Source organism: Capra hircus, chromosome 27 (assembly GCF_001704415.2).
Source record: "Capra hircus breed San Clemente chromosome 27, ASM170441v1, whole genome shotgun sequence".
In the NCBI taxonomy this organism is placed as follows: Eukaryota; Metazoa; Chordata; class Mammalia; order Artiodactyla; family Bovidae; genus Capra; species Capra hircus.
In genome coordinates, this window is record NC_030834.1 from 9,334,586 (window position 1) to 9,477,778 (window position 143,193).

The following is a 143,193-nucleotide window of genomic DNA, read 5'->3' on the forward strand; positions in this document are numbered from 1 at the left end:
TGAGTGTTGAAAAATGGATGCTTTGGAATTGTGATACTGGAGAAGACTCTTGAGAGTTCCTTGGACAGCAAGGAGATCAAACCAGCCAATCCTCAAGGAAATCAATCCTGAATATTCACTGGAAGGGCTGATGAAGCTAAAACTCCAACACTTTGGCCACCTGATGCAAAGAATTGACTCATTGGAAAAGACCCTGAAGCTGGGAAAGATTGAAGGCGGGAGGAGAAGGGGACTGGTTGAATGGCATCATCGACTCAATGGACACGAGTTTGAGCAAACTGCAGGAGATTGTAAAGAACAGGGAAGCCTGGTGTGCTAGAGTGCATGGGATTGCAGAGCTGGACACGACTGAGTGACTGAACAATATATATACAGATATATATACACATACACGCATTCTTTTTCATGTTCTTTTCCATTCTGGTTTATTACACGATATTGACTATAGTTCCCTGTGCTGTAGAGTAGGACCTTGCTGTATCCGTTCTCTCCGTTTATAGTCTGCATCCGCTAACCCCGAGCTTCCACTCCATCCCTCCCCCACACTTCCTTGGCAACCACAAGTCATGATTGTCCTTTTGAATGAGAGGTGAGCTTAGTTCTGACAATACTTTAAAGAGTGTGAAAAGGTATTTTGTCCACAATAATTATCTCTCCCCCACCACTGCCCTAGGCCTTGGGCACTGTTAGGCCTTCTTCTGGGTTAAGGACTACACGGCCCCCAGTGTATAAACACTTAGGGAAGGGGAACCCATAGAACTCTCGGGCCCTAACACCTCAGGATGAATGGACTCCTCAGGTCAGCAAATCTGTATGCTGCCAGCTTCTGAGGACCAGCACCCAGGACTGGATGGATGCAGAGTATTTTTAACAAACACTGAACAAGCATCTGCTTGTTAAGTGTGCCAGTGTCTACACTGGAGCTGGAACTGGGGAAATAAAGATGAATACATCTCGGTCGCTTGCAGTAGCTGTTCAGAGGGTCCTGCAATCTGGTAAAGAAGAAGCATCACTAACCTTTTGCAGGGGATGAGGACTATTGACAGGCGTTGTTAGTGTCTCCATGGGTTACCTCCTCTAAATGCATTAATGCACCCTTGTAAAAAGCTACTAGGATCGTTACTATTTTAGGCTGAGGAAACATGCTCAAAAGCAGGTATACATCGTGTTAAAATCAAATGAGGGAGAGCTGGGGAGGTGGACAGGGGTTGGCAAGCGACCGGGTGTGGACTTAACCAGACTCCAGCATCCACGCTGAGTCTGTGGGGCTAAGAGATAGGAAGGCTGTTTTAACACCTGACCTCCACGGTGAGGTTAGGAGGAGAGAAGCCAGCCAGATCCTGGGGCAGGAGAACAGAGCAGGGGGTTAGGCAGGGAAGGCCCTGAGGGTGGGCCCAGGGCGGGTGGCACCCCTGGGCCCTCATGGTGCTTGGCGCGTGGGAAGCACTTGATCATGGCTAGAGGAATTTGCTCTTTTTCTCTCATCAGTGAATTCTGGGGGCAGGATCAAAAGAAGGATGGTGGGAGGCCTGCCACCTCACTGTGGGGTTGACTCAAGTGGCCAGAACCCAGGTCCTCTTCTCACGGGACCTACCAGCCCGCAGATTTATGAGAGAATCAATGTAATCCCTTCACTCAGAGGCCATGGTAAACTTTGATGCAACCCTAAAACTACATGGAGAATAAAAGCTTCCCCTGGTAGATCCTGGGGGGATGAGTGGGAGTGTGCGTGCGTGTGCATGTGTGTGTGTGACTGTGTGTGCATGTGCACTCAACCATGCTCCCTCAGTCCCATGCAAACATGCGGGCTCCCTTTTCTTGGAGGAGGTCAGTGACAGCCCAGCCTCCCATTCACAGTTTGGAAAAAGGGCATTAATCTTCTTGACATGGCAGGGGGGTGAGGGCTTGGGGGCCGGAATCCCTCAAACTGGGACATCCCTGGGAGCAGAGAGACCCTTGTCTCCTTCGACTGTGAGAATAAGCTTTGGTTCATAAGTCCAGGACATAAAGTTGGGGGGCTTGAAGAAAATCAAGTGACATTACAAAAAGTAAATACCGTCTCCCCTCTTTCTCCTTACTGCCTTTTTTAGGGAGGTAAATAAGGGAAGACAGGGTTTCCCTGGTGGCTCAGATGGTAAAGAATCTGCCTGCAAAGCAGGAAACCTGGGTTGGACCCCTGGATCGAGAAGACCCCTCGGAGAAGGAAATGGCAACCCGCTCCAGGAATTGCCTGGAGAATCCCCATGGACACAGGAGCCTGGTGGGCTACAGTCCATGGGGTCGCAAAGAGTCAGGCACAACTGAATGGCTAACACTTTCAGTTTCACTTCAAGGGCAGACAGGGAGCGGGCTCTGTGCCCTTGGAGGAATTCTGCAGTGTTTCTGAGAACAGACACCCGTGTCATCAGCAGGAGGGGCAGAAAAGGCAGGCCTGACACAGTCTAAACTTGCGCGCAGAGCATAATTGATATGGCCAACGGCTTGTGCAAACTGCTGGCAAGCTGGAGAGGCCTCACCTTTCTGGAATGGAGTCCTTTACCTGGATGTTGCTATCTCCCTGAATCCTCTCTGTTCGCCTGGGCTCTGCAGCCACAGCGGGGACTTGGGTCCCATCCATGCGGGATGAGAGCGGCAGGATTGGGAGTGAGGCGTGGGGCATGGGGTCAAGCACCCACGTCCATCGGGTACAGGACCCTGTGCCCGCACCCTCCTGACTCAGGCCTGGGGGCTTCTTTTCCCACCCTATCCTTGCCCCAAGTCCAACCTTCCCTCCCGTGGACCACCCAACCCCCTCTCCCTCTAGCCCTGACTTAACCCAACATAGATTCTGCCTCTTTCTCAGCCCCACACCATGAAATATCGGGCTGGGTCCTCATCGTTTCACTCGAGGTCCTGGGGGCTTTGCTGCCTGGCAGGGACGTTGGAACTGTCCTACTCCAGCTCTCCAGGGAAATGTCACTTCTCCCAGCCTTTCAGATCGAACCCTCCTGCTTGGTTCTTTTCCCCACAGCATTTCCCACTTTCTTAACGTCCTGCTTCCTGGTGGGTTGGTTCCTTCTTTGTCTCTCTCCACCGGAAATTCTGGCAAGAAGGCAACTGGTTGCTTTGCTCACCGCGGCAGCCCCAGTGCCTCGAATGATGCCTGTCTGCCCTGGGACTAGAGATGCTCCAGGTGGCACAGTGGGGAGAACGAAGCCTGGAGCCAGCTGTGCAGACCTAGGTCTTGGCTTGCGCCCTCTCCTCCACGCCCTGGGTGATTCCAGGCGGGTCCACCAGCCTCCCTGGGGCGGCATGACGGCAGCCCTTCCTCCCGTGATGCCAGGGCCCTGGAGCGGGGCACGTTAGGGACTCTCAGGCTTGGCCGGGCAGCCTGCCTTGGCAGCCGGCGCCCCTCACACAGCGGAGCTGCTTGGGTGCGCCCGGGGCTGCAAAGTTCTTTATGGAGCCACCGGAGCAGGCTTCGTTAGTGAGGAGAGGAACAGGAAACAAAGAACAACCTTCCCAATTATTAATAAGGCAGCAACCCCATCCATCTTAATGAGACAGGGCGGAAAAACCCAGCGGCCCGGCAGCGAGTACACAATGGGATACAATAGAGACCTTGCTCTCCTTTTAAAAAGGAGGAAAGAAAGAGAGACAGACAGAAAGGGAAAAGCGGCACAGATTGGAAGGCCAGTCCCAACGTCCACCTCCGTGGGCCTCGTAGAAGGTGTCCCCCATGGGCTGCGGCCACAGATGTTGGAAAAGTGCCAAGGGTGCCGTGGTCCTCTGCTGGGCGGGATGGGGCAGTTTTTTCAGTGGGTTGGGGATGGAGCGGTACGCGGCCAAGGGAGAACTTTTGATTCCCGGGTGCCAATCTAGCAGCATCCAAAAAGCTTTGTTAACCTTTTCAGTCAGTAGCTCCCCTCTCCCTACCCCGCCACCACCGCGGGTGTCAAAGACTTTCCGAGTCCTGGATCTGGGTCCTTCTACTGGTCCGCTGAGTGACTTTGGGCAAAGCGTTTAGTGTTTCAGCCTCCACTTCTTCAGAATGAATTCACCTCTCAGATGTGCTGAGGTTCTACCACGCTCATCAATGTACCAACGATCCTCTAAGCATCTGACACAAAGGAGGTATTCCGCAAACCCTCCTTGAATCAGAGTCTGAATCTCATCTCAGCTGGTGGAAGGCAAACAAGGGCTCCAGGCTGCGGCTGGGCTACCTTGATGGTGGGTCTGCCTCGCGTCTGCCCTGATCACCATCCCCTGGGCCCCCTGAGGGCCCAGCATGGATAGCTGAATGGATGATGGAAAGGCCAGGACTCTAATGAAAGTTCTCAAGACAAGATGCTGATCAAGTGTTGGTCCTGCCCTGAAAGGTGAGGAATCGCCCCTCCTTCTGGAGAAAGTTCCCTGAAACATGGAAGCCCCATCAGCCCTGAGGGTCCTTCCCTCCACCCCTTACAGGTCCCCCAGGCTGCGAGCTCCAGCTGGGAGCACCAGCTGTGCTCTTCTTCCGGTTGCAATTCTCCATCTGCAGGAGATGGTGGAAAGATGGAGGGAAGCAGCAACCTGGGCACTGGCACCCTGACAGGTGGGGGGCACAGAGGTAGCAGCCTGGAGCCCAGAGTACTCCAGCGGGGTGACGGCCCTCGGACACGCCGGTCTCATCCCCGGTGGGGTGACGGCCCTCGGACAAGCTGGCCACATCTAGCTAGGTCCAGGTGTCCTGGGTGGACTATGGAAGGCATCTCAAAGTGGGGGAAGGGGAGGGAAGAGGGGTAGTGGGGGAGGCGGGGGACATGTGGCTGGGCGCCCTGGGTGTGTGCCCTCCCAGGGGCCCGGAGGCGGGGCAGGAAGTTTCTGAGGTGGAGGGCCCTGCTCTCAGGCGCTGCCGCCCTCCAGAGGAGGCAGGGCTGGATCCCAATTAGAGCCAACGTTGCCTGCCAGTGATGGCTGCACGCTGCCAGCACCCTCATTAGCTTGGCAGGAAATCCCTGCAGCCTCGCTGGATCCCGCCACAGGCCCAGACACGCTCCCGGGGGGTCCCAGCCCCCAGCTCGCTGCCTCCCCGCTCTTGTTAGGTGACACCTCGCTGGTCCAGCATTTCCTGAGAGCCAACACCCCCAGGGCTCTGCAGGAAACGAGGGCCCTCCTTGCAGTGCTCGGGGGGCAGGGTTCTCACCGGCCTCCCCATCCTGGGACACAGTCCAGTCCAAGCGGGAGAGGTGTGTTTCGTGTGGCAAGTTATTACAGGACGAATTCCTGCCGCTGAGAAAGGGTGGCCGCCAAGCTCTCCCCTGACATGATAGACATATGACCTTCCACGGCTCCCTTCTTGGCCCCTTCCCGTGGGAGGGTCATCCAGCAATGTCCAGGATGGAAGGGACCCAGGCAAGTTTGCTGGGAGGCAGCTCAGAGGCATCACCAGGGACAACTGCCCCCGCCCCCAACCTCTTGCTGAGAGATGGAGCAGGTGGACCAAGCTCAGGGTCTCTTCCTAAAGGGATGCAGGATGCAACGGATGGACGACCAGACTGGCCCTGGGGTGCTCCAGGAGGGCAGGCAGCCCAAGAAGAGCAGATGAGGGTGGTGAGAGGTCTCAGGGGTCAGTGAGGAGGCCACATACCCAAGAGTGAGCGACGAGGCACAGCAAGAACCTTGCACGTAGTAGGAGTTCATTAAATGTCTGTGGATGGATTGATGACGAGTGAGTTCTCACTCCAAACTTCACTTCTGTGTGGTCTGGAAATGCAGATATGATTCTATAGGCAGTGTGAACTGGACAATGAGGGCAATTATCCAGAAAATGTGAGCCATCACTCACCCCCTCCCACACGAAGGCTTTTGCAATAATTACCTGATGCTTCAAATGAGGCAGGATTTTTAAGAACCTGTGTCATTGGGGCTAATGTTAGAGACTCACCGTGTTCTTTTTGCTGAGAAAAATGGTCATGGTGCTCTCTTTACCCAACCTCTTTTCTTTAACAGTAATATTTATTGTCTTACCCTTTCCCCGCCAAAGTGACGTATGGCAATTGTAGACATTTTAGAAAATGAAAAAAAAGCCAAAAGAATAAAGTTTAAACCGCCTGTGATTCCCAAAACCAGGGGCTTTGGGAACATTACCGTGTTCTTATTTTCAAATATTTAGTTATCTTTTCCCTTCTTTCCTTCCTTCCTTCTTTCCCTCCTTTCATTTTTGTTTTATTTCTTGTTTTTTTTTAAATGTTTTATTTTACTTTTTTTTTTTTTTTTGTCTATGTGGCCTGCGGGATCTGAGTTCCTCAACGAGGAATCCAACCTGGGCCCCTTGCATTGGAAGCATGGAGTCTTAGCCACTGGACCACCAGGGAAGCCCCCCTCCTTTCTTTTTTTAAATTGAAGCATGCGTGTGTGCATTCGAAGCCGCTTCTGTCGTGTCTGACTCTCTGCGGCCCTGCGGACTGTAGCCCACCAGGCTTCTCTGTCCATGGGATTCTCCAGGCAAGAATACTGGAGTGGGTTGCCATGCCCTCCTCCAGCGGATCTTCCAGACTCAGGGATCGAACCTGTGTCTCTTATGTCTTCTGCACTGGCAGGTGGGTTCTTTGCCACCATTGCTAGCGCCACCTGGGAAGCCCAAACTGAAGTATAGTTGACTTACAATTTCATGCTAGTTTCAGACGTACAGCAAGTGATTCCTTTTTCTTCATATTATTACCCATTATAGCTTATTACAAGATACTGGGTGTAATTTCCTGGGCTCTGCAGTAAATCTTTGCTGCTTCTCTATTTTATGCACATTATTTGGTATCACTTCCTTCTTTCTCTTCCTTCTACTCTTTCTGCAAAATTTGCATCATACTACATATACATTTGTATCCTATATTCTCCACATTCATTCTTCATTAGTTCATTCATCAAACAGCGAGTGTTTCTGTATTGAGTGCTTTCTAGGCACCAAGGCACCGTTCTATGGGATGCAGCTGTGAACAAAACTGATATAAATCCCTGCCTTTGAGAAGTGGTGGTGGTGGTATAAAGGGAGACAGACAATAAAATAAATGAGAAAAAATATGTGGGGGTTAGAAGATCACAAGAGGTGGGTAGGAAAATCAAACAGGAAAAAAGAAAAACAACAAAAGAGCAGGCCAAGGGGTTGGTTGCGGCAGAAAGGCCAGGTACATTTTGAAATAGAAAAGACCTCCCTGAGCAGGAGACATCACTGGCAGGAGAGCATTCCCACCCGAGAGGACTCATGTTCAATACCTGGGTACTTGGGATGGCTTTCTTAGGTGCACAAAAAATCTAGGCAGAATTCTTGTGTTTGCCATATTGATAATGCAATAGTGAAGAAGAAAAATGCAAAGAGAAGAGAGAGCTAAAAGCTGTCTCTCTCCAGGGGGATCATAGCACGTCCATGGCAGAGAAGAGAACCAGCTTGGAGAAGGCCAGGTCGGTGGAGGCAACATTGTAGCACCTGCCGTGGGGGGTTCTCTTGTCTCTCCAGCTTGACACAGTCATTACAGGAACAACAAAAAACAGATCTGAACAGCAGTTTTTTTGATTATGGCTTTGCTCCTTTCACACTGGTCTTTGCCAAAGGTTATAATCATCACTAACATTTGCACTGGGCTCTTGAGTTTCCTGGCATTTGCAGTATGAGATGTAAAGGAAAGGATGTATGGCCAGAATTTTCTTTCTACATAAAATGTCAAGGTTTGAAAGGGCCTAGAGCTTGTGTAGGCCGTGCGTGTGCGTGTGCGTGTGTGTGTGTTAATTGCTCACTTGTGTCCAACTCTTTGCGAACCCATGGACTGTAGCCTGCCAGGCTCTCTGTCCATGGAATTCTCCAGGCAAGAATGCTGGAGTGGGTTGCCAACTTCCTCCCAAATTAAGGCCCTGAGGCTCAGAGAGGACAAGAAATAGGTCCCTTGGTTTGCTCAGGAGGGGAAACCAGACTCTTCCCATCACAGAGCTGATGGCTGATGTTATTACAGCACTGTTTGCTCCCAGAAGCCGAGCTGGTTTTTCCTAAATAAAACTCCCAACACGAAAGGTTGTTCTGGGGTTAACCACTGGTACCAGGCCTCGCAAATTAAACACAGAACCTGCCTCGCCTGCGTCCAGGGCAGCGCGCGGTCGCCGGTCTCGGGGGCAGCTGGCCCTGACCAGATGGTGTCTGCCTCCCGGCTCTTTTCTGGGTGCTGGGACGCTTGGAGTGTGGGGCCCAGGAGGTAGCCCGGGCTGGTGCCCCCGTGCCCATTAGCCACCCCCTTCGGAAGCCCTGAATATGGACTTTGTCTGGCGGCCTCCATTCTGCTCCGAATGGACTAAAGCCAGTCATTTGGCAAAAATCAGCTCAGTTGCCGCCATTGTTCGTAAAGAGGCAGAGCTGAAAAGGCTGCGGGACTAATGTATTCTATTGTGCCCTGCGTGGCCTCTGAGCGTGGGGAGGGGGCCGCATTCCACAGACACCCCCTCCCCCAGTGCTGGAGCTATGGAGCCAGCCTTTGGGGGCTGGGGGTGCCTCACCTCCCAGGGAGAGTCCTAGAAAATCAGGTGGGGGAGGCACCCCATCTGGAAGCCCCTCAGAGGAAAGAAAGGGTCTTGGGAGCAGCCAGGAGCCCAGTCTGAGAGCCAGGGATGGACTGTAAAAGTGGGGAGCTTTGGTGGAGCCAGGAGCATCGCACTGGTGGTCCAGCCCTGCCTCTCTCATCCCCCCGACCCCCCGCCCCTCACTCTGCAGGGCACAACCACCAATCAAGCAGCCCCTTTCCCCTGCAATCCATTCCCCATCAAGAACATTCCATCTCTGAGGACAAGAAGGGTCACGGGATTTGTTTGGAGCTGCCTGCAGATCTCTGGTTCCAGGGTCAGTTATGCCCGAACCAAGAGAAATATGATGTGTGAGAGATAAGGGGAAAGGGCCTGGCGACAGGGCGCCTGGGCGGACACATTCATCATACGCGCCCTTTCGGTGCAGAGAAGCGGTTTTGTGAGTAGTCTTGACAGACTATGTCTGGTTCCCTGTGTTTCTGCAAAACTGGACTTCCATCCAGGGCCTCCCCTCACCTTGGAAGGCTAGAGGGGACCTCAGCCAGGGCAGGAGGGAGGGAAGGCTGGGTGTGGCATGCTGGTGCAGGACTTTCCAGCACGACAGAGGGGTGTAAGTGTGATTCCTTTGGACTTCAGGATGCCCTGCTTCTTCCTGCCAGCCACCCACTTTAATCTGTTACAACCGCACTTACTCTTGTGACAACAACTACCCAAACTTTGGGGGCAGTATCTGAAGGCTGAGAGCCTTCTTGTTAGTTAGCCAGTTAAGGGAATGGACAGAATGATGAGGGGGAGAGAGAGCGACTCCTAGACGATAGAAGGATGGGTCTGAGATTGAATATGGGGTCTCTGCATGCTGAATGCCACAGTGGGGGTGAGCCCCTCTCTCCAACTTTGCTCTGCCTATACCAGCCCCCTGAGTCATCTCTGATGGGTCTTTCTTTCCCATCTCTACGCTTGTAAGGGTCTGGGGACACATGTTAGATGCCTGCTTCCCCACAGGACCCAGCTCAGACAAAGCTTGTGTCAGGAGAAAATGGAAGATGGAATCAACCCTCAGTCTGAAATCCCCACTGATTATGAGGAGGCACCTTCCTTGCAGTGGAGCCGGAAATAGAACCCCCAAAGCTGCGTTAAAATCATGCAGGATGCAGAGCGTGTCATCTTTCAGAAAGGATAGTTTATCCTCCGGTCAAGGCGCCAGTGATGATGGCCGTAAAAGAAGACGCAAGTGATGGCGGTAAGGACTGCGTGATGCCGCAGCAAGTGGTCGGTTACATATTTACGGATGAAAACGGCTGGAAAACTTTTCACACCCAAGGAGCTTGCGCAGAACTTAGAAAGCACTCCAAGGCTGAGAGGTTCTACTTGGGAAGTTGTTGCTGATGGAGCTTATACCGTGTATTCAGCAGTTTGGTTAATAGACTACAGTTGAAAGTCAAAAACAAAGGGATCGGATGGACACGCTATGCTTTCCTGAGGGCTGGGGATTATGGCTTTCTTGTAATGCTGTAAACGTTAAAAGGATCCATAAAAGGGCAGGCTTATCTAGGGACAGATACTAAATAATATAGACTCTGGACCTGCTGGAAGATTACAGAAATCTCCAGATACACAGCTGCTTATTCTGCAGTGGGTGGGGGAGACAGTGCGGTCTCTCGGCTCCTGGCTGGTGCGGTCCGCCTTGGAGGGACCAAAGGCCAGCACTTCCGTGCTGCCTGCCCTTTGCCTTGTAGCAGCCCTGAGCTGTTTCCTTAAGAAAAGAGTCACCTGTCCTTCTGTCTTGTGAACTTGGCTTCATTGCTAAAGGCCTGTCTGAATGCTCCATCCTTGGAGGGGCTGGTAAGCCTCTCTGTGGCTCAGTCTCCTCTTCTGATGAGTAGGGCTCCATAAGCCCCTTCCAGTGGATTGCTAAATCAAGGGATACAGAGCAGTGAGGGTGTTTGTGCATGACAAGTGCACGGACACCTAGAGAGAGGATTCTTTTGCAGCTGTAGGTATCGAAGCAGAAGAAAGAAGAGTTAGGATGGTACTTCTCAATCTTAAATATGCATAACATGCATATAAGAATCTTAAAATGCAAATTCTGATTGAATATGTCTGGGATGGGGCCTGAGATTCTGTTTCTGACAAGATCCCAGAAGCCACTGATGCTGCTGGTCTGGGACCAGACTATGAATAGTAATGTCCCAGGAGGCAGTAAAAATTAGAATGTTCAGCCCTCCAGCTTTCTGTCTGCTGTGAGAGTCTCTAAACGAGAGACTTGGGTCACTTCTGTTTGTTTCTAGCAGTTTGAAAGATAAAACCAGAATGACTTTGAATTTCAACAAGTGAAGCAGAGAGACTGCAGGGCTGGCCCAACAGGAATTCTGGGGTAAGCCGCTCAAGTCACTGCTCATAATCCAGGTTCTTCCCATCTTTCTGTTCCTACATTCTAGTATGTGAGTCTTTATCTGCATGCTTGTGGACCTCATGGTTGCAAGATGGCTGCTGTACCTCTTGGCATCACATCTAAATTTCAGGTGAGCAGAAGAGTGGAGAGAGGGTCAAGGTGCTTGCCTTCTAAGGCTGCTTTTTGTTTTTTTTTTAGCTTGCTGTGCAGCTTGTGAGATCTTAATTCCTGAGTAGGAACTGAAACTGGATCCCCAGCAGTGGAATCAAGGAGTCCCAGCTGCAAATCCACCAGGGAATTCCTTAAGGCTGTCTGTTTTAAAATGCTTTCCAGGGTGTCCCACTTACCAACCTGCACTTACTTCTGACTGCACAGAGCTGGGTCATAGGACCTGTCTCACTCAGGGATCCCATGTTATTACACGGCAGGCAGGGGGCTAAGTACAGAAAATGCAAGGACGAAAAGGATACAGCTTCTGGCTTCAAGGAACTTCTGGAGGAGCTCCAGACATGCAGACAAGCAAAGAGCATTTGAGGAGGGCTGTCTGGATAGCTGTGGTGCCCAAGGGCAGACAGGGGACCACCCTGACCTTGCAGGGAGAGCCTGGGGAGTGGCCAGACATGAAAAGATGGGGAGCTGAATCTTGGGTACCAGCTGGGAGGACAGTGGGCCTGCGGGGGAAGCGTGGTGCATTCTGGGAATGGCGCATCCTCTTGCTCCTCCATGGGAACTGCCCTGGTGCTGGGAGGCAGCGGCACACCTGCAGGACTCCATAGGAGCTTCCTACCTGGCGTATGACCTGACTGGTCATGCCATACTGGTTTTCAAATATTTTTAATATTCCCCCTGGGAAGGCCATGTAACCTTGCAACTCTCAAGATGTTCAGGGCCTGGAGAGGACTGTGGACAGATCTTCTGCCTTACATCATGGACCAGCTGTGGTCCAGCCCTCTCTTTCTCTCTCTCCCTGGTGTATCGAGCTCTCCCTCTTTGCATGGTTTGCAGTCTTTTCTCTCCTGGAGCTTTTCTCCTGGGCACCCACATGACGGAAGGTCAGCTGCACGTGTTTCATTGGCAGCTGCAGGCTCAGAGCGTTATAGTCCCCTTGGCAACCCGGGACCCCCCCAAGTCCCCTTTCCTGGCAGCAGTCCCCACACCCCACTTCTGATGGCCACAGGCACCCTCAGCTCCTTCCTGCTCTTCTGTGGGGAGACGATGGGTGAGTGCCCATCAGGTGTGGTGACTGCACTGGCGCTCTGAAGCCAACCATCCTCGGATCTCCATCTGCAGCTGGGGGCCCCTCTCCTAGTCTCCCTCTGACTGGATAACGCATCCTGTCTTAGAGGTCATGCTCACCTGAGTTCAGGCACCATGCCCCCATCCCCAGGACCCTCAGGAAGGGACCTCGAGCACTTGCCCCTGCTTCAGGCCCATCTCACCATCCCTCCCCCTTTCAAAACCGTTTCTTCCTTCTAGCTGGTCTCTGGGAAGAACTTGATAAATGAACGTACGATAAAATGTCAATGCCAGCAAAGGCTCTCTGGGTTTCTCTTCCCAGAAAGGGGCATTTCACAAAGGCAATTAAGTGGAGTCAACAGGATTGGAATCCAAGGTGGGTTTTCCTGACTTGAGTCTGTCCAGCACAGAGCGCAGTAATGGCTGGACTGCTAGTAAGGGTCCCACCACTCTGAGCCTCTGGGTCTTCTGTTCAAGGGGAATAACAATTGCTCCGCCTGCTCAGAGGCTTTTGTGAGGCCCAAAGGCGATAATGCAGGTGGAGTGAGACCTGGGAAAACCTGCAGAGGTGCAGTCACTACTAGGGATGGGGGGTGGGTGGGGGAAGAGTGCCTGAGCTCAGGTGAGGACCGCCTCTAAGGCCCGATGCGTTCCTCAGGCAGAGGGAGGCTGGGAGAGGGGCCCGCCAGCTGCGGATGGAAATCATGGGGTGCGTGCCTTCAAAGCGCAAGTGTGGTCACCATGCCTGATGGACACGCTCCCGTCCTCTCCAGGCGCCTCCTTTATATCAAACCCCTGAAAAGGGCGAAGGGCGGGGCGCGGGGCTCCTCCTCACACTCCCTGCTGGCCGCCCATCCCGCCTCGGGAAGCCGGGAAGCCGTCTCAGCAGATTTATGGGCCCCTATGATGGAAGCCTGTGCTGCTTCACTTTCACTGCTGGGATCGCCAGAGGGGAGGGGTTCCTAAAGATTCACTTTCCCTGCTCTGTGATGGCCAAGCAAAGCCCCGGAGCTCAGAGCCATGACCTGGCACCGGGTCTCACCACTGCCAAGCCTCTTCCAGCTTCTCTTGACCCTCCTCCACTCTCAGGTGCTGTCAGAGGCTCCCAGGATCCCGGGCCTTTTGGGTTCCAGATGCCGAGTTTTTAACAGGCTTGTGTTAGCATTTGGGGGTCAGGGTCCACACAGGATTTACAGGAAGTTCAGTTCTTCTCCAGGAATCGTCCAGGGAATTCACTAACTCCCCTACGGCCCGTGTCCACTGGCTGCTGAGCAGCCTACTCGGTGCAGGCCTCCTGGGAGAGGTGAGTTGGATGGGCTTCTGCCCACAAGGTTCACTCTGAGGGTTAGAGGGTTAGAGGGTTAGAAGGGGGCCTTCACTATCTCCTGGAATTTGCTCAAACGCATGTCCTTGAGTAAGGGTCTTTTAATTTCATGGCTGCAATCACCATCTGCAGTGATTTTGGAGCCCCCCAAAATAAAGTCAGCCACTGTTTCCACTGTTTCCCCATCCATTTCCCATGAAGTGATGGGACCATATGCCATGATCTTAGCTTTCTGAATACTGAGCTTTAAACCAACTTTTTCACTCTCCTCTTTCACTTTCATCAAGAGGCTTTTTAGTTCCTCTTCCCTTTCTGCCATAAGGGTGGTGTCATCTGCATATCTGAGGTTATTGATATTTCTCCCAGCAATCTTGATTCCAGCTTGTGCTTCTTCCAGCCCAGCGTCCCCGAATTTCACTGTTAAATGTATTAATCAGTCTTGGCTTTCCTCTTGCTCTCATCTGTCTTTTCAGTAATGAGCCCTTTGCAGTTTCTGTACATTCAGCCACCTCTTGCAAAGAGTTGACTCATTGGAAAAGACTCTAATGCTGGGAGAGATTGAGGGCAGAAGGAGAAGGGGACAACAGAGGATGAGATGGCTGGATGGCATCACTGACTCGATGGACATGAGTTTGGGTGAACTCCGGGAGTTGGTGATGGACAGGGAGGCCTGGCGTGCTGCGATTCATGGGGTCACAAAGAGTCGGACACGACTGAGTGACTGGACTGAACTGAACTGATGTCCTTGAGTTGGTGATGCCATCCAGTCATCTCATTCTCTGTCTTCCTCTTCTCCTCCTGCCTTCAGTCCCTCCCAGCATCAGGGTCTTTTCTAATGAGTTGGCTCTTCACATCAGGTGGCCAAAGTATTGGAGCTTCAGCTTCAGCATAGTCCTTCCAATGACTATTCAGGACTGATTTCCTTTAGGAATCACTGGTTGAGCACTCTGCTCACAGTATAAGGTGCTGAGGATCAGTTCCTCTGCAGTCAAAGAGAACTGAGTTATTCATACTGACTTGTTGCCTTAGTTCTCAGGAAACCGTGCAAAATTGATGTTCAAGAATATACTTCTATTAGCCTGGATCCTTCCCACGTCTGCTTCCTCTACTACACTGGAGAAGGCGATGGCAGCCCACTCCACTACTCTCGCCTGGAAAATCCCATAGATGGAGGAGTCTGATGCATTTATTGGGGATGCAGAGACTTTTTGAGCACTTACTGTATGCTTGGCACCATGCTGGAGGCTAAGGTTACAAGGATAAGTGAGACAAAATAAGACAAGATCCTGGCCCTCCAAGAGTTCCCAGTCACATAGAAGACCCCCGAAAGCAAACAGTTATAAAACAAAAGTGTGGTAATGAAATGTACAGAGACGCTCTGGCGGGGAGAGAAGAGGAAGTGGTTAATCCCCCTAGGGTGGAGAAGGAAGGTGATGGGGCAAGAGGGGAATCAGGCAAGGCTGCTGGGAGGAGGCAATGCTGGAGGGATGAACAGGTGGGTTTGTCACATAAAATACAGGAAGCCCAGTTCAATTTAAATTTCACATAAACAGGTATGAGGTGTAGTATTAGTATATCCTGTGCAATATTTGGGACATACTTATACTAAAAAAAATTTCTTGTTCATCTGAAATTCAAATGTTACCAGGCATCCTATATCTTCATTTGTTAAATCTGGGAAGTCTATGAGTTGGAATTTGTACACAGGTGGAGGGTATTACTGATAAAATGACATGCGTGATCTGGAGGGTGGAGGTGGGGTACTGGAAGGACATTGGAGGACAAGATCTTGATTTGTAGTGAAGTCTGGGCTTTTTCCTGTGGACAGTCAAAAAGTCCGTGAGGATTTTAATCAGAGAAACAACCCATTAGAGATTTTTTAATGTTAAGTTAAAAATATGTGTATTCACTAGGTACTCATACTTGAAGCTTTGGAAGAACTTTTAGCTTAGAGCTCTTGAGTTATTTAGGCTGCCCTAGACTGTTTTATGGGAGAAGGCAATGGCAGCCCACTCCACCTCTCTTGCCTGGAAAATCCCAGGATGGAGGAGCCTGGTAGGCTGCAGTCCATGGGGTTGTGAAGAGTTGGACACTATGGAGTGACTTCACTTTCACTTTTCACTTTTCTGCATTGGAGAAGGAAATGGCAACCCACTCCAGTATTCTTGCCTGGAGAATCCCAGGGACAGAGGAGCCTGGTGGGCTGCCTTCTATGGGGTCGCCCAGAGTTGGACACGACTGATGCAACTTATCATCATCAGCAGCAGACTGTTTTATGTATTTAACTTTTTATTGAAATACATATATGCAGAGAAGAATTCATATTCTGTGTATTCAGTTTTTTTTTTTTTTTTGTAAATTGTGGTATATTCTGAATTTTGTTAGTTTTTCTTCCTTCATTTATCTGGACGATCCTATGATCATCTCACTTGTTCTATTAATGCAGTAAATTAAATAGATTAATTTTTGAACTTAAAAACCACGTGTCTTAATCCCCCCTCTTTTCTGGAAGAAAGTATAGAAATTCTACAATGTATATATTTATAAATAAGGTAGCTATGTGAATACAAAGGGCCAAGGCCAGTTTGGCAAGGACTCCTTTGGAGAGTGAGAGGGTGGGTCTGTCTGAGTGGTGGCCCAGGGAGTGTGTGACTGTGACCTTGAGGTTCAGGGCAGGTTCACTGCTGCTAGGGTGGCCTGGGGAGCAGAAATTACAGGTAGCACAGTCTCCCTTCAGGAAAGGAAGAACATTTTACTGATGTTGCCTGAGCCTGGTGGCTGTGTCCCCAGGAAGCGAAAGGAGGCAGTGGTGGCAGCTTGGGGCTCAGCCAGCCCCCTCCAGTGGTGTCGAGGTTCACCAGTCCCGGCCTGGATACTTAAGAATGCATTTGGAGGGACTTCCCTGGTGGTCCAGTGGCTAAGACTCTGAGCTCCCGATGCAGGGGGCTCTGGTTCCATCCCTGGTCAGGGAGCTAGATCCTGCCTCCTGCAACTACGAGTTTTCAAGCCACAACGAAGCCTGAAGATCCTGTGTGCCACAGTCAAGACCCAGTGGTGAAGAACCCGCCTGCCAGTGCAGCAGACACGAGTTCGATCCCTGGGCCGGGAAGATCCCCTGGAGAAAGAAATGGCAACCCGCTCCAGTATTCTTGCCCGGAAAATCCCATAGACGGAGGAGCCTGGGGGAGGTGGGGTACAGTCCAAGGGGTCACAAAGAGTTGGACGCAACTGAGCATGCACACAGCCAAATACATAAATAAATAAAAGGATGCATCTGGAGGGCAGCTCTCCTATTACGTGTTCTTAGGACAACAGAAAGTGAATAAAAAGAAAGATGCAGGGGGATGCTTGCCTGGGAGGAGATGGGGCTGTGCCTTTAACTCCAGTGTTTATGGTTCTTCCCAGACAGTCCCAAGCCCCAGACAGCAAGTCAGGCCAGTTCTTGAGTCAGAAGGACTTGGGAACCACAGGGCATTGGTACCTCCATGGAGGCAGAGTGGAAAAGATGCTTAGCCAAGTGAGAACATTACTGTGCTTGATGTCATCTTGTGTGGAATGCCACTTTATCTATGTGCTTACTGGCCATGAGGCACATGGGATCTTAGTCACCTGACCAGGTGCATTGGACCCCCCCTGCGTTGGAAGCTCAGAGTCTGAACCACTGGCTCAGTAGGGAAGTCCGTGGAATGCTTCTTTAAACGTTGCAGACCTTAGAAGCCTAACCGTGAACCTCAGTGACACTGGACACTGAGAATGCACAGATGGTACCTCCTGAGGGAGCAGGGCAGGCATTAGCTGCTGTGATTTACAGATGAGCACTCAGCCCAGGGAGCCGAGTGCGAGTCGCCCAGCCACAAGGAGCAGAACTGAAGCCACACCCTGTGCTTCCTGACTCTGGGTCAGGATGCTTTTCTCCACGTGGCTACAGACCCATCACCGCCCAGCCACAGGCAGGACACCCTCCCCTCCGCCCTGGTGTCCCACCCCTGGCTGACTGAGAGGACGCCGAGTGTAGTTCTGGGGAGTGTGTGGTTAAGAATCTGCCTTGCAATGCAGGGGTCGCAGGTTCAATTCCCAGTCAGGGAACTAAGACCCCACATGCTGCCGGGCAACTAAGCCTACTTGCCACAACTAGAAGTCCTGACACAAATGAATAAATTCATAAAAAATATATATATAAAATATATATATATATATATATATATATATATATATATATATATATATATATATATATATATATAACCTGCCTGGAAGTTTTCCTCACCTTCTTGTTTTTCTTCTTTTTTTGGCTGTGACATGTAGCATGGAATCTTAGTTCCCAGACCAGGGACCAGGATTGAACCCTCGCCCCCTACAGTTGGAGTGGGAAGTCCTAACCACTGCATCACCCCGCAGGTCCCAACTGCTGTTTTTCTGGCAAAGGGCAGGGAGGAGCTCTGGGTGTAGGTGCTGGGAGGCCCCTCAGTGATCCTGCTTGGCCTGACCGTCAGCTTCAGGGGATGAGGAAGCTAAAGAATGCCTCCTTAAGCTGGGGACTGGAGACAACAGGGGACATACTTCCGATGTTCTTGTACAGGCATCTGGCAGGGTAAGAAAAATAAGAACTTTTTTGAAATGAAAAACACAAATGTAAAGGTATATTTTTGCCCCTGTTCTTTCAAGAAGGGAAGGTGTGCCTCCTGGTTCATGATCCTGTTATGGAGACTCCTGGTTTCTGAGATCTCTGTCATGTCAATAACAAGTTTAAAGAATCTTTGCTCTAGAACTTTCTTCTCTACACACACACACACACACACACACACACACACATACAAATTCTTGCCTAGGGGAAGGGAGACTGGGCTTTGAAGTGCAAAATTTTGACAACATGACAAAGGACAACCTCCCCCTCCCCTGCCCCTCGCAAAATCCCAACAACTGCATTCACCTCTGAAATATGGAGTGTTTAGGACTGCCTGGCACTGTCTTACAGTATGAGAACTGACTGGGGCTGGCAGTCACTCTCCAGAATCCTGTGCTGTGCTTAGTCGCTCAGTCATGTCTGGCTCTTTGCAACCCCATGGACTGCAGCCCGCCAGGCTCCTCTGTCCATGGGGATTCTCCAGGCCAGAGTACTGGAGTGGGTTACCATGCCCTCCTCCAGAGGATCTTCCCAACCCAGGGATGGAACCAAGGTCTCCCACATTGAAGGCAGATTCTGAGCCACCAGGGACGTCCATGGAATGACTCTAAGCACTGCAAACTGTAGAAGCCTAGCCTCGGTGTGCGCTCACGTCTGTCAGTAGGACTGAGACTTGAGCCCTGCCTTTCCAGCTGGGATTTGGGAGGAGCCAGAAATGCACTGAGTTGAAGATTCTGGGGGCTTAGTTGCTCTCACACCCCCTGTATTTCTTGGGACAGTCATGTCCCTGGGTGCCCCAAGAGGCCTCTCACTGAGACCGTTTGGGGGTGAGCAATCAGAAACAACCAGACCTAGGCTAGGCCCTCTCATGAATGGAACTGTGACATTTACTTCTGCCTCGAGACCCCCAGGGACTGGTGGAGGAGCAGTCCCATGAACGAATTTCCCGAATTTTCATATGGGACATACAGGCCCTTCCACCTCTTGGGGAAACAGTACAGACACGAGTGAGGGCAGGGCGAAGCCTGCATCCAGAGGGGATGTTATCTGCTAACACAACTCTTTGCAGGGAGTGAGTAAACAGACACATTTGCCTTGGGACTGAGGGCCTGCCTCGAGGAGAGAAAAGGACCCCTACCAAACTGCATTTTTCTCTAACTGCCCCTTGAATTGAGACACAGTTGCCTGGTTTCCTGTGGTCTCTTCTCTGTCTGTGAGGAATGTCTTCCCCAGCTTCTGGGCTGAGCATTACCAATTGTTTAGGGATTAACCCTTTGCCACCCGAAGGAGTCTCCCCCCATCTCTTTCCCTCCACATTGCCGCTCTTGCTTTAGAGCACCTTTCATCAGCTTAGAAGTGATGGAGAAGTTGACCACTGGCACACGCTCCCTGGGTGCACAGTGGCATCACTATATCTTTAGGTGCAGGACTACTTTAAGAGCCTCTCTTCATCCAAAAACTCCAGTCGTTTGACTTGGAATCTGTCCATCAAGAAATTTGGTCTGCAGGGTCCAAAGTCAGCTTCCCCCAGCAAGGCGGCGCCTCCTCTGGTGTCTGCCTTCAGCTCTGGGCTCTGTGGCCCATTTGCCATCTGAGGTAGTGCCACGCCACTCAGATGCGGTCTGCAGCCTTCTCTGTGCCCCGTCTCCACCCCACATTTCGGGACACAAGCAGTGTGGAGACCTAGCCAACCTCAGGGACAGCTGTTGCTCTTGCCTGTCCCTGGAGTTGGTCCTGGTCACACTCCCAGCTTTCTGGAGCTTGGGCCTCATTACAAAGAATCCCCAGGGACTCTGAGGCGGAGGGTGGCAGGGGGACCACCCTCTGTTCTGGGGTGGTGGTGGGGGGGCGGTGGGGAGTGGGCTGGATGGAAAGAATGGGCTGCTTCTGCTGGGAATTTTCTCTCGCCTTCTGTCTGAACAGGAACCCTTGGTTTTTGACTTGAGGTTCCTGGGCCGGCTCTGAATGTAGCATGTGTGCCTGAGTGATGGACTTGATATTTACACAAGCCACGCTGATAAGTGCACATGTGTTTTTAATGTTTTGGCTTTCTAGACCACAAACATGTCAATGTGCATATGCGTGCACACACAGACGTGCTGTCGGGCTGGGCCTTGAGCGGGGCTCTTTTTTCCCTTCTTCTTTTTCTTTAGAAAAACAAAACTAAAAAAAAAAAGAAAACCAAAGCCAAAAAAACAAAACCCAACTGTCCTCCCCAAATCAACACCTTTGTACGCACCCTTCCCTTCCACACTCCCTCGGGACTGTCGGAGGGCCATCATCCGGTTGTCTCACCTGGAAACGCAGCTGCCTTTTAAAGCCAGCAAACAGCCGGCCTCCACCTTCGCCGGGTCTTCGCGGGAACCGAGCCCCACCGGCCGGGGATGGAAAGGCAGACCTTCCTCGATACAGTCTTCCTGAGCCCCGGTCCGTCGGCAACGGCCCCTTTCCGTACTGCAGCCATAGAGAACAACACCGAGAAAGCAGTCTGCTGCTGCGTTAAGTTAGGGAAAAGTGACAAAAAGAAAAAAAATAAAAGTCTTGATTAGCTCATGGACTTGCAAGTACTGTTAAGCGTCCTCGCTTTCCTGAGATCTGACTCGAGCTAGCTGCAGCGTTGCGCATCCTTTTCACCCTCCGCACACTTCTCTCCATCCCCTCTGTCCCTTCCTTTTTTCTTTCTTTCTTTCTTTCTTTTTTTTGCCTTTTCCTCGTTCCCCCCCACCCCTTGTTCCTTCTTTTATTTATTTATTTTTTTTGGTTTTGTTTTTTAAGGGGTGTTGACCTGCGCTGAGTTCTGGGGAGCCGAGCCCTCCCGCCCGCGAGCCGATTGGCCGGCGGCGCGGGTGACTGACGGGCGGGCCCGGAGCGCTCCCGGCGGCCGGCGCTGATTGGCCCGCGCGGCTCGGAGGGCTCGGCCGCGGGAGCGCCGGGCACTCGGGTCCCGCCGCCTCGGGCGCCTGGGCCGCACTCGGGCCGCGCGCTCGCCTCCCCGCGCAGCTCTCCCGGGCCGCCCCGCCAGCGCCGGGCAGGAGCGCGCGGCCGCCCACTTGGGCGCGGGTGCGGACGGCGCCTTTTGTCCCCGGAGCCGGGGGGTGGTGCGGGGTGGGGCGGGTGGGCTCCTGCAAGTTCGCGGCGGGACGCGCGCGGGGAGACCACCGAGGACGCCCCGCGTCGCGGGGGCCGGGGCGCCGAGCATGGGCGGCGGGCGCTGGGCCGCGGCGGGCGCGCTGCTGGCGCTGGCCGCCGGGCTCCTGGCCGCGGGCTCGGCCAGCGAGTACGACTACGTGAGCTTCCAGTCGGACATCGGCGCCTACCAGAGCGGGCGCTTCTACACCAAGCCGCCGCAGTGCGTGGACATCCCGGCCGACCTGCGGCTGTGCCACAACGTGGGCTACAAGAGGATGGTGCTGCCCAACCTGCTGGAGCACGAGACGATGGCCGAGGTGAAGCAGCAGGCCAGCAGCTGGGTGCCGCTGCTCAACAAGAACTGCCACATCGGCACCCAGGTCTTCCTGTGCTCGCTCTTCGCGCCCGTCTGCCTGGACCGGCCCATCTACCCGTGCCGCTGGCTCTGCGAGGCCGTGCGCGACTCGTGCGAGCCGGTCATGCAGTTCTTCGGCTTCTACTGGCCCGAGATGCTCAAGTGCGACAAGTTTCCCGAGGGCGACGTCTGCATCGCCATGACCCCGCCCAACGCCACCGAGGCCTCCAAGCCCCAAGGTGAGGCGGGGGTCCCCCCGGGGCTGCGTCCCGGGCCTGGGGGACGTGCCCTCGGCCCTGCCCGACGGCCTCGAGAAGTCCGAGGTGGTGCCCGGCTGGGCAGCCCCGCGGCGCGCACCCGCTGCGGGTCGTGGAGCCGCTGCCCTGGGAATCCAGTTTCCAGGAAACAAAGCTTTAGCTCCGGGTCCCAGGAGAGCGCTTTTCTCCCCTGGGAGGGAAGCGAGTCCCCATCGGAGCTTTGAACCCCGTAGACGAGATGCCCCCGGGGCTGGGGGCGGGAAACACAACCCAAACTCTAAATCTGGGAAGCTCTGGAGGGCCGAGCAAATGCTAAGGTGCAGCTTTGTTTATATTCTTAGGTTCGAGGAGGATTTTTTAAAAATCGCTTTTCTTAGCTAGTCATTCAGCCAAGTAGCTCCTGGACTGGTGCAAAACGAGCCGAGGAAAAAAGTTTAGAAACTGCAAGGCTGTTTCCTCCTTTCAGGTAACAGCTTCGGGGGACTTAAGGGAGGGGGGTGGATGGAAAGACTCTTCTCCCCCATTTTTGCATACCCCCTGCTTCTCTCATTCACACAAATCCTCAGGTAATTAGGAAGATACAATTGTCATTAGCTCATTGTTCTGCTCTCCTTGGGGAGCGGGACCGCAAATTGAAGACTTTCCTAACAGCCCCAGAGAAGGGCAGGAGGTTGTTCTCAGAACCCCCTCCCGCCTAAAGGGCAGCTCCTGACGGGGGAGGAAGGCACATCACCACGCCACCCCCAACTCCCAGGCCACAAGACAGAGCAAAACAAGTTAACAAGCCAAAAAGAAAAAAAAGAAAATCCCCAATAAATCAACATTCCAGCACCCTCGCCTGACTTTGAGAGGAATGAATTCAACCCCGACCTCTTCGGAAGCAGAGTTGAGGCTCAAAGAGCTGCCAGTGATCAGAGACGGGGAGCCGTGTGCCCAGGGCACCCAGCACAGGGCCCCCGTCTCTAGGGCTTTTGGAGGAAAGGGCTTAAGGTTGTGTGTGTGTTGGGGGGCGGTGGCGGGGGAGGGGGCGGTGGAAAAACCTGTTGCTTGCTGGCTCAGCTTATCTCCAAGTGATGCCGAGGAGGAATGTCTCCTGCGGGGCAGGCTCCCCAGAGTGAGGGTGGGGTAGTCTGGGGAAGGGCACCCTGAAACTTGAATGCCTTTGCTTATTTCAGGGAGGGCGGAGATAAGTCCAGAGTGGGGGATGTGGAGATGGGCTCAGTGGTTGGACAGGGCAACAGCTCGTTCTGGGCCCCGTATTCGCCCTTTCTGGAGGTCTGCACAGGGTTCACCTTCGGGGAGATGCTGCTGGTACCTGGAGCAGACTAAGCCCTTGGTGTTTCGTCTGGATAGAACCCACGGGATTTTCCTTCTCCCCTCCTGGGAGAGAAGCCCAGCCCTAACCCCAGAGACCTCAGCCAGCTCTGCTGGGGCAGAGCCCACCCCCAGCTGCCCCTGTCTGGTACAAGAGGCGACAGAAACCTTCCGAGAGGGACTGGCAGGTGGGGAGACTGGCTGGGGTGTCTTCTTATGCACGGACAAGAATCCTCTTGGCTCGACCCCCGCCCCCCCACCCAGAGACAGGGGTGGTTGAGGGAAGGGAGACCAAAATCCATGCTATCTTCTTGGAGCCATTTACTCCTTGGCTGCCGCCCCCCTTGGCCCCCTCCCTAAGTCTGCCCTTTGCACCGTCTCCCCTCCTCCCTCCTGAAGGGACCAGTCTGGGGTGGAACTTGGAACCTGGTTCTCCCCACCATGTTTTTGGTGACAGGTTCTGAGGGAGGCACTGCTCCTACCGGGACTGCAGCCCCCTCAGTGGAAGGAACCCCCAAAAGGCATCCCCTGGGGCTGCTGTCAGCTGAGCCTGGAAGTGGGAGGGATGTGTGTGTGCAAGCAGGTCAGGGGGAGAGACCAGACTCCTGGTCCTCATCCCTTATGGCTCGTGTCTCCAGAATAAGAACTGGTACTTTTGGAGGCGACCAAGTCCACATGCTTGACTTTTATTCTTTATTTCTTTTTATTCTGTAAAATTAAAATGGGATTTTCAAAACAGTGACATGTTTCTGAATGCCGGCTGGCTGGCTTCTGTTCACATACGGGGGCAAGTACTATTTAGGGTACTGGCGCTGGCCTTTGGGGCCACACATCATTTAAGATCAACTTGATAATGAGGTGAGTCAAAGGAGGCTCCCCTGCACCCCCAAAAAGCCGAGGCTCAAGCTGCTTTAGCATCGATTATGGGAGAGGCACTTTCGTCATTCCTCCTCCCTGCCAGGTCTTACTGATCGAGCTCCGTGAAGGAGCACATACTTTTAGTTTTATTTTGTTGTTGTTTAGGCGTGTGGTGCGTTAAATCAGCCTGAATGTTTTGTTTCTGATTGCAGTGTTGCACTCCTGTTCCCCTTAAATATTGATGAAACACAACACCTTTTGGTTTTTGCTTCTTTCACTTGAAACATTTTAAATGCCTCTAAAAACAGCCATCTCCTCCTGCCTCTCTGGTGGATGACTGGGTGGGTTTGATTTTTTGTTCTCAGGCTGCCTGCTGCCACCCCCCTCCGCCCTCTGCCCCTGCACAGTCCAGAGAGGCCACAGATTAATATTGCCTTTCAGAGCTGGCTATAAGAAAAGTTGAGGCGGGCTGGGGAAAATGCACTGAGCTCATCCCAGCCACCTCCTGCCCCCCGGGAGATGCTGAGGGCCAGACGTGGTGATGGGACTGAGAACATGCCCGAGTGGTGTGCAGAGCCCTGGGCTGCCAGTCAAGTCGGGGAACTCAGGGTGTCCAGACCAGGTGGTGTGAGTGAGCCGCGGGCACCCGGTGTTTGCATTCGGATAGTCCTGCCCTGTTGCCTGTTTGGCCAGAGTATAGTCATTGAACTTTGCCCCGTGATAACTTCTGTTAATTTTTTTAACCCAAATAAGGAAAGCCCCCCCAGCACAGTCCACACTCCCCAGCCAGGTACCACGGTCCTTCCCATGTATGGTGGGACTTCCTTTCCATTTTTCTCCCTATGGAAGCCAGAATCAGAATGCAGAATTCCGGGAAAGTGTTTCCCTCTTATCAGAAACGCGACCTCTGGAATTCAATCTTAAGTTCCGGCTGAGAAGCACAGTTCCAGCCTCTGGGTCCAAAGATGGTCCCACTGTCTTTTGTTTGGAGCATGGCAGTGGTTCCTGCTGCCGGAGGAGTCTGGCCAGCGCGTAGCCCTGGGCCTAGTGTCAAGGTGGGAGAGGGGTCTGCCAGCAAAGACGAAAGCGTGTGGCCTCTGCTGGGCCTCACAGGGACCCTGCCTGGAAGCGGGATGTGGTCAGGCAGCCCCTCCCAGGTGCTGGGGGACCAGCTGTATCCCCGGGGGTGGCACCGGCCCCGGAGTGCTGTAGTTGACTCCCTGTCCGCCGTGGGAGGCTCTGCCCATTTCTCTGGACCACAGAAGTGCTCCAAGGTGCAGGAGATGCGGCCATAGGAGCCACGGGGGCAGGGGGTGGGGGGGTGGGGGGGGTGGGGAGAGGGGAGGAAGCGCCTTGACGGGAGTGGAGGTGCTCAGCCCACCGTCCTCCTTTGTGACTTCCCCAAAGCTTGTGGCCTCCGCTGCTGTGCTGCGTGGAGGCCCCTTAAGATGTGCCCAAGCTTTCCTACATCCTGGATAAAACCCCAAGATGTCTGACAGATGATGGAGGCGATACTGATGCTGACGGTGGGATGGTGGGATGGTGGTGGTGGCGGCAGTGACAAGCTGCCTCCCCTTCTGGTGATTCCACTGGGTGGCTTTCTCCCAGCTCTTCCACAGAAGGCCCTTTACCTCCCAGGGGAGGGGCCCCTCCAGCATCTGCAGCATTTGGCCAGGAGGATCCACTGGCCCTGGCTTCCAAAGCCGCCTCTCCCTGGGGCCTAGTCGCCTCCAGTTCCCCCCATGCCTGCGGCACACACACCTCCTCTTCAAAGTACTTCACGGTGTGAAAACGCCAACAGAGGGTCTCCCTGTCCCACTCGGTCCTTCCATTTGGCAGCAGGGCCCCCCCGGCCCCCACCCAGCTCCTCCTCCCCGCCCTGCAGGATCTTGCTGCAGCAGCCCTTCTGGACTGGGGTGTTCAGGGCCTTGGTTGGACTTTGTGAGTTTGGCTGATTTTCTTTCTTGGCTCATGGAGAGCTGGTCAGATGGATCGGGGAGTTTGGGAACACGAATAGGGCAGGAATCAGGCAGGTATTTCAAGGGGAGGAGAGAAAACAGGAGACAAACAAACAAATAAACTAGGGTAGAAGTGTTTGGTTACAAGTCAGCTTTTCCCAGGGACCTACCACATCAAGACACGATTCACAGGACCCGCCCCATTCAGCCCAGATAATGTTGATCTGAATAGCTGTACTATATTCAGTAGCTCTAGCCCCTGAATTTTCAAGGAACTCAGTGTCTGCCTGGGTTTCCAGGACTCGTCTTTTCTGGGACTGCCTTTCAGAAATTCCAGAAGACAGTTACCCCCTTCCAGCCTGGTCCCGAGGCTGATCTCTGTCTGCCCCGGGGGCAGTTCCTCCAGCATCCTTGCCTCCCCGTCACTCAGCTCCTGTCCTCCCCTTTCCTTTCCTAGGCACGACCGTGTGTCCTCCATGTGACAACGAGCTGAAATCGGAAGCCATAATCGAGCATCTCTGTGCCAGCGAGTTTGGTAAGAAAGTGGCCCAGGCTGCCTCCGGGAGGCTGGGCATCCCTGGCTCCTCCTGGTCTGTGTCCCTGGAGCAGAGCCTTTCGGAGCTTCTTTTTGGAGATATGTGTTCTCTCCCTCCATCCTCCCCAGACAGCTGCTTTTCTCAGGCGGATGGAGACTAGATAGGGTGGGGAACTGGCTGCTTTTATGAAAAGTCAAAATTGGCTTCTGCCTTTCCATGTGTGGGATCACTGGATGGGTTTGGAGGGACCTTCTCTGGGCGTAGAGGGAGGCAGATTTGGGGTGAGCTGGGGGAAACCAGGCTGCTGGGCTGGCTTCCCGCATGGCTCTTTTTCCATCCGCCCCTAGGTGTCAGCACCACGCCGCCCAGGATCGGGGAGGGGGGGGGTCATTGGTGTTAAGGGCCCTGGGGACAGGGGCTCTCAGGAACTTCTTGGCAAGTAAAATGACATCCCCACAGTGGGGGGAATTTCCCTCCCTTCTTCCCAAATCTCTCTGGGTTAAAAGGGAATTCTGGGTCCACATTTGCAGCCCCAGGAAGAGGGCTGGATGTGGGCCCGGGGCCTGATCTCAGAGGACCATTCAAGGGTGGCCCCTGTCGTCTGCTCCTCAGAAGACAGAGCCTCAGACACCTCGGAAGTGTGTCCTCTGGGAAAGTAGATGTGAACGGCATCCTTCTGAAGGGTGGGCTCCCTTCAGCCTGCCTCTATTTTCTATGGAGCTGACATATAAAATAGAGGCGGCTGGGGCTGTTTTGCTAAGGACAGGTTCTTACGATTCCAGCCATGGTGTCCTGAGGCTTGGCTTTGTTACAGAATTCCTCCCAGGAAACATGTAATGGGCTTCCCTGGTGGCTCAGACAGTAAAGAGTGTCTGCAGTGCAGGTGACCTGGGTTTGATCCCTGGATTGAAAAGATCCCCTGGAGGAGGGCATGGCAGCCCACTCCAGTATCCTTGCCTGGAGAATCCCATGGACAGAGGAGCCTGGTGAGCTACAGTCCGTGGGGTCGCAAAAAGTCAGACACGACTGAGTGACTGAATACTCAGGGCTGTTTTGCTAAGGACAGGTTCTCACAATTCCAGCCATGGTGTCCCCGAGGCTGGATCTCTTATAGAATTCCTCCCAGGAAAAGTGTAAATGGTAGGTAAAGGATATCTTTGTGTCCATCCAGGGCTACCTATTGTGGGTTTTCATTGACCAAGCATAGTCATGCACATGAATGGGCCTTATGCTAGCAAAGTGCTGTTGGAGAGCTGCACACATGTAAAGCTGAAGAAAAGGGTACGTGTGACATTTGTAGTCTCAGGGTACTTGTCATTGTGACTGCAGGCAGGAGTTGGCCCGAGAGCTCCTTGAGAATGCACATGTTTTTCATGCCCTATTTCTGCATTAAGTATCTCTACCTGCCTCTTTGGTTCTTGGTGGACGAGCTCTAGGAAGGTGTGTCTGCCTTGCCTTCTGCCGCTTGTGTTTGAGTCACATCCTTTGTTCTGTTTGCCATTTTAAATGAATTTCAAATAAATTGTAAGAGAGCACCTGCAGCAGTGTTTGCAGACTCTGATAACCCTCCTTCTGCCCGACCGGGGTGACAGTTGCTTCCTGAGGCTCACATTCTTGCTCCATCAAGGGGACCCCAATGCCCACGAGGCTGGCTGGTCTGCATGGCCCTAACCTACCGGAGTGACAAGCTTTCCTTCCACAGATGGCGCCAGATTCCTTCCCAAAGAGGCATTTGGGCATTGAGTAAAAGGCCATAAATAAAATCTCTCAGAAGTCCTCACCAGAAACCTTTTGCTGCAAAGGGTAGGGGGGAGGGACAGGAAGAATCAGCTTGCATGCGGCCGTGATCCAAAAGCATCTTTCCTTGGGCGGGGGTGGGTGGGGGGGTGTGTGAGAGTGGGTGGGGGTGGGGGACCGGGGTGCGGGTAGGGCGGGGGCGTTGGATAATACTCAGCGGCTGCTTTTAGATTTCACCGACCCCCTTCTGATAGTGTAAATCACCACACTCTGAGAAGTTGACTCCCTGATGTTTCAGCAAATCCAGGGAATCCTATTAGAGCCATTTCTGAAACGTGGTGTATGAGCGGATGCTTGACGCCGGGATCCCATCTCCCGGGACCCAGTGTGCGAAGGAGGCGGTGTCCGGTCACTGATTCATGCGTCCAGTCGGTCATTCAGCATTTCTCGAGCTCAGAGCTCTATGCTAGACTCCATGTACCCAAATATGGACCTAGCATAGCTGAAGATTTAATTTTTAAAAATTTCATTTTTAATTCCGACCACTCATGAATCGGTCATTTCCTAGAGAATCGTAGAGACATATAACTTGCAGCCTGAAAGGGGCACTGTTGGCGATGCAGGGCAAAGGATGTTCTGGTGCTTTGGGGAGAGAATCGGTTGTCTTTCTGCTCTGATTCCCTGGAACTCGCCAGCCTGAGTTTGTTGAGGGGCTTTGTGGCAGCTTGTTAATGTAGAGTCATTCCCTAGGCGTAGACTGAAGAGGCAAACCTTGGGAAAGAATGTGATTGTGAAAGCTGACCTTTGAGTGAAGGGCAAGGGTCTCAGGGGGCTGGGGTAACCCACCTGGGGAGATGACTCCTCCCCACGCCACAGTGGGTGCCAGTGGGCTCCTGCTGGGTCGGCTGGCCACCTGTTCCCTGCAGCGTGCAGGCGAGTGTCTCTTATTTTAATAACCAGTCTGGGCTTGGCCAATCTGATTAGCAGTTTGGCACTGTGTTCCTTTCGCCCAAAGATGGTTTCCTTCTTGAGTGCCTAGAACTTTGGAGTTCTCCTGGGTCCTCTGGGTCATCCTATCAAGTCCACTTATTTCACAAAGAAGGAATCTGACCTGCTCCCCTGGTGTTCTCTTTCTGACACGCTGCCTTTCCCACTTGAGATGAACAGCCTCGGGGCTGGACGCCAGACTTCCCTATCTGGATGCAGGAGAGACTTTTATGGTTGTTTTTTTTTTTTGGTGTGTGTGTATTGTATTCTCAAAAGGCACTAGAGAGGATTTTTTTTTCTCTCTCTCTCTCTCTGCAGGGGCTGAGTTCAGCTCTGCCCTTCTCAGCACCCTGGAGGATGCAGCCTTGTTGAGAAACTTGTTTCCTAGCTCAGTTCATTTCAAGTGAGGGAGGCAGTCAGCCACGCTGATGGGATTCAGTTAGCAGACAAAGAAATGCAGCGAGGCAAGCTGATACACAGCCGAGAAGAAAAAGAAGGCTTTACTCCCCACTCGAGGGATCAAACTTTGCATTCAACGGCCTTGACATCCCCGGTGGGAAGACATCAGCTTGTTGGAAGGCTCTTTGGGAGCTCGGGGAACAAGGGATCCGTTCCTTCGGGGTCAGCACTCCTGAGCCCTCTCCTGCCAGCGGTCATCCTCAGACTCCTTACCCGGCCCATTACCGCCTCCCTGGGAGGTGCGATTCTAACTCTCCGGCAGCTCTGCCTGCTCACTGGCTCTCTCCACCCCTACACTGTACCTCCCGCAGTTGAGAGTACATTTCCACCCCCTCCCCGCCTCCAACCCGCCTCACCGACAGGGAAAAGCCTCAGTAGAAACACCTGTGGGCTGATGCTCAGGAATGCAGCTGGATCAGCCTGGATCAAGCCCCAGATGTGTGGCAGCCCAAAGTTAGCTGGGGAAGAGGTTCTGAATTAGCTTGGCGGCCAGGGTGCCTGCTGGGCTCCATTCAGGACGCCTGGCCCCCGCCGCTTGCTCTATCTCTGCTTTTCCAGCTCCATGACAACAGGGTGCTGCTGTTTTCTCTTCGACGGGGTCAATATATTATTTGCGAGCTGCCACACTTAGTAATCCTGCTATTAACAACTCAGCACCCATAACCATCTTTCCTTCAGCCCAGCTTATCCCAGGGGATGGGAGGGTCTGATTTATGATGGCTGTGGGGCTAGGACCACCGGCCCCCCCCCCCCCCCCCCCCCCGCTCTGGCCACTCTCTCAAGCTTCTGGATCTGTAAACACCCTTAAGCTTTTCTGGTCGAAACGGGCAGAAAGCATCATATACTTCTGCTAAGATAGTTCACAGCTTCCTCTTGTGCTGGCTTTTCTGAGATTTCAGGTGGCTGCTTTGTTAGTCCAGTATTTTCTGGCTGTGGAAAAAGATTTCTTGGCCCCCCTAGAAATTTTTCTTGCCTTCTGAACATTTTTTTTCATTTATATGTTTTCTCATAAAGAGTAAAACTGTACATTGTAATACTGCTGCTGCTGCTAAGCTGCTTCAGTCGTGTCCGACTCTGTGCGACCCCATAGACGGCAGCCCACCAGGTCCATGGGGTTTTCCAGGCAAGAGTACTGGAGTAGGGTACCATTGCCTTCTCCGACATTGCAACCCTAAACTGAGTCAAAGAGGAAAGAAAAAAAAAAGGCTCTCACTGTTAGCATTTGGGAGTATTTCCTAGAAGAAACATTCTCGGCGGTTCCTGGACCTTCACGAATTTGTTCTCACTCTGCCGCATTCTGCTTTCAAGGTGTCTTGGCTGGGCTACTGTTTGGAGGCACAAAGTTTTACTCGGAATGTTTGATTACTTGTAAAAAGTAGGCTCAGCCTTTCCAAGTCAAACCTTGGGTTTCCTCCTGCAGAGGAGATGTAGCTGCCAGCAGGGTAATTGCAGCGTCTGTAAGCTGCTTGAGAGCAGGGTCTGTCTCTGGTACCATATTTTACTTACTGTGAGACACCCATTGATTGCGAGATGCGCCATCCATCACGTGTGTGATACCTTGCCTACAGGGGGACACATCCTTCGTGTTAAAATGTGAAAAGAATCTGTGTCTTAGAATGAACAAAACAAGGCCTGTGTGTACTTAGATCGGTGATTGCACAGTTCCACGGTAGGCATAAAATAAAAGTTTGTTGGACTCATGTATGGATGACAGGATATGACTGGGAGATGGAAATTGGCCTTTTTCTTTTTTTAAAGTGGTTGAATTTTCAGCTTATTTTCTGTTAAGTAACTACAACTTTATTTTAGGAGGCATCATCTGAAAATCCACCAAGATAGATAAATATAGGAATCTTTAACTCCAAAAATATGATAGGAAGTACACTTCTGAGTATAAATCCTAGATTTTCTACAGTGTGCATAAAGTGCCTTTCCTGAACATTCACCATTGTTAACTGGGCACAAGTACATTTAAATAATAAGACTGGGCTGTATTTAAGTGAGAAAAACGATGTCAAAATTATTTGATATTAAAATATCCCCAGATGAATACAAATTGGGATAATTTAGACTTACATTTCAACTCATTGTACAGGGTGGCCTTTTTTTTCCTTGACCTAACCATTGTCTATCCTCTTTTTGGCTGTTATTACATTCTACTAGTTCTTATGGAAACTTGGAGAATAGACAAATGATATTGTTCTGGCAGTAAATGCACTTGTAGGCAAAAAACGGAGCATTGGTTTTGATTTTCAGTTTTCTTCTTTTTTTTAAAAAAAGAAGTGTAGCTGATTTAGAGTTGTATTGATTTCCCCTTTACAGAAAAGTAATTCATACATAAACTTATATATACTTTATATACATAAGTATACATATATATACTTTTATATATACGTGTATATATATTTTTCATAGTCTTTTCCATTATGGTTTATGTGCTACACAGTAGGACCTTGTTGTTTATGGCCTTCGTTTTTTATATAAGGAGAAAGCTCCTTTCCAAACGAGTATGTGCAATTTGTTTAAGTTTGAGGGAAAGTACATGCCCTGTTTTGGGTAACTGAGTGTATATGTCAAAAACAAAACAAAACCCTAACATCCAAAAACCTAGTTCAATTGATTTATCATTACTCAGTTGAAGTAAAATTAAAAAGACACACAGATGATGGCAAGGTAACCCCTGGGTGGAGTTGTTGGGCTGAAAGCAACTGGTTTTCGTTATCCCTGAAGGTCTCTAAAACACACAGCCCGTCCACAGATCTGGTAATAGTTGGAAGGAGTTGTGTGGCATTTCAGGTTCAAGGAAACACAGAGTCAGCCCTTTAAGTGCCCTGGCAATGCAACTCTCAGCCTGCGGTCCATCCTGAGTCCTCCAGGGACTCGGGGTGGCTTGTTCTGTGCAGAGACGATGGCTGAACCCTCGAGCACCCTTGAAGCCCTTGAATGGGCCTGGTGGGTCGTGATGGTGAGTCCCTGCTCACCCACGGACTCCTAGTGGAGAGCTGGGGGCCTGCCTGGGGGCGTCAGGCCCTGGGCAGATGAGTACCACTCTGCGCTCTGAAGCCATGTCAAGGAGCTGTGAGCAGAAGCTGGGAAAGGAGCCGACTTTCCTCTCTGTGAGCACCCCATCTGCACATCTCATTGTCTCCTGGCAGGAAATACTTAGATGAGGTGGAAGTCCATGGTAACCCTTTTCTTTAGCATATTCGACCCTGAGGACGTATTCTGAACTGAGACTCAAAAGCCAGGATGCACCGGTTGGAGCGGCACCCTGGGAGCTGAGTTCATTTCTCCTTCTGCCCCGGTTCGTACACCTGGCAACGCTGGGAAGTCTCGGAACCTCTCCAGGCCTGTTTCCCTATAAAGTGGCAGCTGATACCCCAGGATGGGTTTTCAGGAGCAGATGAGCTGGTGTATGGAACCCAAGCCTAGGCCCTCACACTGACCAGACTCACTGACTGTCCATCCCGGTGGTCTTGCCAACGGTGGAGTAGCCCAACCCAGCCCAGCCCTCTGTCCCCAGCAGGCGAGGCCTCCCTTCACCGGAGAAGCTGGGGCTGCAGCTCACAGGCTCTGGGTTAAAACCTCTCCAGAACCAAGCGCTGTTTCCAGCTAGCCCTCCTGTGGCTGGCCTCCTGCTGGGATGGTGCTCTAGGTGGAGGCACTGTTGGTTCAGGACGTGATGGCTTCCCCTCTTTGGTGATGAGTGCAGCTCCAATGAGGTCATTTCTTGAGATAGTCAGTTGCCAAACTGCATGGTTTGGGCACTGTCTGACGTGGTTTTCAACCTGCCATCCTGTGATTCTCCTGTTGAGTGGCTCTGATCCACTGCCTTGCTCTCCTTAAACAAAAACAAACAAAAAAAAACTTTGCTGTGATAAAATATACATAACATAAAATGCACCCCTTTCATCATTTTTAGGTATACAGTTAGTTCGGTGGCATCAAAAGGGTTCACATTGTGATACAGGCAGCACCGTCCCTCTTTGGATATTTTTCTTCACCCCAAACTGAAACTCTGTACCCAGGCACTGACCGCCGCCCCCTCCCCCCGCCTCCTCCCAGGTCTCGGAACCCCCCACTCTTTTTTCTGTCTCTAGGACTCTGACGATTTCAGGTGCTGCATGTAAGTGGAAGACTGCACTGTTTGTCCCTCTATGTGTCTGGCTTATTTCACTTAGCATCGTGTCCTCCTTATCATTCGATGTGTATATAAACAGTCATGGAGAAGTCGGGGGGCAAGGGAAGGGTTTACCCTCGAGTTCACCTGTGTTCCTTGGAGTCTTTCTGGGGGTGGGTACAGAAGGAGGGGGGTAAGGGATGAGCTGAGATGAGGCGGGCTGCCCACCCGTTTGCTCGGGTGCTGTCTTGCTCCTCCGTACCCCTTTGTCATTGTGAAGATCTGATGGGCTGGATGGGACCTCAGAGATCAGCCGGTCCAGGGCTGTCAGCTTACAGATGGAGGGAAATAAGACTCAGATAAAGGTGTTACTCATCAGATGGCCCAAGGCCACTCCATCTGGCATCCCTTGCCGTTTTTGTTCCCAGCAGCTCTTAGCTGGGTAGCTGGTTCGGATTCCACACCCTTCCTCCTTCATGTTCCCTCATGCCCATCGTGTTCCCGTTCTGCCAGGAATGGGAGAGGAAGCTTTCTGGGAAGGGGCACTGGGTGCTTTCAGAGTCTGCCCAGTATAAACGGACTGATGTCTGTGCCTGACACAGGGAAGGGGCTCCGTAATCCATTGGTTTCTTTGTCATGAGGTGGGTCGTGCCGTCCAGGAGAAAGAACATAGGCTTTGGGCCAGAGAGACTGGGATGAAGTCCCACCTTTATACGCGGAGTAACTGCAAGGAGGTCTCTTAGCCTCTCTGAGCCTGTCTCCGTTGTCTGTGGGCAGTGGTTCCTGTGAGGTTATGTTGGGAAGAGAATTGGGTCAGTCCAGTGGATTCAGTTCTTGGACCATGGCAGCGGCTCCAGCCGTGACCAGTATTATCTCTTCTTATTGGAAAGAATTATTTCAGGGTGGAAACTGGCCTCGGTAGGAGGATTGGAGCGCTAATAAAATCAGCTTGCTTGGCATGAAGTGTTAGGAAATGGAATGGAATGTCCTGGATTTCTGGTTAGTAGAGGATTAAACCGGAGAGACCTTGCACAAAACCCGTTTAGGAGAACTTTTTTAAAAGCTTTTGACATGGCTTCAAGGTGCTAAAGTTCACATAACCAAAAACAAACCAAACCCCAGACAAACCAAACAAAATGCAACCCTATACATACTAGAAGTTAGGCAGTCCAGGCTTTAATTAAATGACACCCTAAAGTCACCATAAGACTGAAGTCATCGGACAATGATGGCCGCAGGGCACATGGAGCTCAGACTGAGTTTTTGCTAATCCCAGGACACGCCCACAGAACTTTGTTCTTTTGTTCTGGGGTGATTTTTAGAAATCTTACTCCTGATGAGAGTTTTTCTGCTCGTAATGTGTTGAGTCTAAGGGAGCTCTTTCAGCCCTTGGTGGTGTCCACTTTTCCCAAGCTCTGTCTCTGCATAGTTTTTCACATTCCCCCCCCCCCCTCCCCGACCCCAGCAGTTGTGATAGTTGTGATAGACACAGCCATTAGCGAAAACATAGGCCATATTCAGAAGCAAATGAGCATTTAAATATTGGCTGATTTCTTCCAGTTTTGCAGAAATGAGCCAGAAGCTCCCATCCGTATTTATTTTTCAAAGGAGAGCAAGTGGCCAAAGAGACGTCAGGCCTTCGCCCTGCCCCAGCCTGCTTGGAGCAGCCAATTAAACATGCATTAGCTTTGGAAGGCTGCTCAAAGACCTATAGATTGCACTTGAAATCTTTGTTTAGTCTTTCAGGAACACTGTCACATGGATGATTTATCAAAGAAAGTTGTTTATCTGGCAGTAAAATAAACTCCGGGCCTGTTCAGACGAAGGTTTCCCGTGAATTTCTACCAAGGTAAACACTGGTAACTGGCGAATTCCGTGTGAAAGCCAGATGCGCACGATAAATATTTGAGCTACAGCCCCGCGGTGTCCGAGGCCCGGCCTGTCACTGGCTCTGTCACTCTGAGCACAGCCCGGAGGCCCTGGCCTTGCAGCCTGGCCGCCGGAGCTGCCCCACATCGGCCTCCCGGGGCTCAAGTGCCACTTAGTGCTGGCACCGCGGCCTCCCTGGCTCGGAGGGGGCCAGCCTCAGGCCCCTCCCGCCTGCTTGCACTCACAGCCCATCCAGAAGCGGCCAGTTTAGGCTTCCCTGCAAATAGAGACCTGTTGAACCCAACTGGCAGGAGGCTGGGTGTGTTGAAGGATTTGGGAGCTGGGGCGTGGTGGTCAGGGGTGGTGCCTGGTGGATTCTGGTAAGCTAGAAGTAGGGTCTCAGAAGGCGGAGATACTTCCCGGGGGTCTCTGGCTGTGCTCCCTGGGGGTTGGGAGGCTTCATTTGGGATTAAGGAAGGGGCAGGTCCAGCCCTGTGAGGGCGGTGTGTGTGTGCCCTGGGACCTGTCTGAGCGAGGGAGGGAATGAACGGATGAATGGGGATGATGGAGCAGGGGGAAGCCAGGCCTTGTAGGTCTTCCTGAGGAAAATACTGCAGCCGATGTTTATATTGACCTTTCAGGGAGGGGCTGAGTTATCAGCTGCTTGTTCTCGGCCCCAGAGGCTGGAGGTTTTGGATCACCCTAGTCTTGGTCGGGGTCCTCGTGGCATGGCTGAGTTGGAAAGTGTCTCTGGGCACCACCTGTGACCCAGGCTCTGTCCTGGATCCTGCCAATCCTGATTTCCCTGCTGGGTCAGGGAGGAGAAGCAAGGACCTGAGAAGAGATGACGTTTGTTCACCTGCAAGGGCTTTCGGATGGGGGTCTGCGCTCACGACTCAGTCTTGAGAGCAGATGGCATTGGTCTTTCACCCCTCGGCGCTGGAGGGGCTGTGGGTGTGGGAGGCTGGCTGCTTCGACAGCTCTTCAGGGATTGCGGTGCTGGAAGTGAAATCTTCCAGGCCTGCAGATACTTAGAGGAATAAAGGAGTATTTCTTTAGGGCAGGAATTAAAGGGAATCATCGACCACAGATTTTGAAAGGATGTCTGTGAGCTGGAGAGAGATTCCAAAACAGTACTTTGGCAGTGGGGAAAAATCAGGAAGCAACTTCCCTAAACCAGGCTTGCTCTCATTCAGGCAGGATTACCAGAGGGATTTTTCTCTCTCCTGTTTTCTCCAGCCCTTCCATGAGCGGCTTCCCTGGGACGTTTCCTCCTGGGGGTCCCTCAGATGTGTTTTCTGCGCTCTCTGAGCCCTCGGAAAGTGAGTTCACCGGCTGGTGTGTCTTCCACTGCAAATTCAGTTGGCCTCTGGAGCTGGCTTTAGGGCTGAAAGTGAAAGAAAAGTGAAAGTGAAGTTGCTCATTCATGTCCGACTCTGCGACTTCGTGGACTGTAGCCTACAAGGCTCCTCCATCCAGTGGATTCTCCAGGCAAGAATACTGGAGCCAGTTACCATTTCCTTCTCCAGGAGATCTTCCTGAACCAGGGATTGAACCTGGGTCTCCTGTATTGCAGGCAGACGCTTTACCCTCTGAGCCACCAGGGAAGCCCTTAGGGTTAGGGCTGAAGGACATCCCTGCTTCTGTGACTGTGGCTGCAGAGCTAGACACGGGGCCTGGAATAAGCATTTGAAACCCTCATCAGCTGCTGGATGCCCCTCCGCGGAGCGAGTCCCCTCCTGCAGCCTCCACTGGGGCCTCTCGGACCTCGGTCTGTGTCTGTGGCTTCCTGTGGTCTCAGCTCCCGATCGGGTCGGCAGATCCAAGGACCTGGAGGATGAGACAGGCCAGGGCCAGGCTCGTCTGTCCGTTTTCTCACTTTGGTGCCGGGTTCTAACTTGCAGGCCTGTGGGAGGGGCAGGGTCTACAGGGGAGCTGGATACATCCAGAGCGGTTCTCTGCAGGAAATGAAGATGACTGCAGAGAGTCCCTGGTGGCTCAGACCTGGTAAAGAATCCACCTGCAGTGCAGGAGACCTGGGTTTGATCCCTGGGTCGGGAAGATCCCCTAGAGAAGGGCATGGCAACCCACTCCGGTATTCTTGCCTGGAAAATCCCCATGGACAGAGGAGCTGGGTGGGCCACAGTCCATGGGGTCGCACAGAGTCACACATGACTGAGCGACTAAGCAAAGCATAGCACAGCAGACAGTGAAGAAAGGCATCCTGATGTAGGAGAGGAGGGTGGGAAAGGAGCTGGGACTCAAAACAGATACCGAAAGTGAAAAGGGTTAGTCACTCAGTTGTGTCTGACTCTTGTGCAACTCTAGGGACTGTAGCCCACCAGGCTCCTCTGTCCATGGAATTCTCCAGGCAAGACTACTGGAGCGGGTTGTCATTTCCTTCCCTAAGGGATCTTCCTGACTCAGGGGTTGAACTCAGGTCTACTGCATTGCAGGCAGATTACCATCTGAGCACCAGGGAAGCCCAAAACAAATATTAATAGTATTGAAAATTTCTAGGATGCTTGCTCCTTAGAAGAAAAGCTATGACAAAACTAGATAGCATATTAAAAAGCAGAGACAACAGCTGTCAAAGGTCTGTCTAGTCGAAGCTATGGTTTTTCCAGTAGTCATGTACTACTGGAGTACATGTACTGTAGTGAGAGTTGGACCATAAAAAAGGCTGAGTGCTGAAGAATTGATGCTTTTGAACTGTGGTGTTGGAGAAGACTCTTGAGAGTCCCTTGGACTGCAAGGAGATCCAACCAGTCAGTCCTAGAAGAAATCAACCCTGAATATTCACTGGAAGGATTAATGGATGCTGAAGCTGAATCCCCAAAACTTTGACCACTTGATGCAAAGAGCTGACCCATTAGAAAAGACCCTGATGTTGGGAAAGATTGAAGGCAGGAGTAGCAGGGGGTGACGGGATGAGATGGTTGGATGGCATCACTGACTCAATGGACATGAGTTTGAGCAAACTCTGGGAGATGGTGAAAGACAGGGAAACCTGGTATGCTGCAGTCCATGGGGTCACAAAGAGTCGGATGCGACTGAACAAATTTTTTTTAAAGAAGTTACTTTATTGAAATATAGCTGATTTACAATGTTGTGTTAGCTTTCACTATACAGCAAAGTCATTCAGTTATCCATGTATATACATTCTTTTTCATTATGGTTTATTCTAGGATATTGAATATGCTTCTCTGTGCTCCACAGTGAGACCTTGTTGTCTGTCCAATCTCTGTGTAATAGTTGGCATTTGCTCATCCCAGCCTCCCAGTTCATCCCTCCCCACCCTCTCTCCCCCTTGGCAATGATCAGTCTGTTCTCTGTGTCCAGGAATCTGTTTCTGTTTCATAGATAAATTCATTTGTGTCATATTTTATATTCCACATATAAGTCATATCATATGGTGTCAGATAGTATTTTGTAAGTTGACAAAACCCGATTCGGGTAAATCACGGGTAGAGAAGGTCCTCCTGTGTTTTGGCAGCTGATTTGGCATCCTGTTAGGGCTCGCATTGGCCAAAACTCAGGGGGCGCTCAAGGGCTGAGTTGAGGCGGGAGGAAGGAGGCAATCCCTTCCAGGTACCTGCCCCTGGAAGGGTGCTGGGATCCCAGAGGGAGCAGGATTTGGAGTGAGCAGGTGTGTTACAGGAGTGACCCACCCAGTGTGGCTGTGGGCCAGAGGCAAGAGGCCCCACCAGCCCGGGGAGTGAGGTGGTCTGCTGTGCACCACTGAGCCCGTGAGGGCAGCCTCCAGACCATGTGCAGCCGCCTCTGTGACAAGGAGGGGCTGACCGGAGAGTCACAGGTTGGCCTCGGTTCTGAGATAGGGAGGCTCAGATGCCCACCATGTGCCAGGTGCCAGCAAACACCTAGCCTCTAGGGCGACTGCTCCTTCCTTCACTGTTAGCTTGCTTTCATTTAAAGACAGGGGTGTGATGTGTGCCCGTGTTTTCCTTTAAAAACTTCAATGATCCTCCGAAGGCACGCACTTTTGCATGGATGTCATCCACGCACTCTTGCACGGAGTGTTGGGGTTCTGCTGAGGACACAGCCCTGCTGATACTCTCGCTGACTTTGCTGGCTTTAGGATCCGCAGACATCCAGAAACACAAGTGTTTGTTATCGTTTCTTCCCAGAGTCTGGGAGGAGGGAAGTCTCCCCACGGTCAAAGCCAGAGAGAGCAGCTGTCTCCTCCCTGCGGGTACTCTGCCCTTGGCAAGGAAGGTCAGACCTCAGCCAGAAGGTAGCTTTTACCAGCACACAGGTGCTTTTTAGTGGGGGCAGCTCCACCCATCTTTTTGTGTGCAGCATTTCAAATTGCATTCTCAGTGAGAAGGCCTGGGGCTTCCCTGGTGGCGCTAGTGGTAAAGAACCCACCCGCCAATGCAGGAGACTTAAGAGACATCAAAGGGATCAGACACCCAGGGTTTGATCCCTGGGTGGGGAAGATCCCCTGGAGGAGGGCATGGCAACCCACTCCTGTGTTCTTGCCTGGAGAATCCCATGGACTGAGGAGCCTGGTGGGCTATAGTCATGGGGTTGCTAAGATTCAGACACGACTGAAGTGGCTTAGCACACCCACATGAGCTACCTCTTGGAGGCAAGCAGCCCGCATTTTCAGGCCTCAGTGGAGCCATGTGCTCGAGTTAGTCTAAGGCGAATTGAATTGAATGGAGGCTGTGTCTGGTGCAGACTCAGGACTGGTCATGTGCGGTTGGGCAGGATGACCGGGGTGTGGTTCCTGCCTTCAGATGGCTGACCATCTAGAAGGGGCGGAGGGGAGAAAAGGACAAACATCAGATCGAGTCATCAGTGCTGAGATCCATCAATGCTGAGATCCCTGTAAGAAGAAAGCCCTGGGCAGCGGGCACCCAGAGGAGGGAGCAGGTCTTCCTGGGGAGGAGGTGGGAGATGGGGTGGCTCCAGAGAGAGGACACCTTGTACTGTCCTCCAAGGAGCTGCTCGAAGCTTGGCAGGCTAAAACGGTGGACGTCGGAAGAACATCCAAGGGGAGGCCTCTGCAGCGGCCAGGGCTCAGAGGCGTGATGTCACCCGGTGCCGGGGAGTGGTGAGCCTCTGTGGTCAGCTTGTAAGGCATATGGGGGCGAGTGTCTAGAAATGAGATGCCTGGTGTTGGGGAAGTTCAGCTTGGGGCCTTGGATGCTGAGAGGAAGGAAGGGGCTTTTTGTCTTGTTGGCCGTCCTGAGTGTGGGGAGCCCGTTTTAAAGCGAAGGCCTGGGGTGGGGAGCAGGGAAAAGAGGAGAAAGGGGGAGGAGGAAGGTGAAGGGGGAGACGCTCTGTCATCCACGGCAGTGACACAAACCTCAGGCGTCTGGGGGAGATGTTGGGGTGGGGGCTGTGGGCTCAGGGCATCTCTGGCCGGGCTGGGCCACCCGCTGGAAGGAGCCCCTATCAGGCTGTTCGGGTGAGCTCAGCACATGGCCCCGGCAGCCGGGCAGGGCCCTTTGCTGTGGTCAGGACCCCGGGAGACCTCTGGGCGCAGCGGGGCGGGAGCCGGAGTCCACCGTCGGTGTGCACGCGGGTCAGTGCAGCGCGGGGTCATTACGAGCTGTCGTAAACCCCCCCAGTTTCTCTGCAGACCTCCTTAGCAGCGGACACGTGGCGCTGGGCAAGCCAGCCCGGGACTGCCGGGCTGCATCGGCCCAGGTGTCTGGAGTCTCCCGAGGGGAGAGGCAAGGGGCTGCAGCCCCAGGACCAGGGGGCAGCCTGGGACGGGGTGCGAGAGCGATGCGTACTCGTGGACTCACATTTGAGTGTGTGTAGGGGGGGTCTGAGGGTGGGTGTAGCTGTGCGCTGCACACGCAGGTGTGGGTCTGTGCACAGCATGACTGCCTGGCAAGCATGCGTGCTAGCCACCCCTCCAGGGGCTGAGCCTCCATGGGTGAACACCAGAGGCCTTCTCCCCCGCCCCCTCCCCATCTCCAGAGGGGCGCCTTCCATAACCTGCCAACAATTCCCCCCACCCCGGATCCGGGAAGACTCTAGAGCCCGGGAGGGACTCCTGGGCAGCTGGCCTCCGGGCACGCCCAACAGCCATCCCTGCGGTCCAGTCCCCCGTGTTTTGTTTATTCCTCTAGACGCTAGCCAGGCCGATTTTGTTAGGTTTCAGTGTTTGCAGCAAGTCCATTTAGAACTGCTCGTTCTCTGGGTGAGAGCCACTTCCTTGGCGGATTCCAGCAGTTCGCAGGGATTGTCCTAAAGGGCAGTGGTGTAATCCCTGGGACAGAAAAAAATAGTCCATTGGGAGGAACAAGCAGGGCCTGGGGCATCGGATGGACCTGAGTTCGAGGCATGGTCCTACCACTTACTGTGTCAGCTCTGGCCAGCCGCTTCACCACCCTGTGACTCAAGTTTGCCCCCCTGGAAACAAAATATCCACTCAACCGTAAAACAAAACTAAAGCCTTCTGGGCTTCCCTGGTGGCTCAGCAGTAAAGAATCCGCCTGCCTCTGCAGGAGACACAGGTTCGATCCCTGACTCAGGGAAGATCCCACACTACTAAGCCTGAGCTCTAGAGCCCGGGAACTGCAACTACGGGGCCCCAGCAACGCCTGAAACCCGTGCGCCCTGGAGCCCGAGCTCCGCAACAAGGGAAGCCTGCGCACCGCAATTAGAGAGGAGCTCCGGCTCGCCGCACCAGCAGCGAAGACCCAGCCCAGCCAAAAATAAGTAAATAAAATTATTAAAACCCCCAAAGTTCTGTGCGAGAGGACGTGGGCTGTGACAGACCGTGATCCGGACCCTGGAGGCCCTGTGCGCTGGTTTCCTGCGTTGATGCCGCCGAGCGGGGCGAGCGCTCAGCATCCCTTAGGCGGTGGCGGCCGATGGCGGGTGTTGCGCATAGGCAGGAGCTTTGAAGCGTCCGCCGTGGGCTGCAGGCATCATTGCCGGATGCCACGGGGTCAAGGTTGGGTGTTTCCCGTGTTCCCTGGGGCCTGGAGATTCTCTTCCTATATCCTCTTTAAAATGACGAGGCTGCCTTTGCCTCTAAGGACAAGGGTCGGGGGACGGTGGTCAAGAGCTGGGACCCGCTTGCTCCGCCAAGGGGAGTTGCGTGCTGTGTTGCTCAGATGGAACCCGGCTTGTTGAGGCAACAAAACCTTGACTCACAAGGTGGTGGGGTCCCCACCCCAGGCACTGTTGACCGGTTGGATGGCCTCTTGCCTGCACTGGGCAGGAGGCGGGAGACACAACCCTCTGGTCCCTTCCAGAGGGACCCCGTGGGGTCCTCGGGGCACCTGCTGGCTGAGCTCCTGCGGGCAGGCTTCTCTGGAGTGGGTGGGGGTGAACCTTCCTTCTCAGGAGGACTTTGCGTGATTTTTCTGGAGGTCAGTGGAGGAGCAGCAGGGCCCCCCAGCTCACTGGGGCCCCCAGCATCCTGGGGTACCAGCCTCGAGTCCAACCTCACACATAGACCCTTCAGGAGGGCAGGGTTGGCACCACGGAGCCTTGAAGCCGTCTGGAGATGTGCGTACTTGTGATGAAGGCCAGAGGGCTTGGAGCCCCTGACTCCTAGGACTGGTCCTCCGATTGCCAGGGAGGAGGCTGATGGAGCTTGAATGGAGGTGTGGGTGGGCCTCCCTCCTGCCCTTTCCTCCTTGCAGGAGGGACCATTTGGTACCCCCTGCTCTGGGGATCAGCTTTCCCGGGGACTTGGCCTTCCCAGTTGTGTAACTGAGTGTGCAGAGCGGCGAGGCCGTGGAGCTTGGCCGGCTGCTTTGGAAGCAGGCAGCGTGGTGGCTGACGGGGGTTTGCGGGTGATGGACAGGTCTTCGCCTGCAGACCTAATGTGTCTTCTGGCAGGTTTCCTCATTCTAATTATCAGATCCTGCGGAGCACCAGCACTTTTCTCTGCTTCTGCTCACATCCCCATCCCAGTCCCCCCTTCCCCAGTGGGTCGGTGGGTGGAATCCCATTCCAGTCCCTCCTTCCCCAGTGGGTCGGTGGGTGGAATCCCATTCCAGTCCCCCCTTCCCCAGTGGGTCGGTGGGTGGAATCCCATTCCAGTGCCTCCTTTCCCAGTGGGTTGGTGGGTGGAACCCCATCCCCGTCTCCCCTTTGCCAGTGGGTCGGTGGGTGGAATCCGGTCTGGACCAGCTGAGAACTCTCTGTGCTCCTTCCTTGGGCCCAGGGGCCTTAGCATGAGGAGCACCGGCCAGAGCTGAGAATCTGCCTGTTCCTCCCAGGGCGCTCTCAGTGTGGAAATTCCAGGGGGGCCCGCACCCCAAAACTCTGACACAGACACTGACGTGCAGCTACTCATGTAGTGGCTTTTGGGGTTGCTGGCATCCCCCTGGGTGTGGTCATCAGGGGTGTGAGATCCGACAGCCCATTTCTGTGTGTGGGGGGGTCACTCTAGTGAGGGGAGGCATAGGAGCACTTCCCTCTGTTCAAGCCCCTGGCTCACCCCAAAAGGCTTCCAGAGGAAGGCAGGTTGGGGACTCACCCGGGCAGGCCCCAGGATTGCTCAGCAAGGGTGTCCTGGGCTGGGGAGACATGGGGTGCCAGGCCTCAGCCCGCTGTTCTGTCTGATGGGTGGTCCTGGGCCAGAGGGAGGGGCTAAGCTCTCCTTGAAGGGGTGGGGGGCCCCGGTCTCCTCCTTCACTGCAGCCACGGCTTCTTGCAGGAAGTGCCAGATCTGAGAGAGAGAGAAAGAGCTGGGGTTGTGCTTTTTTAGCAGCTCGGTTTTCTGGTTTGGGACATTTTGTCCTGGCCTCTGGGAGGGGCAGGATTGCTTGCATTTGGAGAGGAGGGGCTGGGCCTGCGTGATCACGTGGTTTGGGAGCCCGTGGGGCTGGGGTCCTCTTTCTGAGCCGGAGTGTGTGTCAGAGGACAGTGATTGGGGATCGAGGGGAGGCGGCAGCGGGGGCCCGGGTTCCAGCTCCCGATCAGCTGTGGGCGGTTGAGACCAGGGTCCTCCCAGCCCCTGTTCACCAATCTCCGGCACACGGCTTGGCCGGGTGGCCTCTCTGACCCCTTGTTGCTCTCAGACTGTGCTTCTGTGTTCTGACTGTGTCCTTTAAACACACCCATGCCACAAAGCAGAACCTTTCTTCAAAGGAAATCTTACCCTGCCCTCCATTATAGAAATGGGTCCACAAAGACCTCTGGGCTGGAGGAGGGGCCCCTGGACCCGGGTAGACTTGGCCACTTCTTATTCCCGGAGCCCGACTGACACTCTTTCTAGAGGTTCCTGGGCGTGTGAAAGGATGTCTAACCTCCAGGAAGAAGGGCTGTGCTTCTCTGATGAGATACGTGTCCTGCATTTTCTTCCTGATGGACACTGGGGCCTCCACTCAGGGTGCCCTGTGGGTACGGACGATACCAGCCTCTTCTTACCGGTGTCCACCTGCTCACCAGAGGCGGTGGGTACTCTCCGTGGGAGACTCTAGCTGTGTCTGCGGCGGGCTTGAGTTTGGCTTGTAAGACTTTGCTAGGGCTGAGGGGACATTGCTGGGGTGCTTAGACAACACGGATGTATTCTCTCCCTGTCTAGGAGGTCAGAAGTGCGATTAAGGCTCCTGCTGGAGTCTGTGCTCCGCACCCACCCTCCTGGCCGGGGGTCTCCTCTGGGCCCACTTGACCCTGAGGGCAGCAGTTTCTGCATCCATGGGCAAGTCTGTTGATGATGTATTTATTTATTTTTTTAAATCTGTTTGATAAGGGCTTCCTAAGTGGCACTAGTGGTAAAGAATCCGCCTGCAATGCTGGAGACACAGGAGATGAGGGTTGATCCCTGGGTTGGAAAGATCCCCTGGAGGAGGGCACGACAACCCACTCCAGTAATCTTGCCTGGAGAATCGCCTGGACAGAAGAGCCTGGTGGGCTACTGTCCTCAGGGTCACAAAGGGCCGGACAGGACTTACATGACTTAGCATGCATGCTCTTTTTAAGAAGTGGCTTCCCTGACACAGCCCCTGAGTGGGGCTCCTCATCCTGTTGCTCTATTCCCCTTGCACATGTTCCCCCCAGGCTCTCAGGACCCAGATCTGTCCCCATTCCCTGTGTGTGAGGCTCTGAGTGGGTGGAGAGAAAGAAAAGAGACTCAGTGAAGGTCGGAGGATCTGAAAACAGGAGCCAGTATACACCCAGCTGGGGGCTGATTCCACCGGCCACCGGGAGTGCCCACCCTCTGAGTTTGGCAGGAGCTGGGACCCTTGACAGTGGAGAGGAGGCCAGCTCTCTGTATTTTATCTATTGCTTTATACAACTTATAGTTACTAAAAAATATGGCTATATTCCCCATGTTGTACCTACATCCTTGAGCCTGTCTTACCCCAGTCGTTTATACCACCCACTCCTCAACGCTTATCATGTACCTACCACTGGTTGCCTCTGGTTTGTTCCTGTATCTGTGAGCATGCTTTATTTTTTCTGTTATATTCACCAGTTGCATTTTTTAGACTTTAAGGATCACATATAAGTGATATCATACGGCATTTGTCTTTCTCTGTCTGACCTATTTCACTTAGCATAATGGCCTCCAAGTCTATCCACGTTGCTACAAATGGCAAAATCTCGTTCTATTTCATGGCTGAGTAATATTCCATTGTATATATGTACAACATCTTTATCCATTCATCCGTGGGTGGAGACTTAGGTTGCTTCCATGTCTTGGCTATCGTAAACAATGCTTCTATGAACCCTGGGAGGAGGGCGGGCACATATCTCTTTGAATTAGTGTGTTTCTGTTTTGGGCGGATGTATGCCCAGGAGTGGGATTGGTGTGTCATATGGCCGTTCTGTCTTTAGTGTTTGGAGAAACCTCCATACTGTTCTGCACGAGGCTGCACCTCTGCACCTGCCTGGCAGCTTTGGGAGCCAGGAGAGGGAGAAGAGACTCCACCCCTTCCTTCCCACCAGGCCTTTCCCGGCCACCTCCCCTCCAGCCACATCTGTGAAGCACGCATCCCCCCTTCACACACGGGCCACCTGTTGTTAGGGCGGCCACTTATCCTCCTTGCCCAGGACCATCCCAGGTATTCCTGTTGTCCAGCGTCTGAATGAATGGCCCTCTTTCTGTCTCTGAAGTGTCCTGTTTTGTAGGCTCCGTTGTAGAGCTCTCACCTCCCCACCCCATAACCTGGGCTTTCCCCTGCTGGACACCTCAGGAAATTTCGCGGGATGATAGGGAATTGAAAAACTTTTTGGATGGAAGATCTGGTTGAATGCACTCTGGGTTGATCGATGTTTAATTTAGTGTCTTGTGGGCTCGCTGTGGAGCCTTGCTTCTGCTCCCGAGGCAGCAGCACCTCTTAAAGGACAGAAAGCAGCCTCTGAACACCCGTAGGAGTCATCATGTACTGTAGGCTGTGAGCATCTTATTTGCTCAAAGTGAGAAATGATTTCCCAGGTGGCTCAGAGGTAAAGAATCCACCTGCCAATGCAGGAGACATAAGAGATATTGATTCAGTACTTGGGTTGGGAAGATCCCCTGGAGGAGGGCATGGCAACCCACTCCAGTAACCTTGCCTGGAGAATCCCATGGACAGAAGAGCCTGGCGGGCTACAGTCCATAGGATCACAAAGAGTCAGACGTGACTGAATGACCAAACGCGCGTGCGCGTGCACGCGCGCACACACACGGTGCAGTGGCCACCTGCCCAGCCCGAACACAAGGTTGGTTCACCTGGACCTTAGCTGAGCACGCCTGTGCTTCAGGTGGGGAACGGTACCGGCCAGGGCCCCACTCCTCCTGGCATAGTTAGTTTCCCCTTGAGATTATTTATGAGTTGGACTCCCAGGAATCAAACCCCAGCTCTGCCATTGATTGACCCGTGGGACCTTGGCCAGCTTCTCAAGTCATCCCGCCTTACTGATCCGGATCAGTAAGATCAGAAGTGTCTGCCCCATGGGGTGGCTGAGGGTTCGGCGAGTTAACGTGTGAAAGAGCTTAGACCAGGGCCTGGCCTGCCGAGTATATCTGTTGGCGACGTTGTTGCCGCTGAAGCCGGGGTTTGTGTGATTAACATCAGTCTCACCAGTGAGGCCGTGACCTTCGGGACAGCCTGTGCTGTTTACATCTCTTGGTTCATTGGTGTATCCCGTCAGTATTAGCCGAGCTCTGGGGTGTGTGGGGCACCCTCTAGTCCAGGGACGGGGCTGCAGGAGCTCACGTGGAAGGGTGCGGGAAGGCACGCTCACAGCCACGCTCACCTGAGCCGGGTCACCATGCAGACGGTGGGGGGCGGGCGCGAAGGTCAAGGCTGGACCAGGCCGGGGAGGCTTCTGGAAGAAGATGGCCTGGAGCTTGACCGGAAGGATGCCTAGGAAAGGAAAACGGCGAAGGGCTGAGGTATGCCTCTCGCCGGCTCTCAGACAGGAAAGTCATAGCCGATCTGGGGATCTCGCAGCTGAGGGGTCAGGGCCTCTCCTCGTATCCGTGAGATGGGGTTCTGTGAAGCCCTCCCTGCCACCAAGCTGGGACACGCTCTGCTGGGGCTGTCTTTTGAGTTTAGACCGTGCCATCGCTGGACTCTTGAGCCATTGTGTTCCCTGTGGGCTGACCTGTGGCTACTGTCAGCAGGGTCCCCAGACACTGAGCAAGCGAGAGCAGCCCGTCCCACCTGAGATGGAGGGTTCTTTTCCTCGGAGGATCTATGCTGGATTTCAAGACAGAGAAAGGGGACGTGAAGGTTTAGACAGATGGCCAGTGCTGGAATGGAAATCGATACGAACTGGTCCAAGTGGCTCCATGAAGACCCAGAGAAGTCAAGTGATTGGTACAGAGGTTAGTGATGGAGTCCCAACCAGAGGCTGGAGTTGGCCGATTCTGGGCTTAGATCCTCTGAAATGTGCTACCTCTTGCTGTCAAAGCCTTGGTTTTCCTGACTTTGCAAGATTCCGCTCCTGCAGGGTAGCAGCCCCCGAGACCTCAGTGATTCTGAAAGTGGCACTAGACCCGCTTGCTCGAGGTCGGCCGGGTTTTGGACATGCCCATGCTGACTTCAGCCTGAGCTTTAATGCGTTTGGAGGGCTGTCCTGGGCCTCCAGAAAGTTCAAACACCATCCAAGAAAGAGTCCTCAGAGTGCAACAGTATGAATAACCAAGGTGATCGACCAAACAGCCCACCCTATCCCTACCTCCCACCCTTTGAAACTAGTGGTTCTCAAGTGTGCTCCCAAGACCAGCAACATCAGCATTGCCTGGGAACAGGTTAGAACTGCAGGTTCTCGGGCCCCATCCCCGTGCCGCTGCGGGGGCTTCTGGGAAATCTGCATTTTAACCAGCCCTCCCCCTGAAGATCCCCAGGACCCCTCTCTGGAGCGTCTTTCAGAGTCCGGACTAGCTCACAGCTTTTCCTCGTCCTGTTTCTGAAACCCGGTCTCCTTCTTTTTCTGTCCAAGAGACCATTGCACACTCCAGCATGCCATGTGGGCGAACCCTGGGGGGTGGAATGCAGGGGAAGGGAAAACCAGTGACCCCTCCAGGAGGAGGACTGCTTGCCTTGGCCAGTTGGCCCGGACTTGGAGCCAAGATTCCATCAATCCTCATGACTGACTTTATTTAAGCGAGTCTCCTATTCTCCTCTGCCTCCTGCCTGGGGACGTGGTCCTCCTGGGAAGGCGAGGGGCCCGGGCCCCTGCTGCCTGGGCCGCTAGTGCACACGCTGTCCCAAATAAAACCACGCCAGGCAGCCCTTTGCTCTCATAGTGGGGCTTGCATTTTGCACCATTAGCTTCAATCAGTGGGGATTTAACACAATCCATGAAATCAAGCAATTAGGCAGTGAGATTCTGGATGGCTGACAGGGACGCTGCACGCCTGGCTGTGTGTGTGAGGGCCTTGTGAGTGTGTCGGCGCTGGGGGCATAAAGTTGCGAAATCCACTCTCCTGCCTTAACTGCCCCCTCCCCCCACCAACTCGGCAAGCTATCTGGGATCCAGAAAACAGGACAATTTCAATGAAATAATTTGCCCCAAATAAATTGCTCAGGAACATTTTCTACGTCTGCTGGGTTTATTTATTTATTTTTTTGTAAATGAGAGAAAAAGAAAAGCTGCTTTCAATAATTTTTTTGTTTGTTTTCTTTGGGTTTTTCTTTCTTTTTTTTTTTTTTGTAGCATCTGTCGTGTAGTCAGTAGATGCATGTGAATATGCCACATGTGGTTTGTGGTTGGGGAGAGAGTCTGCGTTACTGTGACCAAGCACAAGCCCCTTTTCTTTGCTCAAGGAATTAATGATGCAAACCCCGGCCCCTGCTGGGAACGGAGGTCTGTGGAGCAGCCTTCGAGGGGCTTTGTCAGCAGGACTCATTTGGATCCGTTGCTGCAGCCTGGACCCTGCTGAGGGTTGGAAGGAGCCTCAGCTTCTCAGGGCCCCGCTCTTACCCAGCGTGGTGACCGAACCTCATTTGCACAGTCGGCTTTGGGGATGGCACTTGCTGCCTCAGGGTCGCCCACCCAAGAGATTCGTGAAAATGGGGCCAGAATGTAGAAAATCAGGTCGTCTCTGTCTTACCGCACAGTGAGGTCCGCTCTCTGAACAGGTTCCCCGCCCCCCCCCACACCGGGAGGATGGGCGGGACTGGGGATGTAAACTGTGGTTCCTTCCTGGTTCTGGGGGCAGGGAACGAACGGGACACTTGGGGAAGAGAGCTAGTCAGTCTTGTCATCCCGGCTGTGTGTGTGAGGGCCTTGTGAATGTGTCGGCGCTGCTCAGATCATCTGTTTGGGAAACTTCAGCCCTGTCTGCCAGAGAAAGGGATTTTGGAGAGCAAGTCACTAGGAATCGGTGATGTCAGGGGTTACTTGCCCCAAGAGGATTTTTTTATTGGCATCTCTTGGAGACAGTGTATCTGATGGCTTTGCCAGCGGTCCCCAGAATCTGCAGGGACCCCATGCCGTCCTCCTCCTTGCTGGGAGGCCCTGTGACCTCATGTAAGGAGCTCTGACTGAGAGGCAGGGAACAGGGTTCCCAGCAGAGCTTGTGAGTACCTTCAGCCTTGGGGAGGCAATTCAGCTGAACCAGGTTGAACATCCCATCCTGTTCAAAGTAAATAATCTGAATGCTAACGTAACTGGTTTTTTAAATTTTATCTGAAAAATGATCGGGTTGACATACCCTATAGGCTACCTCCTCCTCTCAGATGAATGGCGGAAAAAGTAGAATTCCTACTCAAAAAAACCCTTCCTGAGAAGCCCCGAGTGAAGCCAAGCTGCTCTAGCTGAATAGGAATTGAAGGGCCTGGAATTGTAATCTTTGTGTTTCTTTTAAGAGCTCCCATTTTGTGATTCATTGACATTTTATATACATTTCAGCTCTTTACTAGACAGCAAGCTTTTTTTTTTAATTAAGTTTTTTTTGCTTCAGAATAAATGGAATTTAAAATGTCAAATAGTATTAAAAGGCTTTTAACAAAAAACTGCAGGCCTCTGCCAATGCCTTCCAACCACTGATACCCACAACCCAGAGGAAATAATTTTCAGCTTTTTTTTTTTTTTGGATAGTTAGCAAAATGGAGTAAATAAAGACCATACTTAATTTTTAAAATTTATTTTTAATTGGAGGATAAATGCTTTACAGTATTATTCTGGCTTCTGCCATACAACAACGGGTATCAGCTATAAGTACACATGTCCCCTCCCTCTTGAGCTTCCCCCCAACCTCCCACCCCATCCCACCCTGCTAGGTGGTCACAGAGTACCAGGTTTGAGCTCCTTGTGTTATGCAGCAGCTTCCCATTGGCTATCTGTTTACACTTGGTAATGTATGTTTCAATGCCGCTCTCTCAAATTGTCCCTCCCTCTCCTCCCCCTGCTGTGTCCAAAGTCTGTTCTCTACGTCTGTGCCTTTATTCCTGCCTGCAAATAGGTTTATCAGTACCATTTTTCTAGATTCCATATATATGTGTTAGTATACTATATTTGTTTTCCTGTTTCTGACTTAACTTCACTCTGTATAACAGGCTCTAGGTTCATCCACCTCACTAGAGCTGGCTCAATTGCATTCCTTTTTGTGGCTGAGTAATGTTCCATTGTAATGTATGTACAACTTTCTTATCCATTCATCAGTCTATGGACATCTAGGTTGCTTCCATGCCCTGCTAAGTCGCTTCAGTCGTGTCCGACTCTGTGCGACCCCACAGACGTCAGCCCATGAGGCTCCCGTCCCTGGGATTCTCCAGGCAAGAACACGAGTGGGTTGCCATTTCCTTCTCCAACGCATGAAAGTGAAAAGTGAAAGTGAAGTCGCTCAGTCATGTCCGACTCAGCGACCCCATGGACTGTGGCCCACCAGGCTCCTCCGTCCATGGGATTTTCCAGGCAAGAGTGCTGGAGCGGGGCGCCATTGCTATTGTAAATTGTTGGCTTCCCTGGTGGCTCAGATGGTAAAGAATCCAGGGGACTCGGGTTCAGTCCCTGGGTTGGGAGGATTCCCTGGGAAAGGGAATGGCTACCCACTCCAGTGTTCTAGCCTGGAGAATCCCATGGACAGAGGATCCTGGTGGGCTACAGTCCATGGGGTCGCAAAGAGTCAGACATGACTGAGCAACAAAGCAGGGACATTGGGGTACATGTGTCTTTTTCAATTATGTTTTTCTCAGCGTATATGCCCAGTAGTGGGATCTCTGGGTCATATGGCAGTTTTATTCCTAGTTTTTTAAGAAATCTCCATACTGTTCTCCATAGTAGCTACATCAATGTACATTCCCACCAACAGTGCAAGGGCGTTCCCTCTTCTCCTCATCTTCTGTAGCATGTATTGTTTGCAGAGTTTTTTGATGAGGGCCATTCTGACGGGTGTGAGGTGATACCTCATTGAGGTTTTGATTTGCATTTCTCTAATAATGAGTGTTCAGCATCTTTTCATGTGTTTGTTGATCATCTGTATGTCTTCTTTGAGGAAATATCTTTCTCGGTCTTTGCCCACTTTTTGATTGGGTTGGTTTTTTTTTTTTTTGTTATTGAGCTGCATGAGCTGCTTGTAAATTTTGGAGATGAATCCTTTGTCAGTTGTTTCACTTGCAAACCATATTTAATTTTAACTTAATTTTTAGACATTACTTATTAATGCTCTACGATTGAGGACAAAGATTTATCTTTTGCTTAATTTTCATTTTTAAACAATTTTTACTTTTTAATCAAATTCTTAATTTTTAGACACTTGATTTTCTGTTATTGGTAATGTCTATCTTATAGTCTATTCCCTCTTCTTCCCATTCTTTGCAGTTTAACATTTTTGGTTAAATTGATATTCAGTGTTTAATTTGTTGTGATTATGTAAATATAATTCACAGTTGAGCCGTGTGTGTACTGCATTTATGTTTTCTTTCTTATACACTGTTCCCCTGAGATAGTAGTTACCTCAGTTTATTTACCTGGTTCCTTATGTTATGAATTCAGCCCCAAATGTTCCTGCAGGTCTTCATCCAATCTGCCTGGCCCTTCTTTCCTCCTGTTTCTATCTGTACTGGTTGAGCTTTAAGCCCATCACACAGTTGTCCTGGAAAACCATTTTAAGGCTTCCATTGCTTTTATCTTATGTTAAAGCTTTAGTTTCCTGGTCCTCGGTTGGATTCTGCATTTTTAGAGCAGTTTCCCAAGAAGAGATACATGGAAGACTTTTTATTTAAATCATTGAATGTCTGAAGTTGTTTTTCTTCTCCTCAGCCCCACTGAGTTTGACTCAGTACTGAATTATTTTTTTTTTTCAGTACTGAATTCTTTAAAAAACCTTTTATTTTATATTGGAGTATAGACAATTAACAATGTTGTGATAGTGTCAGGTAAACAGCAAAGGGACTCTGCCGTACATATACATGTATCCACTCTCCCCCAAACTTCCCTCCCACCTAGGCTGCCATGTAACATTGAGCAGAGTTCCCTGTGCCACACAGTAGATTCTTGTTGGTTGTCCATTTTAAATATAGTGGTGTGTACCTGCTGATCCCAAACATCCTAACTATTCCTTCTTCCCTGAATTTGGGAATTTTGAAAGCATGGCTCCATGATCTTTTAGCTTCTAGTGTTGCTGTGGACGAATCCTGTGCTATTCTGGTGCCTGGTGCTTTGCAGTAGATGTATCCTGTCTTTTTCCCTGGAGGATTCTTGTAAGATCTCTTTATCCCTGGTGTTTCTAGATGTCATGATTCATTGACCTGTGTGTGCTCAGTCACTCAGTCATATCTGACTCTTTTCGACCCAATGGACTGTAGCCGCCAGGCTCCTCTGTTCATGGGATTCTCCAGGCAAGAATACTGGAGCAGGTTGCCATTTCCTTCTCCAGGGGATCTTCCTGACCCAGGGTCGAACTTACGTCTCTTGAGTCTCTTGCTTTGCAGGTGGATTCTTTACTGCTAAGCTGCTTGGGAAAACCCGTTCATTGACTTGTGCGTGCGTACTAAGTCGATTCAGTCATTGCTGACTCTGTGCAACCCTACGGACTGTAGCCCACGAGGCTCCTCTGTCCATGGGGATTCTCCAGGCAAGAATACTGGAGTGGATTGCCATGCGCTCCTCCAGGGGATCTTCCTGATGTGGGCACTGTTTAATCTGAGAGCTTGTATTCCTCCTTCCTGGAAATTTTTCTTGTATTATTTCTTTGGTATTTTCTTGGTTCTCTGTTGTTTGTTTTCTTGGTTCAGACATTGGGCCTCCTGGACTGAGCCTCTCTTTTCCCTTGCTTTCTCCTGTTTCCATCTCTTTGTCATTTCGTCCAGTTTTCCAGGAAATGTTTCCACCCTTATCTTAAAGCACACACGTTTCATTCTTTATTTCTGCTCTTACCTTTGGAAATTTCAAATACTCTTTGGGTTCTCTGAACATTCCTCTCCACAGAATTCGTTTCTCATTCCGTGAACACAGTGTCTTCGGTTATTTTGTAAAAAAGTTTCTTCCGCAGCCTACCTTGTCTCCGTCATCTCCGCCTTCTTTTTCTTTCCTGTGTATTTTGTACGTTTTAATCTCTTGTTGACATTTAGAGGCTTGCCTTTAAATGCCTGCTGATCCTTTTGAGTTTAAGAGTAAATCACTAAGTTGGAACTCTGTGTGTATGCGTGTCCTGTGAGTTTAGAGCCTCATTTTGGAATTTCGTTGGAGGGAGCTGTGGGTCTTCTCTTTGGGGTTGTTGGTTTTTTCAGATGGAACCCTCCGGGATCCTCTGATTGGGGCTGTCGCTCAGAGCCCCACTCTTCACTACAGGCTCTCACTGAGCCCTTGGTGTCAGCGCTGCTCCTTCCCACCCCATCTTCCTGTGCGTCTGGTGCACCCAAGCCCAGTCTGTCTGGATCGAACTTTCTGTACAGAATAAACCTCTTGGCTGCTGCTGGACTGGGCGAGGGGTGGTCATCTGGACTCACGGCCCGGCTCATGGATCTCGGTGCGTCGATGCACGCTTATCAATTCCTATATTTAATGGAGTCTCCGTAACCCCGCTCAGAAGCGCCCAGTGGCCCCTAGCTCTCGGGCACTTCTGGGCCCTGCCGTGTGAATCGGCGCTTTCTTGCTCTCAGCCCCCTCTGTCAGCAGCTGGGTTTCCGCTTTTCTTCTCTTCGTCAAGCTGGGATCCACCATCCATTTGCTTTCTGTTATATGAGATGTGATGTCCTCGTTTCTGTACCATTTTCTTGCATATGTTTATAACTTTTCTTAAACTGTAATTTTAGAGGAGTGGAAATGATCGTATGCCCAATCTTCGGCAAGATGTTTGGCAAGAAGTGGCCAGGGGTAACGCTTCACAAACATTCCAGATGCTTGCTGGTTGAGGATGCAAAACCTTCTGTCTTTCCATCCCATTGGTTTTAAGCTCTCTGGGATTCTCCCTCGACCCCTCTGGTTCTGGCTCCCACAGGTCATCAGCAACACCCAGGCCCCCGCCCCCCAACCATTGCCAAGGCCAGTGCTCCGGTCCCACACTCATCTTTAAACTCAATAGCAAGGGAGATCAAGGAGCGTTGCTTCCATGTGAAAAGCACCTTCCCCGAGAGACACCGGGCTGCCTGGTTTTCCATCCATGCTTCTGATGACTTTGCAGGAACTCCCCAGGGAAGTTCCCTCCGTCTCTCCTTTTCTCTGTACTCTTCACTGTAACGATTATCATCGGTGATCAGATGAGTCACAAAGCTGGGGACTGACTCAGCCTCCTCCCCATCTTCCCCCTCAGGGCCCTTTCTTGCATTCCTGCCGCAGTTCCTCACTGTGGATCCTGTAAATGCCTGGCCCTTGGCCAACTGTGGCCTCTCATCCAGGCTTCCTGTCCGGGTGATTGGAAGGATGGCGGCCTCATTAGCATAAGCAGGTCGGGAGAAAGAGACAGTTTTGAAGCCAGTGTGGGTTTGGGATGAGTGTAATGAGCTTCCTGTGCTCATTTCAGCCTCAGAAAATGTCCAGGCCTTGTGGGGAGGCTACCGGGAGAGGGTCAGTTGTGAGCAAAAAACTATGGTTTCGGTGACTGCACATGGAATGAAGCTTTCAAAATCTGTCTGAATAGAAGGGGATTGTGTTTGTTTTTAATTTTTTTTTTTTTTTTGAGTATAACTGCTTTCCAATGTTGTGTTTGCTTCGGCTGTACAACAGTGTGAATCAACTGTATGTACACATAGATCGCCACCTTCTTGAGTCTCCCTCCCACCCCCGCCCCCATTCCACCCCTCTAGGTCATCACAGAGCATCGAGCTCTGAGCTCCCTGTTAGAAGGGGTCATTTAATTTTAAGGCTGTGGAGAAACACCCATAGGCCCTAACTGTGACCTTAAGTTTAGGGTTTTCATAGTTTCTGGTCTCTGAGCTCTTGCTGGCAGTGACCAGCCAGGCGAGAGACAGGAGTCCCATTCTACTGTCAGAGGATGTTAAGTTGTTGCCAAAAAAAAAAACAAACCCAAAGAAGGGTTTTATTTTTGTTTCGCTTTAGCTCAGGGAAACTGATATCAAGGGCCCGAGGCAGACGTGGACTCATCACCAGGGGAGTCAGCCCCCTGAGGAGACAGAGAAGCATAGGGATGGGGTGGGAGGTGCGGTGCTGGGGGTGGGCGTCGCTGTCAGCCCAGGACCACCCAGCACGGCCTTCCGGATGGTCACCCTGCCGGGCCCGCAGGCAGACGGCACTCTGCGCCTTACAGAAGGAAAAGGCAGACTCTGGGAGCTCGAGACCAGCTTCTGTGGTTGAACATGGAACACAGTTTGAACCCAGGACCGGGGACTCCAGCTGCGCCCCAGCTGTAAGCCCAGCGGCTCCATCCTCGGGCTTCTCCTGCTCGCGCACCGGCGCCGTATGTGATGCAAACGCGGTCCACGGGCGAAGTCCCTGGGGCTCCGGGCTGTCCCCGCGGTGGAGGCTGGGTGGAGGGAGCAGTGGAGTGGGGGGTCAGTGCCCCACCCCCCGGCCCCCTGGCCCAGCAGCCCCTGGTTGTGGCATGGTGGGGGTCTGCACACATAGCCGCAAGGCAGGGGGAAATCAACCTGGGACGGCTAATCGCCTATCCAAACATTGTTGGTAATCTGCATCGCTAAAATAAACCCCTGGAAGATGGAAAAGATGGTAGTAATTTCTGGCCACATGTGCCTCCTCTTTCCCACCTCAAAAAAAGAAAGTGAGCCAAATGGCAAGAAGCGGAGAGTCTAATGCAAAACACATGTCCATCACTGGCTTCTCCCTCCCCTCTCCCCACCTATGTAAACCAAATTCCTTGACACGGTCATGGCAAAGGAACATTAATTTTTTGATTTGAGTTGTGATTAAAAGCAACACAATCAAAAGAAGGAAATAGTTTCCACTGGAGCACTAGCATTTGAAACCCCGTCATGGTGTAGTGGGAACCAGAGTGCTCTTCGGGGTCAGGTGTGGGTTCGAGGCCGAGTCTCTTCTTACGGAGCCTGGCCTTGCTTGTCACCCCGAGTCCTTCGTCTTGATTGTCATCAGTAAGAACGGTGGTTGCTGTGCATGCTGTTGGAGCCACAGAGAGAGTGACTGTCGCGTGGGTTCTTTCCCCCAGATGATGGCTCACTTCTCTGCAGATAAGGAGGTGCCCAGTTGTCCCTGGAAATGCACTCATTCCTCGCCCTCCCCACTGCCTCGGTGATGTCATTGATCACTCCTACAGCAACACTGGAATCGTGGCTTTAGACCTTGGGAAGCAGTCCAGGGTCACCTGACATGCGTCCCCATCGCCTCACCTCCCTGAAGTCCTGGTTGCCTTCCTTGGGTCAGTGGGTCCTTGCGGTGCAGGGGGTGGGCAGAAATGGAGCTGAACTCACCAAGCCTGGCAGGGAGTTTCTCGGGCTCGTCCCCAGGAGAACTTTCTTGTTCAGTGAGCTACAGACTCACACAGGTGAAGTCATTTCTCAGGCGACCCACCAGGTACAAGGATTATAAACCAACCAGGGGACCCAGCCAAGTGGGCCTATTTGGGCAGACATGGGGGCTTCCCTGGTAGCTCAGCTGGTAAAGAATCTGCCTGCAATGCAGGAGACCCTGGTGTGATTCCTGCATCAGGAAGATCCCCTGGAGAAAGGATAGGCTACCCACTCCAGTATTCTTGGCCTTCCCTGATGGCTGAGTCAGTTAAGAATCCGCCTGCAATGCGGGGGACCTGGGTTGGGAAGATTCCCCTGGAGGATGGAAGGGCTACCCACTGCAGTATTCTTTCCTGGAGAATCCGCATGAACAGAGGAGCCTGGCAGGCTATACAGTCCCCAGGATCGCAGAGTGTTGGATGCGAGTGAGCGGGCAGAGGTCCCAGAGGCTGACCTGTGCTGCTTCCTATTTGATGCTCTCCCACCTGTGGGTCCTCCTGCCTCGTCCTCAGGGTCCGGGTGGGTGGGGGAGTCAAGTGAAATCAGAAGGGCTGGGCAGTGACTGGATCGGCGGGGGGTGGTGGAGGTAAAGCCAGGAGCTCTTTGGGAGACTGTGCTCAGCACACTCCCGTGTGTGCGGGTCTGTCCAGCCTTCGGGTGAGGGCTAGGCCTCTGCTGCTTGGACTAGTCCCCAAAACTTCTGCCACTCTTGGGACTGAAGTCTTTCATCCAGGCTGAGGGCCTGGGGTGTTACATGGGGCCCAGAGGCTGGAGATCTAGAACCCTTTCCGTAAGAGAAGGTGATGGGAGCACATTCAGTTTCCTGGCTTTGACACATCCCCTGAAGATTTGTTCTAGGATTTCTCCCTCCACCTAATTCTTGGGTTGGCCGAGAATGTGCTTTTACTCAACTAAACATTAAATGATAAAGCCATCACGCATGCAGTGTTACTTTGGCCGGAATAGCTCCTTTCAACCGGGAGGAACTCTTACCATTTCATTAAGTAAAAGCCATTTTGAAATGTGGCTGAACCTGGGAAGAGAGCCCTAACTGTTTTCCCTTATTTTCTTGGTCCATTTAATCAATGCTTGAAATGTCAGCTTCATTATAAAGAATGTTGCAATTCAGCCTGCACAGCACGGTAATTACAAGTGGACACTCAGTCCATGAGTTTAAGTTTAGGATCAATGACTCTGGGCAAGTAAAGGTAACCCTGACACCTCAGTTTTCTCATCTGTTAAATGGGGGGAATAATTGTGCCTTCTGTGTGGAGTTATTAGGTTTCATGGAGGAGGTGCATGGAGAATACTCAACATGCTTGCTGACATCCAGATACTTTCCTAATCACTAGCTACTGTTCTATAGCTCAGATTCAAGTCTTTCTTCATGGAGTGTGGGTGGAAGCTTGGAGCTATTTGAAAGAGAGGGCTTGGTGATTTGGAATTCAGAGGAGTTCAGAGGATGGACATACCATCTGGTGACCAGGATCTAGAAATGGTTTCCAGCTCCTTTGGGGCAATCCCTGACCGGCCAGTTTCTGAGGGGAGCTGATTGCTATGGGGATGCTGTTTGTGTTCTTGGTGCATTTCCAATTACAAGACGCCTCCATGCTACTTTACCCTCCCCAGCTAACCCTGTGTAGCCAGCATGGGAGCGTGTTGTCCACACAGCAACACCCAAGCACTGTCGGCTCGGGCTCCGTAGAAACAGAAAGATGAGGAGGTAGAGTTGGCCGGAGGGTTGGCTTTCCCTCTCTGCAGGGAGCCAGGCTGAGAATGGAAGAAGGCCGGGTACCATGTTGGAACTGAGGAACCGCCACCTGGATTTATCCATCAGAGGCCCTCCAGGACTCTCTCCAGTGGGTTGAGAGGTCCAAGTCGAGTTTGGTTCTGTGGGTCTACGCTGTGGATAGGATAGCCCATTAGTGGCGCCGTCTAGTGGTTGATGAGTGGTGGACAGCCTGTCAGTGGTACCTGCGGTCTGAACTTCCTAGAGGCACCGTGGTTGGAACCACAGTCCCGATGCTGAAGTCGGACACTGATGTTTGATGCAGTTAGCTTTCCCCTGCTGGCAGCACACACATAGGTCTTGTCTGTCTTATTTCCAGAGCCTGACTTTTAGGTCCTTTGGATGTTAAAAAAAAAAACTAAACCAATAACTTTCTCCTTAAAAAAAAAAACAAAACAACCAACTCAGGGTAAGTTTTTTCTTTGAGTGCCGAGGTCTGTACCATTAGATTATATGGCCTTGATTGGTTTAGAGGGTCCCCTTCTTCTCTTGAAGCATTGTATGACCGTCTGAGTCCCAGAGTTTTTAAAAAGAAACACATGATTTGGTTTTGAACATCTGTTTGAGCCACTCATGACATCCTGTGGCAACTATTAAGATACCATCAGATACACCAAAAATAAGGGGCAGAATCTGTGTGTGAAGGTTGCCTGAGACCTTGGTCCTTATCTATAGAATAGATACATATAGCCTCCCTCTTTGAGGTGCTCTTTGCTTTCTATTTCTCCTGCTCTTCAGCCCCCAGGTGGGTTGTGGTTGCAGATGAAAAGCCATGTTTGATTTTTTTTTAATTGGAGTATAATTGCTTTACAATGTCATGTCAGTTTCTGCTGTACGACCAAGTGAATCTGCTATATGTGTACATATGTCCCTCCCTCTGGGACCTCCCTCCCCCCAGCCCCATCCCACCCTTCGAGGTCATCTCAGAGCCCCAAGCTGAGCCCCCCATGCTATCCAGCAGCTCCCCACTAGCTTTTTGAAAAGCCGTATTTTAAAACTCTCTCCTCTCCTCTTCCCCTCCCTGCCCTCACCCCTCTAGCCCTGAGGATGAAAATCAAGGAAGTGAAAAAAGAAAACGGTGACAAGAAGATCGTCCCCAAGAAGAAGAAGCCCCTGAAGCTGGGGCCCATCAAGAAGAAGGAGCTGAAGAAGCTGGTCCTGTACCTGAAGAATGGGGCCGACTGCCCCTGCCACCAGCTGGACAACCTCAGCCACCACTTCCTCATCATGGGCCGCAAGGTCAAGAGCCAGTACCTGCTGACGGCCATCCACAAGTGGGACAAGAAAAACAAGGAGTTCAAGAACTTCATGAAGAAGATGAAGAATCACGAGTGTCCCACCTTCCAGTCGGTCTTCAAGTGACTCTTGGGAAGGGGGGGCGGGTTGGGGAGGGAGCCTGGGGGGCAGGGGAGGGGTGAGGGCTGAGCGGACGCCCCTGGACCCCCGGTGGTTCCCCCTCCACCCCCGTGCTCCTTTGAGGTGGAGGGCGGCGTAACCCAGTTGCTTTGCAGCATCGTGACCCTCCCGCCTTCCCCAGGCTCCAGCCGCCACAGGTAGAGCCGATATTTAAAGCCGCACGCCCAGGTGAGAAACCCACTTAGATTAGGAAGCTTCTCAAGACCTACACGTGGAGCAGCACATCCCCGGGGGGAGAAAGGGAGATACAGGCCTGCCGGGTCCACCAGAGACACAGTCACTGAAAAAGGCAACTCTGCCGGCCCAGAAAGGGGGCTGGCGGCCAGAGCTAGCGAGGGCAGCAGACGCTAGCTTCCGCCACGCTCTGCGTGTCACTGCACACCATTTATGGACCTATCAGCTAGTCTATGCCTGTGGAACTAAAACTTCTAACTCTTGGCAAAATGCTTTCCGTTCCAGAGGAATTTTCTCTTTCTGTCCATGGTTCAGACAGAAACAAACACACCACCACGCTCACCATGAAGATCAGCTCCAGAGAGTGACCGGTGCGGGGAGGGGGAGCTTGAGAAATAGCCCAAGGGAGTACAGTGCCTGGCCCCCGCCTCCATGTGGTCCTTGACACGGACAAGCCTGTCTCGGATGCCCTGGAGGTGGTTACCATCAGACCCCGCCGTGATCTCGCCTCCTGACACGTGGAGGGCAGCACAGGCCTGCCTTGGGTGACAGAGGTGATGACTCATAGACTGGGAAGGCAATTGTTAGTGGTTTTCAAAAAATAAAAAAAAACAGAGTTAAAGGAGAAAAACAGAAAAAAAAAATTTAGAACAGTCCAGCAAATTGCTCGTCTAGGGCAAACTGTCATTGGGTGAAGAGCTTATTAATCTAATTCCCTTGTTGTTTGTTTCACATTGTTTTAAAGCAACCAACAAACCCCCTGACTCTTCAAGGATTTTTGTTTGTTTAAAAAAGTCTCCATGGAGCATTTGGAAAGGTGTGGCAAGATGGGGGACTCTGCATGCCTTTGAGATCACTTTCTAGCTGAGCAGCTGTCTTTCTGGGTAGTTTCTGTGGGAGGTGGATTCTCCTAAGCATAGCTGTGGTTCTCCTTCCTGAGGGGTTCTGGGTTACCCTGGGCCCAACACCACGCTAATTTAAACTCACAGTGTGCCCCACTCCTGTCTTTCTTGTGAAGAATGGATTCCTTTGAACTTGATTGCCTAGAGATCAGAGACAGTCAGAATAGGCTGCCTGCCTGTCCTCCTGCACTTAACAAAATATTTTGTTTTCATTTCTGCAGAGGGAAAGTTAAGCTACAAAGGTCCCCATTCCAAGGAGGGAATTTAGAAAGCAAAGCAACTGCGGTTTTTCCCCAAGGGCCCTAAGATAATTCTCACACCCGTGTGTTAATAAGTGATGTACATAAACCCATTCATGGAAGCAACTTGACTCCTCTTGTTCAATGTATAGGAAGTAATTACCCCCCCCGGAAAAAAATTAATGTTGATTTCTTCCTCACATCGGATTCTTAATTCTCTGTAACACCGCGAGGACTTTCGTAATTGTCCCTCTGGGTGAATCTGATGCTGCAGTGGAACTCAGGCTCATCAACCCTGTGGCTCCTTCTGTTAACTTTCTAAAGTACAGTCTGAAAACCAGCCTGCCAACCTTGTTACCTACTTGAGGGTTATCCTGATCTAAATGAACCCCTGGCAATTAGTGACCCATCGTTTAATACATTTTTAAAATTCTCTCTGACCTTTAATCATAAAGTGTTGGGGATTGTATGTGATTTGCCTGTAATTTTGGATCATTTTTTAAAAAAAAAATGTGTGTATATATATATATTAGTGAATTAGAAATATCCTCCTTTCCTATTGTCAACTGAAATTCAGAGCAATTCATGAAAGCCTGGATCTGGGTCTTAGTTTTGATTGATTAACCCAAAAGCTCAGTGTTCTTATGTATCTGCTTGTTTGGACAGAGGGTGTCATGTCACAGGGCCTCTTCAGGGTGGGGGCCTTGGGAAAGCTTCACGTGGGGCACAGCGGTTACTCTAGAAAGGTTATCAGTGAATAGGTAGACTCTAAATGGAAATTCTCAGGTAGGAAGTGGTGTTTTCAGATGAGCGTTCAGAATAAATTGGAAATGTGAATTGCAGCTGCAGGTTTTACCCGGGCCACAGAGCCCCGGACCTGAGGTTCCCTGTGGACATGGGACAGCCTGGGCTGTGACCCGTCAGCCAGTTTAGGGTGAAGAGAGGCTCTGGGTCCAGAGCTGCATTTGATCACAAACCGTTGTTTTTCACAACAAAGGATATGCCGAAACCAATTTGGAGATTTGTGGGCTTGCTCACTCCTTTCCAGAAGAGCGGTGTAGGTGATTTGGTAATCATCGCTAGTGCAAAGATCGTCTTCATAAACGTTTAAAATCATCATCCTGGGTGGAATCCAGAGGGGTCATGGGCAAAACTCAGCTAAATCTTTGAGGAATATCAGTATTTTCCTTAGCAGACTGAAAGTGAGGTGAGAATTCCAAGAATATTTTATTTGTAGAGCGTCCTGTGTCACCCTTGGCTTTGGGTGGCTGTGAATTAGCACCAAGGGCTCCCTAAGGCATCTGGGTCTGTAAATGACTGAGACCCCATTGTGCAAACCTAGAATCTGTCTTTTTCAGCAGACTCTTAAGTACCCAGTTGCTGTGCCGTAAGTGTGTGGATGTCTTGGGCTTAGGAGCTCTGTTTTAGGAAAGGTTCCCCTGGAACAATGTGCTGGTCCCCTGACCTCTCACCAGCAGATACATAGGACACAGACGAGATTCCTGTTTCCTCTAGTTCCTCCATGTAGCATTCCTCTTATAGAACCCAAATCTCTTATAAATGCTTTGAATACTGTGAAAATGTTTTACATTCCATTTCATTTGTGTTTTTTTTAAAACTGCATTTTACCAGATGTTTTGATGTTATCACTTATGTTAATAGTAATTCCCATATGTGTTCATTTTATTTTCATGCTTTTCCTGCCATGTATCAATATTCACTTGACTAAAATCACTCAATTAATCAGTGGCAATGTGCATGGTGACTTCTCCCCCCTCAATGGCACACCGTTCACCCTCCTCCGCCACACACATACCCCTTCTCTTCATTTTTTCCAGGGATGTTTTCTGGCCCCCATTCAATACTTTTCACATGGTAATGGGGCATGGTGGGATAGCAGAGTACCTGGGGGCCCCAAGGCACCAGCACCCCATCCCATGTATACCACCTGCTCCCCTGAATCACTTCCAGAAGTTTCTCCCGTCTGTGTGTTCCAGATCAGAGAGAAGGTTAAATACTTGCTCTCCAAGAATGTATTTTCCAACCCTGCCTGAGTTTCTTTTCTATGTTTCTGGTTTCAGATGCTCTTTCCCCTCCAGGAATTCAATGTTAAAATTCCAACTAAGATTTGAAAACTCTTTGGTATCTGGAGTGAGCCTTAGAGGAAACCATATCTTCCCTGTTAACAGATGAGACGCTCAGATGGGAGATGGCTAAGTTTGCTCAGAAGAGTTTGGGGCTTCCAGGTCACCAGCGTTGCTGGAACCAGACCCAGTCCTGGGGCAACAGGTCTGAATCAGAAGGTCTGGGTCCTCCCTCTGGACCCAGGCGGTGCACTTGACAAGCCCAGCTTGTCTCATCTAGGCTACAGGTTTCTTGCCTAAGGAGTTCTTCAGTGTGACTTTGTATTCTGTAGGCAATGACAGTGTCAACTTCATCTTGTTTTCTGACTAACAAGGTGCTTCCAAACTTCAGACAACTGGCCGTTTTGCCCAGAAGTGAGCAAGTTCTCCCAAGTGACCCCCAGACCACACCTAAGCACAGAGATACATTTTTAAGGCTTGGTATGAGGACTTGCATAAATTCCACTAAGTTGTGCTCCAGTAGCAAAGATTTCCCCATACTTACGCCAGCCTGACCAAGGAAAAGATTGACATTTCCTTTCTGTTCCCCTCTGGCTGATATGGAGAATCTCTTAAGCTGGGTGTGGGTGTCAATGTCATCCCAGTGGAACCCCAGCACTATGACCCATACATTCTCATTGTTGTTGTGAATATTTAAAAAATCAGATCACCAGAAAGATGGTGAAGTGTGTGTACAAAGGCATTCTAGCGTCAGCAGCTGGTGTCGTCCTGGAGTTTGGGGTGTACAAGGGTCAGGACTGCTTGAGTCTCATGTATAAAAGACGCTCTGGCACCAAGAAGAGCAGCTTTGCCCTCAGGGTGCATAGCACTCACACCTCTTGGAGGAATCGTACAGGTGCTTTTCAACTCGGGCTGAAAGAGATCAAGGATCAACATGTTATCCAAGGCAGGTGGGTCGTCTAAGGCAATGATGAAGCCAGAAGTGCTAGCAATTCAGTTTCTTTCCTGAGAAAGAAATCTGTACCAACCATCCTACAGTACTCAGAGGAAATAAGGAGACTCATTCTTCAGTCTTAGCATGTGTCACCAAGGGGAGCTTGCTAACGTGTGATTTCTGCTGTCCAGTCCCAGATATTTAGATGTGGGAGGTTTGCCCTGGGGCCTTAGGATCTCAGCTTTGAACCAGTGATCCAGGTTTACCAGACGCCAGCAGTCCATGGGATCGTTCTTTCCATAACATCCTGTAGGACATAAGTGGCTTGGGGTTGAGAGGTGGACAATTATTGTGGCATCTCCTTTCCCTACCTACAGGGCTTCCCAGATGGGGCATTGGTAAAGGCAGGGGACAGGAGTTTAATCCCTGGGTCAGGAAGATGCCCTAGAGTAGGAAATGGCAACCCGCTCCAGAATTCTTGCCTGGAAAACGCCATGGACAGAGGAGCCTAGAGGGCTACAGTTGCAGTGTTCAAGGGGACCGAGCGTACACGGCATCCCTCCTTTTTCCTACTCACGCGCTTCGGATTGCTGCAGCCCAGTATGAAATTCTATTCTTATTAGTTATTAATCAAAAGAGGTACATCAGGGAGGGGATGAACCTGCTGCGGCTCCTGCCAAGTCGCTTCAGTCCTAACTCCTTCACTGCGGGTACATCAGGCTCTCCCAGAGGGCTTCTCAAAACTCTAATGTGCATGTGAGTCACCTGGAGACTGCGTTAAAATGTAGGCTCTGATTGGACAGATCTGAAGCCGGTTGGAGTTCTGCGTTTCTGATTGGCTCCAGAGTGAGGGGCAGAGCTCACGCTGCTGGTCCTGGGAGGCGCCAAGCTACACGAAGAAGGGTCGCCCGCTGAGCAGAGTCCTGGCTCCCAGCCGTACTAATGCCATCTTTTGGATCAGGACTCAAAATATTAACCAAACTTTGGGATGGAAAGAAAAACTGCAAGAGTCATAGTTAGAAACTCAAAGCTACGAGCCCATTCTCTGTCCACTCAGAGTTCACTTTTGTCTTAGCTTTCCAGGGGGTGATTCTTTTCCCCCCCCCGAGTCCTTTCCTTAAAAAAAAAAAAATTGCTCAGCAAACTATTAGCCATCCTGCCTCTGCTCTTTAACCAACATTCCCCCACTCTTCATCCTCCACCAGGCCCGGCCCACTGCGGGGCCTTGGAATTCACCTCCAGCTGGTGTTCCCCTCCACCGCCCAACAGTATCAGGATTTGAGAACAGAATGGGAACCTTCTATGTTGGGATGCTCACATCTGCGCAGCTTCAAGCTCAGGTTGTGGAAGAGGCCACGAAAAGAGGGGTGGGGTTGGGGGATGAAGTGTTTGGAGGGGAAATCCCACCTCTTTGATAAATTGAGGCCAGCCTGCCCAACAGAGCTGATTTACTGGGGGACCAGGCGTGAGGAATTTCTGTCAGTGAAGGCCCAGGAAGGCTGCTCTTTGTAGGCTTGGGGAAGATGGGTACCAGAGCAGGCTGCAAATAGGAGCCCAGAGTGCCTGTGTCTTTATACATCTGTGGACTATTTAGATAAGTGGAGGCTGTACTTAATCACGGAGAAAGTTGTTTGCTTAAATAAAGGGAAGGAAAGTTGCATGTGTGCGTTTAAGGGGAGGGAAGGAGGAGGTGGGAGGTAGGAGACAGGATCCAGCAATTTTTCCACAGCTGAAACCCCACCACGTGGTTTAAATTAGGATGACCTCCCCATCACCTGAGCGCTGGAGCTGGTGGATGGGGCAGGGGTGAAGGATCTGAAATCTCGCGGCCCTGCCCTCCGGCATTTCAGCAGAGCTTTGCCGTAGGCATCCACGAGCTACAAGGACTGGTTTTACCTTCTCTCTTCCTTGGATTTCCCGAGTCCTGAGCCCTGAAACGGCACTCTCCAGGAGCCTAGCAGTCTATCAGCCAGCCAGGTGGAATCCTGAGCTGGAGGCTGCTCTGAGATTCCCTGGAAGTCAGGACTTAAATAAAGCCATCAGACCTCAGAACTGCACATTGCTGCTGCTTCAGTCGTGTCCGACTCTGTGCGACCCCATAGACGGCAGCCCACCAGGCTCCCCTGTCCCTGGGATTCTCCAGGCAAGAACACTGGAGTGGGTTGCCATTTCCTTCTTCAATGCATGAAAGTGAAAAGTGAAAGTGAAAAGTGAAGGTGAAGTCGCTCAGTTGTGTCCAACTCTTCGCGATCCCATGGACTGCAGCCTACCAGGCTCCTCCGTCCTTGGGATTTTCCAGGCAAGAGTACTGGAGTGGGGTGCCATTGCCTTCTCCGAGAACTGCACATTAGATTTCCTTAAAAAGAGAGAGGGTGAGAATTAGAAAGAAGAGGATACCCCGTCTTGAACACGGTCCCACCTCTGTTGTACCTTTTACCAATTCACACCAACCATCACCATCACTCTTTGTACCTGGCAAAAGATTGGAGGTGGAAGGTAGTTTAAGGGTCTCAGTTTCCATTTTTGCCCTTGAATCCCCCAGAGAGTTTGTGCAGATCTGGGTAATTTAGCTTCTTTGCTTAGAAGATTGAGCCCATTGTCTGAAGGAATAAAGGCATCGTATGCCAAAACCCAAGTGCGTATTTCTCAGTGTGGCCCAGAGACAGCCAGGGTGGTTTCCCCAAAATTAACTGAATTCCTCGGGGGTCATCACTCCCTCCCAAGGGTGGCGGCAGAGGCCACTGGGAGTCCAGCTCTGGCTGCCCATCCTGGCAGGTTACTCAGTGAGATCTAGCAGGAGTATACCCCCCTACCCCCCGCACAGCAAATCAGACCCTGGGCTGGGCCAGGCTTGGGGGAGACCCCCAAGGCCCCTGCAGAAGAAGAAGTGGAGGAGGAAGAGGCAGCTTGGAGATGGTTAGAGGAAAATTGAACCCCAGCCTGTGATGCTCAGTTAAGTCTGACTCTTTGTGACCCCACTGACTGTAGCCCACCAGGCTCCTCTGTCCATGGAATTCTCCAGGCAAGAATACTGGAGTAGGTAGCCATTCTCTGCTCCAGGGCATCTTCCTGACCCAGGGATTGGACCCAGGTCTCCACATTGCAGGCAGATTTTTTGCCGCCTGAGCCGCCAGGGACGCCCCTAGCTTCCTAGAGCTTCCCAGCTCTGCCATTGGCTCACGGACCCCTGCCACGTGTAAACTCTCCATGCCCTCCCATAACTCCCTTGAGCTCCCTTCATACATTCCGATGCCACCTCTCTGCAGGCTGTTTAAGATGTGGAGGTGGAGAGGGATGATGAAGGCATCCCCTGATGGAGAACACACAGGGACTGTTGAGGTGGACAGCAAGACCGAAACACTTGCTTTTACTGCCCTTTAATGCATTGGAAGGAAAGAACTCACCTTTAAAACACTAGGAACTACCTTCATCGTGTTGTGAATCTTGATGAAAAGTGGGACAGCAGTGGCCTTTGTCAGGCCTCTAGCAAAATATTCAATAATTGCAACCTAGACCCTCCTCCCCTGTGATTCTACCTCCAGTCTTGAGCCAGGCCCAGCTCTGCATTGGGGATCATTCTTCTGTGGGTCTGAACCTTTCCTTTCAGGATTTCACTGGACCTACAGCAGGCCCAGAGAAAGTCCTCCTTCTTTTCTGACTCACTGTCTCCTTCCTGCCTGGTAGATAGAAATGCAATTTTTTTTTTTTTTTTTTTTTTTTAGAGAGAGGTTTCAACTGCAGGGGAAAGAGATCCAGCTTGAAATCAAGTCAAATGAAATTCATGTGTTTCAAAAGCCCCCCTGTCCCACCCCCGTACACACACAGAGTCACACATGTGCTCGGCGAGGGTCACAGCTCCCTCCCAGGAGAACGGTTTTTTTCAAAGTGCAAACAGCTCCGGGTCTCAATTTGTTGCTCTCGTTTCTATAATCACTGTGCTGTGTTGGGATGATTGTGAGTGGCGTTGGGAATGTTTGTTCTCGTGTAATTGCTTGTTTCCTACTGAAATTTCCATGTCAGACCCTTTCATTGTTCTCATTATCGCTTGCCTCCTATTCTGCCTGCCCGCCTGCCGGGGAGGCCGCCTGGGTGCTGCTGGTATTCTTGGTAGTTGGTATTGTTGGTATCGATTATGCAGCCTGGTGTCCCGCACCACTGCCCCCCGCCCAGGCAGGCTGTCAGGCAGCTCTCACCCACCAGCTACAGGATGTAGGGCTGTGAGCTCCTGCTGTCTCGCCCACCTGGGGTCCCGGATGCTGGGCCAAACGTGGGGACAATGGAGACACGACAAGGGCCTGGCTTACTTCCTGATTTGGGATTAAGCTAAATGCACCCCCACCCCAAGTATTTCAGAGGAATGTGACCCCTGTGTTTCTTACTGTGTACTTAACTCATTAAAATGTTGATTTACAAGGGATGGGTGATGTACGAACAAGCCTCAGGGCCTCTATTCTGAGCCAACCATTTTTGTTTTTTTCATATGACCTTTTGTGAGGTTGGGAAGAAGGAATGGAAGCTCTTGACTTTGAACCCGGAAGCCGTGTACCATCAGGAATGAAAATTGGATCAAAGGCAAAGAATTCCTACCTTTGGAATCAACCAGGTCTCTACTGGATAAGCCTTGTGTTTCCAGACCTGATCAGAACCACCTGGATTTTCTTACGGCCCAGTCACTGTCCAGGCAGCACGAAACATTTGAACTTGACCTGTGCTGAAAACGAGCCAGAGTCCATGAAAAGAGAGGCCAGCACCTGTTCACAGGAATAAACACTTATCCATAAGAACACTAGGAACTCTGGGATGGACACTCCATGCTTGTCTCTTTTCTCTTTCATCTGAAACTCCAGAGACCACCCCCGACGGACACTGATTTACTCCTCCAAGAAGCCCAACCATTCCAGGAGTTTAGGGTGCATTTTCTTATGGGTTACACATACAACATATTTGGAATAAGGCAAAAGGATGATGACTTATTATAAATTTAGCCGATGGAGAGGGTTTGGAGAAACAGGAACCCTCCTACACTCGCTGGGAATGTAAATTGGTGCAGCCACTATGGATTACAGTATAAAGGTTCCTTAAAAAAGTAAAAATAGAACTAACAAATGGCCCAGCAATCCCACTCCTGGACATATATTCAGAGAAAACTCTAATTCAAAAGGACACATGTATCCCAGTGTTCATAGCAATGCTGCTTATAATAGCTGGAACACGGAAGCAACCTAGAGGTCCATCAGCAAATGAATGAATAAAGAAAATGTGATAATACATACAATGGAATACTCCTCAACCATGAAACGAAGGTAATATTGCCATTTGCAAGAACATGGATGGACCTAGAGATTATCACACTAAGTGAAGTAAGTCAGAAAGACAAATACCATATGATATCATTTATAGTGGAATCTAAAGTACGATGCAAATGAACTTGTTTACAAAACAGAAACAGACTCACGGGTGTAGAGAACAATCCTGTGGTTACCGAAGGAGGAAGGAGGTAGGGGAGAGAGAAATTAAGAGTTTGAGATGAAGAGATACAAGTATGCGTAGAATAGATAAACAGCAAGATTTTACTGTGCAGCACAGGGAGCTACATTCAACATATTGTAATAAATCATAATGGAAAATGATATGAAAAAATAATGTATGTATGTATAACTGAATCATTTTGCTGTACAGGACTTCCCTAGTGGCTCAACAGTAAAGAATCTGCATGCGATGGGGGAGACCTTGGTTCAATCCCTGGGTCGAGAAGATCCCCTGGAGGGAGGGCAAGGCAACCTGCTCCAGTATTCTTGCCTGGGAATCCTCACGGACAGAGGAGCCTGGCGGACTGCAGTTCATGGGGTCACAAAGAGTCGGACACGACTGAGCAGCTAAGCACAGCACATAACTGAATATCTTTGCTGTACAGCAGAAACCAACGCAACATTATACATCAACAATAATTTGATAAAAGTAAAATCAGCCAGGCGTGCCTTCTCAGGCCACCAAACCTCTTTAGGAAGCCATGGGCTTTTGTTCACTTCTTATTTCCTTCAGCGGAAGAACTTGAACATAATAACTCCTGAGCTGGTATGTGGAGAACACATCTCTTTTCAGGGTGTGTATGGATGGTGTGCAGAGACGGCGATGGTACCCCACTCCAGTACTCTTGCCTGGAAAATCCTATGGATGGAGGAGCCTGGTGGGCTGCAGTCCATGGTGTCGCTAAGAGTTGGATAAGACTGAGCTGCTTCACTTTCACTTTTCACTTTCATGCATTGAAGAAGGAAATGGCAACCCACTCCAATGTTCTTGCCTGGAGAATCCCAGGGACGGGGGAGCCTGGTGGGCTGCTGTCTATGGGGTCTCACAGAGTCGGACACGACTGAAGTAATTTAGCAGCAGCAGCAGCAGCAGCATGGATGGTATGTGCGTGAGTGTCAAAGTGCGCAGGAGTTGGTTTGGGGATGTTTGTGCTTGCATTGGTATTGGTGTCTGTGTGTGTGAGGTGGTTCCACTACCAGGCCGGGGAGGGGGTGTCCCCCCACCACAGACCCCTCTTCTGCTAGTGTCTGCCACACCTGATGTATAATGGGTGTTAAATTGTGCAGTGCCAAGCCTATCTCATAGGGGTCCCTCTTGTTCCTGGAGCGTCTTTTAAACCCTCTAGCGTGTTTGTAGGCCTGTGAGGTGTGCTAGCGTAATATACACCGTGCCCTATATTACGCATTATAATACACATGACACCTTTATATTACGCGTTATAATACACATGACACCTTTATATTACGCGTTATAATACACATGACACCTGCATGATGGTAGTTCTGGGTTGCCCCCTCCACTGTATTGCCAGCACTTGGGTAGCTTGTCTTCATGGTTGAGAAAGAGAATGGGTGGAAATAGCTGGACATCTGAATCAGCAGATGGGACCCTATATGGGGTCCCCCCCCAAAAAAGGAGAGTTACTCAGAGGGAGTGCTTCCTCACTTCCTGGGGCACCATTGTGTTGAAACTAGTTCAATTAAACTAGCTTTGCTTTTTTTTTCCATTATGAGGGGAAAGTGGTGAATTCATGCCAGTAGATTGGAATGTATTAAAGGTTGGTCTGGCTTCACAGAAAGTGTCCATCAGTTGCTGACATACCAAGTGAATTAGAGGAAAGCTGGCTTTCCAGTGTTTCTTTGGCAGAGGACCCAGCAACTGACACCGAACAGAGTTAGGACTCATAAAGCACAGAGCCAGGACATTCACGCTGAGCTCTTTCTTCAAAGATGCTTTCGGCTCCTTATCTTTCAAAGCCATTAAATGTCCGCGTTTGGCTCACTCCCCTGGGGACCCTTTATTGATTTTTTTGAAGGATCCCATCTGATGATACAAGTAATGGAGATCTGAACCAGCCAGAAAGCCTGGGATGTTTTCTCCTAAGTAAGTGGCTTGTTTTGGATCTTACATGTGAAGTTAATTCTTTAGAATTTCATGCTGTACCACTTGAAAATGTGTACTCATAAGGCACAGAAAAAAACAAAATAAAACAACCCAGCATCAAAACAAAACCCAACCAGCAACAACAAAACAAAGAAGGCAAAAACCAAACTCCTAAGTTTAACACAGGTCTGCAAAAAAAGAAAAGAAAAGGAAAAAAGGATATCTTAGAACCTCATGAAAATTCTGACATGGGAAACAACAGAAAGAGAAGGTCAGCTCCTGTCCTGGTCCACATCTGCTTGTTGGGGCTGCTCTGAGATCCAGGACACATGTCAGCACAGAGTGTTATCTTGGTCTCTCCCTTAAAGACATCTTGAGAAGAGCCATGGTATTGCAATTGGCTAAAATCCTCTTCTTACAGGAAACCAAAGGGAAAAAAATGAATGAGTTGGATTACATCAAAATTTTAAACCTCTGTGCCCCAAAGCACATAGCAGAGTGAAACGGCAATCCACGGAATGGAAGAGTTTGCAAATCATACACATGATAAGGGGTTAAGAGCTAGAGTATATATACAACTCTAACAACTCAACAACGAAATGAAGAACCTTAGTAAGAAATGGGCAAGGGATTGAGCAGTCATTTCTCTTTCCAAAGAGACGTTCAAATGAGCCCATGCAAAGATTCTCAACATCACTATTATCATTAGGAAAATGCGAATCAAAATGACAAGCTGGGGGGTGGTTGTGGGAAATAATATGGCAGTTTCTCAATAAATGGAAAATAAATTACCATGTGATTCATGCAATTCCATTTGTGGGTGTACACTCGAAAGGGCAGAAGGTAAGGTCTTGAACAGATATTGTTGCACTCATGCTCACACGTTATCCACAAAAGCCAAAAGGGAGATGAGTGGATAAACAAAGCATGGTGTATTCATACAATGGAATATTTCAGCCTTTAAAAGGAAGGAAATTCTGACACACGCTCCAACATCAATGAAACTTGAGGACATTATGAGAAGTGAAATAACAGGAACAGAGTGTGAGTCACTCAGTTGTGTTCGACTCTTTGCAACCCCAGGACTGTAGCCCCCCAGACTCCTTGGTCCATGGAATTTTCCAGGCGCAAATACTGGAGTGGGTTGCCACTTCCTTCTCCAGGGGATCTTCCCAACCCAGGGATGGAACCCAGGTCTCCTGCATTGCAGGCAGAGGCTTTACTGTCTGAGCCACAAACTAACCACAAAATGACAAGTGCCGTGTGATTCCATTAGAGGAGATCTGTAGAACAGTCAAGTTCACAGAGACAGAAAGCAGAATGGTGGTTGCTGGGGGCTGGGGGCCAGGAAAGCGGAGAGTTGTTTCACAGGTACAGAGTTTCAAGTTTGTCAGATGAAAAGGGAACAAAGTGAGTGTACTCAACCCGACTGAACTCTACACTTAAAAATGGTTAAGATGGTAAACTTTGGGAATAGACTGGTGGTTGCCAAGGAGGATGAGGGGAGGGGAGGAATGGGGTGGGAGTTTGGGATTTGCAGACGCAAACTGTTATATACAGGATGGATGAATGACAAAGTCCGGTGGTATCGCATAGGGAACTGTATACAATATCCGGTGATAAACTCTAATGGAAAAGGGTTTGAAAGGGAATGTATATATGTGTATAACTGAGCCACATTGCTGGACAGCAGAAATGAACACAATGTTGGACATCAACTATACTTCTATAAAGAATACAAAAAAAGATGGTCAGTTTTGGTATGTATATTTACCGCATCTAAAAACAGTTAAAAAAAAAATACTGTTCCATCTCTTCTGGGCATTTCTAGGACAAAGGAGGGTTTCCAGAGCCCAGGAAGATGTGAGTTGGAAGCTACGGATGCAGCCGCCCCATATTTCTGAATTCTTGCACATTTTCGTGGCCTCTTTCACGGAAGAAAGCCTCCCGGGGTGCTTTTTCCACCCCCTCTGCTCACCACACTGGGGATTACAAGAGGAAAACAGCTCCACCCAAAGTGAAAGTGAGCAGAATTCTCAGGGGGCAAGATTTTCCAACCCCGGCGGTTGAGCTCGTCCTCCTCCATCCCTCCACACACACATGCATGCACATTCACACACACACACACACACACTCTCTCTCTCTCTCTCTCTCTTACACGCACACTGCACGTACTTCCCAGCCAGCTTCCGCAGACGTCCTGTCCTGTGCGAGATGACACCATTTCCCAGCACCCTGGCTGGACTGGGGTGGAGCCCTGAGCGCGCCTCCTGGGCCTCCAGGACTTGTTCTGGGAAGAGAAGGGAATCGGACTGCTTTGGGCTTCAGTGAGAAGCTCACAGCTCACCTGTGTGGCCCTGCTCCTTGCTGGTGGGAGAAAGAGGCTGAACCAAGGGCCCCTCCTCGGAGGGGACAGATCCAAGCAACACTGTCCCTCAAGATGTAATAGGCTCTATTAACATTGCCTCCTATTTGCTATCTCTTCCCCACAGCTTCTGTTTATGTCTTTAATTTCCTTGCTGATTCTTTTCTGTCTTTTCTCTTTTCCATTCTTATTTTTTAAAAAAAATTTAATATGATCCTAAAATTTTAAATTTAAAATGAAGATGATTAAAAAAAATAATCTTCCATTTTCTTATTGGCATATAGTTGATTTACAATGTTGTGTTAGTTTCAGGTGTATAGCAAAGTAATTCAGTTGTGAAAGTGAAAGTCGCTCAGTCGTGTCTGACTCTTTGCGACCCCATGGACTATACAGTCCTTGGAATTCTCCAGACCAGAATACTGGAGTGGGTAGCCTTTCCCTTCTCCAGGGGATCTTCCCAACCCAGGGATCGAATCCAGGTCTCCCACATTGCAGGCAGATTCTTTACCAGCTGAGCCACCAGGGAAGCCCAAGAATACTGGAGTGGGTAGCTTATCCCTTCTCCAGCAGATCTTCCCGACCCAAGAATTGAACTGGGGTCTCCTGCATTGCAGGAAGATTCTTTACCAACTGAACTACCGCTGCTGCTGCTAAGTCACTTCAGTCGTGTCCGACTCTGTGTGACCCCATAGATGGCAGCCCACCAGGCTCCCCCGTCCCTGGGATTCTCTAGGTAAGAACACTGGAGTGGGTTGCCATTTCCTTCTGCAGTGCATGAAAGTGAAAAGTGAAAATGAAGTTGCTTAGTTGTGTCCAACCCTCAGTGACCCCATGGACTGCAGTCTTCCAGGCTCCTCCATCCAAGGGGTTTTCCAGGCAAGAGTACTAGAGTGGGGTGCCATTGCCTTCTCCGAACTGAACTACTAGGGAAGCCCAATTCAGTTATATATATATATGTTTTTATATATGCTTTTCACATCCCTTTCTATTATAGGTTATTCCAAGGTATTGAATACAGTTCCCTGTGCTATACAGCAGGTCCTTGATGTTCATCTATTTTATATATAGTAGTGTGTATATCGGAGAAGGCAATGGCACCCCACTCCAGTACTTTTGCCTGGAAAATCCCATGGACAGAGGAGCCTGGTAAGCTGCAGTCCATGGGATCGCGAAGAGTTGGACACAACTGAGCGACTTCACTTTCACTTTTCACTTTCACCAATTGAAGAAGGAAATGGCAACCCACTCCAGTGTTCTTGCCTGGAGAATCCTAGGGACGGGGGAGCCTGGTGGGCTGCCACCTATGTGATCACTAAGAGTCAGACATAACTGAAGCGACTTAGCAGCAGCAGTGTGTATATGTTAACCCCAAATTCCTAATTTATCCCTCCCTTTCCCCTTTGGTAACCATAAGTTTGTTTTCTAGGTCTGAATGACTTTCCACTTTTACGAGTCTGGCTTTTCCAAATTCCACGTCTCAGTGATATCACACATTATTTGTCTTTTTGTGTAACTCATTTAGCATGATGTTCTCATGGTCCACCCTGCTCCCTGGTGGCTCAGACGGTAAAGCGTCTGTCTACAATGTGGGAAACCTGGGTTCGATTCCTGGGTCGGGAAGCTCCCTGAAGAAGGAAATGGCAACCCACTCCAGTACTCTTGCCTAGAAAATCCCGTGGACGGAAGAGCCTGGTGTCCATGGGGTCGCAAAGAGTCGGACACGACTGAGCAACTTCACTTCACTTCTCATGGTCCACCCTGTCTTTTGTGTTGAGAGATAGGATGAGGTTTAAGGGTATAAAGTTACAGCGAGCAGTAAATAAGCCCTAGAGCTCTAATGGCTGGTATAGCAAATATAAACAGAAGGGGCATATGATAATCATCAAACTTGCTAAAAGACTAGATCTTCATTATTCCACCTACCAAAAAGCAACTGTAATTATATATAGCATGATTGAGGTGCTAATTATTGCTACAATGGCAATCATATGATAACATACACGTGTACCGAGTCAACATGTCACACACCTGACATTTACACAGCGTTATGTGTCATATGTACTTCCATAAAAATGTTTAAAGGCACAAAAACATGGTCTTCCCTTATAGATCTCCCTTTGGTCCCTCCCATGCCGCCTCCCACAAGCAGGACGGCAGTCGAGAATCTGTCCGCGTAGGTCAGAATCCTCGATAGACCGGATCCTTTCGGGGCTGCCCTGCCTCTGAGCCTTCTCAGGCACCCTCTTCCAACGGCCTTTGACTCGAGCCCCTTCAAGCAGGCTGGGCAGCGGAACTGAGGGGTGGCAGTCTTTCTGAGTTGCAGGGGAACGCGGGTCAGCTCCCATAGGCTTGAAATGTGGCGCGTTTTGCCCGCGTGTTGCCCTCTGTCCTGGTGTATCCGCGGATGCTGGGGAGAAAAAAAAAAAACAAACAAACGAGCCACGAGGGCTTTTCCAGCTCACGCGGCACATTCCTCCCCCAGCTCAGCACCCTGTAATCAAGCCTTGTGCGTGCGGTGCACACGAGACCCTGGGCCTCCTTTCACACACCGCCCACCCGTCTTCCAGCCGCCAGGTCTGCATCGCCAGCTTGGGCCAACCGGGCTTCGGTCCCTGACCCTCCGCTGGGCAGGGAGGGGCCGGCGGGAGATGAAAGGAAGCATCCTGCCCGACTGAGGCGGGGGGCCGCTCGTGGCCTCACTTTCTGGAGAGCTCTGGGAGGCGCAGAGCCCTTCCAAAGTGTTCCCGTAGCAGTCCGTCCCTTTCCTTAGGGCTGCTGGCTTCTTCTGGCCTGGGGCCACTGGGGCCTGGGCTTTCTTGGCCCTGGAGGTAGGAAGAACCGACAAAGGACCATTTCTCTCCGCCTGGCCTGCTCCATGCAGACTGAGGGAGATCGCGCTCTGTTGTTTTCAGCTGTTGCTAAAAGTCAGCTCTGCTGGGTAAACACTGGGCACTGTCATGAAGGCAGCAGAGGTGAAAGTGGCAATGAGTCCTGCCCCCGAGTGTCCCGCCATCCCCCAGGAAAGGACAGTGCGTTCAGTTGCTCACTTGTGTCCAACTCTTTGTGACCCCATGGACTGTAGCCCACCAGGCTCCGCTGTCCATGGGATTCTCCAGGCAAGAGTACTGGAGTGGGGTGCCATTTCCTCCTCCAGGGGATCTTCCCGGCCCAGGGATGGAGCCCAGGTCTCCTGTGGCTCCTGCACCGACAGGCGGATTGTTTACCACTGAGCCACTTAATTTCTGGGGGCTCCACAATCACTGCAGATGGTGACTGCAGCCATGAAATTAAAAGACACTTACTCCTTGGAAGGAAAGTTATGACCAACCTAGACAGCATATTCAAAAGCAGAGACATTACTTTGCCAACAAAGGTCCGTCTAGTCAAGGCTATGGCTTTTCCAGTGGTCATGTATGGATGTGAGAGTTGGACTATAAAGAAAGCTGAGTGGTGAAGGATTTATGCTTTTGACCTGTGGTGTTGGAGAAGACTCTTGAGAGTCCTTTGGACTGCAAGGAGATCCAACCAGTCCATCCTAAAGGAGACCAGTCCTGGGTGTTCATTGGAAGGACTGATGTTGAAGCTGAAACTCCAATACTTTGGCCACCTGATATGAAGAGTTGACTCATTTGAAAAGACCCTGATGCTGGGAAAGATTGAGGGCAGGAGGAGAAGGGGACAACAGAGGATGAGATGGTTGGATGGCATCACCAACTCGATGGACATGGGTTTGGGTGGACTCTGGGAGTTGGTGATGGACAGGGGGGCCTGGCGTGCTGTGGTTCATGCGGTCACAAAGAGTCGGACACAACTGAGCGACGGAACTGAACTGAGCCACCTGGGAAGCCCTGGGGAGGGAGGACACGGACTTAAATGACCACAGGGCTGGTGGAAAGAGGGGGGCACCAGATCAGAGCAGCCTCAGAAAGATGCCACCCACCATGATGGAAAGAGGAGTGCAGGTGGCATGAAGTCAGGCCCCAGAGAATAGCAAGGATGGGACAGACCGAGTCAGGAAGAGGGTGTCCCAGCAGAAGGGATAGCTTGGACACAGAGAGAGTGTCAGGGCGCAGAGCCGATGCTGTGGGAACCACTGATGCTCGGGAGCAGGACCTACTGAGAAAGAACTTGAAGGCGCCTGGAGGGGCTGCCAGGGAGGAGGGAAGACACAGCCTGGGTCTGTCCACCACTGCTTGGGAAGTGAGTGGCTACTATAGAGCTGACCCAGCTAGTGCCATGTAGAGCAAGATCCTGGAGGGCTGTCACTGGATGCGTGAAATACCTGCAGAGAGAGTAACAGTTGATGGAGTGACTTCACGGCAAATCTAAGGATATGAATGTTGAGCTTGTATTTTGTACTCTTTGTGTTTATTCACGTTTTTCTTAACAATTTGTTTCTATGATAGCTTTCAAAATAGAGAGTTCCCTGATAGACCAGACCCTGCAATCCCACTCCTGGGCTTCAACCCGGAGGAAAACATGGTTTGAAAGGATACATGCATCCCTGCAGCACTATTTACAACAGCCAAGATGTGGACGCCGTCCTAGTGTCCACAGATAGAAGAATGGATACGGTAGAGGTGGTCTTCATGACAGAGACTTAGAGGGGCAGCCCATCAGCTTACTCCCATGGTCCTTCCTGAAACAAGCCCCCTTCTCCCCCACAGTTTGAGGAGGTCTGGGGTCTGAAGCCCAGCCTGATTCCCCTCTCTGGATGGACCACACATGACATATGCTGAGTCTGCTCAGCTGTGTGGAGCCGCTCAGTGGGGCTGGCCCATATCTCCGGTGTCTGTGACAGCAGGGGCTGCCGTTTTGGACCCCCACCTCGGGGGTGGGCGCTGTGGGCCGTGATTCAGGTCTGGGTCCTGGTTTGGCCACCGGTGGACTTGGGGGAGGCCCGCAGCAGCTGCTCTGTGTCTGACTCTCTGGAGTCCCAGCTCTTTTCCCATAAACCATTTCCACGTATTTGTAACTGGTTTGCTGCGTGAACTGGATTTGGTTTGAAGTCAGGAAACGAGACTCTTGTCTTCTGACTGTTGCTTTTCCTACCTGCCCAGTTGGATCTGATCCTGAGAACTCAGGCAGCTTCCATGGTTTTTTCGTCCCTTGTGGAGCCCCTATAGACTCCTCCTCCATAGGAGTCTTGTTTTCACGATCAGAGTCCTGATTATCTAACAGTGCTAAATGCTTATTCAAATTCATCTTCTCTCCCCCAACCTCCCCCCCCCACCCCCCTCAAGCCTCTGCCACCTACAGGGGAGAAAGGGCAGGGGTCTTCCCCCAACCTTGCCCTGCCTCCTCCCCCACTGGGACCCCCCAGAGTGTGAAGTTCTTGTCTTTCTAGTGTCTGCAGCAGGGGCCCTCTAATTTGGATGGTGCCTCCAACTAAACTCTTCTTCTCTCTCTCTTTTTTTTTTTTTTTAAATGAATTACTGGGAATCCTCCTCCTTCCCCATGGAGACCTCTCATTTTCCAGCTGACAGACTATCTCCATCAGATACTGCTTCTGCAAGTAGAGCCCAGAGCTGTCTGCCTGGATCTCCTGAAGCCCAACCTCTAGGTGGGGTCCTCCAAGTCACTTTTTCTGGTCCAGAGGGAAAGCCTGGCCTTCGAAGCCACTCCCAGGGCAGCCCTCTCATCACTCCACCTTTCTGAATGAATACCCACCCTCCGTCCTTGAAGGTCTACTGCTGAGAGTTAGACATGTGACCCTAGGACTTCTCAGCTCCAGGGGACACTTCTTATGCTCCTCTGGGAACTTTCCGACTGACCTCTGCTCGCAGCCCAGAGTCCCTCTGCTTGACCCTGGAGAGAGAGAGAGAGATCACGTCCATATCTATACTTTTATGAAGCCACTAACCTTCTTCAAGATATACAGCCCCGGTCTAAACATGAGACACGCCAATGGAGAAATGTTCTAGACAGTATTTCACCAGTACTCTGCAAAACTGTCAAGATCATGAGAACAAGGAAAGGTGGAGAAATATTGCACTGTGGTCCAGAAGGAATGAAGGAGCTGCTATGACCAAATGCAGTGTGATGTCCTGGACTGGATTCAGGGGGAAAAAAGGCATTAGTGGAAAAACTGGTGAAATCCAGTAAAGTCAAGTCTGGAGTTTAGTCCATAAAATGTACTAGTGTTACTTTCTTAGTTTTGACAAGCGTACCGTAGTTATGTAAGATGTTGCTTTTAAGAGAAACTGGGAATTGGGAAACTGGGAATTTGTGCTTGTCTTTAAGCACAAATGTGCTTTACTTTTCTATAAATTTAAGTTATTCAAAATAGTTTATTTAAAGAGAAAGGCTATTGTGAATATGCTCAATATGCTCAAAGATCTAGTGGAAAATGAGAAGAGAATGAGGAGAAAGATGCCAAATAGAACTTCTAGAGTGGAAAACCAGATGCTGTCTACTAGAGATGCACTTTAAAAAGTCTTACGGAAAATCGGAAAGTATTTTGAACAGAGTGAAACTAAAGCCGCAACAACACCAACATTTGTCAGGTGTAATGCAACTAAAGAAATATTTGGAGGAGAATTTATAGCTTTAAATAGCTATATGAGGAAGGAAAGGTCTAAAATCCTAAGTGTTCATTTTGAGAATGTAGAGAGGAGTAAGTTATACCCAAAATAAGTAGAGGGAAGGAAATAACAAAGAGAAGAGTAGAAACTGATGAAAAATAAAGAATAAAAAAGTGAAATATTATAAACTCCAAGGTGGTTCCTTGCATAGAACAATAAACTGATATACCTCTAGGTGGATTGATCAGAAAAAAAGAAAAAAAGAGAGAAAGACAGAAATGATCAATATCTAGCATGGAAGAGAAGACACTAGAGGCCCCATAAGCAATATGAGAATAATAAGAGGGTATTATCTCTTAAACTTTACACCTATACATTGATAGATGACAGGGAAAGTGCAGTAAAAAAAATCGCTAACAACCAAAACTGATTCAGGAAGAAGGAAAAACCTGAGTAGATCCGAATCAATGAAGGAAACTGAATTCATAATTTAAAGCCTTCTCACAAAGAATGGGAGAAGGCAATGGCACCCCACTCCAGTACTCTTGCCAGGAAAATCCCAGGCTGTGGTCCAATGGGGTCGCTAGGAGTCAGACACAACTGAGCGACTTCACTTTCACTTTTCACTCTCATGCATTGGAGGAGGAAATGGCAACCCACTCCAGTGTCCTTGCCTGGAGAATCCCAGGGACGGGGGAGCCTAGCAGGCTGCCGTCTCTGGGGTCGCACAGAGTCGGACATGACTGAGCGACTTAGCCGCAGCAGCAGCACAAAGAGTACTTCCGACCCAAGTGGCTTCACTGGAAAATTCTATCCAACATTTAAAGAGGAAATTACATGAATCCATCACAAATTTAGAAAACAGAGGAAGAGGGGACACTTGTGAACTTGTTTTATGAAGCCTGTGTTACACAGGTGGACTGGTCGTTGTCCCTCGTACTTTGTGGTCTTAGCTCCTCCGGTCTCAACTTTTGCACATCTAGAAATCTCCTGATTAGAACACTTGACTGCCTCCTTTTTACTGTTCCTTTTAACATCGTTTTCATTTACTAGTTTATTTTTGGCCGCGCTGGGTCTTTGCTGCTGCATGTGGGCTTTTCTCTTAGTTGTGGCGAGTGGGGGCCACTCTCTGGTTGCATTGCGTGGGCTCCTCATTGTGGTGACTCCTCTTGTTGGGGGGCATGGGCTCTAGGGAGTGTGGGCTTCTGTAGTTGTGACTGGTGGGCTCTAGAAGGCAGGCTCAGTAGTTGCGGCCCATGGGCTTAGTTGCTCTGAGGCCTGTGGGATCTTCCCAGACCAGGGGAAGATCCTGTGTCTCCTGCTCAGAGGCCTGTGTCTCCTGCCTTGGCAGGCAGCTTCTTTACCACTGGACCACCAGGGAAGGCTGACTGCCTCCTTTCCTGAACCCTGGTTGCACTAAACAGCCTAGGACCTCTTTACTCATTACTCATGTGAACCAGTGTCACTCAGACTGAAAACTCATCAAGAGGACATTTCCTGGCATCACACGGTCTCACATACACCCTGCAGGTCTGACCCGGGCTCAAGTCCTTGTTTGGATCTCAGGGAAGAGTTGACACGGGAGGACTTTTTCCCCATGTGTGGACATCTGCAGTGCCAGCCTCTCCCAGCCTTCGGCGCTTCCCAGGCACTATTTCCTGCTTCCCTCCACCCCCTACTCTGTGCATTTCTCATCTTAGGAGAGGGTGTGATTTTCAGCCTGGTGCAGAGTGACCAGCAGGGAGCAGGAGCAGAATCCTGAGCCCTGCTTTCCAGCCTGTGGCAGACGCCTCTGCTGGACCCGACAGGCCCAATGGGGACCATACTTCCCAGTCTGCCTGGGTCCATTCCCAGTTACGCCTGTTGTCTCTCATCATTGTTCATGGTGACCCTTGTCATTCTCAAAATGTCCTGTTTGATAGACATTAAGGTCCACCTAGAGGCCCATGGGAGGAGGAATTAGAGATTCAGGATTGTCATTAGGGGTTGAATTGTGCCCCCCACCCAAATTCATGCTGAACTTCTAACCTCCTAGCATCTCAGAATGTGACCTTCTTTGGAAATGGGGTCATTCTGATGTAAGTGGTTAAGATGAGGTTATACTGGAGTAGAGTGGGCTCTGAATCCAATAGGACTGATGTCCTAGGAAAAGAGTAACTGTGTGAACACGCACACACACACTCACTCTCTCTCTCTTTCTCTCTCTCTCACACACACACACACACAGAGGAATGCATGTGAACTTGAAGGCAGACATTGCGAGATGTTTCTCTAAGGAAATCCAAGCAAACCACCAGGAGCCTGAAGCAGAGTCTGTCACAGCCTCAGAGGAAACTGTCCTGCTCACCCCTTGATCTTGCACTTCCAGCTTCCAGAACTGTGTAGTTCAGTCGCTCAGTTGTGTCTGACTCTTTGCGATCCCATGGACTGCAGTACACCAGGCCTCCCTGTCCATCATCGGCTCCAGGACCTTGCTCAAACTCATGTCCATCGAGTTGGTGATGCCATCCAACCATCTCATCCTCTGTCGTCCCCTTCTCCTCCCACCTTCAATCTTTCCCAGCATCAGAGTCTTTTCCAATGAGTCAGTCCTTCGCATCAGCTGGCGAAAGTATTGGAGCTTCAACTTCAGCATCAGTCCTCCCAATGAGTATTCACTGGTTTCCTATAGGATTGACTCCTAAAGGGACTTTCAAGGGACTTCTCAAGAGTCTTCTCCATCACCACAGTTCAAAAGCATAAATTCTTTGGCACTCAGCTTTCTTTATGGTCCAACTCTCACATCCATACATGACTACTGGGAACACCGTAGCTTTGACTAGACGGACTTTGGTGGCAAAGTAATGTCTCTGCTTTTGAATATGCTATCTAGGTGGGTCATAGCTTTTCTTCCAAGAAGCAAGTGTCTTTTAATTTCATGGCTGCAGTCACCATCTGCAGTGATTTTGGAGCCCCCAAAAATAAAGTCTGTCACTGTTTCCATTGTTTCCCCAGCTATTTGCCATGAGGTGATGGGATCTTAGTTTTCTGAAGGTTGAGTTTTAAGCCAGCTCTTTCACTCTCTTCTTTCACTCTCGTCAAGAGGCTCTTCAGCTCCTCTTGGCTTTCTGCCATAAGGGTGGTGTCATCCGCATATCCAGAACTGTCGGGCGTTCCATTTTTGTTGTCCTAAGCTCCCCAGTGGCCCCTCAGTAGCCCTGGGAAATGATCCAGTGATGAGAGCTGCGGGGCCCCTGAGAGCTCCAACTGTGTCTTTTTACCAGTGAAGAAGCTGAAGCCCAGAGAGGCTAAGCACTTGCCCAAGGTCACCCAGCTGGTTAGCGGCAGAGCTGAGACTTAAACCCAGGTCTCTGACTTGCTGACAAACTCTTTCCTTCTCCAGGCTGATGCGCAGTCTTGCTGGGAGCAGCCCACCACCCTGGGTGAGCCTTTGAAATAGTCCTTCCCGAGCCAGAAATTTATCTTTCTTGAGTGGATGTTTTGAGTTTGCAAAGTTATGGCTGAGGCCTGCTGCTCCTGGGGGCTGAGGCCGCGAGGGCCCAGGACGTGGGGGAATTAACAATGTTTAAGGAAGAGACGCACAGGTACTTGAGTTGGGCAGGAGGCGAGGACACCTCGTAATTCTCCCAGGTTCATTGCTGTCTGGGCCCCAGGGCCTCCCGTCTCTGCTGGCGGGGGCTGGGCGTCAGGTTCTGCCTGGGTTGCTGGGAAGATGGGTTCTCTAGTGCGGATGTCAGCACGCTTGTTCAGAAGAGTGGAGTGAGTCAGAAAGAGAAAGATAAATGTTGTCTTCTAACGCACATATATAGAATCTAGAAAAATGAAGAATTCATTTACAGGGCAGCAATGGAGAAACAGACAGAGAAGATAGACTTATGGATATGGGGAGAGGGGAGGAGAGGGTGAGATGTATGGAAAGAGCACCATGGAAACTTACATTCAGTTCAGTTAAGTTCAGTTCAGTCGCTCAGTGGTGTCCGACTCTTTGCGACCCCATGAATCGCAGCATGCCAGGCCTCCCTGTCCATCACCATCTCCCGAAGTTCACTCAGACTCACGTCCATCGAGTCCGTGATGCCATACAGCCATCTCATCCTCTGTCATCCCCTTCTCCTCCTGCCCCCAATCTCTCCCAGCATCAGAGTCTTTTCCAATGAGTCACATTACCATATGTTAAATAGATAGCCAATGGGAATTTGCTGTATGGCTCAGGACACTCAAACTGGGGCTCTGCATTGACTTAGAGGGGTGGGATGGAGAGGGAGGTGGGAGGGAGGTTCAAAACGGAGGGGATATATGTTGATTCGTGTTGAGGTTTGACAGAAAGCAACAAAATTCTATAAAGCAGTTATTCTTCAATAAAAAAATAAAAAAAGAAAGCATTTGTTGAACCGGCTGCTGAATGAATGCTTGTCACAACTAATTCGCGAGCTCTTTAGGGGCAGGGAGCACACCATCCAGTCTCTGCTGAACTTGGCTCAGCTGCAGCGCAAGGCCGGGAGCAGGATTCCCTTCTTTTTCGTCCTGATGCTCCACTGCTTGGGTCACCTAGATGCAAAACCCCACTTGCCTCTGCAACACTGAGCCTCCCTGTCCCTCTCCCAGGACCTTGCAGGTTGAGCTGGCCTTGCAGTCCACTGGGGTGGCTTCAAGCTCCCCCCTTCTCTCCCCCAACGCCTCCAGGCCCTCATTAGCTGTCAGCTGTTTGCTTCTCAGACCGGGGCTTCTGCCCCAGAAGCAAGAAGGATGCAAGTGAAAAGGGGACGGTTGTCTGGTTCCTGAGTCTATAGCAGTGTCTGACAGCTGATGGTCACTGGATGAATATGGAATGGAAACATCTTTCCCCCAATACTGTCAGTTATACTCTACAAATGAAGTGCATTTATCTTGACTTGGCCCAGAAGACATGACCTGTATCCTGAACGTGATATTCATCATTTTCATCATCACCGTGTAGACGTGTGCATGCATGCTCAGCCACTTCAGTCGTGTCTGACTCTTTGTGACCCTGTGGTCTGTAACCCTCCAGACTCCTCTGTCCGTGGGATTTCCCAGGCAAGAATACTGGAGCGGGTTGCCACTTCCTTCTCCAGGGGTATTCCTGACCCAGGGATCGAACCTGTGTCTCTTTCGTCTCCTGCATTGGCAGGCAGGTTCTTTACCACTAGCACTACCTGGGAAGCCCCTGGGATCCCCATGGGTACCAAACTCTGAGGATGCTCAACGATGGTTGAATTCACGGATGTGGAACCTGCAGGTGCAGAGGCCGAGCGTATGTTGAACCAGACAAGGGGAGTGCAAGAACCAGAGAATGAGACCCTCAGAGCTGGCAGGAATGCTTGAGGACCCTAGGTCCAGACCATAGGCCTTTAGGTGGCAGGTCCAGCTGAATTTGTGGGAAGGGGCAGTCTTCTTCCATAAATACTCTCAACAGGGATACCTTTCCCACTGGTTTTAAGAGAACCATTCTCTGAATCCAGTATCCGAGAGAGTAAATGCAGACACATTCTCTTATAATAATAATAAAAACTGACCATGTGTCAAGTCCCGTTCTAAGCGCTCTATTTGTGTTAACGCGTCTCCATAATAACCTAATGGGTTGGTGCAGATGAGGAAACAAGGCCCTGAGGGTGATGCAACTTCCCCAAGTTTACACAGCAAGGACACGGAGGAGCTAGGATTTGAACTCGATCTCTTAATGCTTGGCTCTCTAGGGGCCAGCATGGTTGAATATTTTTTAGAATCTGATTGCAAACCCTAGCTGTTGAACACTCATTTATTCAATGACCCAGCAGTTCCATTCCCAAGAGAAGTGAAATCACATGTATAATCAAATACTTCATTAAGAATATTCACATCAGTCTTTTCCAAAAAAGCTCCAAACTAGAAACTACTTGATAACACTGATAAATAGGAGAATGAAAAAATGTACTAGAAAAAAGGTACTATATTTACATAGTATATTCTTGTGATTAATTACTAGTACATTTTCATAGTATATTCAGCAATGAAAAAGAATGACCTACTTACAGGCTAAGCAGCATGAATGAATTGTAAACATTTTATACTAAGTCAGTAAACAAAGGGAGTCACAAAAAAAGTACTCTGTGATCCCATTTTTATAAAATCCAAAAATAGGCAAATATAGTCTATAATGAAAAGTCATATAGTGGGGAATGTTGATGGTGGACAAATTCTGTATCTTGGTGTGGATGGTAGTTACAAAAATTGTATAATTATTAAAACATATCAAGCTGAATATCAAAGATTTGTGGCTTTCATTGTGTGCTAATTATACTTTTTAATTAGAAATAAAATCTTGGCTGTGCTACTCACTGGCTGTCTTTGGGTTTTTGAGTTATGTTACCTCCTAAGCTCGAGTTGTCTCGTTTATAAGATGAAGAACATAGAGTTTTTCCAATTCTTATATGTTATGATTTTATAAATCTTCTTAATTATTTAAAAGAAACAACAGAGGAACATTTAATTGATCTTGGGTTGGGGAGAGCTTTCTAAACATAAAGCCATGGAATCAATCATAGAGAAAACTGTCAGATTTAACTACATAAGATGAACAAGAAACCCCAAACTGTCTGTATTATGTTTTAATCCCTCTATAATAAACATTAAAAGAAAGATGAAAAAAATAGCAAAAAATATTCACAATAAATTTGACAAAGAATTAGAGCCTTAATTACATCAAGTCAATAAAAAGATACTAACATCCAAACTGGAAAATGATGAAAGTGAACAAGCAATTCACAGAAGAAACCCAAATGGCCAGCAAACCTAAGAACTGGTCAATAGAGTCATTAATCAAAGAAATATCAATCAAAATAATGAGATAGCATTTCCTCCTATTAATCTGGAAAACATTTAAAACAGTGACTTGTTTTTGCAGTGCTTCCATATGAACCCATTGCTGTTAGGACTATAAATTGATGCAACATTACTGGAAACAATTTAACCGTAAGAATTCTCTTGAAAATATTTGTCATTTGTCACAGTAACGCCACTTCCAAGTAACTCCTAAAAAATAATCAGAATGTGATTAAAGACTTATGTCTAAGGATGTTCATCACAGTCCTTGTCTAATTGTTAAAAATTATAAACAACCTGAAGGTTTAAAAATATTATTCAGCTATAAATATGGTATTTTGAAAAAGCATTTAACGGCAATAAAATATCTATCATCGGATGTTAAGAGAACAAAGCAGAATAATAAAACACACCATGTGATTTGATTTGATTTTAAAATTTGCTGCTGTTGTTATTTAGTCACTAAGTTGTGTCTGACTCTTTGCAACCCCATGGACTGCAGCATGCCAGGTTCCTCTGTCCTCCACTATCTCCTGGAGTTTGCTCAGATTCATGTCCATTGAGTCAGTGATGATTTGCAACCATCTCATCCTCTGTCGTCCCCTTCTCCTGCCTTCAATCTTTCCCAGCATCAGGGTCTTTTCCAATGAGTCATTTCTTTGTATCAGGTGGCCAAAGTATTGGAGCCTTAGCTTCAGCATCAGTCCTTCCAATGGATATTCAGGAATGGTTTCCTTTAGGATTTTTAAATAGCTTGTATTTCTAATATCCACTGAGAAAAACCTAAAAGGGAAGACACCCAAATGTTAGTGGCAGAAATCCTGGGGAGGGGAGAGAGACCTTGAGTGACAATCTTCTTAAAAAGTTTTCTTCTTAAACTTCTCAGTATACAGACACAGCTCACTTTATTGCTCTTCATAAACAGTGTGATTTTTACAAAATAAAGTTCGGTGGCAACCCTGTCTTGAGGAAGTCTAGCAGCATATTTTCCCAACATCCCTTGCTTACTGTACATCTCTGTGTCACATTTTGGTAATTCTCATGGTATTTTCAACTTTTTTTATTATCACTTTATTTGTGATGGTGGTCTGTGATCAGCAATCTTTGATACTACCATTGTAATTATTTTGAGGTTCCGCAAACCACGCCCATACAAGAGGGTGAACTCAACTGATAAATGTTGTGTGTTCTGACTGCTCCACCCACGGGCCATTCTCCCATCTCTCCCCCTCCTTGTTCCTTGAGACACAACAATATTGAACTTAGGCCGGTTAATAACCCTACATTGACCTCCTAGTGTTTCAGGTGAAAGAGTCAAATATCACTTGTGTTAAATCTAAAGCTGGAAATGATGAACTTAGTGAGGAAGGCACATTGAAAGCCAAGACAGGTTGAAAGCTAGGCCTCTTGGGACAAACAAGTTGTGAGTGCAGCTTGCTGTTAATGCAAGTTAACCACGTTGTGAATGCAGAGAAAAAATTTTTAGGGGAAATGAAAAGTGTTCCTCCAATGAACACATGAATGATAAGAAAGCAAACTGGCCTTATTGCTGATATGGAGAAAGTTTCAGTGGTCTGGACAGAAGAGCGAACCAACCACAATCTTCCCTTAAGCCAAAGTCTAATCCAGAGCAAGATCCCAAGACTGTTCAATTCTGTGTACATCGGGAGAGGAGAGGCAGCTGCAGAAGAAAACTTTGAAGCTAGCAGAGGCTGGTGCTCAAGGTTCAATGAAAGAAAAACGTGCTGACTTATTTCACAGGCCGTCACTCTTCAGGTCAAATTAAGCACAAAAATTAGACTATTTGTGGGGCTTCCCTTGTAGCTCAGTCGGTAAAGAATCTGCCTTCAGTGCAGGAGACCGGGTTCAATCCCTGGGTTGGGAAGATCCTCTGGAGAAGGAAATGGCAACCCACTCCAGTATCCTTGGCCTGGAAAATCTCATGGACAGAGGAGCCTGGTAGGCTGCAGTCCATGGGTTTGCAAAGAGTTGGGCACGACTGAGCGACTGACACACAAACAGTTAATTGGTCATAAATGTGTAGGTTTGAGACTGTATCAGTTCATTCTGGTTGCTTTGACAGTGAAACCTTATCATCTCACTTGTTGAACATAAAGGGGCTCTTTCTCACTCACACTGAATTCCATGCATGGGGACTGGGCACTGCTCCATATGAGGTTTTAGGGACATGAGCTGATGGGAGCTCTGGACGTGTGGTTCCCAGGACTTCCAGGACACAGGAGAAGAGAGTTTGGAAGAGGCACATTCATTTCTTATTTATTTTAATCTAGACGACGTCCAGCTAGTTCCACTCATTGGTGGGAGCCAATGATGAAGGGGTCTGGGAGATGTAGTCCTGGCTGCTTCCCAGCAGAGCCTATACTGGGGAAGTGGAGTGCAGATCTTTGGCCTATTTAGCACCCACTTAGCCTATTTAATGGAGAAGGCGATGGCACCCCACTCCAGTACTCTTGCCTAGAAAATCCCATGGACAGAGGAGCCTGGTGGACTGCGGTCAATGGGGTAGCAAAGAGTCAGATATGACTGAGCAACTTCCCTTTCACTTTTCACTTTCATGCATTGGAGAAGGAAATGGCAACCCACTCCAGTGTTCTTGCCTGGAGAATCCCAGGGACAGGGGAGCCTGGTGGGCTGCCGTCTATGGGGTCACACAGAGTCGGACACGACTGAAGTGACTTAGCAGCAGTAGCAGCAGCAGTAGCCTACTTAACATAGCCCCCATGGCCCTTCTTGTATTTAAAGAGCTCCTCTGGTGGCTCAGCTGGTAAAGAATCCGCCTGCAATGCGGGAGACCTGGGTTCGATCCCTGGGTTGGGAAGATCCCCTGGTGAAAGGAAAGGCTACCCACTCCAGTATTCTGGCCTGGAGAAGTCCATGGACTTTATAGTCCATGGGGTCGCAAAGAGTCGGACACGACTGAGCAACTTTCACACTTTCAAGCCAAGAATGACGCCATCAACTCAGGATCACAAACTTTGCTAAGAACAGAGTAAGATTTTGAGTGAGGTCTCTGACTCATGCCAAGTGTTGCTATCATTAAGATCTCTTTGTCATTATTCTTTTTTAAAAGAGATAACTCATGGCATGATTTCTTTGGGCTTCCCAGGTGGCGCTAGGGGTAAAGAACTCACCTGCCAGTGCAGGAGATGTAAGAGATGTGGGTTGGGTCCCTGGGTCAGGAAGATCCCCTGGAGGAGGGCAGGGCAACCCACTCCAGTATTCTTTCCTGGTGAATCCCATGGACAGAAGCCTGGTGGACAGTCCATGGGGTTGCAAAGAGTCGGACACGACTGAAGCGACTCAACACGCACACACGTTAACATTTTCTGTTCACTTCCACTGCAGAGCTCTGGCTGGGGTGACTCTTTTCTCTGGATTTTCTGCACCACAAGTGTCCAAGCTCTGCTGACTTAACCAGCTGAATTGGGGTTGGCAATGGACCTTGGGTCTGTCCTGCTTCGACAGCGAGCCCGCTGTCCCTTCCTCTCTGAGTGCCCTCGACACCTTCTCGTGCTGTTCCAGAAAGGCAGCCTCTTTTCCAGTTCTGCCTTAGGCAGCAGGTTATGGGAGAGCCTCTGCTCCTCCCAACCCACCTCCGTCCATTCTTTCCTCGCCTCCTTGCTGAGGACTGCTGTGACCGTATTGATGAAAATCACTGGGAATGTTTTGGGGGCTCTCCCATCTTCACATCCTGTCTCCCCACAGGCTTTTCCGAGGGAAACTTGGCAACATGACAACTCCCCCTCCTGGAAGAGCTGGCCAGCCCGTGAGCTCTCTTTGCCTTTGGCTGGAATGATCTCAGTGCAGGACTGCAGTGCTGGCCCACATCTCTGATGAGCGGCTTTGATTACCTCTCAGCCATAACATATGGGAAAACAATTTAATGGGTCCCTAATAAACTCAATTTTCGGATACACAACACATTTAAGAGGAGGTGTCCACAGGGTAAACATTAACAACTGGGCCTTGGGGTAAACACAGGTGTGAACCCTAACCATCTCAACGTGGAACACTCAATGGCTGTCATGTCGTGTAGATTTGACAAAGTTGGCAGCCTCTACAGCCGGATCAATGGCTAGGATTATAGCCTCTCTGTGCCTTTAAGGTTGGCAGGTCAAGATCTGGGACAGCATTGTGTCAGCAGGGTTCAATCCAAGAACCAGAACTGCTAGGATGGTATCCATATTTTCTCCATAAACATCTTTACCACAGGCCGTTTCGCTGCACAGCTAATTGGCCATACAGCAATTCTGCCATAAAAGATAAGGTTGACAGCTGGGTTTCATTTCTCCAAGGATGCAATACTCTCCCCCGACACTGTACCCCTTTTTTGAAGTCTGATGGACTATTGCCACGTAAAAATATTTTTTATTGGAGTTTAGTTGATTTACAGTGCTGTGTTAGTTTCAGGTATACTGCAAAGGGTCAAATACATATATATGTATAATCTTTACTCTTTTTTAGAGTCTTTTCCCATATAGGCCATTGGAGTATTGAGTAGAGTTCCCCGTGCTGTGTACAGTAGGTCTTTATCAGTTATCTGTTCTACATAGAGCAGTGTGTATGCGTCCATCCCAGTCTCTCAATCTATCCCTCTCCTCCTTACTCCTTGGCAATCATTCGTTTGTTTTCTACACCTGTAACTCTACTTTTTGTAGATAAGTTCATTCGTAGCATTTTCAAAGATTCCACACACAAGTGATATCATATGATAGTTGGCTTTTTCTGTCTGACTTGCTTCACTCAGTATGACCATCTCTAGGTCCATCCATGTTGCCACAGATGCCATTATTTCATTCTTTTTTCTGTGGCTGAATAATACCCCATTGTACACACGCACTGTATCTTCTTTATGCATTCCTCTGTCATTGGACATTTAGGTTGCTTCCATGTCCTGCTTATTGTAAATAGTGCTGCCATGAACCCTGGGGTGCGTGTGTCTTTTCAAATTACGGTTTTCTCTGGATATATGACCAGGAGTGTGATTGCTGATCATCTGGTAGCTCTATTTTTAGTTTTATAGGGAACCTCCATACTGTTCTCCCTAGCAGCTGTATGTCCCCTCTTTTTATATAATATACATCTCAGGCCTCATAATGGTCTCTATAGAGCTGTAGATTTGGCCGACTTAAAATAGTGGATGATAATAACCTTGTATACAGACTAGATAAGACAAAGATGAGAAAATTTACTGGAAGTGTAAAATTAGAGCATGCAAAGTCGAATTGCATACCATACTAGAAAATAACATTTAAGTTTGCAAATCCTTTCATGAACACAGTCATCCCTCAACCCCTCAGGACCACAGATCTTTGTAAGACATGGCTCGTAATTCACAAGAGTCTTTGAGAGCATTAGTGATAAATTCATTGGCTGACTTGGACACACGAGCTTCTTTTCTCCTGCTTTCTCCTCCTGTTTCCTTTTTCTTCTCTTCGTCAAATTTACCAATATTGGCAGAATTAGCAGTTGAAGGCAAAAGAAATATTAAATCCCTGTATTTCCTCCCTAAAGATATGATTAACCTGCTTTCTGATAAATGTAATTCTCTTAAAAATGATTATTTTTTTCTCGCTATTTGATAACAGAGAACACGACACAGATGAAATTGATATTTTCATAGAATCTGGCTTTAGATGGTTTGGTAAAATATAAGGACTGGACAGGTGATGGAATATTTCAATGTAACCCAGATACACTCTACCAGTTGTGTACGTCCCATATATTGCTGAGAAATACAAATATACCTCATCTATTCATTTTACTTCCAGGGAAATCTGGAAAAATCGGCAGCAGATTTTATAATACAGTTTTATATGGTAAAGAACTTACTTCCGACATTAGATCCTGAATCCTTAATGACTGACTTTGAGAAAGGAAGTATCACTGGTTTCCTTAAGATATATCTGAATACAAGGATAACAAGTATTGACAAAATTTGGCCTCTGTATACTGGTGCCGGGTTTAATCTGGGACACAGAGCGTTGGGTGATGTATTCAGAAAGAAAGCTTTATTGCTTTGCCAGGCAAAAGGGGCCACCGCAGGCATTCAAGATGGTGTGTCCTGCCCTAGAAGGGGCAGTGAGGAGTCTCACAGTGTTCAAGGAGCAGGGTGTAGTCAGTTCACGGACCTTCTTCTGACTGGTTGGTGGTGAGGCAACTGGGAATCAACATCATCAACCTTCTGGTTCCAACTGGTGCTGGTGAGCAGCATAGAGTTAACTTCTTCTACCTGACGGGGGTTTCAGTATCTGCAAAACAGCTCACAGGACATGGCTCAGAATATCACCTACAGTCCTTGAGGAAGAGCTAACCGTCTTTGACTTTAATGGCTAAAGTATCATTATTTTGTATTGCTTGACTGTTTTTCTTTCATTCTGCACTTTCTCACTTCTCTGATTAAATCTATTCTTTAACTAAAGGTTTTCTATAGACAAAAGGCAGGTGGAGGACGTGGGTGGCAGTTGTTTTGGAAACAACTCAAGTCATTGACATTGGACCAACATTGCTCTATCAAACAGAGGCTGAATTTAACACGAAAACTTAAAACATAAAGAAGTGTTAGCACTTCTTCAGTGATGTTATTGGTGGCTTTATTGAGCTGATGGGTGACCATGATTTGCCCCAAGAGTTGGTTCCATGTTTTGAAACACATGACATTGGAGGAGGAAGAGGATGAGGGTCTCCCAAGGACACAGTTGAAGCCACAATTCCCAGAGAACTTTGGAACGTCTATCAGCAGACATGTTACAACCTGCCAAGAACACACATTGGTGAAGAAGCCTTCATGAGGAGAGGCAGGGCTCACTTACAAATGTACATCCTAGGATTTGGAAACTGATACCTGCCTTAATGAAGACATAAATCTTAGAGCAAAAGGAAACATGCAATGCCAAACTAGGATGCAAGTCAACAGGCAAAAAATTGTGTAAGACTATGAATGAAGGAAAGATATGGAAGACAAGTGCTGAGACAAAAAATCCACAAATTAAAATCAGATATTTGGGCAGTGTTGCCATGAACCCACAGACATTTTAATGCATTCAATTTTTTTTTTGATATTTTCATTTCACAATAAAATCTTTTAAAAGGTTTGTTACTAACTTTTCCTGGCTTGTTATGTCCTTTATTGTATTTTCTATGATCAGAATTGTTTTATGATCAATTAATTGTGTGGAGAAACTGCTTCTGGCGAACATTCTTACAACGAAATACTTAGAGCCCATTAGGATATATGATGAGAAATTTATTGTGGGGATCTGACCTCCCACAGTTCTGGGAGTTGGTGAAAAGATGTTGACAAAAAGTTAATCAGCAATCTAAGAAAGAAATGGAAAATCTTATTTGAGCCAATTTGAGGATTGCAACCCAGAAAGAGTATCTCAGAAAGTTCTGAGAACTGCTCCCCTGCCTTTACAAGTCTAGACACAGTTTATAGAAGTTTTTTGAGATAGAGGCCTGGACATCGATGATATATTATTGACAATTCACATAACCAGGATTTAAGTATCATCCTGGTAGGTCATGTGACCCTTTATAAGTTCTAAAAGGAATTGTCTTATGGATGCGGGGTCAGTGCTGCCCTATATGGTTGAACAGCTATTCCTGTCAGTGCGGGAGGTTTAGTGATCCCTGATGCAGGTACATGGTGCACTGTGGTGGGGAGGAGCGAGGCAGAGGAGACCAAAGGGCAGAGAAGAATTTTGTATAAATTTCTCTTGTCTTGCCATAAAAATATGACTTTTATTTCACAAAGGTTAAGAGGTTGTGGCCTCTCTGCTTGGTGCTGGAGTCCAAAGTCAGCAGGCAGGCAACTGAAAAGAAAAAAACAAAACAAAAGTACATACAACAGGAGAAGATAGGAGAAATTGACACTGACACAGATGGCCTGGAAGCCATGAGAATGGGCTGGAACCTGTGTTGATCCCTTGTCACCTCTAAGCTTCCATCTCTGATGACGGGTGCTGATGGGCAGGAGAAGCTGGCATGAGCTCACAGAGCTAAGCACATCTGGTCCATGAACTGACTGGTAGACGTGTGGTCTGGCTGGTGATGGAGCTGCTTCACCATCACCCTGGCGAATCAGCGGGTGATGACAGCGCGTGTTTGTGGGCATGAAAGGAGTAAGTCCCAGCTTTTCGTCTATGATCTAACACAAAATGTGTTTTGAGGCTGGTGCTAACCCAGAACTTCTGGGAAGAAAAGTATTGGTTACTATATATACAAATATACTCTTATCAAAATAAGAACAAATATTTATAACTATTCCAATTCTCATTCTGCAATTGTGTGCATGGTTGTAACTAGTATTTATATGTATGTTCTTGCATTTTCACTGGATATTTATTCCTTTTGTTCTTGGCAAGCACCTTGGCTGGTTGTTGTTCCCTACCTAGTGAGGTGAAACAGACCTTCAATTTTGAAGAGTTTGGGCCATTAACAGTACTGTCTGTAGGTTCCCATCAATTTATTCTCTTATAATTATAATCCTGTTACATTAATTTAATTACAGACAAAGGGAGCCTGTAATTGGTTGAATTGTGCTCTCTCTCTCTCTGTCTCTCTCTCTCTATATATACACACACATCTGGAAATACTCTATTTCCACAGGGACTTCAGGTTAGGAACTGTATATGTATATAGTGATATTTGTGGGCTCTCTCTCTATATATATATACACACACATATATGTGTATGTATATGTATATATATATATATAGGCATTCTCAGTCATGTTGGACTCTTTGAGATCCCATGGACTGTAGCCCACCAGGCTCCCCTGTCCATGAAATTTTCAGGCAAGAATATTGGAGTAAGTTGACATTTCCTTCTCTAAGGGATCTTTCCAACCCAGGGATTCTGGGAGGCAGATTCTTTATCAACTGCATCATCTGGGAAGCCCACAAATATCATTATATATATATATATATATATATATAGTTCCTAACTTCTAGTCCCTGTGAAAATAGAGCATTTTCAGATGTCTTCAAGTTGAGATGAGGTCATTAGGTTGGGCCCTAATCCACCGTAAGTGGTGTCCTTATAAGAAAAGGGCAATTTGGATTCAGAGACACACAGAAGAGAGCGCCTTGAGGAGGCACCGACACAGAGGGAAGATGCCGACATGATGGTGGAGGCAGAGATTGGAGTGATGCTACCACACGCCAAAGATCACCTGGGGCTACCGAAGCCGGAAGAAGCAAGGAAGGACCCTCCCTTAGAGGCTTCAGAGACAGTTTTAAGCCACTCCGTGGTGGTCCTCTGTTACGGCAGCCCTAGAAACTAATCTAGGTAGGTAGAAAAAAGCATTAACCAAGTCAATAACTATATACAGATTCTACAGGATATATTGATTTCCCCTGTCAAATAAAAAACACCAGGAACGGTGGCTGTAATTGGAGTCACCATCTAATCAAGTTTACGAGAATCCATTGTCATTTTCCAAGATCCATTTTCCTTCTGAACAGGTTGAAAGTGGGTGCAGCAGGAAATCTCCACCCTTAAATCTTTCAAGTTCTCAACTGTGGTTTTAATCTCTTTGTTTTCTGATATTGATGTTACCTTTGGGTTAGTAGATAGAGGCATGTATGGTGACTTCCATTCAGCTTTCCCTACTGTAAGAGCCCTCACTCCATGGGATCCAGCCAGTTGCTCAGTGTATATATTCTAATTATGCATTCCCAGCCTGGGGATAGCTACAGAGTGGGCTTGGGGTCTGAGGACCCCACCCCACCATGAGATGGACCTGAGCCAAAATCCCTTTGCCCTTTCTGATCACCACAAGCCTCGGACTAGTCTACCGTTGTGGGGTTTTGGGTGTCTCAGAATTACAGTCGATTCAGAATCACTGTCTAGTAATCTCCCCCAACTTGATTATTCTCCTTCCACAAAGTTCAATCTCCCTGGCAAGTGTGTAGCTGCCTTTGGAGGGAATTGGAGGAAGATTCACAGGGCTTTTTTGGTGCAGCAGGTCCTTCCTCAGAAAGACCTGGCCTCCCCTTCCTTCAAGCATCTCTGGGACAGTGAACTGGTTTTGATAGGGAATAAATTCAGAGTCTGTGAGTCCACTGTGTTTCTCAGACCTTGATCTTCTCAGCTTGTATGGATCAAGGCGTTAGTGGGTGGCCCATCCTATCGGTCCTGCAGATACCCAAGAACTCTGCTGCTCATTACAGTCACCATGCCAGTAACACCTCTCTGCAACGTGCCATGGAAATCTTGGCCTTTCAGCCACATGTAGCGTGGGCCACCTTTCGGTCCAGATTTCTGTCCACCAACTGGGCAAACTCTGAGAGCACTCCCCGCCCCTAGAGCAAATGTGCTGGATCTGAAATCTCTGCTTTAGTGGTCCATATCAATCAGTTTGGCTTGATCCAACCTTACTTTTCCTTCCAATCTGATCCCACACCATTTGGAACCATTCCACACACGTTTCCTTGGTTCTTATCAACATAAATTGGCAAAACCATGCAGTTCTTTCATTGTATAGCATACTTCATCGTGAGTCCCTCCCTGTACTTCATCCTCTGGAGCCTGGGGTTTTGAATCTGGCCATAAATCTGGATTTGCTGAGAAGGGTGAGGTAGAGCTGGGGAGGCATAATCCTCTGCCAGGCAGGTGAAATCAGCATTGTGTCTTTGGCCAAGGGGAGACCACCCTCTTCATTCTTGGGTGAAAGTTCTGGAAGGAGGTGTGGAAGAACCAAGGGCTTAGAAGCTACTCAAGTGTCCCAACTTCCAGTCTTACTCCTTCAAAGTCGAGGCTGTAACTAATGTCAGAAAGTCCCTGAGGGTGACAGCTCCATCCATGTTACAATTTAACCACCTGCAGATCTAGGCTTTGATTTAGTTTTTGTTCTTAGAAGCCTCAATTTGGTGGCTATAAGAGATAGATTATTTTGGAGTTATAACGGAAGCTGAGTCACTCGTATGAGCCTTGCGCTGGAAACTTCAAGCCCTGATCTCACCATTCTCTCCTTCCCCTATTTGTCTGTGGCACTTTGAAACAGGCGGCTGCACTATATTTCTTATTTTCACTACGATTTTCCCAGGCAGCAAAAACTTGTTTACTAAAAGACTCACTCACTTAGGCGCTATTTTGACACTAAGTACAATGGGGCTTCCCCGGGAGGCTCAGACAGTAAAGAATCTGCCTCCAACATGAGAGACCCGGGTTCGATCCCTGGGTCAGCAATAGCCCCTGGAGGAAGGCATGGCAACCCACTCCAGTATCCTTGGCTGGAGAATCCCAAAGACAGAGGAGCTTGGTGGGCTACAGTCCATGGGGTCACAAAGAGTTGGACATAACTGAGCGGCTAACGCTTTCACTTACTTTCACAGTGGCCTACCAGTATGCCCTTTACCACTGGAGACGAGACCACTAATGCCTTTACATCTAGACCAGAAAGCCAGTTCAGAGAACCCATCCTTGAGATTTGTTCCCCTGGAACTTCCAGTACCGAATTTTGTATGAGACAAGGTTCAACCAGGGAAGCGGAACCACACAGAGCTCTACATGACCGGGGTCTGTGATGGCAACTGGCCACGGGTTACTGTGGGTACTCTATGAGAGGCTCTGGTCTGTGAAACTGGTGCCGGATCATGACTGGCTATGTGGTCAGTCTCTAAAGATGCTCCTTCAGTTGGGGAAGCGAGGGCGAGGAGGGACCTACACAGATGACCTAGAACCCATGAGGATGAACTAGAACCCTCGCTGGTCTCTCATCATCTGCACTGTAAATTTGGCGAGAGGTGTTCTGCAGAAGACATCAGTGTCTTGTGTCATACAGCTAAAACCCACCCGGGCAACGAGCTGTAGGTGCCAGAGAGGGGATCCATCAGGATATGGAGTTGCCCTGTGTGTGGCATCTTTCCCGTGGTAATGGGATGAGCCACAGGCAGTGATGGTGTGAGAGCCGAGACAGGCAGCGCCTGGCGTGCTGCCCTGACTTGCTGAGTGTCGAAAGAATCTGGCTTCTGCTTTACTTCTGGGTTCCCGAAGCGGACACCGCAGAAACCCACCATAGTCTCAAAGTCTGGGAAAGCGCTCTTCCCAAAGCCCTATTGTTCTTTTAAATGCTGACACCTTGAGAGACAAGGACCTTTCCCTCTGATTCTGAGAATGAAAACAAGTTGCTGTGCCCTGTGTGGATGCTGACATCTGGGATTTGAGCTGTAAGACCCAGCCTGATGTGAGCGGGAGCTTGGGGTTCAGGGTGAAGTGTAGTCAAGTGCCTGTCTCCTTCTGTATGTCTCCCCCAAGCAAGGTCTCTGTCAAGCTTTGTCTCAGATTCTTGATGCCCATCCAAAAATCCACGATATTTGTCTCAGCTTGGCAAGATGCCTTCACACACGTATTCTCTCCTTCAGTTCTCATAGAAACTAAGAGATGTTCAACTTGGAACATCTAAGTCATCCCCAAAATAGGCAAGGAGGCCTGAGGGTCTCGAGTCAGGACTTCAGGATCATTCTTCCCTTTAGCCAATCTTCTTGTTCAGGGCTAAGAGCCATTATGCTGTTATTAATAATCTCCTGGAAAACGTGGATGGGAATTTGCAGAATCAGGACCCAGTCATGTTCACTACTTATTTCTGCAGCTGCTGGGAAACCAGTCACGCCTTGACACAAATCCAGGAGGACCTCAACCAGTGGTCGGGTCTCCTGAAGAGCTATTCGAAGATACACAAATCAGTGAGAGGACATCACATTTTCAGAGGCATGTTTGCATGCTGTGTGGACCTTTGGTTCCCACATTTCCAGTTGTGTGCCATTCTTTATTCTTGACACTCAGTGCCTGGAGATGATTATTCTAATAATAGGTTTTGCCTGGCAAATGGGCCTATGCAGTTATAATGACCTGCCCATATTTGTTGAAAGTGAAAGTCGCTCAGTTGTGTCTGACTCTATAGAGCCCATGGACTTCTCCAGGCCAGAATACTGGAGTGGGTAGCCGTTCCCTTCTCCAGGGGATCTTCCCAACCCAGGGATCAAACCCAGGTCTCCCTCATTGCAGGTAGATTCTTTACCAACTGAGCTATCAGGGAAGCCAAAGGATACTGGAGTGGGTAGCCTATCCCTTCTCCAGCAAATCTTCCCGACCCAGGAATTGAACCGGGGTCTCCTGCATTGCAGGTGGATTCTTTACCAACTGAGCTCTCAGGGAAGCCCAGAGACCTTGAAAAGCAGACTTACATGCAATGTTGACATTAAATCAGGAGATGGTATCATTTGGAGGTCCTTTTGGATTCTGTATATCAAAACTGTGTCCATATTCAATCAGATGACCCAGAGGAATACTGCATTCTTGATTTTGTTGTAGTCAATTCTCCTCAAGGAACATCTTGGCTCCTCTCCCTGAAAGAGTAGTTTTCAGCGCTGGAAGCGTTCATGTTCCACTCCCACTGTGGGGGCGGCGGCAGGCAGGGGTGGGGGGTGGGCTGTGGGAAAAGTGGGGGGAGGTGACCAAGACTCCTAGTCCTCTTCCTCTTCCCCCATGACCTCTCTCTAGCCCATTCTTTTGAATCACCTGCCAGACAACTAAATCAATTGTCCCTAATCAAACCCCAAAATAAAATTGACCTCCAAATTCCAGATGGAGGCAGAGATTGGATGATGTGGCCACAAGCCAAGGAAAGCTGGCAACGACCGGAAGTTGCCAAGCGAGAGAAGGAAGGATTCTTCCGCAGAGCCGTCAGAGGGAGCTCGGCCCTGCCGACACCTTGATCTTGGATTTCTAGCCCCCAGAACTTTGAGAGAATGCAGTCCTGGCATTTTAAGATCCCAGTTTGTGGCGTTTTGGCACCCAGGAGACTTATACAAGTGGTTTTCACAGGAATAACCATAAACACTCCATGAGACTCAGTGACTTGCCCAAGGTCACACAAGTCTCAGTGGCAGAGCTGGAAGTGAAGCCCACGTCTTGACTCAGAGCCTGACTCTTCCTCTGCGTGCAACTGGGGAGCCTCTTGCCTGCACACAGCTGCCCCCTACAGGTCCTCTTGGATGCTTTGGGGAACTCAGCTCCTAACCCAGGCTCTTCTACAGCATCTTGAAACAAGACCCCGTGGAGACCACCTCGCACATAAAATGTATCATTGCCTTCAAATAAAGCAGAGTTTAAAATTCCAGGCCATGTAAGCAAACACCCATGTTTGAGTCTTCAGACTGATCCTGCCAGCTGCTGTAATCATACAAGAGGCTCTTTGAGTCCTTGTGCTATACTATAAAAATGACTCTAATTTGGAGGAGATGCAGCCCTGTGTGTGGAAGTTCAGAACTGATTGAACGTGTCACAGGGAAGGCTGTTTTTTAAATTCTTTCTTGACTCTGTGTCATTGGGATTTAGTGCAACCCAAGGGTCATTAGGTCAGAGCTTGATTCCGGAGGTCCAGGTGGAAGCTTGGCTGATCCAGACAGGCGCCGAGGTTTCATCAATGGTCCAGGGTCCCTGGAGTGTGTCTACTTAGGTCTTGGAAGGGCCCATCCGGCAAGAGCCAAGCTGCTGGCCGGACTTTATCACAGAACAGAAAAGATAGAGGTTCCTTTCCTGGCCAGCTAAGCAGTGCTCACGTGCCAGGTGGCAGCGACACAGCAGCTGTGGCCTCTGAGCCCGGGAAGTGACGGTCTAAGGGAAGAGTCAGAATTCATTTTCTCAGAGGGAAGGGAGACAGCCAAGCTCCAGGCTTGAGGTTCGGGGGGCTCAGGGGAGGAGGGAGTGTCCCTGGAGCTGGCAGCAGGGTGGGACTCTTCCTGAAGGGAAGCAGGAGCTGGGCCTTGGGGGAAGGCAGGAGACTGGGGAGACACAGAAGGAAGGAGGGGGGAAAGTCCCCACGAGGGGACCCAGAGCTGCGGATGCAGAGGGAACCTGGGCTGCGGGATAGACCGCAAGAGGCTGGCCGGCTCTAGGAGTCAGACGGCGGTAGGGCCCCAGGGTGCTGGCAGCTCCTTGCTCCTCCCTGCTTCATGGGGAGCCTTGGGCAGCTGTGGGGAGGTAGGCAGAGAAGCAACTGGGGATGGGGAAAGAGTCTGTAAACACGCAGACCATACGCTCTCTTCACCGAGGCTCTGGGGGTGGGGAGGCAGCGGGGGATCACTGCTGGATGCAACTGGCTCCGTGGTGCCTTCTGTTGCACTTATTGGATTATTATTTATTGCCTCGCTCTGCTTTGTTTTGCTGTGTTAAGTTCTTATGTCCTCCAGTTACTAAATCTAGGAGGAACAGCCAAAGGCCCTTAGTGGGAAGGTGGTGTGCCTGGTGTTTCAGCCTTCCTGGTTGGTAGGGGAGAGGGCAGTGTGTGTGTGTGTGTGTGTGCGCGCGCTCGCCTGTGTGTTTGGAGGGCTGGTCCTCCGCAGACACACTCCCTGATCTTGTGCCCGTGTCTACAGTGTCTTCAGGAGATCAGGAGCGCTTGAAGCCCTAGGATTATTTAGCCGCCTTGAGCCCCCGTGGCAGAAAGCGAGGGCAGACGTTCCAGCTCTGTTCATGGTGACGTTGCCAGGACCCACCCTGACATCTGCGAGGCTGGCTGGCCTTCCACTGACTCAGGCTTGTTCTCGCTGCCCTTTGCCTGGGTTGATTGGAGCCATGTGCGAAATCAGCCTTCTGCAAAGCAGGCACTGAGAACCCCTGGAAAAGCGAGGAGGGCCCAGCAGAGACTGTTTGCTGAAGCTTCCAGGTCTATGATCTCTGCCCCTGGTGCCCTGGTCACTCTGGAGGTTGCTCTGATCACTTTGAGCTTGGCCCCACAATGTCCCCTTTCTCTCCCTGTCTTTGCTTCCTCCCTGATCCCTCCAGGAAGAGGTTGGCGGGAGCCTCTTGTGATACTTCCTGGCAATTTGGGGGATGGAGCAGGAATATGGATTGAGGTCCCAGCTCTGGCTTCACCTCTCACTGGGCGACCTTAGCTCCCTTCAGCTTCCCCTGCTGGTGAGAACACGTATGTCATGGGGATGATTTTGAAGCTTAACTAATGCATTCGGCACTCAGCAGTCCAGCCCCCATACTGGTTTTCCCCTTGAATCTCCAACTGGGGCGTCACAGAGGATGAGGTCTCCTGAGTCAAATGGGCTCCCAGGATCGTCTAGACCTGGGCCTGCCCAGCATCTCAGGTCAGAAATACCTGAACCAAATCTGACTGCTGAGACAAAGAGACCACATACCTTTGCTCAGAATGTCTGCTGATCAGTGCTTTGCAAAGGGGAATTTTATTTTAGGGCTCAATAGCTTCATTCAGATCCCTTCTAGCATCCTTGCAGCCCTATGGCCGGGAGACGATGGAAGAGAGAGGTCTCCCCACCCACAGAAAGTGTTTATACTTTCCTTTCCATTTTATACGCTGCCCTCTCAGTCATCCTAAATGTTTATTTAACGATGCTCAAAGACCTTTTAAGCTTCCTTGGTTTAATGTTTGCTAAACACCCTGTCACTTCCACTTCTACTGATAATTTCCTGCCTGCTGTCGAGCGGCCCCCGCTTACACAGTCTGGAAAGTCTTAATGAAGAGACTAAAGGCTCGGTCCCCACACGGGTGTGGGCAGCCCATGAGGGCAGGAGGCTCTCTGGGGCGGAGAAAAATGAAGAGGAGCCAGGATGTTGGGAACTCACTTGGAATTCAGGAGTTTCTAAGATCGGCGAGGGGGGCAAAATTTCAACCAGATTGTGTCAATTGTCAGAATCCCGGGCAGAACCTAAATGGCCTCTGGGCCCTCGCTGGGACCCAAGCCTGGCCCAGAGTTTCTCCATCATGAGGAGGGAGGAAGGGAAAGACCAGATGCCAGGTGGTGGTTCAGCGTGATTCCTGGCACACAAACTAAGGCATGCCAGGGAGAGAAGCTGGCTGTTTCTCAGGCCGCAGGCTGAATGTTCAGCCAAACTCCAAGCTCAGTTCATCTCTGGTGTCCTATTTCTTCCTAGTGGCCATAGTTGGACAGCTCTAAAAATGTAGACTTATGGCCACTTGGCCGCAGGAAGTTGCACGGTGTTGCCCTGTGTGGTCATGCAGGTTCTGCGCTGAGCAAATCTAGGCCTCTAAGTCACACTGCCGTCTAAATGAATGGTGGTCTCCTGAGCTGTGCAGTGATGTAGGTTAGCTCTCGACCCAGAAGCAAGCTGGGCAATTCTGTGGCAAAGAAGTGGGGTGAGATTGACTGAAGGTGGTGTGTGCAAGGCCAGAGCGAGGGGTTTTGAGTAGAACCCCTCTCTTCAGGCCAGCCCCACCCACATCCCACCCTAGTGCAGAAATTCCAGATCGGAAAGCTGTGCAGCGGACAGCAGGGGCCTAGCATCCTTGCACTTGAGTCTGGAACTCCTTCATTCGCAAGAATAATGTTTGAAAAAATTCAAAGGCTTTCTCCCCTTCAAAGCTGACAGTTTAGGCACTTCCCTGGTGGTCCAGGGGTTAAGGCTCCACTCTCCCCAGGCAGGGGTGTGGGTTCCATCCCTGGCCGGGGAACTAAGATCCTGTATGCTGTGTTTTGCCACCAAAAGATAACAAGAATAACAAAGCTGACAGCCTCGTGGGAATCATACAATTACTAAGCATGGGCTACCGGGCTTCCTGGGGGCTCAGACGGTCACGAATCCGCTTGCAATGTGGGAGACCCGGGTTCAATCCCTGCGTCGGGCAGATCCCCTGGAGAAGAGAATGACAACCCACTTCAGTATTCTCGCCTGGAGAATTCTATGGACACTGGAGCTTGGCAGGCTGCAGTCTGTGGGGTCACAAAGAGTCGGACAGGACTGAGTGACTAACACTGTCACTTTCAAGCGTGGCCCTACATTGGATCTTGAAGTTCTTCCCATGAGAACCAGAGCGTTTCAGGGCAGAGGCAGATGAGTGTCAGCTGGGGGTGGTTGGGGACCATTTCTTGGAAGAGTTGGGTCTTCACACTTGGCTAAGAGAATGGGGTAGCGTGGACAGGTATGGGGGCCAGGGGAGCAAAATTCACACGTGGAATGACTGGGGTGACAGCCAGAGTGTGGGGTTCACCCGAGCATTGGCTTGGACTGTGGGGTGAGGCGGGGTGCCAGCCGAGACGATGTCTGTGCCGAGTGGTGGTGGACATGTTGGGATGGTCACGTGGGACCAGGTTTGAGTGACTTTAATCCAGGGGTGCAGTTTGGAATCCATTCTGTTAGGAAGCCACTGGGAGGCTTCTGAGGGGGGACAAATTTATGAAGAGAGAAAAGTGCTGTAGAGTGTCCCCAGCTTGGGGGCAATGGGGGAGAGGGACCCCGGTGGGAAGACTTAGCAGCATTCAGCGTAGGCTCCCTAACTCTGCCTTTCCCTGAGCCAAGTTCCTTTCCCTTGGGGCCAGTCTAGCCGTCCACAAGGGCCAAGAAGGGCTGTCGTTCCTGGAGGTGTGACCAACTCTCTAATAATGGGCCGGCGAGGCCACGTCCCCTCCCACGACACCCCATCGCTCATGGCTGACTGCTTCCAAACAATGGGGAAAGCCTGGTATCTCACGAGTTTTGCAGAGGACCTTCCTGCCCGCTGTGTATGTGTTGGGGGTGAACCCAGGAAGGAAGAACTCACTGAAGCCAGGAGATGAACTCAGCTGCTGGGGGCTGCTGCCCCAGGGCCTCCCGCCCCGAGGTGCCTGTGCTGATGGCACAGCTGCCAGTTGCCAGTGGGGCATATTCACCCTGGAAGACAGGTGCGTGAGATGATGTGCTGCACCAGGGGGCTGCAGGCAGTGTGGTGGCTTCGGCCCCAAAGACCTCAGCTGGTTGTAGGAACTGGGTCTTCACCCCCCAGTGCTCCCGAGACCATTGGTCTCTCCTCTGGAGAGCTTGCATCCTCTCCTAGCTGGGCTGAGTCGCCTCTGGGAATTGACTCAGCCCTCAGCTTCTTTCTGTCCTGAGCCTCCCTGTCAAGCTCCTTTTCCCAGTCCCAGAGCAAACTGATGATGGACAAGAGACGTGGGCATGTCCTGTTCCGTTTGGCCTGTGGGTGCACAAGGCCATCTGCTCCCAATTACAGCTCTGAAGTTGAGCCAGGGATTGACAGGGCAGACTTCTCAGCCTGAAAACCCCATCGATCTGTAACTTCCCCAGGAAACCATCACTCACCTCCTTATCTGCCTCTGCAGACCTCGGATGGTGACCGGCATCTGGTGGACCCAGGATCTGCAAACCAACCACAGAAAAGGTGTCTCTATTTCAGCAGTTCTCAACTCTGACCTGTGAGGCTCCTTCTAAAACCAATGAGAGTATAACTCAGCCATAGTAAAAGCATGAAATAATGCCATTTGCATGCAGCTTGGATGGACCTAGCTATGATCCTTCTAAGTGAAGTAAGTCAAAGACACATAACATATGATTATCACTTATATGTAGGGTCTAACAAATGATACAAATGAATTTAGTTATCAAATAGAAAGAGACTCACAGACATGGAAAACAAGCTTCTGGTTACCAAAGGGTAAAGGTGGGCAGATAAATTAGGAGTTTGGGATTAACATATACACACTACTACACATAAAGTGGATAACCAACAAGGACCTACTATATAGCACAGGGAACTATAGTCAAAATTTTGCAACAATATATAAGGGGAAAGAATCTGACAAACAATATATATATATATGCATGTATATACGTGTCTACAAACCTGAACCATTGTGCTATACACCTGAAACTAACACAACATTGTAAATCAATTAAAAAAAAAAAAACTGATGAGGATTTGGTACTCAAAACCAAGAGGAAGAAGGCCAGAAGTGTTAACCCCATGGTTTCCTGTGACCTTGGCAAGCAACAGGGACCCCAGTGAATCCAACACGAAGTCCCATTTCAAATTTTTATAAAGGCAATCTAGGGTATCAGAATCTAACAACACTGTCTGTCGGGCTGAGACCGACTTCAGACGTGGGCTGTGGAAGTCGCTAGAAGTGGGAGTCTTTTCTTGTCTCCTTGCGCTGGGAGGCCTCTAATCTTTTCTGTTCCTTGGAAAATGCAGTTTGAATGTTTCCCCTGATGGCCTTAAACCAAGATGGGAAATTTTAAAGCACCAAGAGCGTGGGGCAGCTAGCAATTCTCTGTCTCTTCTATTTGAGAGGCCCGAGTTGCTATATCAAAGAGCCATGGACTCTCAGAGCTGGGGATGGTCTTAGATGGCTTCATATAGACCCTCTGGGCCTGGCCTAGAGGAAACGGAGGCCCGTGAGTGGAGTGATACGTTGAGGGTCAAGGAGCTAGTGGATGAGGAGCTGGACTTTGGAACCCAATCTGTCTTCCAGCCCACCAAACTGCCTCCCATTTCCTGGGTGTTTATATCTCATCACACTGGAAAGAAGCGGGGGTTCCCCTACGGGGCCCCCACTGGTAAAGATGTGTTAAACCTGCCATCCTTCCCCCCACACAGATATGCATAGACAGGAACACCCAGCTGATTCTGATGAAATTCTCTAACAGAGGCCTGGGCCCTAGCCCTGACCCTCTAAGTCAGACTGTCCCGCGGGGGTGGGCCCAGCCCTGCAGGTAATTCTGAAGTCCAGCCAGCCTTGGTGCCATGGTCCCGGGAAAGCTTTCCGAGGACCAGGAGGACCGCGGCTCTGCCGGGGTGGCGGTGAGGGTCTTGTGCAGGGTGGTTCGGGGGACATCTCTGCTTTTCAGTTCTTTGGAGGGAGGCTGGCTGGTGGCAGGGGAGCAGGGGTGCGGGGAGGGCTCGCTGAGGTCACCGGGTGAGCGCCTGGCCTGGGGCTGGGGGAGCAGGCGGGCTCGCTGTTAGGAGGCATGTGGCTGCTGCTGCCAGACGTGGGCCAGTGTGGCCGGGGCGGCTGCCTGCTCCTCCCGCGGACTGGGCTGAACTCACCGGAGGCCCGTGAGGCCTCTGCAGAGTCCAGGTGCCGGGGCCACGCAGCTCCCAGCGCGGGTCACCTCCCGGGAGAGGGAAAGGCCCCCCGCAGCCAGGGCCCGGGGGTGGGGGGGGTGGGCTCTGAGTCAGGAGGGCAGACCCAAGTCCTGTCTGTGCCTCAAGCGGCTTTCAGGAAGAGAACTGAACGGAGGCTTGATTGCATGCTCTGTGCGCGGTGTGTGGTGTATGTGTGTGAGGGGTGTGCTGTGTGTGTATGTATGTGTGATACGTGTGTGGTGTAGTGTGTATGTGTGGTGCGTATGATGTGTGTAGTGTGTATGTGTGGTCTGTGTGGTGTGTGCTGTGCATGTGTGGTGTGTGTGATGTGTGTGTGGTGTATGCATGAGTGTGGTATGTGTGGTGTGTGGTGTGCATGCGTGGTGTGTGTGTGATGTATGTGTGGTGTGTGTGGTGTGTGTGTGGTGTATGCATGAGTGTGGTGTATGTGGTATGTGTGTGTGGTCTGTGTGGTGTGTATGTCATATGTGGTGTGTGTAGTTTGTGTGTTGTGTGTTGTGTATGTGTGGTCTGTGTGGTGTGTGGCCTGTGTAGTGTGTGGTGTGTCTGCTGTGTGTGGTGTATGTGTGATCTGTGTGGTTTATATATTGTGTGTGTGTAGTCTGTGGTGTGTGTTGTGTATGTGTGATCTGTGTGGTGTGCGGTATGTCTGCTGTGTGTGGTGTATGCGTGATCTGTGTGGTGTATATGTGGTGTGTGTGTAGTTTGTATGGTGTGTGTGGTGTGTGTGTGGTGTGTATGTGGTGTGTGTGTAGTCTGGGTTGTGTATGTGTGGTCTGTGTGGCGTGTGGTGTGTGATGTGTATGTGTGTGTAGTGTGTGTGTGCTGTGTCTGTGTTGTGTCTTTGTCAGGCACCCCTGGAGCTCTGGCTCACTTTTGTGGATTAGTGGTTTTAGAATGATGGTCCCGTCATTGGAGATGAACCGCTCTGTAGAATGAGAAGGTCATTGTGGGCCCAGATCCATCCACGCACCCATCACCCAAGGCTGGTCACTGGTACCTGCCTGGGGCAGAGAAAAAGGGGAACATACTCAAGCTCTCGACTGGACCCGTGGCCGCCTGAGTGCAAGGGATGTCACAGGAAAGGATGCAGGTCCCTAGGTGGCGAGGCACTGGGGGACGGCAGCAGTTTCTGTACTTTGGCCAAAGCTGAGTTCAGAAAGGATGAAGCACTTTTAGGAAATGAGAGGCCTGTGTCCTTGGGGCGGTGAAGGGAGCACAGCCTTCAGAGGATGCTGAGCGCAGAGACGTGAGCGCCAGTGTCCAGAACCCTGCGTCTCAGACCTGGAGACCTGGAGGAAAAAAATCACTTTATATGCATTGCAAAGAACTCTGCTTTCCACACTTGGAGACTTCGACTACCTGAACCAACTGCCTTCTTCATGCCTGGGTATATTCTTTGTCTGAAAGGGCCTCTCTGCCCTGAGTCTGGGGAAACCCTGTCTTCCCCCACCTCTCCCCGACCGAGGCATCTGCAGTGAACCTTGCAAATCCCACCTCTGTCCTCTGTCCCAGGGCTCCTCCAGGGACAGGTGCCCGTCCTTCCCACCAGACGCAGGGACACAGGGAGCTGCCTGCCTGGCTGAGCCCTGCTCCCGTCTGGCCACGATCGGATCACCCCAGACAGATGTATAATCCCTTTAGCATTTACACAGTGCTTATCCTGCACCATCTCTGCAGCTCCTCACAGCAGCCCTGAGTATGTGTTAATTACGCAGAGTCAACAAACATTTAGGGAGAGCTGACAGTGTGTGTGTGTGTGTGTGTGTGTGTGTGTGTGTGTGTGTGTGTGTGTGTGTGTGTGTGTGTGTGTGACGGGCGGGCTGTTTCTTGCGTTTGCAAACTGAACAGTAAGCTCTCTGAAAGTAGGGCCCTGAGGGTTTGCCCTGAGCATTTTCTCAGCTCCTGGCAGAATTCCTGGCATACAGTGGGCACTCAGTGAAGGATGGATGAAGGAGCTTCAAGGTCAGCATCTCTGCTTTCCCTGCAGAGGAGTGAGGGGCAGGCATGTGACAGAGGAGCAGGCCAGCCTGGCCTGCCTGTGGTCACCCAGTGAGGATGGTGGCTGCGACCTTCTAGCCTCCAAGCCTCATGCCTGCCCCCAAGCCTCATGCCTGCCCCCCTTTACAGGGATCTGGTCAGCAGCCTTGGCAAGAGAGACGTAGGAGATTAACAGCTACACACTACCCTATATAGAAGAACTAAGCTGCAAGGATATACAGCCCTAGGAATACAGCCATTATTTTGTGATAACTTTATTTTTTATTTTTAGCTCTTTATTTTATATTGAAGTATAGTTGTTTACCAGTCCATCCTAAAGGAAATCAGTCCTGAATATCGGAAGGACCGATGTTGAAGCTGAAACTCCAATACTTTGGCCACCTGATGTGAAGAACTGACTCATTTTAAAAGACCCTGCTGCTGGGAAAGATTGAAAGCGGGAGGAGATGGGGACGACAGAGGAGGAGGTGGTTCCATGGCATCACCGACTCAGCGGACATGAGTTTGAGTAAACTCTGGGAGTTGGTGATGGACAGGGAGGCCTGGCATGCTGTAGTCCATGGGGTCACAAAGAATCGGACATGACTGAGCGACTGAACTGAACCGAAGATAGTTGTTTAACAATACTGAGTTAGTGTCAGGTGTACAGCAAAGTGATTCACTTATATGTATGTACACGTATCCGTTGTTTTTCAAATCCTTTTCCCATTTAGGTTGTTACATGACATTGGGCACAGTTCCCTGAGCTACACAGCAGGTCCTTGTTGGTTATCCATTTTAAATACAGCAGTGTATACATGTCAATCCCCAGTTCCCTAACTATCCCTTCTCCCTACTCCTCCTCACAGTAGCCCAAAGTCCATTCTCTGAGTCTGTGAGTCTGTTCCTATTTTGTAAATAAGTTCATTTGTAATAACTTAATTATACAATTTATTTTTAATTGGAGGACAATTGCTTTACGATGTTGTGTTCACCTCTGCTGTACAACGACATGTGTGTCTTAAGTATACCTATATCCCCTCCCTCTGGGACTGCCCACTCTCCCCCTATGCCCCCGCCTCTAGATCATCACAGAGCCCTGAATCGAGTTCCCTGTGTTACACAACCAGTTCCCACTGGCTATCTATTGTACATGCGGTAGTGTATGCACGTCAGTGGTAATAACTTAAAATGGAGTATCACCTACACAAATAGTGACCCACTGTGTTATACGCCGGAGACCAATATAACACTGTCAATCCACTATCCCTCAATTAAAAAAAGAAAGAAGAAGGATCGGGGGCAGCATGGCTGAGGGTGCTGCACCCCTCTCCCCACAAGGCTCCAGGGAAGCAAGTCCGAGGGCCTTGTGAGTCAGGGGAGCCCTATAGCGTGCCGCCACAGGGCTCTCGGAACTCTGAGCCTCTTCCCAGAGCACCTCAACTAGAGGAGTGCACCCCAGGCTGATGCACCCCCTTCCTGGGGATATAGCCTCGGGCAGGTCTCAGGCCAGCTGGCCTTGCTTTTGCTCAGGAAACAGCCTCAGTAGGACGTGGAAAGGGCCAGGGTCACCAGATCTTGGGGGCACTCAGAGGGCAGGGAGGTGTGTCTTGGAAGATGGGGGTCTTCAGGGGAGGAAGACCCTGCACAGACCCTCTCCCTGCCAACAGCTTTGGAGGAGGTTCTGGGCCAATGGCTGGCTGCAGGGTTGCAGGATGAAAGAGACCAGGATGATGGACATTTTCCAGAGAACATACATCAACCTGGGAGGCTGCCCTTCTCCTGTGACCCCGTGATGCCCTGGGAGATCAGGCTTTCACGAGCTGCTTCCTGCTATCCACTGACCTTCCTCCTAAGTGTTCCTGAGATTTTGGCTAATCTATTGCTAAGGGGAAAAAAACCCCCCCAAAAAAACCAACAAAAAAAACCCCTCTCAAACAGAAAAAACACACAAACAAAAAAATGAGGATGATTTTTGTATGAGGAGGTCAGGGGTCTCAATCAGGGACCTGTTTCTTGGAAATGGCCTGCAACTCCTGCAGAGTTGGGACTTTGGTGGAGTGTGGAATGCTACAGAACGAGACACCGGCAGTTGTGGCTCGGTGTGAGGATGGAAAGTTCCAGGTGTGAAGTAATTAACCACCCAGAGCCCTTGCCCTGGAATGAGGGCTGCAGAATGACGCAATCATTTTCAAGTGGCCTGGGGGCGGGTATTGGATTTTATGGTGATTATTGAACCCTTTTCTCCCCTTGCCTTGCTAAGAATTAGAACTATAGTTTCGTGCTGTCTAATATCGTAGGGACAGGCTGGGTTTTTCAAATGAATTGAAACGAAATGCACTACAAAGTCAGATCCTCAGGCCCACCAGCCGCACCGCCGGAGCCCCAGAGCCACATCTGGCCAGCGGCTACTGGATTGCAGCGAACAGATGGACAGCGTTTCCATGCTTGCGAAAGTTATTTTGGAAGGCCTGGCTCCGAGCATTCTTCTGTTTGGGGGTGGGAAGCCACAGAGGAAATGAGAAAAGTTATTTAAGAAATGTGAAGAGGAAGAACCACTTAATCGTCAGCCCTGGATTTTGAGAATCGGATCCTTCAACAATAGCAGAGCTGTACAAATCAGACTATTGTCTTGGAAAACAAACGTCCATGTCTCTTTACCGCCCCCTCTGACATTTCAGCCACGGAGTCAGGACATCTGGGTTCAGAGAGCTCCTCACAGCACAGGGGACAGCCTGGTTTAGCTTGAGGCAGGAGGAGAGGGCAGAGAGGTGGGAGGAGAAAACGCAGTCTCAGAGTGAGTGTATTCAGAAGCTCAGGCCGAGTGTGCGTGCGGGCAGAAAGAGACAGAGTGGGGACCGGGAGCAGCTGGAGTCATGTTGGCTGACCTGTCCTTCCTAGGCTCGTGCTGGTGAGGGAGGAGGTGTCAGGCTGGAGAAGGGCCACACTGAAAGGCAGAGTTTGCCCCCCACCAGCCCAGCGCCCAGCCACGTTAAGGTCATCTGTGACACAGGGTGGTCTCAGGAGGCCCTAGGGGCTTGCCTCCTCTTCGGTCACCCTGGCATGCAGACATTCCTCTGGCAGCCAGGAGACCCGTCATGGCGTCCACCGTGGCAATGGATGTGGCCCGCCATGGGGGTTGGCATGGGACTTGCAGGGCGCTGAACTAGATGGTGGGCTGGCAGAGACTCAGTGTCTGTCCCTAGCGGTGGCCAAGATGGGCTCAGGGCCAGCCTGGGGTAGACACTTGATTCTGAGCAAGAAGAGCAAGAGATCTACATGGCAGACTTGCCCTGGGTAGACAGGGATGGCATCTAGACGCTGGAGGATGCCAGGCACAAGGCACCCTCCATTCTTGTGGGTGCAGGGCACGCTAGCTCCTTCCTTACCCAGAGACCCTCTCAAGAAGAGAAACAGGAGGGAAGTTCTATCTCAGTAACTGAGAACTTTTATCCAAAGGAGTCTGTGTACTAAAAAAAAAATCTGTTTGCATGATTGGATCAGAGTAAGTAAACTGGACTTGGTTGATGGTTTCTTGTTAACCAGTGTCTGATACTCAACTTTCACCCAACCCCTGTGGCCTGAAGTATTTGGTGCTCCAATTGGTCGGGCTCGGTTTACCTATCCAACTGGAGGCAGACGTGAAGTCTACCTGGGACACCCGGACAGATGGGGGAGGGTGGGAGGATGCTGAGTAATCTGAAAAACTGTGGAGTCAACTGGATTTGGTATTTACAGAGCAGTGGATGGACTCATTCTCAAAAAATTATATCATTGTTGTCAAAAGGACATAAGCTTATTAATAAAAGGATATTGGTGGATAGATTGTAGGTGGAAATACACCTGAACCAGCTGGACTCATTTCAAGGTCATAATCAAAGATCCCGATGTTCAGAGCAGATGAAAGGGCAAGCTGACCTAGGGAATGCGTCAGAGCTTGTGTGATGAAGCTGTGCTTTCCCACGTTTCTATCTATGAGTCTGTGGAAAACACTGCAGCCAAAGGGGTCATTAATGTCTAACCTGTTTTATGCTGGTTGCAATTCTAAAGTCCTGGAATTTGTCCTCGGGCCCCAGCAAACTTTAAGATGTTGTTGAAGAGGTTGTACATATTTGCATAAACTTTCAAGGTGAAATATTTTTAGTGTTTTTCTTTACGGCTGCCCATCCTGGGCTACCATGGATTCTAACTCCTTCAGCCTGTAGAGGACACAGGACCAAAGAGCCCCTAAAACTGGCAGGAAGTGATCATGGAAACCCTGAGAATAATCTCGAGCTCTGGGCAAAGGAGTTCAGATGACTGCCAAGGTCCTTATTATCAGGATGTACCCCTGACTTCATTTATACGTGGTAGTGGATTGAATATAATTTCCACTCAGATAGTCAAGAATCCACTCTCAGTGCAGGAGATACAGGTTTGATCCCTGGGTCGGGAAGATCCCCTGGAGGAGGGCATGGCAACCCACTCCAGTATTCTTGCCTGGAGAATCCTCATGGACAGAGGAGCCTGGTGGCTACATTCCGTGGGGTCACAAAGAGTCGGACACGACTGAAACGACTAACATTTTAACACTTTCACATCCTTCAATTCAGGTCCATCTGCAAACTCAGACTATGACTTTATCTAGAGATAGAGTTTATGTAGATGTAATTAGCTAAGATGAGAGCACACACTGGATGAGAGGGGACCCTGAATCCAGTGCCTGGTGTTATTAGAAGAGAGACACGCACAGGGAAGAAGTTCATAAAGACGAGGCAGAGACTGAAGCTTTGAGCCATCTTGTCAGCTATGAGCCATCTTTTCAGCTATAAGCCAGGGACCCCCAGGGGGACTAGGAGCCACTGGAAGCTGGAAGAGATAAAGATACCTTCTTCCACAGAACCTGCATAGACAGCATGGTTCTGTTGACCCCTGATTTCAGACTTCTGGGCTCCAGAACAGTAAGAGGACAAATTTCCATTGCTGTAACTTCCCCCTGCCTGCATGCTCCCAGTGTGTGGCCATTTGTTACAACAGCCCTTGGAAATGGGGGCTTTTAGGGAAATTAAGACCTGGAGCAAAAGACAGGTCAGAGGAGGGAAACACAGACAAAGAGGACCCTTCTGAGGTTCCTTGACAGGCCGGTTTGAAGGGTTCATTTCTGTTTCAAGACAGAGTTGGCCTGTCTACGCCACCGCATCTGGCCTGCAGTGTGCAGGGCCCGGGGTGGTGGGAAGGGCCCGGCCTCCTGTCTGTGTTTTCTCAGCACAGTCCAGGCAATGCTGGGCCAAGCTCCACGCCCTCAGGAAAGGGGTTCCTTTCCTCCCCTCCTGTGCCTGCTCCTCAGCTGTGAGTCATGAGTCTGAGGCTGCCACAGGGCACCTCTAATCCGTAGGAAGGCACTGGAGAGGTGGCCGTGACCATGACCTGGCTGCACACTAGCCTAACACTGCCCAGCCTCAGACTGCCCCCTTCACTCCTGAACACACACACACACACATGTACACACACACACACACAGAGGCAATTTTAATATTCCATCAGTGCTCACTATTTGCAAATTCGGAGTTTGTGAACTCACCTACTCGCTAAAATTTATATGTCACCCCAAGCCAGTACTCGCGGTGCTTTGGGGTCATTTGTGGACCTGCCAGTGAACAGCTGGGATCTTTGATGTGTATATTCCCAGAGGAGGTCAAATGAGGAGACCCTCTCTGCCTTCTTTCCTCCTGTAAACAGATGTCCTTTTTGTAATGTGTTTAGTGCCATGTCTTTTTACCTTTTGGGTACTTTTTTGTTGGTGATTTCACAGTTTAGATTGGGCACCCAAGCAGAGGGCTAAGTGCTGTCCAGGGTCCCCAAGTACAGGAAGACTGTGACATGCCCCCCGGAAAGGATGCCGTTTAGATACACTTCCTTCAGGAGCGAGTTATCCAGTTGTTGGCCGTGAATTAATGCATCAACAACAAATGTCTTAAAAGCTGTCTTTAAACTGAAGCAGACCTAAAATGAGATTATGCAATAATTGGTTGATGAACATGTTGTGACTGGAGGCTTGCAGGAACCTGGGAGCTGTGGTTCAGTGTTCAGTAAGGCTGTCCACAAACAGCCTGTAGAATATCACCAGGAATGATAAAACTGAATTTTTCATCCAGGTCTCATGATGAGGGTGAGGACGAACTGGTCCATAACCCTGTCCCCAAGTTCCTCCCTGGGTAACAAAGTGAGGAAACCCTGGAGTCCTGGGAAGTTCTAGATTCACATGGGTGAAGAAGTTTCCTCTCACTTAGCAAATGTCTTCAGAAAACCCTGAGGGCAGTGACCCTGTGAGTCAGGGCTTCTCTCTCCAGTGTTGAGCTCTTTCTCTAGAGTATTTACCCAGCAACCCTCCCTGACCCCAGATAAAGCAAGGTCAAGAGAAACAAAATAAAACAAAACAGAAAGTCCACTCACTAATAGGGGAATAGAAATCAATCTAAGAATATTAGAAGTGAACCAACGTCAGGACTTCCCCGGTGGCTTGGCAGGTGAGAATCAACCTGCGTTGCAGGAGATACAGGTTCAATCCTTGGGTTGGGAAGATCCCCTGGAGGAGGAAATGGCAACTCACTACAGTATTCTTGCCTGGAGAATCCCATGGACAGAGGAGCCTGGAGAGCTACAGTCCATGGGGTTGCAAAGAGTCAGATGTAACTGAAGCAACCTAGCCACGCCCCCAACATCAGGCATCTCATGGGAAGGGGTTACTTGCAATTGACCCAGATCAGTTACATCAACCGTTGTAACAGGTGAGGAGAAATTTCAGAATAGGTGTAAAATGAAATCAGTTCCTTCTCTCCTAAAGGTGTATCAGAATCATTCTTCATCTTTTAATCCTCATTAAAAGCAAAACAAAATAAAATAGCAATAACAACAACAAAAAAAGGGAGACAAAGATAAAGGGTCTCCCCGAGCGTGACCGAACTAGTCTGAAGTCATCACAAAACCAGTGAGCAACCTGCTGTGAAAATGATGGGGCTGGAACGACTGGTCTGGGCCACCTGACTTGCAGGATAGACAATAGTTCACTTCCTAGTAATTCAGAATCTGGATGATTCTAAGAGGGTACAGGCTGAAGTTTAACTTGGCAATTACCAAAAGAAATTTAACCTTAAGAAATGAGTCATCATGTAAATTAATATTGGAAAATTATTTACTCAAGGGGAATGTTAAAACTCTGGAAAAGAACCTTAGAAATTAGCTTCAAGCAACGGGGTGCCAACCAGCACCTGTTTATGGCATTTTTTTAGTGCCTTCTCATGCAAAGTACTGTGTAGTTTCCCAACTTAAACCCAGCTTTTGCCACTGAGTAACCCTGGGTGACTTACCTCAAACAATCTCTGTGAACCCTAGTTGCTTTATATGGAAGTGTCCAAGTCAGGGGGTCATCACGTGACAATTTGCAGGAAAGAACTCCACTGAAATGGTAGTCTTATGGTTATTACCCCAGCTCACCCCCACCAAGCTCTTCCTGGGTTCAGGGTCCCATCCAGATGCTTCAGATGGTCCCCTCTGCTGAAGCTCTTCTCTCTCTCTCTTTTTAAAAAAATTATTATTGAAATATAGTTGATTTATAGTATTATGTTGGTTTCAGGTGTATGGCAAAGTGATTCAGTTATATATTATAGGTTTTCAGACAGTTTTCCATTATAGGTTATTACAAGATATTATAACATAGCTTCCTGTATTATCGGAGACGGCGATGGCACCCCACTCCAGTACTCTTGCCTGGAAAATCCTATGGATGGAGGAGCCTGGTAGGCTGCAGTCCATGGGGTCGCTGAGAGTCGGACACGACTTCACTTTCACTTTCACTTTTCACTTTTCACTTTCATGCACTGGAGAAGGAAATGGCAACCCACTCCAGTGTTCTTGCCTGGAGAATTCTGGGGATGGGGGAGCCTGGTGGGCTTTCGTCTATGGGGTTGCACAGAGTCGGACACGACTGAAGCGACTTAGCAGCAGCAGCAGCAGTCCTGTATTATACAGTAAATCCTTGCTGCTGATCTATTTTATTCTTCTATTATTCACTTATTTTGACTGTGCTGGGCCTTTGTTGCTGCACTGGTTTTTCTCTAGTTGCAGTTCCCGGGCTCAAGATCGCAGACTCAATAGTCGTGGCGCGCAGGCTTAGTAGCTCCGCAGCACGTGGGATTCTCTTGGATCGGGGATTGAATTCATGTCTGCTGCACTGACAGATTCTTTACCAGCTGAGCTACTAGGGAAGCCCATATATGTCCATCAGTTCAGTTCAGCTCAGTTCAGTCACTCAGTGGTGTCCAACTCTTTGCGACCCCATGAATCGCAGCACGCCAGGCCTCCCTGTCCATCACCAACTTCCAGAGTTCACTCAGACTCACGTCCATTGAGTCAGTGATGCCATCCAGCCATCTCACCCTCTGTCAAACCCTTCTCCTCCTGTCCCCGATCCCTCCCAGCATCAGAGTCTTTTCCAATGAGTCAACCCTTCGCATGAGGTGGCCAAAGTATTGGAGCTTCAGCTTTAGCATCAGTCCTTCCAAAGAAATCCCAGGGCTGATCTCCTTCAGAATGGACTGGTTGGATCTCCTTGAAGTCCAAGGGACTCTCAAGAGTCTTCTCCAACACCACAGTTCAAAAGCATCAATTCTTCGGTGCTCAGCTTTCTTCACAATCCAACTCTCACATCCATACATGACCACTGGAAAAACCATAGCCTTGACTAGACGGACCTTTGTTGGCAAAGTAATAGCTCTGCTTTTCAATATGCTATCTAGGTTGGTCATAACTTTCCTTCCAAGGAGTAAGCATCTTTTAATTTCATGGCTGCAGTCACCATTTGCAGTGATTTTGGAGCCCCCCAAAATAAAGTCTGACACTGTTTCCACTGTTTCCCCATCTGTTTCCCATGAATTGATGGGACCAGATGCCATGATCTTCGTTTTCTGAATGTTGAGGTTAAGGTAATACAAATGTGCCCAGTTTTAAGAAATCAAAGCCCTGTGCCTGGAAAGACCAGTTTTCTCACCTGCAAATGCCTCGTGCCTCTTGTGTGACTGGGAACATAAGTAAATATGTTACCCTAGTCCAAACCCTTCCCTGGGGCCCCTAGACTAGATTTCTAGAAGCCCCAAACCAGTGCTGAAGGTGTAGGTAAAAGTCACCCTTGGGGGTAACGCTGCAACCTCAGGCTACCACACCATTCTCTTAAGTTCCTGCCTTGGGTCCTGTTCCTCCTCTTACAAATGCTAAGAGAAAGGAAAGAAGAGGCAAACGAATTTGTTCTTCTCTAAAGAGTAGGACTAGCTCGCAGAGCTCAGGGCTGCTAGGATGGTGGGTCTCGACACCCACAGAGCTTAAGGAGGCCAATGCCAAGTGCAAAACAAGAATCAGTTAGCAACTACAGCAGTGTTCAGCCACACTTTTTGATAGTTGTTACAGTGACAACTCATTGAACACTTTCACTAATTAAGTGGCCTAGATTGGTTGGTGAATTCATATGCCAGCCCTGCAGAAATTCTGTGGTCAGACCTGGGATGCTGGGAGTCTAATTTTTGTAAGATCTAGGAATGTGTCCTCAATTTCTGAGTTTCCTATGCTCCTTGTCTGTGGTTGTTATTGTTTAGTTACCAAGTCATGTCTGACTGTTTGTGACCCCGGGGACTGTAGCCCATCAGGCTCTTCTGTCCATGGGATTTCCCAGGCAAGAATACTGGAGTGTGTTGTCATATCTCTCTCCAGGATCTAGGTTTTTCAAATTTGGATACGAATGCAGATCAAATTCCAGCTTGGATGCATCGAGTATTAGAATAGTCAAAGCCATCTTCAAGTGTACTGTCAAGAGCATTAATAAACAAGTTGCTTCCATAACAACACGATAATGGCCTATTGGTCATCTATTTCTATCAGATACTGTGCATCCATTCCAGGTCTCCCAGTTGTCCATGGAAGATATGCCATTCTCTTTTCACAGATGAAGTGACCTGAACTTAGAAAGTAACTGCTGATATCATGCAGCTAGTGAGTGACAGAACTTGAATTTGGATCGTTTCATCTAAACCCAAAGCCTGATCACTCATTTCTGCCTTTAGCTCATTTTCCACTGCCAAGGATGCTTTTCTAACTTGCCAGATTTACAGTTCTATAGCCCCTGAGGATTGCTCCAGTTCTCTAAATTCACAAGACTAGGTCTTGATCTAAATGATAAACACTGTTCTCAAGGTGCTGATAGCCTCATAAATGAGAATAATTACTTGCTTGATGCAAACTGGAGAACACACACCTACAATGAACTGCTGAACCATAGTTTCTTCAAAGGGTGTAGGAAGCATCAGGAATGATACCATGAGCTGAAATCACTGGGGGAGGAGAGAGGTTCTATTTTGGACCTTTTGAGCCTTTTGAAAGGCTAAAAAGAAAGAAGAGGTTGATTTCACCTTCTGGCAATGTGGTAGACTAGACATCCTAGGAAATCTCCCTGTTTAATACAGCTAAACCATCTGGAATCACAATTCCTTTGAAATGCATCACTGAGTTTGGAAAAAGGTAAGAGTTGCTGGTGCTTTTGATAGTCCTCGTGGTTTAGAGCAGGAATTAGCAAACATCTTCTGTAAAGCGCCAGATAGTAAATATTTGTGGATTTCAGAGCCCATGTGGTTCTCTGTTGCAACAACTCAATGCTTTGTAGCATGAATGCATTTGGAGATAATACATAAGCAACAGGTGTAGGAGGGCTTGACCCCCAGGAAACTGGAATTGAGCCTTGGGCCATACTTTGCCAATCTCTGATCTGGGGTTTTAGAGTTGAATGTCTGTTATGAATCTTCTGATCTTGAGCCCATACAAGGTAAGAAAATAGAATGGACACAACCCTCATCCACATAAAACAAGATCCCCAGGGAAAGTATGGTCTAGGAGAATGTGGTCCCTGGCAAAGAAAAGCAGAGGAACTTGTCTTATCAGGTTGGGCTCTGGATTAAAAAACAAAGAAAACTGTTTCCTCTGTGGATTGTATGACTGTAGGTAGTCTCACCTGGGATTGGGGTTTAACTTTATACTACCTGCATCATAGAGCAAACTACAAGCTACTAAGTTAACTTGAAGTGGTTCTTGATTGGTAGTGGCCTGGGGCATCTTATCAAACGTGAGTTCGTAACCCCAAATTACAAACCACACAGAGAAACAAGGCTCTGTGAGGAAGAGTCCACAGAAACACCACCGAAAACAGCAGGCTCATTCTCTCAAAGATCTGCTGTATTGCCGTGATTGGTTACAGAAAAATTAAAGAAATAAAAAGAATGAAAAAGAGAATGGAAAACATTTCAGGCAAGGGGAAGAAGAAAAACAAAGTTTCAGTGATGGGAATAGAAGCACACTTAAGGACAAGGAGGTAACAGTTCTGGACGGGGTTGATATGAGGGCAGTAATGAATGAATGAATCAAGAAAACATTTGTTAAACTTGTAGAGTACTGGGCACTAGTGGTGGAGATGAATGAGAGACACAGGTCCTGCCCTCAAGGAGATTCCAGTCTAGGAGAATCAGGTAAATAAATAAAACCCATGAAATGTGATACCAGCTTCAAGGAAGAAAGGTACCAAGTATAGCAGAGGCCAAGGAGGATATCCCATTCTACCCTAGGAAGCCAGAGGCGGTTTCTTGGAGGACCTTACACTTGAATCAAGCTCTTGAGGGTCTACAGGAGTCTGGACTTCGTTCTCTAGTCAGTGAGGAAGAAATATGACCAGTCTTACAGCTTAAAAAGATAATTATGGCTGCAGTATAGTGAGCAGAATGGAGAGGGAAGAAATGAGTGACAGGCAGACCCAATGTGAGGCTGAATAGTCATCCAAAGATAAGGCAGACGTGCAGATGGATTTGGGAGATGTTTTAGAATTTTGTCCATCTGGGGGTAACAACTAGTCTTGATACAAATTTAAATGGTTGTCGCCCCACTGATGACCCTGTAACCCTATACCACCTCCTCTCCGCTGCTTCTGGGGGCTCCCAGGGTTGCCTTGAAGGTGCTGGTGAATGACTATGCCCCCTGCGTGGTTTCTCCCCGTCCTCCCCTCCCCATCCTCCCCCCCCCACCCTGGGAGCTTCTGCCCCCACAGGCTGGGAGCTGCGACCTAGGTGGGCGGGAGTGGGGTGTCTCTTCTTTCTTCTTCAATGTTAAGTGTCCTGGAGGAGAGCTGCTCGTTTCCTAATGATTATACACTTTTCATGAAATGGTCCTTTGAGTTGTTATGCAGAGACTCACTGCTCTCCAGGTGACTCAGAGGAGGATGGGGAAGGGAAGTCGGCTTTCCAGAGCCCATCTTTGCTGTTTCCCTCACTTCTGAAAACCCAGCTCACTGTGACTGGCTCCTTCTTCCCCTAGGACATCCTGCAAGAGCTAAAGCAGGGGCCTGGAGTTGGGGGATGGAGCAGAAATCCAAGCACATCTGTTTAATACAGGGTTTAGAGCTTTGAGTCATCATAGGCTGGGTAGTGTGGGCAGGGAGGATGCTGGAAAGGTCTCAGGAGTCATGGGAGGTCATTGAAGAGACCAGGCAAGAGCTTCAGTACCTTCCCAGTGGCTCTGTTTCTCCCCACATGTCAGTGTTTCTCCAAGAGTAGACTGGTTTATATCAGCTTCTGAATTACATACAGACTTGGCTCGAATGTTCAATTTGGGGGCCCTTATCTGAATCAGAAGCCCTGGTGAGTGGGGCTTGGGAAACTTGCAACTTTAACTAGTGCTCCCTGGGTGATAGTTTGAGACACTGCACACATTCCTATAATTGGGCCCATATGTCTTCTCTTTAGGTAGACTGAAGGCTCCTGAATGAAGGTCCTATGTGTAAGGCTCTTCTTGTCTGCCCCCTACACACACAGGCAATTGGCTGGTGTACAGTATAGATTCACCAAAGTTGACTGCAATGATAAAATGCTGACGGACTGACTGTGCTTATACTCTGCCCCCTCCAACAAGACATCTGATACTCATTCATTCCTTCATTATGCTTTTATTTTGCAAATACTTATTAGTGCTGTCTCAAAACAAGTCCCTGGGCTAGGCGCTGAGTCCTGAGACAATGAAAGCCACAGAGAGGCCGAGACCCCAGAGCAGGGAGCCAGGGGTTTGCAATGATGGGAGTGAGACTTCTTGGAAGAAAAACTTTCCCCAGAACAGGGAAGGTGAAAATCCCTTAGGAGACTTTCCTCGGATGAGTTATAATTTCTGCATTGCTCTCTCTCTCCAAATGAAGAAAGACATCTCAATTCCTTCCTAATTCCCCAGCTTCAGGGCACAGCGGGCAGTTTGAAGACTCCTGGAGTCGGGAGATAAAGGGAAACATTATGTTCCACTGGGTCCCGTTTGATGTTTATACCATCAACACTGGGCTTGGGGCTTCCCTGTTTCTCTTTCCCTCCGCCAAGGTCACCCGGAAGCCCGTGGGCTCTTTGATGTTCAAAAGACGTGCCTGGTCCTCTGTCTTGAGTGTGCTGCTGGCCGCCGTTCCTCATTCAAGTCGGGGCAGAGGGGGATCCTCTTTCTGGGGCAGATCCAGGGCCCTTAGGAGGAGGACAAGCATGTTCTTTTATGACTGCGCCCCCTGTTTTTTTGGGTCTCAAATGGAGTTTTTGATCTTTCCTCATTTCCCTCCTCTCAATTTTATTCCTGATCAGAAACCATCTGCTGAGTTCTGGCTGTAGGCAAGTAGCAAGACACACAGGAACCCAGCAGACCCTCAAATTCAGGCAAAACTCACGAGGCTACCCTGAGCGTGTCTCTCCAAAGCACAGACCATCAGGAATCTCAGACCAGCAGGTGCCCACAATCCCAGAAGGGAGCAAACAGCAGGGTGGGGAACCACCCACCCCGTCTCCGTTAGTGAAGTCATTTCACACTGTTTCCAGGCTGTCCCTCTGTCACATGATGTGTGGGGTCTACATCGCCAGCAGTTGTGGCCAGAGGCCCTTCTTGGGTACCGGCGAGAACTTGAGACTTTGCTGGCTTAGCAGAGATGCTTCGGCTGCTCTCCTGGCCCGGCCACAGCAGGAGCAGGAGACAGCTGAGCAGGCGCTCGTCCCCGGGAGGAGCATGGCATAGGGAGGGAGGGTACTGGTCAGCTTGCATCCCCTGATCCTCAGGGAGGTGGATTCGGAGCCAGAATACATGTGTAACAGGGGAGGCGGGGATTTCACAGCATCCTCAGAAAGAGGTGCAGAGCTGGCCTCAAAGACACAGGAACATTGCTTGGGAACCGGAACTATGCAGTTCTAGTCACCAGGTTGCCTTCCGCCTTCCGCCCGCTGCTCGCTGGCCTTATGATTTCCCGGTCCCCACAGTTCCGGTGACGCAGAATGCCTTCCTCTCCACTTCCGGTGCACCGGTGACTACCAACAGACCACTGCCCTCTAGCCTTTATGTGTTTTATTCCGCTGTCTCAGGTCATCAACACTGCTCACTCTTTCGCCCTCGTGGTTTGTCTTCTTTCTGTGTGTTTTTTGCGTCCCCATCCCCCACAAAACTAGCTGTTGACTCTTTCCTGTCTTTTCTGTTAAAGTTCAATAGAAGGAGCATTTGACTGGACGGAGTGAATTGTCCTTGTCCTTTCTGGGCCATGCACTTTGGGCTGAGCTGCTTCATGGGCAGCTGATCAACCTGTTGACTGGCCAACTGAGCAAGCTCGAGGCAGGGCTCACCCCTGCTCCACTCAGATCGGCCAGAGGTAATAACGACCTCAGCAAGACAGTGCATTCGAGAAAGCATCTCAGGCTTGTTCTCCATATGAATGTGTTGCGTTGAGCAGTTGTCTTAAAAGGGGACCATGGTTACAGCTGCCATTTTGAAGAATGGTCTGCTTAGTGTGGTGGGTTTGGGGGAAAGACGGACAGACCTGGGTTTGGATTATTGCTCTACTTAGCAGCTGTACCTTGGGAAGTTTACTTCCTATCTTTCCAAGCTCGTTTCCGAACGGTAGTGATGTGTAGGTTAGGGAGAAATTATGAAAAGTAACACCCCAAATAGCTTTTATATGGCAACGCCACATCGGTCTGTCTGATTCTGGATTTCCACGTCACTGACTTTCACATCATTTTGGCATCAGGAGCCCATTACTTGATTCACGGTTTCTACCATGCCAACACTGGTGGTGAAAAGGAGAATAAGGTAGGTGTAGAAAAAGCATCATTAAGAAACATTCAGAATACATCCTTGATTGTGTTGCAAGGTCTTATCTGAGTCTGACTGGAAATATTAGGCAAGATTTAAGATGTTTCATCTTTAATAGTTCAACAAGAATGACTTTACTTGTTATATCAGAAATGAGAAACCGGACAAGTTTTCTTGTCTAGTCTCCTTCAATTAATTGATTTAAGAACATCTGCAATACCTTTGTTTAAGGCTATTTGAGTAAAGACTTCGGGGAACAATGCAGGCGGTGTAGAGATGTATCCACACAATAAAACCAGATCCGCAGTCAGAAACTCTAACGTCTGTTTATCAGTGTTTTGCAATTAATTGACTTAGAGTCGTGATTGATGCCCAGGGAGCTATAATCAGCTGCAATCAGGAGAGATCTAGAGAAGAAGCAGATCAAAACCAAGACATTCTTCCCCAGATATGATTTCTGAGAAAGAAATATGGGTGATTAGCCCCGGCATCTTGATCACCTCCCTTGGCTAGTCTGGCACAAACCCACTCCCCCCTGCCTTCTTCTTCATTTCAGGATTAAATCCAGGCTATCAGACAGAGCGTCTAGCCAAATCTTTCATGTGAAGAATTCTCGGAAAAGCTGCATACAGTATAGCCCAGTCTTCTGGATATCAACGTGATTTCCCACAAAAGGAAGCCCTGTGAGCAGATAGCTCATGTGGATCACTGATGGATAGCTTGACTTGCATCAGGCAGCAACTCTCTGCACTGCTTTTGAGACCCTGGGACCAGGGGTTTCATGAAGCTTCTGTAATGGATTATCCTGAAGGAACGGATCAAGGTGGCCCTCCAGCATCAATGTCCCCATGGAAGTTTTTTGACGGTGACCTAGGATTCGTAGTGTCACAAGGCTCCAAGTCTCAGGAACTCATGCTAGTCACTCAGGCTTGTTGACAAATATGGCATCAGAAGCACTGATATCTCTGATTACATGAGTAAGAATATACATTAATACACACAGATTAGATGGATAGATAGATACAGAGAGAGCTATGTCACATTTTAGAAAATGTGCTTGCTTTGGTGGAGATGTGTTTTGGTAGAAAATATTTTTCCAGTAGGTGACAAAGCTTACAGGGGAGAGAATTCTTTTTCCAGAAGGCCATAATGGTGATTTTTAGTAGTAATTGTGGAGGCAGAAAAATGAGAAGCTACAAGAACCTTCTTTTCAGTTTGCTGTAGAAGAGATAAAGCACAAATCGCTAGGCCCTGAGGGGGTGAACCCCGGACTGTACACACTAAGAGACAACATGGAAAATTCTATTGAAAGCCTTTTTTTCCCACTTAGATTCCTGCTGGATGGAAGGACTTGCGAACATCTTTCTTTTACACTGATTTATTGATGCAACAAATATTCCTAGAGCAGTATTATCAAGCCTTGTGGTAAGTGTTGAGAATTCAGAAGCAAGGCAGAAATTTGCCTATTGATGGATATTTAGACAAAATATCCAGTTTTTCCCATGACAGATAGTGCTATTTGACCATTTTTCACTTCCTCTGAGTTATAGAGAAACTTGTGTTTCGCTACGGTAAATTGTTAGAAATGGAATAGCTGGGTTACAGAGTTCGTACATTTTCAGCTTGACTATGCTGCTGCTGCTGCTGCTAAGTTGCTTCAAGTCATGTCCGACTCTGTGCAACCCCGTAGACGGCAGCCCACCAGGCTCCCCCATCCCTGGAATTCTCCAGGCAAGAACACTGGAGTGGGTTGCCATTTCCTGCTCCAAAGCATGAAAGTGAAAAGGGAAAGTGAAGTCACTCAGTCGTGTCTGGCTAGTAGTGACCCCATGGACTGCAGCCTACCAGGCTCCTCCGTCCATGGGATTTTCCAGGCAAGAGTACTGGAGTGGGGTGCCATTGCCTTCTCCGTAGCTTGACTATATATATATATATCCCTAAATCCATCTGTAAAGTGGTTGTTCAGATTAAATTCCTGACAGAAGATATGAGTTCCCGTTGCTCCATATTATTGCCGATTCATCACATTGTCAGGCATTGTAAGTTACCCAATAGTATTTCACTGTGGTCTGTTTTATTTCCTTGACTGCTGATGTGGTTGGGCATTTTTCATACATTTATTGGTCATTTGGATTTTCTTTTTTCAGATTCTCTCTGGAGGAATTTGTCCTACTTTGTTCACCCTTTCCTGTTTCCAGAAGGGTGAATACTTTCTCTGTCATGGAACAATTTCCATAAATGTCTGGATGTGTTTCTGGACTGTCTAATTCCTTCTATATCTCTCTCTTTCTGTACCAACACTTCTCGGTCTTGATTAATATAGTTTAGGATGTGCCTGGTGGGCCAGTGGTTAAGAGTCCACCTGCCAATGCAAGGGACACAGGTTCGATCCCTGGTCCGGGAAGATTCCACATGCTCTGCGGCAGCTAAACCCAAGTGACACTACTGATATGGCGCGCTGGAGCCCATGCTCTGCAACAAGAGGAGGCACTGCAGTGGGAAGCCCGTGCACCACAACTAGAGAGGGACCTCTCTGCAACTAGAGGAAACCCAAGCACAGCAATGAAGACCCACGGCAACCAAGAGGAAGTAAGTATGCTTTTAAAAAGCAATACTAAGTCATCCTAAATCACTTTGCTCTATCCTTAGAATGCAAGCACAAATTAACATTTTAAAATTTGTTAATATATTTTACATCAGCAAATGCAATGAGAAAAGCCATAAGTATTAGTCTGTGAGGGTTGCCGTTATGGAATACCACAGACTGGGTGGCTGAAACAGTAGTACTTAATATTCTCACAGTTCTGAACGCCAGAAGTCCAAGACCAGAGTGTGAGCAGGTGTGGTGTGTTCTGAGACCTCTCTCCTTGGCTTGCAGTTGCCCCATTCTCGCTGCTTCTTCAAGATAATTTTTCAGTGCCTGTGCACCTCTGGTGTCTCTCTGTGGGTCCTAAGCTCCTCCTCTTACAAAGACTACCAGTCAGAGAAGATTAGGGTACACCCGAATGGAAGCATCACTGGCCATCCTTTCTGGCAGTGCTTGTCAGTGTCAGCCTCCTCTGCTCAGCCCTGTCCTGGATGGCGGAGCTCTTGCGTGGTTTTTACATGTGAATGGAACAAGGGAAGGACTTCAGCCCCACTCAGGCTGGCCTATCTCACCTGGAGCACCTCCTCTCCTCCTTCCCTCCCATCCACAGCCTGGCTCCAACCTCATCCCTTTCAGGTGACCCTGGACCACAGTAATCTCAGCACCCTCTCCTAAACTCCTTGGAAGTTTCTTGTCTGCATTATTCCTTTACTTTTCACCATATATGTTTCCTGATGTCACGTCTTCTATTTTTTTTTTTTTTAAACTCAAGACTTTATTATCCCAAGTACAAAGGGCAGGTCTTCACAAAACAAAGGGGCAAGTTCTGATGGCAGGGAGGGGGCCTCTACTTGCAAGCAATGTGTGGGTTTTGTGAGACTACGGTGACTGAGTCCTTGCACAGGAGCATCTTTGAGATGCAATGATCCTTGTTGAACCCACTCCAGTGCTCTTGCCTGGAGAATCCCAGGGACGGGGGAGCCTGGTGGGCTGCCATCTATGGGGTTGCACAGAGTTGGACACGACTGAAGCGATTTAGCAGCAGCAGCAGCAGCAGCAGCAGCAGCAGTCCTTGTTGACTGGCTTGGACTTCTTGCCCTTACCACTCTTGGGGACCTGGGTCCACATCTCCTTCAAATTCTCCCACATGTGTTGAATGCCCTCACCCAGCCCAGGAGCGTTCTGTTGTTGCGGCGGTTGATGAGCCCTTGGGTGCTGTTCTTGACCGATCGCGTGAGCACAGAGAGTGGCCTGACGTTCAGCTCCTCCTCCCCCCCACTGCTGCAGCTCCTCCAGGGTCATCTGCCTCCCGGGCTTGTTGAGGAGGCTCACAGTGGTGGCCACGTCCTCTAGTCACTACTATCCGCATTGCTTTGACCTTTCGAAGAGAGAGCAAGGGAGAGCCCATGTCTTCTATTGTTAATTTAGCTGCTTGTAATGATAGGTTTTCTGTGTTCGTTAGGTAGTAGGTCTTCTCAGAGTAGAGATCAGATTCTTACACGGTCCACAGTAAGTGTTCATAGTAGTTGTCCAATCAGTACTGCTTGAACGTATGTATGAAGGCATTCATAAATGAACCAATGGGTGAATGACTGAAATATAAGGAGATCGTACACACCCTAGCTTTGGGGGTGCTTCTTGGCGATGGCTTGGTACTCGAGGCTGGAAAAAGTGCCAGGACTCCTCGGAGCCCTGAGCACATGTAATTACTACCCTGTGGATGAGGTTTCTGCTCTAGCATCCATCTGGGGTTTGCTTTGCTAAGGAATTTGTCGTGTCATTAACTCTACCTCCATCCCAAGGGTAAATGGGTTCCCTGACACCGGGGTCCTCATGACCCTCAGCTCAGTGATTGAGCAGAGCTCCATGTTTACTCAAATCCTGTCTCCGAGCAGCCAGTAGTGAGGCGCTGATTAACAGCTCTTACTGTACATGGCAGCGGCCCTCAATCACTTCCACATGCCCTGACTTCATGTTCTATTGTTTCAGCCGCTAATTTTCAAAATCCCCTAGACAAGATCTCTGCTCTGAAACATGTGTTTTGGAGCTGTTCCTTTCTGCTGTGCGCGGCTACAAAACTTACATGTGGTTTAATTCAACAGCAGGGCGGAAAGGGAGACGTGTGCATAATTTTTCTCCCTCCTCTCGTCCTTTGAGTCCCGTTTCTGCCAAAGCCTTTGGCCAGGATCCAGAAATGGCACATTCAATAATACCCAATGTGTTTGGGTAATATTTCATAATTACATCGTTGTTGGGAAAATTGTTGCCTTGAGAGTAATTCCTATGCACAAACAGAAAGTCGGAGGCCCACGTGCCCCTTTGCACTCCCCCCCTGCTAGAGGGAGGCAAGGAGGCAGAAGAGAAGAAAGAAGGGAGAAGAGGAAGGAGAGAGGAATATGAAATTTGTCTGTTTGGCTCTCGTAAGGGGACGCATTAGAGAAGATTTATAACATGGTGAAGGATGAATATTAACAGATTTTAGGAATCCCGCCAATTCTATGCTTGGAACTGATTTTCTTCAGAAGGTAAATAAAAAAACCCCACATCTAGGTTTCCAGAAGATGGAGGGGTAGATGATGCTGTCGACTGGAAATCTAGGAGATAGCCCGTGTTCTGCCCACACTGCATTCATGAGTGAGCCCCAGTGACAGCTGGTCAAACATGGTACCTCAGGTAGCCACCCTTTCCAGGCTCAGCATCTTCCTGGAAGCTGGTTTCCGAGGCTCCAAGGAAGCGAATGCACAGTTGGGAGGCCCAGAGGAAAGGCTCTGGGGCGTGGAGGGAAGGAAGGCTGGTGGAATGCCAGGTTAACCTGGGGGGTCTGGTTAAATGGTGATTTCTCAGCTGTGGGCTCCAGGGTCTGTATTGGCCAGCGCTGTCTCAAGAGCAGCTTTTCCCCAGGTTGTGCAGAAATCACTGGGGAGAGTGTCCAATCAGCCTGCAGTTCCCACGTCTCCCCATCAGGAGCTTCTCTGCATGTCTGTAACTGATGTTTTTGGAAAAGACTTGTGCAAACCTCCCCTCTAAGTGCCTTTCATTTTAGATCTAAATTCTTGGTATGAGATGCTAGCTCAGTCCCTGCAAAGATGTCAGCACCCCGAAGAAGAGACCTCTGTCCAGGGCAGTCACCTAGATGAATGCTCCTCAGGGACCACTGCAGAGCCTGGCGATGAAGAGGTGACCACAGTCCACGGCATTTGGCCTCAGAGGTCGCTGATGGGTTTTTCTCGAGCGCTGACTTGAATTGGTGACAGCAGCCCATGTTCTTGTCTTCCTGACTTTTCCAAGCAATTTGGGACGGATCATTCATGTAGTTTTAGCCAAGAGGAGGTTTTGGTTATGGCCCAGGATGTAATTGATTAAGAACGAAACAAGTAAAGATCATATTGAAAGCACTATACCCCAAACCACCATCATCAGAGGCCAATCTTCTAAAATAAAGCAAAGTCAAACCTCCAAACAAAGTAAGCCACCATCTATGAGACAGCATCTCCTGGTACCCTCTGAGGATCTCTGCTTCCCACAATACCGCTATCCAATTGGATGGTAAATTCCAAGAAGGCAGGTGTCCTGGCCAGTCTTGCTCTTTATTGAATTCCCAGCACCTAGTACTGGAATATAATAGTCCCTTAAAAAATCCCTGATGAATAAGTTCGCACATTAAAAATGATTAATTAGAAAAGAAACCAGTGGACCTAGAGGACTGTCATACTGAGCGAAGTAAGTCAGACAGAGAAAGAGAAATATCATGATATCTCTTATATGTGCAATCTGAAAAGAAATGATACAAATGATCTTATATTTACAAAACAGAAACAGACATAGAGAATGAACTTACGGTTGCCAGGGGGAAGAATGTGAAGAAGGGATAGTTAGGGAGTTTGGGATGGACATGCGCACATTGCTATATTTAAAATGGATAATCAACACGGACCTACTGTATAGCACAGGGAACTCTGCTCAGTATTCTGGGGCAGCCTGGATGGGTGGGGGGTTTGGAGGGAAAATGGGTACATATATATGTAGGGCTGCGTCCCTTTGCTGTCCACCTGAAAGTGTCACCGCACTGTTAATTGGCTACACTCCAATATAAAATAAAAAGTTTTTTTTTTTTTTTAAAAAAAAAAAGAAAAGAAACCAAGCAAGCAAATAAAACCAACACAATCAGGGACTAAGATCTGAAGGGGAATTTTCAACTTCATTTAAAGAACAGTATGGAGCCAGGCTGGGCTGCCCTGGTGGCTCGGATGGTAAAGAATCCATCTGCAATGGGATTCAGTCCCAGAGTCAGGAAGATCCCCTGGAGAAGGAAATAGCAATCCACTCCAGTATTGTTGCCTGGGAAATCCCATGGACAGAGGAGCCGGAGGGCTACAGGCCACTGGGTCGCAAAGAGTTGGACATGATTGAGCGACTGAACAACATACAAGCTGGGTTAAGTACCATTCTGCTCTGCTTGTGTGTAACTTGCCCTTCCATCTATGTGTGGGTGGGATGGTCTGTTTCCCCCTCCAGCCTGAGAATGTTTCTAAACGTTCATATCATTAACCTTCACGAACCTTAGCTGTTTCAGATGATTCCTGGGGCAACAGATAAATAATTCTCAGTCACTCAGCCCCAACCTATGGTACATCATTGAAGAATCAATGTAGACTTATTTTCACGAAGTTTTACACTTGGGGGGCCCTGGTAGATACGAATTTGAAGTAAGTCTTCTCTTGGGCCAGAGCCGTGGACCAAATGATTTGGCTGCCATTTTCTGAATTCTCAATGCTTCTGACGGTGAGGAGCTTGGACCTCCTTTGGGGAGGATGGAGCCACCTACCCCACCTCAGGCCTGGAGCTTCCCTAATAGGAACCAGATGGTGGGTTTGGATTGATCCAATTTACAAAGCATACAGCTGGGGCTTTCAGCAACCCCTTCTAGAATCTGACCAAATTCATGAAAGCTTGCCTGCGGTCTGAGGCTGTGCCTCATCTGAAGCCTCAATGGAGTGCGTGTCCCTCTGTGTCCCCTCCCCAGTCTCTGTTGCCACCCCTGCCATGACAGACTGAGAATCCAACAGGTTTGGGTTGGGAGCAGAGCATTTAGAGCAAGTCACACAACAGGCTTCTGAGTTGGGTACCAAGCCAAACACGACCTGATTTACAGGAACTTGGGTCCCCCTCCCCCTCGTAGAGCACGCCTACTCCCTGTAATTGACCTGGCTGGAATTCTCGCCGCAGAGATTACAAAACTGGGAGCAATTAGCTGGAGATATTCATAGGTTCTGTCATGTACAGTATTTGTAACAAAGCCTTCGATTGAATTCCAAATGGAGAATTTTTATTCCTGGAGCCAAAGAGGACTTTGTTCTACGGTTTACATCATGAAACTATTTTTAGAGTCCAAGTCTGCTTCGGCTGGGGAAGCCAATGTTCCCTGTCCTTTCCCGGATCCCTGGTGCCAACACCCTTCCCCATCAATTCTTTTCATTCCCCAGAGCTGGGCATGTGGCTGGACATGACTGGGGAAGGAGGAAGGCTTCAAGGGGATCAGCCCGCGGTGGGCGGCTGTCTCTAGGGGACTCCAGAGGGATGGGGACCAGGATCATCTCAAGACCCAGCCTAAATGGACAAACAGTTGAAAGCTCCTGGAAACCATGGTTGAGAGTTTAAAAGCCTGGGGGTGGCCGTCTGTCCTCTCCTGTCAAGACAGAACAGGAGACATCGGTTTTGTTCTTATCATTTCCCAGCATCCTTCTAGAGACCCCTACACTCTCTGTGCAGGGCCTGTTATAGGAGCAAAGATCTGAGTACAAGAGGTTGTTGTTCAGTCGCTCAGTCATGTCCAACTCTTTGCAATCCCATGGCCCGAGGCATGCCAGGCTTCCCTGTCCTTCACTATCTCCTAGAGTTTGCTCAAACTCATGTCCGCAGGCCCTCAAACCTAACAGAACTCCTGTTCCTTCTATTTATGTTTGTGTACTTCTTTGTACTTTTCACAGTGGTTTTATCCATCTCTCTTAATGTGATGTCTAACTACTATAAGTGGAACTTGGGATTCTAACGGTTAGAGCAGGCAGATAGCTAAGTATGAGCAGAGAAATGGGAGCGAGGGCCACGGGGCAGGAATCCACGCATGTTATACACAGCAGGAATCCACAGGCAGACAGTGTTAGCAGGGACCTTCGGACTGACAGGACGCCACACGTTTTGGTTGATAAGTGTTCCAGGGGTGGACGGAGAAAGGTTGGGAAAGGCAGGGGTCTCCTGACTGAATGTAACCCGCCGCTCAGTGTGTTCTCATGATAAGATTAGCCTTACAGATAAGAAGGGCCCGAGATGCACTTTGACACATCTGATCTAAGCTAAATAGGGATAAGCTTGCTCCTCCCCTCGGGAAAATGCAGCTGGGACGAAAATCAGGGAAGCTGACCCCCAGACTCCTCCCCCAGTGAATATTCCACCCTCTCATTTGTACATTCCTCCTAAGCCGCTTGCCAAAGGGTCCCGGGGCAGCAGCCCTTCACCTGTCCGCCCGTTCTTCCTCCGAGCAAGCTGTGCTGTGCTTAGTCTCTCAGTCATGTCCGACTCTGCAACCGCGTGGACTGTAGCCCGCCAGGCTCCTCTGTTCATGGGGATTCTCCAGGCAAGAATACTAGAGTGGGTTGCCATGCCCTCCTCCAGGAGATCTTCCCAACCCAGGGATCCAACCCAGGTCTCCCGCACTGCAGGCAGATTCTTTACTGTCTGAGCCACCAGGGAAGTCCTTGCTTAAATAAACGTTCACTGTGCTTTCTTATGGAGAAGGCGATGGCACCCCACTCCAGTACTCTTGCCTGGAAAATCCCATGGGCGGAGGAGCCTGGTTGGCTGCCGTCTATGGGGTCGCACAGAGTCGGACACCACTGAAGTGACTTAGCAGCAGCAGTACTTTCTTAGGGCTTCCCCTGGTGGCTCAGACAGTAAAGAATCTGCCTGTGATGCAGGAGACCTGGGTTCCATCCCTGGGTCAGAAGATCCCCTGGAGAAGGGAATGGCAACCCACTCCAGTATTCTTGCATGGAGAATTCCATGGACAGAGGAGTGTGGCGGGCTACAGTCCATGGAATTGTGAAGAAATGGACACGACTGAGCAACTAACACTTGACTTTCTTAACCTCTCTGCTAGTCTCCGCATTCTTTCTCCACCAAGAAAGAGCCTTAAATTCACCGGCAGCATAATGATGGGGGAACAGAGGACCAGACAAGAGAGGTCATCTTCAAAGATCATTTAATGGGATAGCAGCTCAAGTTTCTCAACTCCTATTTCAGAGGTTTTTCCAATAAACTGTGTAAGTCAGTTCAGCTGGGGAAGAGGTTTCTAGGAAGAGACTGTCCAGAGGGGAGAAATGTCCCTGTCTGACCCTCCTCGGAGCCTGCTGAGCTGGGTCACATCCTTTAAACATGCCGGCTGTCTTCCTTGCTGGCAGACTCTGGGGGCTTGGTTCCTGGGATGAGAAGCACTTCCCACTTCTGTCCTCCTCGTGGGACCTCTGTGCTAAGTGTAAGCTTCATGGAGCACTGGGTTGTGACTAGTTAAGTGAGCCCTGACATCCAGGGGTGTGCAGACTCAGGTCCAGGGCTGACCCCAGACCATGCAGAACTAAAGGCACCTCTTCCAGTCAAACTCAGCTCCACAGCTGGGCACAGCACGCGGGAAGGAGCCGTAATAGCAGCCCGCCGCCCCTGTCCCCTGGGTCAGGGCAGATGACCTTAACCCTAACGGAAAGAGGGGATCAGAGTGGATGCCAGGCTTTTCCCCATCAGGCAGGGAGTCGGGGAAATCACCTCTGGGGGTGACGGGGGGAGGCGCCTCCCTCCTCCCATATAGTGCCGGCCATACCGCCTGACTCAGGAATCCATCCCCTCTTGTTTTCCGGGCCGTGTGGGCCTTTGGAAGGAATGAGCAGGATTTCCCACCTCCCCTCAGGGGCAGCAGGGCTCTGTGAGGGAGCTGAACCTCCCTCACCCCAAGGGAGGAGCAAGTACAGGCTTGCGCAGAGGAGGAGCTAGCCGATCCCACTGGGGGTTTCTCAGGTTGAAGGGCAGGAAGGATGCCCAGAGCGGAAGGATGGAGAGGTCCTGGCCCCCTGGGCGTGGGGACCTGTGCTCTGCGGGCACCCAGTGATAGGAGGTCTGGGACCCGGGATGGGATGCATGTGAAGTCTGGGGGTGAACAGGAAGTGCCACGTCTGTAAGAGCTTTGAAGGGTTCTCGAGACTCCCTGATAGGCTTGGAAGGAGTGGGCGGGAGAAGCAGAGCCTGGGTCTCAGAAGGGACCAGGCAGGCTTGGACCTCAAGCATCAACGCGGGGAAGACAGTGCTGAGGTGGGTGACCCTTCCCCACTTCTGGGATGCTGTGAACACCCGCATTTTTTTTTTTTAATGATCTGAAAAGAATCGAAACTGACTTAGAAGGTTGAGGGAGGTTGAAGATTGCATAGAGAAATAAAGCAATGGGCTGATTCTTGAGCCCATGGTTTGTGGAATAAATTTATACTGTGTACTAGCCCCAAGAGAAACATGCGTTCACCTCTAGTCAGCCCACAGCTTCCCTGGGCCACCATCACCAGGACACACGCAAAGGCCAGCCTCTTGCATCTATGTGCCCTTTTCCCAACATTTGGGGCTTTCCTGGAGGCTCAGATGATGAAGAATCTACCTTCAATGCCGGAGACCTGGGTTTGGTCCCTGGGTCAGGAAGATCTCCTGGAGAAGGGAATGGCAACCCACTCCAGTATTCCTGCCTGGGAAATCCCAGGTCAATCCCAAGTCAAACATGACTGAGTGACTAACACTTTCCCAACATAACACAGGCAGATGATCTTTTTGGAAAGTACTTTTTTTTTTTTGCAAAGCAGCCACATTTTTTTTCATTAACATTTTTTAATACAATTTTTAAAGATTACACTCATTTACAATTATTATGAAGTATTGGTTGTATTCCCTGTGTTGTACAATACCTCTTTTAGCCCCCAGTGGTTTCTACCTTCCCCTCATCAACCCCTATATTCCCTTTTCCCCCTTCCCACTAGTCTGTTCTCTTTCTGAGTCGATATCTTTTTTTGTTATATTCACTAGTTTGTCACTTTTCAGATTCCATGTATAAGTAATATCATACAGTTATATGTCTGATTCCACGTATAAGTAATATCATACAGTTATATGTCTTTCTGTGATTGATTTCACTAGCATAATACCCTCCAAGTCCATCCTTGTTGCTGTGAATGGCAGCATTTTGTTCTTTTTATGAGTAGGATGCCATTGTATAGACATATACCTCATTTTCCTTATCCGTCCATCTGTATGTAGACCTTTAGGTTGCTTCCATATCTTGGCAACTGTAAATATTGCAAAGCAGACACCTTTTTAAAAGTTTGATGCTTCGGGCTGGTGCACTGAGATGACCCAGAGGGATGGTACGGGGAGGGAGGAGGAGGGGGGGTCCAGGATGGGGAACACGTGTATACCTGTGGCGGATTCATGATGATGTATGGCAAAACCAATACAATATTGTAAAGTAATTAACCTCCAATTAAAATAAATAAATTTATATGAAAGAAAAAAGCTTTCATCTGATTTCATTCACAAAATATTCGTGGGACTGTAGATTTGCTTCTATTTCTTGAGGTCTGTCTTGACTTCTGGGAAATCTGCTGTTTCCTCTGTTCACCCAAGACCTGGAGACTATGTCCTGGGCTTCTTGAGTCTGAGATGCTCCAGAATAGTGAGAAAGTGGTAGGGCAAAAAAGTGGAGAATGCGACTTGCGTCTCTAAAAGTGCGAGGCGGCAGGGGCTGGTAAGGCAGCCCTTCTGAGAACAATGCCTGCAAATGTTCTGTCTTGCCTCCCAGTCTTTCTGTGTAAATTTTCTGGGCTCCCATGTAACCTTGCACCTCAGCTGATGGCAGGGGCTCTGCTTCTGCTTTTTCCTGCGTAGCAGAGGAGGCTACACTGTGGCCTTGATTCTCAGACCATAGCACCATCTCTGATAGAAAATGTGGTCAGGGACTGTCCTGGTGGTCCAGGGATTAAGACTTCATGCTTTAAATGCAGGGGGCCTGGATTCAATCCCTGGTTGGGGAACTAAGATCCCACATGCTGTACAGTGTGGCCACATAAATTATGAAAAAAAGAAAGGAAAACGTGGTCAAAAAGAAGACACTATTCTGTCCCTGAGGTGAAGGAAGGCTGCCACAAATCCAAAGCGTTACTACGCCAGACCCTCCTTCTCCTGCTAAACCTGGAATTGATTCTGAGGATGCTTTTCAACCTGCAATAGAAGTATTTCCAGTTCTAAGTTCTGATGTGAACTGTTTCAAATATCTGTCCTTATCCTGAATGAAACTCAAACCAGGGTAACATCGGGCTCAGTTCAACCATCCCTATTTTTCGTTTTGAGTCTCTGACAGAGGGAAATGGAAGCCCCTCTTTGAACTCTCTATTCTGTGGAGCACCGATCTCCCCCTCACTCACTCACCGGAAAAACGCGAAGGGTGTGGAGCAGACTCTGGAGCAGGGCAAAGAATGCCCACATCTACCTCTGCAAAGCCTCCTGGGGTGCCAGCTCTGCACCGTCCCTTCTCCACCAAGAGGCAGCATTCCTGAGCTGCCCACACGGGCTTGTGGGCCCTGGCCGGCTCTGCCCCCCAGGACTGGCTGTCTTTGTCATCCACACTTTGGGAATTAACGTCTGGAATTCTTCCATCTCGCTCCTCCATCTGTTGACCAGAGCCTGGCTGATGGAGGCTCGCTTCTCTCCCCTGCACCGCACAGGGCACTCAGAGGATCCATCAGCTCAGAGCTCTCTCCTTCTAGGGCCCCCGAGCCAGCTGGCTGCACCTCCTTCCTTGGCTGCCGTGGCTTGCGGGCTCTTGGGGTCTGCTGGGCGTGACCTTCAGAGCCTGAGTTCCAGCCAAACCTCTGTTCTTTTTCAGTTTTCTCCTTGGCTCTTTCCCGTTTCCCTGAGCACTGCCCACTTTCTTCTTTGGCCCTTCCATCCAGGCAAGGTTCCTATTCTTTTCCAGACAAAGAGAGTCATCGTGAGCAACAACATCCCGGAATAAAGTAGAGGGAAAGTGGCTTGAGTCCAGGAAAGCCCAGAAGCTTCAGAAGTGCTGTCAAGAGCCTCGTTACTGCTGGGCTGGCTGTGTTGGTTGGACAATGAGGTCGGACAATGCTAAACAGTGCGTGGGGCTCAAAGATTAGCAGAAAGAAACCACAGCAAGAAACTGGGGAATATGGATCTGGCCATGGTCACCTCCAGATGACGTATTAAAGTGTTGAAATCTCCCTCTAGACCAGGGATCTCCAAAGCCTGGGCCACAGACTGGTCCTAGTTTGTAGTCTATTAGGAACTGACAGCAGGAGGTGAGTGGTGGGCAAGCGAGTGAAGCTTCATCTGTATTTACAGCTGCTCCCCATCGCTCACAGTACTGCCTGAGCTCTGCCTTCTGTCAGATAAGCTGCAGTATTAGATTGCAGAGGAGCTTGAACCCTGCTGTGCACTGCTCAGGTGAGGGAACCAGAGTTCACGCATTTCATGAGAATCATCCCCAAACCATCCTCCCCCCAACTCTGATCTATGGAAAAATTTCACCTGCCACCAAACCGGTCCCTGGTGCCAAAAAGGCTGGGGTCTCTGCTCTAGACTAAAGAGGCAATGGGGAATGATCTGCAGAAAATCAAGCCTCTGTGAATACTGACTAGCCTTAATCTCAGCTTTTGAAGTGTAGGGTAAAGGATACGGGGAACACTTGCCCTGGCCTTAATTCTTTCTCCTGGGCTGAACACCGTGGTCTGGGAGCCTTGGGAGAAATAAAAGGAAGAGGATGTTGAGCATAGCCAGATACATGCCTCAGTTATTAGGAAAGGATTCCCAAAGGGGAAAAAAAATCGAAAAATAACCCAAGAGATTCCATGACATGTGAAAAGCCAACCAATAATTGGGAATAATAGCAATGAAGAGAACAAGGAAAGTCATCAAAGAAAGAGCATAACCACCATGAAGCTTGCTAATTAGCTCGGATTTTACAAGCGGTCATGCAAAAGATGGAAGGAAAAAGCACACGAGCTGGCCAATCGATATGAAATATGTCAGAGAGATTCAAGATCACAGCGAGCCATGGATTGTAAATAGTGGCAAACAACAAGATGGACTATTTGGAGTCAAGACATGACAATGAGATGAAGCCAATGATTGGGAAAGATTGTGTAATGGCTGAAGAACACAGTCTCTCGCTGGAGGAGCCAAAAGAACTTTCAAGATCCACTTGTCTCTGGTAGAAGCTCTCTTCTCACACATATGTTTAACTTATTTACAAATAGCCCCAGGCCCACTATTTCCCCCACTCTTAGCTTGTAATTGTGATCCATTTACATACTGAATTTCCCAAGCTTCTTTGTAGTGTAGGGGCCTTGCAGCTTGTCATGGGCCAGAGGGATATGAGCAGAATGAGGTGTGAAATCTTTAAGTGTCATCTCCTTAAAGAGCAAAGCCTGACTCTTCTGTCTCTCCTTTCTGTCGCTGTAAATCCAGAGGTGGAAGCATGTGCGACCACAGGAGAGGGGACCCACTAGCTGGGCTCCCTGACCTTTTGATTAGAGCCGATTTACTACCCTGAACTGTGGCTTTCCTAGTAGCTCAGACAGTCAGGCATCTGCCTGCAGTGGAGGAGACCCAGGTTCGATCCCTGGGTCGGGAAGATTCCCTGGAGAAGGAAATGGCAACCCTCTTCAGTATTCTTGCCTGGAGAATTTCATGGACAGAGGAGCCTGGTGGGCTATAGTCCATGGGGTCACAAAGAGTTGGACATGACCGAGCAACTAACACACACACACACACACACACACACACACACACACACACACACTACTCTGAACTATGTAAGTTTAGATTTTATGAGAAAAAGACATAGACTTTCAACTTATATAAGTCATTGTATTTGGGAGTGTTCTGTTATACCACTTAGCCTAATAAGCCTAAATGAACACAGAATCTAATCATCTCATTGTGTAGAAGAGGCAAAGAGACCCTGAGAGTTCAAGTGCTGACGCACAGCCATCACAGTTCCTGTGGGGCTGGTGCTTTGTGGGGAAGTAAGCGTGAGTGGCACGGGGAGATGGGAGAAGTAAACTGTTTCTGAGTGCGACAGCCAAATTTTGTGCAAAACATCTAACATACGCTAAGATTTCAAGTCAAGAGACTTGGAGAACCAGAACTCTGGATTTTCAAGTGCTTGCAAGTTGAACTCCTTGCTTTTGCTCTCTGCCTCTTTGTCCCAATACACACACACACACACACCCCCTTCATTCCCCAAACACATACCACACACACATCACATCACACACACACTCTCTGCCACATCGAATTCATCTGCAGATCCATGAGAATATCATTATTGCGGGAAGTCCATGAGTTTTGGAGCTGTTTGTGAGGCAGCATTTTTGGGGCAATAGACAACTTTGACAATTGCATAAACAATGAATGAGTTCTGATTGTGATACTAGTTATTAGGGAGAAGTATAAATTTACATAAGAGAGCAGCTTGACCTCATCTGGACAAGCCAGGAAGGTTTTTCTGAAGAAGGAATATATAAGTTGAGACCAAAAGCTCGAGTTGGAACTGACCAGATGAAGTGATATTGGACTGAAAGGGAGGACATTCCAGACAGAGAGAACAACAGGTGTGAGGTCCTGAGGCTGGAGATGTTTAGGGTCTTTGGAGAATGGAATGAAGGTGTTGTGCCTAAACTTAGGGGTGGAGGGGAAGAAGCAGCTGTGACGAAGATGAAGACGTGGCAGGCACGCAACCATGAGGTGCTTGGGAACCAGATTATGCATTTTCTTCTTCTTCTTTTTTTTGCTTTGCTTATTAGACCTTGGGACTTTGTAAGGAGCTATAAAATATAGACTGACATAATCAGATTTGCATTGCCGCAATAATGCT

At 49.6% G+C, this 143,193-nt stretch overlaps 1 protein-coding gene across 1 annotated transcript; it reads left to right on the forward strand.

Moving 5' to 3' along the window:
- On the forward strand, window positions 21,049-64,209 carry SFRP1 (secreted frizzled related protein 1). Its single transcript, XM_018042043.1, has 3 exons — window positions 21,049-21,819; window positions 26,425-26,502; window positions 60,769-64,209. The coding sequence occupies exons 1-3, from the start codon at window positions 21,294-21,296 to the stop codon at window positions 61,089-61,091; spliced, it is 927 nt and encodes a 308-aa protein (XP_017897532.1). The 5' UTR covers window positions 21,049-21,293; the 3' UTR covers window positions 61,092-64,209.

Coding starts and splice junctions, on each gene's coding strand:
- SFRP1 (XM_018042043.1), top strand. CDS start 21,294: ATGGGCGGCGGGCGCTGGGCCGCGGCGGGCGCGCTGCTGGCGCTGGCC. Junction 21,820..26,424: donor CGAGGCCTCCAAGCCCCAAG/GTGAGGCGGGGG, acceptor TTCCTTTCCTAG/GCACGACCGTGTGTCCTCCA. Junction 26,503..60,768: donor TCTCTGTGCCAGCGAGTTTG/GTAAGAAAGTGG, acceptor TCACCCCTCTAG/CCCTGAGGATGAAAATCAAG.